The sequence below is a fragment of the Microchirus variegatus genome (genome assembly GCF_963457635.1).
Source record: "Microchirus variegatus genome assembly, chromosome: 1".
Lineage (NCBI taxonomy): Eukaryota > Metazoa > Chordata > Actinopteri > Pleuronectiformes > Soleidae > Microchirus > Microchirus variegatus.
Genome location: NC_139802.1, coordinates 29,082,423 through 29,209,056, shown reverse-complemented (window position 1 = coordinate 29,209,056; position 126,634 = coordinate 29,082,423). Strand labels below are relative to the sequence as shown.

General features: G+C 40.0%; 2 protein-coding genes across 2 annotated transcripts; one reads left to right on the top strand and one right to left on the bottom strand.

Annotated features, from left to right (window-relative positions):
• Positions 1-32,523: 32,523 nt before the first annotated feature.
• LOC310932289 (rho GTPase-activating protein 6-like) lies at positions 32,524-95,277 on the bottom strand (the record flags this gene model as incomplete). The annotated part of the gene is made up of 14 exons (XM_083895583.1): positions 32,524-33,220; positions 33,526-33,609; positions 34,124-34,368; positions 34,454-34,545; positions 35,530-35,709; positions 37,784-37,932; positions 38,020-38,170; positions 39,929-39,984; positions 40,078-40,273; positions 40,382-40,510; positions 40,597-40,745; positions 42,946-43,017; positions 47,355-47,514; positions 94,783-95,277. 14 exons carry the CDS (start codon positions 95,275-95,277, stop codon positions 32,640-32,642), a joined length of 2,739 nt encoding a protein of 912 aa, XP_083751709.1. The 3' UTR covers positions 32,524-32,639.
• A 3,168-nt stretch (positions 95,278-98,445) lies between these two features.
• On the top strand, positions 98,446-107,823 carry LOC310937117 (MSL complex subunit 3-like). The gene is made up of 14 exons (XM_083901313.1): positions 98,446-98,628; positions 99,662-99,744; positions 99,828-99,923; positions 101,353-101,447; positions 101,533-101,630; positions 101,807-101,935; positions 102,062-102,219; positions 102,313-102,471; positions 102,552-102,787; positions 102,878-102,967; positions 103,606-103,715; positions 103,818-103,917; positions 104,030-104,114; positions 106,821-107,823. Exons 1-14 carry the CDS (start codon positions 98,530-98,532, stop codon positions 106,918-106,920), a joined length of 1,638 nt encoding a protein of 545 aa, XP_083757439.1. The 5' UTR covers positions 98,446-98,529; the 3' UTR covers positions 106,921-107,823.
• Positions 107,824-126,634: the final 18,811 nt, after the last annotated feature.

The following is a 126,634-nucleotide window of genomic DNA, read 5'->3' as shown; positions in this document are numbered from 1 at the left end:
TTCGCAGGAAGTAATTCAAACTTAAATGACTTTGATGAACTGAAAGTTTCATCACATATTACACACACATCAGTTATGACCTTTTAGGATGAATCCGTTCAGTGCCAGTGATTCAATCAGGCATGCCTGAAGCAGCGTTCCACTGTTGACCCATTGATGGCACACTACTGTGCTGCAGTTTAGATAACTGAAAGACGAAATGGGAAACACTATGTGAGTTTGATTGAGGAGCAAGTTGTTATTTTAAAGTCATATGCTGCTGCTTTAGACGCGCCTCCCCGCTGTGAAAAGAAACGACTTGTTCCCAGGTGTGCCAAGTGATGGCGTGAAGCATGAATAAGTTATAAGTGAAAGTCGGGCTCGCCGATTTCCCCTGCTATCATCACCGCGGTGTAGTCCATGAATGTGTGTGCTGGCGGGAAATGTAATGCATTGTTTTTATGTACTATAGTGCGACTGATGGTAAGAATATATTCTGATTTATGGGTCTGCCATCCCCACTGACACACACATACACACAAATGTGGGAACATCTCACTTTGTTCATAGTGAATATAAAAGCTTATGTATCTTCTGTGTCCATAGAAAAGAATGAGGGATGCTTACTGCGGATGCAGATGGAGTTCATGTCAGTGAGACCGGGAACATCCATCAAAGCTTATGCATTTTGTATGAAGGTGAGGTGGGTTTTTCATACACTGTGGTGGCAGTGTGACTACAGTGTGAATTATGAATGGAATAAATGATGGTCTCGGTTGGATCATTAATGATTTGAATTATTAAAAAAAAAAAAAAATGTCTTTTGGGCTCAGGTTTTAGTAATCACAAATCTTCAAACTTCCTCAAAAATTATAGCAACCTCCACAAATCCATGGTGGAACCTTCCATCACTCTCAAGTCAATACAATATAATACAACAATATATGAGCTGCATACATAATAGTTTATTTATTATGCATATAATGTATTGATTTATTTTATTTTACTATTTATTTTGTTTGTCTTGTCAGTAAGATGTGTGTCAAAGAATGTTAGTATCTGAAAACTGCAAACGAAATCCCCCAAAGGGAACAAATATACCGACTTGACTTTGAATGATGTCTGCGAACATAATTCAGTTGAGTTTCTCATACATTTTGAATGACAGGAGTCAGGGAGTCATGTAAGGATGATTGATGATTGAAAACTGCGGCAGAATGTGTCTGTAACAGCTGTATATATATTGATGTACTTCTCATTTGCTCTTGGCATGTATACTTTAATGCTGATAACATTATTTTCTCGATTTTAACCCTACATTCAAACACAAAGTGTAGAATTTGTAAGTAACAAGTAGACAACCAAGGTCCAGCAGGTTGTTTGGATTGGTTCAATTTGTGGCAGGCAACATGTTTTTGTGATTATTGGTCAGCAAATCCGTAATAACTTCATGCAGAAATGCAAATCAATTGATCTAGATGAGAGCTACCTGAGAGCCAATCACAGGTCAGTACAGAGAGAAAGAGTGCGCCTCCTATTTGTTGTACAACTAAGTAGCTGCTCAAACATGTCCCTTCAGTGAAAATGCTGCTATCCTAGAATAAATGACAACTGCATAAACTGCAAAGCAACCTAAACATGTTAAAGTTTTCAGTTTTCAATAAACTACTAATGTAGCTTACCTGTTAACCCTAACCCTAACCCACAGTTTAGCTGATATGCTATTAAGATTTTTTTCATAACTTTCAGGGTTTAGGAAGTGCCAATCCCTGAGCCACACTGGATTCATCTGAATAATAATTCAGTTCGGCTCACAGTCCGTGGCAAATCCTTGACAAAACTCAGTTGCTCGAAGAGTGGAGAGGGTTCAAGAGGCATAAGAAATATCGAAGTCACCCTTAATGAAGTATTTAGACAGGCAGATGGATCGGGCATGCAGACAGGCTGGCACACAGACGTGCATACCAGGGGACAAAGCTTCTTTAAGAGAAGGACATTTTGCTTCCAACATGGCTCTTTGGCCTCTCTACGTGTTTTGTTTCTCTATCAAGTTCGCGCTACCCCCCTTAGGCCAAGCCAGCACCTTGTCTTTGGTCTTCTAACATCAGGAGCGATAAATAGTGCCAACCGCAGACACACAGGGTCACTCTCTGACACATACACACACACACACATATGCTGACCTCGAAGATCCAATCAATAAACCACCCACAGCACTTTTCCAAAGTGTATATAGAAGGGACATTGGCCATGCTGCAAACAAACAAGACAATCTATATGACCATTAGTGATATTGCATGAGAATGCATGGCTTTGCATATTTCAGCATGGGTTGTGTTTGCACTCACATTAAGTTGAAGCAGCTTATGAAGGTGCTGACAGTGAACGCATCAGTCAAACTCGGCACATGGTGGGAGGTGAGCACTGTTTGACCCACAGGTCTTATCAAACCATTCCCATCTCTTTGCGATCCTGTTGTTGTGACAAAATCTGTTCTGACATATATTAACACAGCAAACTCCAAATGACCTTTCTGTTAGTTTTACATGTCTTGAGGACATTTTGGCTTGATGACATTGCACACTCAAGACAGCAACACTTTCCACTTTCTGAGCTGCTAGTAAAGGGTCAGTATTCTTCTTTTATTTTTGGCTCTGGCCTCCCTGCAGCAAAGCAGCCAGAGTTGCAAATCATGCAGAAATATCCCATGTGTGCTGGTCAACAACTCTTATATCAAACGGTTAAGATATTTGTCACATTATGTAAATACAGCCTGATGAAATACTGATGCATCTGAGCACGCAGAGAGACTGAACCTGAGCTCACCAGACTGATATTAATATTGTGAGTAAACACAGTTGCATATGAAACCATAACTGTAAATATCACTATATCCTTATGATCTTAGAATAACACACAGTAGCTTGGACGTCAAAATATATTTCTACATCCTTGGAGAAACATATTGTTTTCGAGTTTCTGGGCTTAATAAGTAATTTATCCTCTACGTTATAGAAATGTGCCCTTTGTTTCTCCTGCTTTCGGTGCAGTTTGCCAAGTCAGTGATCGACGAGTTTTATGAGACACATTCTGTTTGTGGCTTTCCCTAAAGCCAGATGTAAACAAAACAGAGATTAAATTTCAATAAACATTGAATAGGCAGTTGTGCTTTGTTCAGGCACAAAGCACACAAATCCAGTCATAAAGGTTGAATTGCCCTATGTGCCATTTACTTGCCTCCACACATGTCCCCCTACCATCAAGTTCTATTAAAATGCCTTATATGTGCATACACACTGATCGCTGAACCAATCAGTGATGGTGAATTTTACTTCTGCATTTAACCGATCCTTCTAATTACACACCAGTAGTAAAAACACAAACATTGCAGGAACAGTGGGCAGTATGCATGATGCATACTGCCCACTGGGGGTAGGTACCTTGCACCTCAGCCTGCCCCAGAATTTCAACCGACAAACTTTTCCAGTTACAAGCCCAATACCCTTATACTTTTTTATTATATTTATGCTTGTCAGTCTTTATATTTGTTTTAATGAAGTTACTTGAATTGAGGCAGCATTTGCTCTAACATGTTGGGACAATGAACGAAAGAAGAGTGCAGTGCTTTGAGGTTTCACTTTCTAATCACACCGCTGCTTCTGAAGATGTTGCTTCCCTGTAATTAGTTTGCATCGTTTCCTGGAATAACATGCTGATGTCATATCATGACAAAGTGATAAAGCAGAACAAGACGCCACCAGCTGTGGGACTGGCTCTCCCAGCACTACTTTCCCACTTTATGAATTCTCCACGAGGACACAATGATTCGATCCACTTTTCCATGTAGGCCAGACATTGACTCCGTGCTTCAGTTAATCAAAGAGCAAATGAATGCAGGCAGCAGTTCAGGCAGAGCCACTGCGTTAATCGATTGGACACTAAGCTGTAGAAAGACTTTGTACAACAGATGAGACAAACAGTGTCAGCTATTGTATTATCCAGAAGGTATATGTGTGATGTTTGTTCTGTTGTGTCCTGTTTATTAATAGAAACGCAACATGTTTTGTTGATTTTGTTTGTCATGGTAACTTGGGGGCAGCAGCAACGAAAATTAGAATTCAATTTTTTTTGGTGGATTATTTTTTTGTAATTTGAAGGCTGAACATTAGAATAGTTGTCATTTTAGATGTAAACTGAGATTTAATTAATTTATGGATTCAAGCATTCTTATATTACCATATTGATCTTTGGGCCTTAATATTATTCTGAAACGCCCTTTGGCCTGTGTGATATTTTCTGTGTCCACATTGCGTTGCATCTACTTTTACACTAAAATAAGGGTCAGCATTAGTGTAGCATTCCACATGCATACTTAAACTCACATTATATTATATTTCAGTAATGCTGATTTCTTGCCAGGTGTTCATCCTCATTTGGATGCCCTTGTATTGTTTGAGTGCTGAGTTGTGTGCGCACTAATGGAGTTCCTTGCATGATTTCAAGCAAGCATCCATGGTAACTGTCTCATCTGTTGTTTCATCTGACTAAAACAAGTGTAGCTAGAAAGTGCTGTTCGACAGGGAGCATGTGCAGTTAGCACATACAGTCTGTGGACAAGATGAACATGACATACATTTATATCACACAGACCAAGGCCGACCTCTATGGACACATGGTCATTTAAGATATGACTTAGGTCTTAACATTGCCCCATGTTAGTGGCTTTGGCCCCTAGAGTTGCTTGAAGCACTCCTGTGAGCAGAAGAGTGAATGTTGAAATTAAGTCGACTGAGATGCGTCAAACAGCCTTTTCCACATTACAAATAAAAGTGCTAAGTAGAACCATATAAGGGTCTTCGGCTTGTCCTCATAGGAGAACCCTTTTTGGCGAACCCTTTTGGAGGGTTCCACCAAGAACCATTTTAAAACCCTTTATTCAGGAAAGGGGTTTTAATAGGTTCTCTGGATAAAAGTGGTTCTTACTGGAACCATTAGTGTTACCAAGAACCCTTGAAAAACCCTTTCTTCGGGAAGGGGTTTTCAGAAGCAAATGGTTCCAGGTAGAACCTCAGCTCTTGTAGAAGAACCCTTTTGGAACCCTTATTTCTAAGAGTGCAGTCACAAGTTCGTTCACCGTGTCTACTACAGTGAATATCTGGTGAATGTTGTCACTTTAAATGTGAGTTCTCACACATGCCAGTATAAGGCCCCCAGCCCAGTAGAGACCCCACTATTGTCCCATAGAGGCTGGCACAAATACACAGCATATTGAAAGACATTTGGATCGCCATCACTGGGCTCTGTGTGTGTTCAGCAGGCACTGAACAGAAACAGACCAGGGCACTTGACTAGTTCACAGTCCATCTCATCTCCAAGTGTCTTTGGCTCTCTCAAGTATTGTCATTATGCAGATAAACATTCAAGTGCCATGTTTGGTCACCCATGGAACAAACTGGCCAATTCACACAGCCCTATACCCCCAGGGTGGATGAAAGGGGGCCAGTGCAAATAGAAAGCCTCTACTTCCATTTACACCCCGCTTTTTAACGTCTCCTAACTCACCCCCTCTTTGTCCTTTCTTTCTATTCAAAGTCATTTTCTTGTTCATCGGTGTAAACAAGGCAGTGGAAAGGAGCAGAGCCAGATTTTGAGGCTGTCTGAGAGCTGAGATTTGAATGCCAAGCTCTCAGTCGTCAGCAGAGAGAGGATGGGATTTTATAGAAACTGTGAGGGTGGTTGGGAGATGGTGTGTGTGGGGGAAGTTTTGGCAATACATAAAAAAAAGATTGGACACACTGGCAGCCAGTGATGGCAAAGCTTCCAAGCTTGAGATATGGCAAAGAGGGTGTTGAGACTGAAAATAATTCAAGTGTATCATGCAAATGGTTCAAACAACAAAGGAGGTTAGATTTTAATATGAGTTAAACCGCATACAACTTTTTTCTGGAAAAAGCAAAAGGAGTTTGTGCAGAATAAAAACCACAAACGGGAGTGTTAGCCTCAAGAATACTGAAAATATATTCCTAACCATTAATTTGCTTCCCCAAACTCCCTGTGAACTAACATGTAACTCCACCAACGTGACATGCCTTTAAATCTTTCCCCACACACTGTTTCACTTTACTTTAACACCAGCTCCAGGTGCACAGCTGTCACATCCTGATGCATTCACCAACACCTGCCTTTCCACATGTCAGTACTGATAACGAAGTGGTGTGTGTGGAATCCATAATGGAGAATGAAGAGATGAAGTGATGTTATAAATTGCATGAACGCAGCAGTAGAAGTAACTTCAAAAGGTTTCTGTTGGCTCAGTTTGAATTGAGCAATGAAACGTTTCATCTACCTCTCAGAAAAAGGTCAGGATTCCTTAAAACCTAATCCAGAAAAGATGGGCATCATTTAAACATGCCTTGGGCCTTTAGAGTAAAGTCAACAAATCCCTTAAAATCGTCAGGGCTTCTGTTGCTGCTGCTATTGTCGGGGAAACATCATTGATGTGTGAAATGTAGATGATTCTTTATGATCATTATCACATTCACAACTCAAAAAATCTCAGTTTGTCAAGATTTTGCTCAAAATGATTTTAGTCAACAGCAAAGACATGTTTCATTTCTTAATATTTACACAGCTTTGCATTTTCGTATTGACAGTATTTTAAACATGCAATACAAATGCAAGGTTTGATGTGACATTTCAAGCAGGAAACCACTACTATAGCCACCGAGTAGAGCGTCACGTTTGTCATGGATGTGCTTGTTCACCATCTTACTCAGCAAGTTGTTTATAATTGATGACAGCGTATATACACTTGCTGTATTATTCACCAGTTTTGTCCATTCCAATTTCCATCAGACACTGCGTTGCAGTGAAACATGGAAATGTGTTTGATGCTGAACTTATGTTTTTTTGTTGTTTTTTATGTTTTTCAGATAAGACTGTGCACAGGGGAAGAGCTGCAATGGAGGCATCTGAGAGCAAAGGCTAAAGGTAAATAAATAAATCTTCATTCCAGCACAACGTAATGAAAGACATTACATCACGCTGCTGGTCAAGCTTGTTGATGTTCACATAAATCAGGAAATAGGTTGTGTATTCAAATCATAGCATGCATTCTCCACGGTGACAAACAATCCAAACAAACAAAGGAAAAGATTAAGTCCTGCAATATGTTCAGTAGAATGTGAAAACTTCAACAAAATCTGACTTGTGTACAGAGGTAACGATGAAGAAATTGTGTGACATTTTGGAATAAGTAAACAAAGGTGGCATACCACTAACAAGCTAGTGGCAAAATTAAACGCATCTATCATGTAAAAAAGCGGGAAAAAAGTTCTAGTACTCATTTATGTTTGGATTCTGATGAGTAGAAAAATACACCTTGAAGAAAACAGTTTGACTGAAAATGCTCACTTAAGTTGGAAGTTAATGTGCACTCGTAAACAGATTTAAATTTCAACATGTACTGTTCTCCTACTTTAAATTGTTGTTGTTAAATGTAATAGTACAATAAGGCTTTATTTGTCATATCTTATTAACTGTAGTCGTATTGTTTACACAAGAAAACAGATGTCATGTGTTGTGTTTTTTGTTTAAATGTGTAAATGATTACACTGCACTGAATCAGGATTGTCACAAAGTACAAACAAAAGACACTGAATACCACTTGGAGAAAGTCCAGTAGACAACTACAGCGAACCCCAGACAATGACAGAAGCAGACACGTGTACTTAACTCACCCATGCTTGGACCCACATGGAGCATTCAAGCCCCCAAAATAACCCGACTCCACTCCACCCACCCCACACCCACTCCACTCCTCCGATGTATGACGACCCCATTGTGCATGTGCTATAAGTGAAAAAAAAAAAAAAAACCTGAACGCATCGCCTTTAAAGGAATGAACTGAATGAAAGTGAATTAACCAACAAAGGAGGCACTTACATTCATGAGCCTCACATGGTCCTCCACCGGAGAAGAGAAGCGTGCGGTGATTCCTCCCTGGATAAACAGAAGTGTGTAACCTTGAAAAGAGAGGAAGAGAGAGACAGTGAGAGAAAGTGAGGGAGGGAGATGGGGGGAAAAGAAAAGGTGAGAAAGAGGACGGCAATTCATGCATCTACACACCCAGCGTACAAGCAAATCAAAACACTTAGGTTCTTTTCCTGCATCTCCCCTCCTCCTCCCTCCTCCTTTCTCACTCCTCCTCCTCCTCCCACCATCCAGCCACCCCCAACCCTTCGGGTTTTACTTGTCATGTGTTCAGGCTCAGGCGAGCGTGAAGCGAGCTGTGGAAGCCAGCACTCCAAGTGCTTTGTCCAGCGGTTGGGAAACTCATGCTTCCATTACTTGGAGAATCAAGCTGCTTGGCCTCTTCTGTGTGGCTGATCCAGAGCAGATGGATGAAGAGGCAGCAGGATGATGCCCAGCATCTTCACTTATCCATTGCACCTTCATTCTTCTGTGAAAGTGTATCAAATCTCTATCAAATCGGGCTGCAACTCCTCATCACAGTTAATTCCTTCAAAACAAGAGTGATGGATCAATTTATCACTCTTGTGCAGACACAAACTGACATTACCTCAACTAAATCAAATGGAAAGCTCTTTCTGTGCAGCCATTTGCTGATTACATGAGTTCTTTTGCTGAATTTGATTTCCTCTCTCCTGCTCTCTATCTCTCTCCCTTTCTCTCTGACTCACTCAAAGAGCTGATGCAAACTGTCTCAATATTTTTGTAATGTTTGCAATTTTCCCCTCGCACTTTCAGACGCTTTTAACTTTCAGTGGTTGTCCCTCCAAAGGGAAGAGAAGCGGAGAGCAGCAGATGTTTTTTTAAAGTCAAACCCGACAGTTTAACTTTGAACGCTCCCGGCTGATGCTTTTTAAATAGTGATAGACTCAATATTTGATTTGCAAAAAGAAGGTATTTAAACGACAGTCTTCTGCCAAGGAATACTGATATTTTCATTTCTATTTCAACAATTTTGGTCTAGTATTCTCAGCATGATGACTATCAGAGCAAAGCAGATGAGAGGTAGATTTTTGTGTGCAGACTGCATGACAAATGTATTATTTTAGGATGACAGGTGGAGGAAGGATGACTGACAATGGTCTCTATATCCATCCATCCATTTCCTACTGCTTTATCCACCAATCTCAACTGACACAGGGTGATAGGCGGGGTACACCACCACAGAGCCTCATATAGAGACAATTCACTCTCACAGCTATGGTCAATTTAGTGTCCACTTTACCTAATCCCCATCTTGCATGTTTTTGGACTGCAGGAGGAAGCTGGAGAACCCGGGGCAGAAAACCGCTCTTGAACCATTGTCAAATGAGTTCACATAATGTTGATTAAGCTTATCAGTCTTACGCGACTCTCTCTGTGTTTCTCAGTGTAGTCGTTTAGATTCCCATGCTGTACACACGAAATGACTTATTTGAGTAAAAGTCAACACAATGCTGTACGAGTAAAACCAAACTGCACAAAGGGTGGAGTTAGTCAACTCTGTGTCTTTATCATCAATTAACTTCCAAATATTTAATTTTTTAACGTGAGCGCATATATTTTGTTCTCCTTATCGGTCAAAAAGTGCACCAGTCTCAATTTCACCATTGTCTTCGTCTTCGTTTGTGGACCTGCTTCTATTATGTACGTGTGGGGGCAGGAAAGGTTGAACATGTGCGGCGCATGATCAGCAGCTAAGACGAGTTCCACTGAGTATGAGACCCAAACATGCCTGTTCGTCTGCTTGAGTGCACGAAGAAGAAGATTAAAGTAAACACTGAATGTGCCACGCATTTGAGTCACTATAACTCCTTAAAGATTGTAAAGCAGATATGTCGGTATCTCCTCTCGCTTATGCACATGGACACATTGAGAGATTATCTTGGGATGCATTGGCTCGTGCAGGAAGTGGTGGAGTAATCTTTCAAACCAGGCCTTTGTTATCTGAATCAGATTCTGCAAGTGCATCCACTTTGGTGTTTCTGCTGAAACGGTTCCCAAATGGTTTTCTTGCTGCACATTGCTTTGTTAAGCTGTTGTGTGCTCCAAACAATTCTACGTGTGTGTGTGTGTGTGCAAGTGTGATCACTGGGAGAGGAGGAATACACAGCAAAGCTCCCATGAGAGATTCAAAGACGTTTGAAAGCTGTGGTGATTTGAGTGTTTGTTCAGAGTGCAGCTGTCTCAATATCTTTCCCAATGAGCTCACAGATCAGACCAAATGTGCTCCACGTCAACCTCTGGCACTTTCTAAAAATGTTTTCATTGTTTTTCTTTCGCTGTAGCGGAGAATATCACAAACACCGTCATTCTTTGCGCAGAAAAAAAATGGCACAATGCATTGGGTTACCAGTGTACCAGCTGTGACAAGCTGTTGTAACTTAATTGACACATGTTGAGTTCTGGGTAAAAGACAGACAAAGGTCGAAGAAATTGTGCAATTAGGCCAACATCCAAGGTGTGGATATTGATTAAAGCATGGGTGTCAAACTCTGGCCCGCGGGCCAAATTTGGCCCGCCGTGTAATTTCATTTGGCCCTTGAGGCAATATCAAATTAACATTAGAGCTGGCCCGCCGGTATTATACAGCGGCACCGCCGCATTCACCGCTTATAGCTTAGCTTGTGGAAAAAGTTAATGTTGATATTTACCTCTAAGGCTGCAAATAGAAAAGAGGCATTCAATTTTTATCCATCCATTATCTACCACTTATCCTGTATTTAAGGTGCATTCAATTTTTATTTAAATTTTATTTGATATGCCATTGATATTTTTAATTATTATTACTATTATTTGAAACTCGATTTTGCATGTCACTATAAAGTTATATAAGCCTTGCTTGTTCAATATTCAATGCAAAACTTGTTTGGGTCCCTATTAAAAGGTTAATTTGTTCAACCTTGGCCCGCGGCTTTGTTCAGTTTAAAATTTTGGCCCACTCTGTATTTGAGTTTGACACCCCTGGATTAAAGGATGATGCTTTAGGTTGAACGTGTACACAGGATAGATGATTGTCTTTTGTACCAGGGGCTTAAGAATTCAAATTGGATCATAAAGTGAGTTGTTTTTATGGACTGATGCAGACAAGTTGCGTTCCTGGCAGTTTGGACAGAATTAATGCTGGTATAAATCATCTAAGAAGCATTCATCTCTTCAAGAGATTCCACAGCAAAGCAAATAAAACTTGTAAGGTTAAGAAGCGTAAAAATGCATGATTTCTTAGATTAAAAATGAATAACTCTACTCGGAGAAAAACTCTTTCTCACGTTAACCGCAAGCAGCTTCAAATTTGAAACTTGAAAGGAGAAAGTGCAGCTACACCACATGATAAGTGGCTATTGAAGTGTTATAGTTTATGACCAAGGTAAAAACCTGCCCTTGTAAAGTCGGAGTTTGGTTTATAACCTCTAAAGTACATCAAAGAGGATAATTAATAGCATCAGTATGCTCCAGACTGAGATGTTTGGTTATTTGCGGCGCACGGTTCGTACAAATGCCAGCTGTGTACAGTTTGAAAGTGAAACAAACAGGTCAAGGCTGCATTAAAGTGAGCGTCAGCAGCTTTTCCCTAGGTCAACTCTGCACCGGGAGGGAGTCACTGACACACAATCAACATATGTTGACCCATTTAGCCAATCTGTACAGAGCAAAAATGCATAAAACGAACATTACAGGTGTTTGAGGCCATGCAGGTCACCTAATATTCTAACATAACCTCATATTCTAGTTATTTCCCTTACTCTGAACATCCAAGAAGTTTTTCACGCATCAGCACACATAACCTCTGACTTAAAAAAAAAAAAAACCCAGAATGTCCTATATTAGCAAACATTCCAATTATAGCGCAGGGGTCAGTTAATTGCAGCTGAATTGGACTCTTTATGTCATTATATGATAAGCACATTATTTCCATATGAATGCACAATAAAATAAGACATTATTTTCTGTGTTTCTGTAAATCAAAGAAAAGCAGGATTTACAGTGTATGCTATGTGAGAGATGAGACAAAAGTGTCCTAAAAATGTCCTTTTGTATCATCAGAGACGAGTCAAATTTCATACATTGTTTAAAGGCTGTGTTTTAGCTCATATCCTCTGCTAACTCCCGATGGTGCAATAATGTTGAAAACTATGGATTCAGTGACAAAATATTTTGAACGTGTGGTGAAACGCATAAAAGGTATAACAAGTTTGTAAAGATCACATCCATATGATAGAAAACTTTGCAACAAGCACGTTTCGAACCAAAGTTGTCTCTGTATTTCATAACACAGAGTTTCCCTCCGTTCTTCATTTTACCAAATAAAACATTATGGACATGTTTTTACATCATTTTATACACAGCACGATGTTGTTTGTGGATGTTTGGGTTAAACCTTGAAATTCAACTGGACATATTTTGGTGTTGTTGTGAAACTGGAATTTCCTGTGCAGTGGAAGCTTAGTGGATTTAAGCAGCATGAGACTGTAATAACACCAACAGGTTTAAGTTAATACCGTAGAATTTTTTGAGGCTTCTGCTTGTGTGCAACTGCTCTCTCAGACAAACATTGTGTTGTGTTGTGTCCTGACCTCTCAGTGTCTCTTGTCTGCCTGACAGAGTTCGACTGGAATTTTCTTCCCTGCCGCTGTAATGCAACACCACAACAGGAACTGGCATTTGCACTCTGCCTGTCCATGCCCAGTGTCTTCTGTGGCTTTTCCACTTGTCATATTACTCGTTATATGTAGCCTTCACTACCATCAGCCACTGCCTGTGGGCTTTGGAACATCATGTAGGGGGTTGGACATGCATGTCATGACCATTTCCTCTCTGTGCCAACCTCTCCTGCTCACGTCCCTCGACCCTTGAACTGCCTTTAATCAATCTATATGTGCTGTGCTAACGGTATGCAGGACTCAGCTGTGAGACGCGAGCATGCGAGCTGACCTGGAAAACAAATTCCTTTGCTCCTGAGGGCCTGGAGGGTTTGAAGGGCACTCTATAGGAGCGGCTGGCTGGTAATATTGCTCCCATCAGCCTCGGCTGTTTGTTCGCCATGCTGTTTTGAAACCAGTGTGCAGGAAAGTGGATGCCAGCCATGCTTTTTTTTGCCAAAGACATTGCTTTTCTCTTGACTAAATCCAGATATTATAACATTAAGTGAGGGACTCTGAGGACACTTAAAGACCTTTTGAGCATCCCCTCGGCTCCACTTCTCATTAGAGAAGAGAGTGGATGTTCACAAGGCTCTTTTTTTTACATTCCTATTTCCTACCGCTTCCTCTATCGTGCGTGCTGGGTAATTTAATTAAGTCCACTGACTTTTCTAAAGGGCAACTCCTAGAACCAACACAATTAATAAAATGGGTGACTCTTCTGCTCTCTGTTGCTCTTTGTTCCTTTTTTCCTCCATCCAAGTATCTCGGCACAATCTCCCCCACCCCATGGTCCCAAACTTAATTTGCGTTCATAAAAGTCAAACCTGGCTTCTCTCCAGTAATTATTCATCAACTTTAAGTCCAAAGTAAATATCACATAAAGAATTCAGCAATTTCAAACTTTCTTTTTTTTTGTTGGGGGGGGGGGATTTTTCATAACCAGGAATACTTTGCATATCTTTTTGAAAATACCTTTTCATGTACCGATTCCTGCAACTGCTCAGCACACTTTTACATGTTTGGCAAGCAAAGGAGCAAACACTGGTGTGTGAAATCGTGGCTTCAACTCGAGCCACAATCCTCAGGGAGTCTGTCAAATGTCAGCGTTTAAATGACACGGCTTTTCGAAATGGATGCATCTCTCTGGGAGTCTTATTAGCAGGCTGTGGCTCACAGATGGCTCAGGAGTCCCTCAGGACAGTTCAAAGTCTAATGAGGTTAATTAGCAGGAATCACAAACTCGACTTAAAACCCTCATATTATGAGCTGTTGTGGATATCTTTTTAAATTACTTAAATTATTTGGACCTCAGTCTCACAATGAAGTGGATTATTCAAGCGCACCATGTGGAATTCTTTAAATTGAACCCATTGCAAGCCATTTGTCAGAGTGTCAAATGTGTTGTTGAGTATTCAATAGCAATAAATACACTATCAAATCTATAACCATTAGACATGAAATAACAGTGCAAGGTGCATTTAAGGTCACTTAATGACACACTAGACTTAAAAACATGGATTAAATTTAGAGCATAGATCTGCAAAAGAGGCTTAAAGATGAGAATCTGTAAATTCCCTGGAATTTGGTACTTTTTTTTGGTTTAATATGGAGAGAAAAAGATGTAGAATGACAGTTTTCAGAACCTGCAGATAAATCTATAAGCATGAAAAAACAAATCTGGATTGCACATTAATTCAGAATAATCCCAGAAGAAATCCCAACACATACACACATACTGGCTGAGTCTGCTGTGAGTCGTTTGAGGATACATTGGTCATGCAGCCAGGCTGAAGGTCAACATCTAGAGGACAGTTCCCTAAGGCAGTAAAGAGAAAGGTTTTAAGGTCAGACACAAAACAAGCCCCCGCACACAAACTAAGCGGTGTGTGTGTGTTTGTGTTTGTGTGTGTGTGTGTGTGTGTGTGTGTGTGTGTGTGTAGCTGGTTTCTTCATGTATGAGCATATGCGGTCAGTTATTGACACACAAAGATCTCATTTGCGATTTTGCAGCTTTGTTAGCTTTTGCAGAGCCGGGGTTCATGCACCACATGCTTGTGGCGCTGTTGACGCATGTTGAGGATGATTATTCTCTCAACCTCACAGTTGGTCTCGTTTGCCATTGCATGTTTTGAATTATGCATCTCTTCACCTGCTTAAAGCACACAGGCAAACACACTGCTTTATTGTTGTACAGTTCTGGTGTGTTTTTAACAATAACACAATTACACTATTCACTTTATTTTATCGCCATTTTTGGAACTGCAGTAGTATTTGTTTAGTACTATTAAAGCATATACTAGCCTTATAAATATGGATGATGAACAAAGACTGAGTTGGCTAATTTTATGGTTTGTTTGTTTTTAGAAGTGAACGAAGCAAGGCAGAACAAGGTCATTAGACGAGGAAAAAATAAAACAAACAGGCAGACAAAGGAAAATACTTCTTACATTATGATTCTGCTCTGTCTTTGGTGCAGTCTTGAATAGCTAATGTGAAACATTCAACATAAACACAACTTTTTTTTCTATTGATATATTAATTTCAATTTTCTGGATTTGATTCTTTAATTTTTGTGTTTTTTTTAATCCCACATAGTATGGTTCATCTAGCGAGTTCAAAATGCATTTTTATTTAATCTATTATTTTGATTGTGGCACACATCTTCTCCGTCTCCTGAATTCCACTGCACGGAATAATTTGCTCTTGTAAAAATAGCATTTCTATATTTGCTTTATCATCCTTCTCTTTATTCCCAATTGAGATCACGTTGAAAGCTTTTCAAATGAAAACCACAGCATCCACTTTCCTGCATGTATATTTCATGCTCTCTGATTCTTGTACTGTATTTCTACATTTGTATGAGTCCTTATTTCTCCTTTTCCTGCGCAGCTCCTCTGAACAATGCAGCCTTTGGCTCTTACGGAGCATTAAGGTCTGTCGGACGAATTGGAAAAATCTGGTTTCAAGAGGCTTTCAAAAACCACATGAAATCTTAAACACTATGGGTTTTTTTTTCCTCTTTTCATTTGGGGCCAGGACTGGACAAATATAAAGGTTTCACTCAGTAGGGCTTTGACTTGTTTTCTGATCAGTGAAAAATGTTGATGGATTGAAAACAGAGTTCAGAAAGTGAGTGTTTTTGTCGAACCTGAAAGGAGCGTAGTCGTTATGTAATCACATAGAAAGTGCGAAATCAGTGATTATGCCCGGTTTCGTGAATAAAGCAGAGATTGTAACATGCTCAGTCACATGGATGCCTTTAAGACATTTTAATTTGAAGTTTCTTATTTCTTCTCAAAATGGCAACGCCGCTATTATATTCAGAGTGAAGTGTACTCATGTGCAAACGCTGCACTGGCAGAGATAAAAACAACTCTTCACATCGCTGTCATATTATCCGCTGCCCACATTTTCTGCATTACTTCACTTGTGTGCCTGAAAATGTAAATTTGGGTTTGTTAGTGTGTGCGTCCTACATTATATTGACTCTTTGAACTTGCGTCACATTTCTGAGGTGGTTAGCAGTTGTAAAGGGTTGCAATTTGTACAAACAGAATTAGAGAAAGAGGCTAAAAAGCTGGACAATAATTGTCTGTTGATTTGACAACAACAACATGGTGACCACGGGGAGGAGGTCAAAGCGGACCTAGAACGGAAGTTCCTATTAACGCTGTTTTTCAGTGTGTGTCTGCGTCATTACCTTGTTTAAGAAGCCCTGAAGTTTCAAAACAAACAGTTCAGCCATTGCTGAGAACGCTGTGTTTTATTGTAATCTCGGGCTCAGTGAGATCTCTGAAAAAACCCGGTTCGGTTACGCAAACATCGGTTCTCCTGAACAGCAGATCCTCCTGGTCCGGGCACTAGGTCGGGTACATCCGGTTGTGTACATTGAACTGAAGAAGAAGAATAACGTCCGTTGTGGAGGTGTTTCAAGAGCGACTGTGTCTTCTGACTCTGGGTCTGACTCCAGGTCAAAGGTCGTCAAAGGGACTGCGGCGGGGAGTCGTGACGAAGCTATTTTTAAACACTGTTAAAACAATGTTTTGATAATGAGTAGAAGTGCATCCACCGTTCCAGCGGGGGGAGCTGCGCCTCTGAGAACGGGTGTGCTGAATATGTCACTTCCAGGTATTGGCCAATCACAAGACAGTTGGGAAGGCTCTACGCTGGCTGGCCAATCACAACACAGTCTGTCTTCTGAGGGTGAGATTTATCTCTGAAATATCGCGGCTGAGTACAGCTTCAGAAAAGACAGAATTCTATTGGCTCGTTTGCAGCAACTAGGAGGTTTTTACCATAAAAACAAGTTAATGTATGTAAGTAGACCTCCATAACTAACATATATGTGCAACAGGACCACTCTATGTGAGCTTTAACAGATATTTCTTCCTTGTATTTGGTTTGGTCATCAACTTTCAGAAAATGTGCACAAATACAGACAAAATCAAATATTTTTCCTTGTACAACCTTGTCATAGAAAGTCTTTAAATGAGCCTTTAAAACAAAATAGCTTTAATCTTTTCTCTACCACTTGAACATCTTTCTTTTATATATATATGTCCTTTGTTCTCAGCTATAATATAAACTGAACATAATGATAGATGCTCGAGCTCAAACTTCACACGTTACCTTCTAAAATATCTACAAATACCCTAAAATAAACATGCAGGTTGTTCAAAGGGCAGTCTATACAAACCCGTCTTAAAATTAGCTCCACTACAAAGTTTGCAGAAATCCTCTGAGAAGTGTTGATTTAATGAGGCTACGTCTTGTGCCGTTGCCCTCGATATGAAAATATCTGGCAGATTGTGTGTGCATCTTCATCATGTCACACTAACTCCTGGCATGAACGTTGTGTGAAATGTTTGCATGTGAACATGCCACAGGACATGGTGTCCAGATGTGTCCTTTTTTTTATTTTATTTATTTATGTTTTTTAATTCAAAGCACAACAGGAATAAATGTGGATTTGATTTTCAGATTTGAGGCTAATTATCTTTTTTGTTCCACTAAGCAGAACAGTATCATGGTCCTTCTCCACCACACTGGGGATGGAACAGAAACGTGTTTTGCTTTTGTGGAAATCAATACGGGACATGCGATGGAAAAATAAACATAGAACAACTAAAAGGTCATGTCTCCAGTGAAGCCTTCTCTCGGTGCATCTGATTTTTATACTTAATCCTTTTTTGGGAGTGATCCTAATGTGGAATTTATATGTGAAACGCAGACTAACACACAAAAACCACCTTAGTCACAGTTTCCACTGTATTTCCAGGAGCCTTTGGCTATCTTGAGCAGTTTGTTTGGCGAGTCCAAAGCCATACAATCTCCATGTGTTCCAAATTTCCAGTCGTCACCCTCTGTCTGACAAATAAGGAACGGAATATCACAGAGTTTCTGGCACCACTCTATTACTGAACCTCCTGAATCTAGAAGGAGACATTTCCTGGTACACAACGGCTTTGAAAGTAATAGTATCGTAGAATGTTGACAGAATCAGGAATGAAACAGAGTTTGATGTCTGATGTGATAATTTTTGTTTGGAGGTGTCATGATTCTCCAAATCCTCAATTCAGTTGGATTTTTGATATTAAGGTTATGATTCTACGGAGCCCCAGACATGACATGGATGAAAAGATAATCATTTGTGAAAAAATGTTGGTTAAATCCTCGATTTCACCTTTGCTTTTCGAGATTATGATGGCACTTCGATCAGTATTTGATTTACATAGTGTTGTTTGTTAGCCTACTACAATCATGGCATCACAGGAATGGATACCACTAAAATGATGCTCAGTCTTGCAGCCGCCTCTTTTTCCTTCCAGCGTCACCACTGAATTTGAAATGCAATGCTCAAATACCCAAAAAGCAAAGCAGTGGTAGCATGAATGGTATTGAAGATGACCTCAAACCCTAACCCTAATGATTGAGACCATAAACACAAGGATTTTTTTACTGACATTATAAATAAAGTAAGAAGTAGATTCATCTTCTCATAGACCAACAGTCAAATTGCCACAATGGCTTCACTTTTGCTCTTGTTTTGCTGTATTGGAAAGTGATTTGCTCCCACTGTGACGTGGACTTGTCCTATTTTATGAAAACTTAAATGAAGGATACAAAAAAAAGAAACTGTATGGACTTAACGGCAACTACTTCAATGTTTTTTATTCAGTTGTTGGTTGGTTTGCAAATGTTTGCATGGCTGCAAAAGACTCAACTTGTTTCTTTATAGCTGACAAAAGTTTGTTGCAGTACAAAGTAGTGATATCAGACAAAAACTTTTAAAAATAAAGATTAACATCACATTGCTCTCTTTGTGGGTTCACGAAGACATTGTCGGTGCTTTAAACAGAGACAGAATGACACAGCAAAGTGTCGTCTTTGGGTAAAAGCATGTCTGACTCGAATGGATGGCAGATGTGACTTGAATTCAGTAGCTCTGCTCTCAGAGCAATGATGATCACTTTAGGGTTTTCCATCAACAATCGGCAGAATGAGTGTCATGAAATATTTAAAGCAACGTCATCACATGTGATCGTGGTCATGGTGAAAACAATAACACAGTCACTCTCTCCATCAGAGAAATGGAAAGGACTGGATGCTGTTATTTCTGACTTGGTGAAAGACCACAGCCGTGGACCGACACACCCTGTTCAAACCGCATTGCACTGGATATTTCCATTCACGGAAGACATGAATAATTTTAAATGGATTCCTTTAGGCATAAGAGAAAAAGTAGAGGATTCTGATTTTAAAGACGCACCCACAGAATAAGTTTTCAGCAAACTGCTTTGCTGCAACACGACTGTTTTCTTGTCATTTATCATTCACAGATGATGTGTTGTCCGTGACAATGATTAAATAGTAAGGCAAAGGCTTTCAGTCAACTTCCTGCAGCCTTGATTGCACCTTTTAATGGCTTTTGTGCTGCAAAATTCAAGCATGATTGCAGTCGTTTATTGTCCAGGTTTGTTGGAGATAGACATAAAAAAAAGAATTTTAGCCACAGGTGGAATTTTGCTCCATACTGCATGATAGGCAGTGTATATTTAGAGTGGGATACAAACATTGATATGACAATATAATGCAACATAATGTACTCTAAACTGTTTTCACACTAATTTGACTTCCCTGCCACATGAGTATGAATGAGGATAAAGTGAATGGAAGTTTGAGTGGGATAATAGCAGTTGAAAGAAGTTGAAACCCTGCTCTTATCAGAGTGCACATACATGGAATCCGACTTCTTTATTTTGTCGTTATTGTCGGCCATGTATCGAGTATTGCGTTTTTCATGCATGGGTTTCATGCAGTGTGTTTAAGTTATTCATGATGGATCCTTTTCTTCTTTCCAGTCAAGAATGAGAAGAAAAAAACATTCAAAGGAATAGTGGTGTTGAAAAAGACAGAGAATGGATGATGAAAATACAAGAGAACTGGCAACACAGCTCAGCAATGAAACATTAATATGCAGACTGCTTATGGCATCACTGCACCTTTTCTGTTAGACTAATTTCCTCTTGTGGAATAAACCATGCTTATACGACACTGTATGTGTTACTCGTTAAAACACTTGTTTTTTTTTTTAACTGCATACGTGTACATTTTCATACAATTTCCTCATCGTTCATAAACACAAGGCTGGCTGGCTGTGGGACAATGAAAATGTCTGCAGGTTTCCCCTCCAAAGAAAAGCAAAACCAGACACTTCCCTCCTGGAAACCAGCAGCAAATTCAGCAGGAATGTTAACTGTTTTGTTGGCACACAGATTTGCCTGATATTGGTCACAGACAGTAGGAGGGATTGGCAGAAGTGGATGAGGATGGTACAGAGCAGAAATAGATGCCATACAGCAGAAATTAAGCAGCAGCTAACTTGGCTGTGTTATCAGTGCGTCTTTATACTTGTATTATTTCGCAACATCTTTTCGTCTGATATATGTGGAATATGTTTTTAATCATTGTAGATGTAACAAATAAGGGGGGAATGCAGAGTAGAGGGAATAATATGCAGTTACAGCTTATTATGTAAAAGCAAGTGGCAGAGTTTACTTGAAGTGTAAAGAGGTGAAAAGGAATAGGAGTCGACCCTCAGTAAAAGAGGAGCAGAAGTGACAGCCAGGTTCTCGTGGCCTATAATTATAGCTACGCATTCACCTCTCCTCTCCTCTCTTCACCTCCTGTTCTATCATTCCTCCTCTTTAAGCCCCTTAACCTTGCTCTTTCTCTCAGCAGTCGCCTCCCTCTCCCCTGGCTTCCTCTTTTGCTCTGTCATCTGTCATTTCCATACCATTTCTTCCTCTCGCCTCATGCAGCTTCTCTTTAGGATATCTGGGCCACTTGATGTTTGCGCTCATGCATGGGAAAGACTTTGGCTGTTAGCTCACCCAGCAGGCCGAGTTCATCTACAGACTGCGAGAGCACCACTGCTTTGTCACACACAACTGCTCGGGCAAGGCAAAGCTCATAAAGTTAGTATGAGAGCGTAGCTTCAGCATGGTTTCCTTAGCTTTTTATTTATGTTGCTGTATTGCAGTTTAGTGTACTATTACTATTAAAATGCAAGAAGGGCAACACTTTTAAAAATGGTGTGCATTCTTTATTTTTTACATTTTTTGGAATCATTTTAATTTTCGCTGATTTATCATGCTGCACTTTCGTTAATTTATCACACTACACCAGGCAGGCAGCGGCTCATCAGCTGCCGCAGAACATGGTGTTATACTGAAACGACGAGGTGTCCATTCACCAATACGCAAGCACGTATTTATTTTGCATTAGCATGCTAATACTTTGCGGCTAACTTGGACAACCTGTTTCCAAAGTTAAGCTAGCGAGGCTACGATTAGCATTAGCGTAGGGCTAACATAATACAAGCATGTTACTACTTTGCGGCTGACTTGGCGAACCTGTTTCCAAAGGTAAGCTAGCGAGGCTACGATTAGCATTAGCATTTTTCCATTATCGATACCTGGTACTGTTGCTTTTTTCTAAGTACCTGCATTCCACGTGAGCTGAGCCGATACTAAAATATGATTGGCACTGGCCACTGATTCGCAGTGGGTGTCGTTCACCATCAGCGCGATGTCCGACGCAGGAATCAAACCGAATGCCAAACTGTAGATCAGTTAAAAACTATTATAAATCCTGAAAACATGCGTTAACCTCCAAAGTTTAGCAAGAACATTTCTAAAATCTCAATATTTAACAGAGGAGTTTGGTGTATTTACCGACAGCACTGCCGAAAGACAGTGATTGTGAGCCGAATCATAACCTCTTCTGCCACATTTTAGTTCAGTGACTGTGTCAGACGGAGTCTGCTCTTCGGTCATGCAGGAAGTACTGAACTAATCTTTTTAATGAACAGATTAATGATGCACTACACCGAATAGAATTGCTTTGCTCGTCACTACTTTGTGCCTGTCGCATATAAAACTACGTCAATTCTGTACAGCCATGCTATGACGACCCCACCCATGTCGAGGAGGTACTATAGTAATGGAAAACAACTTACAGCCTGATACCAAACCGAGCTGAGAAAGCACCATAAAGCCCAACAATGAGTTCAATCCTGGATTTGCCTATTTATCTGCAGCTACATTCATTCAACTACATTTTCATTTGAAAATGGGATTTTTCAATAAAAAAAAATCACGGATGGATGGATAATGTGCATGTGTATCTAGAGCAAAATGTATGCTTTTAAAAAAAAAAAAGAAAAGAAAAGTGAAAATCAGTGGAGTAGTTTTTGTCTGTAATCCTGCTAAAAAAAAAATCTCCTTACCAGTGGTAAATATCATTGCATAAAATTATTTCATTTTTTAAATTCTCTAATGTAGTCAAGTCCTCATGCATAGTACTGCACCAGCCATTTTATTAGGTACACTGAGCTTGAACCAAGACAGATTTGAAAGCATTTTACTTTAGGATTTACTAATATAATCCGTTTCACACAGAACATTCTCAGCACTGTCCTCTATGCCCTCTATTTATATTGCCTCAAATACTTGCCCTGTGAAATGTAGAAGTATAGTCTTCATTTCTAATACACAACTCTTCTGCCAAGGTCTGAAAAGCAGTCTTGAAACAACAGACCTCCCTGTGACTTGGCTGTTTCTCTACCATAACATCTAATCTGATGCAGCAGTCTGGGCAAACCTCTGCAGTCCTCAAGAATGTGCAACATGAGACACAAGGCAAACTGATTAAGCTTGGATAACGTCACGAAGCGTTGGTGTTGGATACTTTACACTTTAGTTCAACAGAAAGTGAAAACCTATAATTTTAATTCCTGTCACATTTCTTTCCTCGCGTCGCTTATCCGTTATTATGAAAGCTCTTTGTTACATGATCTTCCCATTTGCTACCCTCAGAGTCGGTTCTTCAAGTACCAGATTTGTCTCAGTCAGTGTGGTTTAGATCTTGTTTTTAAGTCTTGAGCAACCTTTGGTTGAGTGTGGCTAAAACCAGACTGGCTCAAATAACATTTGAGCAGTTTCTTTTATGTTTGGGATCCTTGGTTGATTCAGTACAGGGAAATGAAACAACACCAGTCACATCCTCAAAGGTGGGCAAAATCCAGACAACATCTTTTAGGTGGCAAATCAATATTTCACAAGTCTTCTGAGCTATAGTGGGCCCTCACTAAACAATGGGATCCTGACCTGCATAATTCATCCCTCACTCATTCACTCCTCTCTGACTCAGATGCCTGCAGAACACACAGAGGATTCAACTTTCCCCAACTGAACTTGAGATGAGAAAACCTTTCAAATACATCCACCTCTCCATCCTCAAATCTCTGTGGTATTTGAAGTCCCCGTATACCATCCCTAATAATCGCAGCTACGTTGAATAATTCAACACTGATTTACATCTCACACAGAGGCCCCTTTACTTTGTCCAAACGTCAGTGACTAAAGCAAACAAAAATTTATTAGGAGTTTTTACAGTCCAGATTTTATTTCCAGATGGTGAAGAAGTAACCTCCTCCACATGAGCCTTGGGTGCATCACAATCGTCTCATCATCCGTGTCCTGAATGTCTAAAAATCATCAGGTCTTTATTTAGAATCACGATTGATTCTACCTTTGATTACCCAACAAGTGCAGTTATTACAAAAATGATAGTGGCAGGAGATTTTTAATGAACTTGACATTTGATGCTTCATGGATTTTTACCAGGTTCCGTGGTAATGTCTTTTCATAATGTGTAATTAGGCACGGACCTTAAACGTGGGTGTGCAGAGATTCTTAACAAAGGAAGATGAGTCTCAGTCGGTGTATTATCTGTGCACCAGACCGTAACTGAACCTGGACACTTAATAGTGCCTGAATTAGATGTGGAGCTGATGGCGCATTGATTATAAGAGAATGAGGGCAGTGGACATTGATCACGACATTCACAGTGACTTTACAAAGAGACACACCAAGAGTTTGGAACACAAATGTGCCTTTTCTGTGGCTTCCCCTATGTTATGGAAATAGCTTACCCATTCAAACTAAATGCACCCCCACTATCGAACATTTCAATGTACTCTGGCCATTTCATTTGAATGGATCTTAAGCCTGCTCCACACTCTAGGATTTCAAGACTTAATCCTGAGAAAACAAACACGAGTCAATTCAGTCAAGACACATAACCACACAATTGAAACAATTTCAGGGAGGAGATTCCATAGATTTGGGATCTCACAGAAACTTACATGATTTGACGTGATGTCGGAACGTAATGGAGGCCGACGGGTTAAGTCATGGCCTGAGAAGACGGAGTCATCTCAGCTTGTACAAGTTAGGGTTCTAAACAAAATCGGGACTGAAATGTGGCCACTTAAAGCTCCCATAGAGTGGTCCTATCGCACATATGTGAGTTATGGAGGTCTACTTACATACATTAACTTGTTTTTATGGTCAAAAGCCTCCTAGTTGCTGTAAATGAGCCGATAGAAATCTCTCCTCACTGAAGCTCTCGTCAGTCGCGTTGTTTCAGACTGAAATCTCACCCCCAGAAGACAGACTGTGTTGTGATTGGCCAATACCTGGAAGTGTCGTAATCAGCACACCAGCTCTCAGAAGCGCAGCTCCCCCCTCTGGAACGGTGGATGCACTGCTCCTCATTATCAAAACATTGTTTGAACATTGTTTAAAAATAGCTTTGTCGCGACTCCCCGCCACAGTCCCTTTTTACGCCTTTGAACCGGAGTCGGACCCAGAGTCAGAAGACACTGTCGCTCGTGAAACACCTCCACAATGGAGGTTCTTCTTCTTCTGCGGTTCAATGTACACAACCGGATGTGCCTGGACTAGTGCCCGGACTAGTGCCCGGAGCAGGAGGATCCGCTGTTCAGGAGAACCGCTGTTTACGTAACGAGAACAGGTTTTTTCAGAGATCTCGCTGAGCCCCGAGATTACAATACAACACAGTGTTCTCAGCAGTGGCTGAACTGTTTGTTTCGAACCTTCAGGGCTTCATAAACAACGTTATGGCGCAGATACACACCAAAAAAAACAGCGTTTATTGGTACATCCATTCTATGGGAGCTTTAACCTCTAGTGTAGGGCAGGCTTTACTAGATTTTTTACTACTTTACTATATTTCTCTTTTAATATTTTACTATTTTAACTTTTTATCATGAATTACTGTGTTTTTATGTTCTTGTTGTACCATGGTGTTATACTTTTTTTTACCCTGTGAAGTGACTTCACTTGACTTTCAATGCCACTTGTAAATGTCAGGTCCAGACAGAACAACAGTTACTCACTTTTTACGAAGGTCTCAAAGTCAAATTGGTTCAGTCAGAGATTTAAGTGCAGAAACATACAGCTACATGACAGCTGTTTCTGAAAATGGAGCTTGGGAAGATGTGTATGAGGGATGGATCTCACTTTGATATAGCTACACACAAATCGTACCCTGCTTTTTTTAATCAAAATTGAACATAATTTACAAAATGTCATACTGTAGGCTATTGACCTGAAACTAGTAATTCAGACCACAACCCGTTCAGTAAAGCCTTTGCTGACCGTATCAGCTAATTTTCTCATAGCGACAGACACAACATTTTTTTTTTTTGTACAGTTTATTATTCAAACACAAACCAACTTCAAACAGGAACAGTTGTCAGTTGTAGTTGCATCATTTATGAATTTCCAAATGGCTCTTCCAGTGCCAAACAACCACAGAGAAAGACCATGTTTGGAACCAGCAGGTAAAAGTGGCGTTTGGATGAGATTTTTCTCATAGTGTCCAAATGCCAGCTATGATGATGTGCCAGAGACAAAGTACAGATGTGACCTCCTCACTATCACAGCTCAGCACACACCATGGCACTATGCAGCGATTCAGCAGAAATCACCCATGGCAACTCCGCTTATCCTATTAAAGCACCTCAAAGATTTTCGAATACGTCTTTTGTTGGAGCCTGTGTTCTCAAAAGCTTGCACTTCACAGCATTTATTTAGTCACAGTATAAATAGCATCACTGCAAGGAATGTCAGTTTTGCTAATGTCAACACACAACTGCATATGTTTGTGTTCTGCCACCTTTGAGGGCTGTGGGAAACTTGTGACAGCATACGAGATGAATTCTAGCAAACTGGAATTCAAGTTCGATGCCTGAAGCGTGTTAAGTGGAAGTTTGAGCCGGTCAGCGCCCAGAGACGCATGTACGCAGCTGAACCTTTTAAAAGTAAACTGCAACGCTCATAAATTATGATGGTGTTGTTTATTTACACCAAGACTCGGCTAAGTAATGTAACAGCCTGAAAAGGGCTCTATTGCTTGATTTAAGTACATTTGCTGGACGAAAGTTTTGAGGTTTATAGTCACCCTTTCTGTCTCCCACACAAATACCTACAGTATGACTCACCAGTCACACATTTTTTTACAGGGTATGCAGTGAAAATACAGGACAGCAGAGTCCTTCACATCTGGCTTTACATATGCTGTGCATACATTCTTATGCTCTCTATAGAGGGACTACAGTGCGTCTATTCTGTGTATGTTGAAGCGCAAATTAACATCACAGTTTGGGGAACGTTCAGTTAACCTGAGATCATTTTGTCAACATTTTACTTTTACTTTCCCAGAAACATCAAATATGATTTACACAAAAGTTTTTTTTTTTATTATTTCTGCTGTGGTACTGTGACTCACTAGGTAGGCACGCAAAGTGACACAACATGTAGTCGTATTATTTTAGTGTACTGTCCGACTGTGACATGCAACAAGCCTGCGAGACTGCTGGGATGTGTGAAGGCCTCAATTCATTTTGAAACGTGTCTTTTGGATAACACAGGTTTTTTATTTAGTTGTTTATTTGTGTCACCCTTACACAATTTACTGACAGAATTCATAAAACTGTTCTTGACAAGCCGTATTTTCGAATGTAATGATTCGCTTGGCCACACAGTTGGTGTACTGGTTCGCACTGTCTTTGCAGCAAGAAGACTTGTAGACCCGTTTTCGAGACCCTCCAGTTTCCTACCAAAGTCCAAAAACATTATTAGGGATTAGGGAAATTGGGGACTCTAAATTGATTGTAGGTGAGAGAGTGAATGAGCTGTCCAGGGTGTACCCCACCTATCGCCCTATGTCAGCTGAGATTGGCACAGCACCTCCTGCGACCCTCATGTGGAGGACAAAGTGGTTGAATGGATGATTTGCTCTGCAAGCAGCTTGACAAACAATGTAGCATGATTTTTTTGTCAGCGATCCATTTAAATGTAAATAACTAAATGGCTGCAGGGATTTATTTGTCAGGTTTCTCCTATAGAGCTGAGCCACAATAGCCAATGGCTTGCCCCGTTACTTTCTCTGAGTATAAGCTGTGTGTTGATGTGTGCGTGTGTGAACATGTGTACAGCAAGCCTGTGTGTTTCCGCTCCTGAGGGCAGATCAGTATAATATATCATGGTTGGTTGGACACTGCCCTCCAGTCACATTGCTGCGGCGTTGCACTGCTGCTGTACTCCGTGAATAAAAATGTGTCATCATCCTTAGAGTTGCTTCTCTGCAGTGACATCCACACCAGAACAAACCGTCAAGTTTGGCTTTATAATAAGCTCTGTTAAGTATTGTATTTTTTTGTATTAAGTATTTTTAATGTTATATAACATTAAAAAAACTAAACATCAAAAATACTTTGATAATGAAACATATGAATATGCAAATAAATACAAAAATATGCACAGTGTCACTCGATTTAACCATGAGGTTGTTAAAGATGCCGCGCCATAGACTGAGCGTGTGCATAATAGATGGAAGACAGTGTCTGGATACATGCCACATCCATGTATTTCTTAAGGCTTATACCAAAAAGGTCTCAGAACAGTATAACAGCAACAAAGTGTGTCTTACATTTCTGTTTTTAATTTCTTAATAGTTTGTGGCAATTGTGTAACGTCGCTCGCCACAGTTGTGTTGCACAGATGTTGTAATCATTAAATCATAGTTTTGTGGCTTCTTCCTCTGCGGCAGCCCCTTTGTCTGACAATGAACATTTTGAGTTTAATCAGGAACATTTCAATTTCGGCGCAATTAGATGATGCAGTCGATGGGACTCGTTGCAAGACTGAAACTGAAAACTTAATGTGGACATGGTGTGGTGTGTTAAACACTCATTCATTCCCTAAGTGTGAAAACATAAGGGCTCATTGCTTTACATTTTAATGCAGTGTAAAGCAGGAATAATGTTTTCATTTTCAGTTATTTCTATTCTGTGAAGTAAGGGACTTTTGCAAGCTGTTTCCTCATGTTTAATTTTATTGATTATTTATATTTAAGTGCAGATAAAAATGGCATTGCTTATTTAACTTTAAGTTTCGTTTACACAAAACTTTTAAAATGTCTAACTAAAGTAGTTGTACATTTGTTAGGTATTGATCATTTGCCATGACAGATTTGGTCAATGATTGTTTCTGAAAACCAGGACTCTTGTCATTTTTCTGTGTAATAGCTCTTACCTGAATGAAAAGAAAAATAGAGAGCGAGAGAGAGAGTGCACTGTATTTGTGGGTGAATGTGAGGATGATGTTGTTTTATTTTCTCGGACAGTGATGTGGTTTATTCAACGATGAGTCACAGATGGGATAATTAGACTTTTTCTAGCATTTCTATCTTCTGGCCAGTGTCTGTAGCATATGAGGTAACACATGAGAATAAAGCGACTGTGGCTGCTAATGAGGACCTTGTGGGTAGGAATTCCTCTCAGGCTGTGTGTCCATGTGTTTCTGCATGTGCAATCAAAAGAGAAAGAAGAACCATGCATGTGCTGTTTAAGTTGTTGTGCTTATAGCACATACATTCCCTCACATGCCCCCCCCCCTTGAAACGTGATAAAACCAACTTTTCTTAACTCTCCAGGATGGGGAGTGGGGCTTTTGTGTTTCTGTGTGGATGAGTTCATGCTATTTGTGCCTGTGTACTTTTTCTGGCAAATTGTCTTCAAGCTTGGCCAACTGGATAACGTTACTCTGGGCCAAGTCATTAGCCACTGAAATAAAGCAGCTTTGTTTTGTTGTCACGCTCTACAAAATTCTATTTAAAACCAGGCGTGCATCCAGTGCTGACAAAAAAGACAAAAGAATAGAGAAGAACCCAGAGTACAGTATCTTACACAAACTACCTCTGCACCTTTATTTATTACAGTTAATCAGCAACATGTGACAGAACAAAACAAAAATGCATCCTGGAATTAGGAGATAACTGATCTAAGAACAAAAACATACAATTTAAATTTGTTTTTATTGAGTGGCATATGTGTATCTGACTGTGAGATGCGAGACAAGATTTGAATCTTTTAGAATAAAATTGACTTTAAGCAAGTGTTCAAACTGCACCTTGTCACTCACTATTTTGATTATTATCTCATTGCTACATTGGTCTCTCTCGCTCCTCAGAATAAGACGACTAAATGCTCGTCCATTGCCTTTTCCAATATGTCTAATGGTCTGCTGGCACATAATTTCATTTTTCTGGAGGTCTGTGAGGTGATTTAATATGCTATCAGGCAGGGCTGCAATGATTGAAACCAAAAGCATTTAATCTTTCTCCTTTCTTTTCCTACATTCCCCCCCTTTTTTCCAAGCCATTAAACAACTAGTCTTACAATTATTATTTTTCTATTTTTAGTCTGTATTTAGTTCAGTCGCCGTTTGTCACCTTCAAAAACTAATTTCGCTCATCGTCCATTGCAGTTTGGAAGATGTACTGTGAAGTGAAACTAAGACATTTCAAAAAAGCTATTCAAGGATCTTGGCTGACCTCTAGGGGTTTGATTTGGGTATTACATTCCATCTAACATCTTTTTACTGTATTATTACACATTTTTTCCAGTTCATCTACATTATTTGGTATTTTTTTGTGACAAACTTCAGGCTCATTGAGATGCCTTCAGTGGGAGGAGTTAAAAGAAAAATCAGACATTTTCTTCACTTCACATAACCCTCACCAACTGGCCTCACTTGGGTTACGTCTCTTTGAGCGATGATGACTCATCTGACAGTTTTTCTCTCGACACTTCACCCAGACAAGTACTTGTAAGCTGTAATAGAGGGGTTTATGCGCCACAGCCGGTAAGTGCACCTTGCAGCCATTTGAAACTGTTGTTTATGAGAACAATGATTCATTTGTGGACGAGAGCTCAGTGAATCACTGAGGACTAAGTGAGAAAAAAACACTTCAGCAACCACACAAACAAAAATCATAAGCCACCTACTAGTTGATAAACCCGTAGAGGTTTACTTAAAACACACCCAGAGCCTGTAATCATTTGTAATACTTTGACCTTGAGACTTAAAAGGCAACAATTCAATGTGGCCTTGCTGGAAACACACCTTAACCATGAGGGAACACATGCTTTTGTGTGTTTGTTGGAAAGTAAATGTCTACAAATATATCCAAATATGTTCAAATTGTGTTATAATAAATAATTATATTAACAAAATACATCACACACTCCTTTGTCTCTTTCAATCAAGGACAGACACCACCACCAACAGTGTAAACTTTAACATATTTAATTCCATAGTAGCATATTGAAGATGACACGCAGTACAAAAGCAATTACCAGATAATCCATAATGACTTGTACCCAGTAAACCCCACCAAATTTAAAAAAACAAAAACAACAAGAACACCGTAACACATTTTTAGTTTCTTTTAACATAGTCTTGGTTAAGCGAGACAAAGCTATGACCATAACAATTAATTTCTCCTTTTCTTGTTTTGTTTTCCTTCTTGATATAAAATTGATATATTGTATTTATTTATTACAACACTCAACAGAAACATAGTCCAAAAAAAAAAAAATCACAATATAATTTGTAAGCACTGCATGTAGAGACTTTAAAGCGTGAGACTTTTGGCACATTTATTTCCTCACACATTTAGTTTTTATTTTTGCTGCATTTTCACAAAAGGTGCTTATAACCACAGGCTTTGATTCTAAGTTGAGAACTGCAGATGGATGCCATGGAAACGCTGAAGTGTGGGGATCAGCAGCCGCATGCTGGTGCATATGGTCAGACAATAGATGGCACTAGAACTCTTACCACTTTTCTCCCATTGTGTTGAAATTAGGAAAAGCATAAGAGGGATTTCAATAAAGTAAAGCTGATTTCCAATTGTGGTGCCAACGTAGTTTTAGGTGATCAAATATTACACTGTAACTTGAGAAAATGTGAAATATTTGCCAGCAAATACCCACTAACTGTGACATTTGTGCAGATTAGTTGTGGGTGTGCCTATACTGCATTTGAAGATTTGATATAATCCTCAGTTAAACCATATATATATTTTTAATGAATTTTAATGGCATAATTTAAAACGTAAGAATCCTTTTTGTCGAAAAAATGCATCTACACCCAGTTAGAATGTTCAGTCTAGCAAGAGAGGTAAAACAGATACAGATCAGTCAGTGTCATTCACATACATTTATTTCTACTGTTTAGTCGTTTTTTTTATAAATAGCTGCAAATATGATACTCACAGTAACCCACTGATTAATTCCTTTGTGTCTTAAATTTACCTCCTTACATTTGTCACAAGCTCTTGATTTTACTTGACTGTCCGATAAATATCTTTAAAGTCGAGAAAAAGAAAGAAAAAAAAGACTTTGGCACATTGTTCCTGCAGAGCAGCAGGAGTAAGAAGCACAGGAGCAAACTCACAGCTAAGTGCTTTGTAATCATGTCGAAGCATTTTTGCCATAAGTGAAGCATTTTACATTCAATATTATAGAGAGAAAGGGCCAAGATTGAGGCGGTCTCATAAAGGGCTGACATACTTTTAGGTAGATAGGCAAAAATAAAGCTTAACATGTCATTTTACATATATATTGTTCATATTTGTCAGCAGTTTGGGTGTATATACATGTGTATATATACAGTCAAAGAATTTGATGCTGAGAAGGAAATCAACATTGAGACGGATGTGGTTGAACGCACATATAAGGTCCACACATAGCAGCAAATTCTAATGCGTACATCTTAGTTTAATGGTGAATTGTTTTTTAAAAGTGTAAAATAGACGACATGAAAATATAACAAAGTAGAGAAATGGTGCTGTCCCAATGTACAAAGATCGAACTTTCTCAGAAAAGCAGATGCGGACATGGCATTGTTCTGAAAATGTGTCAAAGAATAGTTTTTTTTGAGGTATTTCTGATGGGCATTTTTCTTTTCTTTTTTTTTCAATGCTCCCAAATCATTAGTCATTATGGACAAAACAGATGCGCTTGCAACAGAAGCAACCTTTGAACATCCATACAAAAGAAAAAAATACTAGTGGCTTCTGGATGTAAAAAAAATCTTTATAAGGCCGCAGCTGCACATGTAAACAACAACGCCATGGCACTATAGATGCCAGAGACACACAGGGGGTTCATGAAAAGGATGAAATCCATGGATCAAAGGCGAGGCGATGAGAAAAGCAGAGGGTGCTCGATGAGGATTGTCAATTGATGATGCGTATGTTGGCAGAGTGTGTGTCCATGCTGTGAGTTCACACCAGCGTTTCAGGCAGTGTGTCAGCATTGTCCGAGGACAGTAGTTGCCAAATCTGCCAGCGATCCCTCTGCCAGTCCTGCCACTCCGGGCTCTGCGGCACCATGTGGCTGTCTGTTGCTGAAGCTGAATTACTCTGTACTGTGCTTGACCTCCCGTGCTGCAGAGGGGGCCGCTGAGCCCCAGCCAGCTGAGGTGAACTTTGAGAAATAGCCAGTCGATGGTGGGCGTTATAAGGGGGTGGAAAGCGGCCTTCGCCAAGCGCACTCGGTTCTCCGTCGGCAGTGTTTGCCCCACCTTGGTGTCTGGAGGTGGAGTTAATTCTGTGTCCACCTGCTCGCTGGAGGTTCTGCGTGCTGTTCAGATGTGATGTCGCAGATGGGCTGATGTTTCGCAGAAAGTGTTCTGCACGAGGGCTGGCGCACACTCTAGTGACAGGTGGGTGGGGTCTGCACTCTGTGATGCTGGGTGCCGTCAGAGTCTGATGCACTGCTGCCTGGTGCCTGCCATCGCCATGGAGTCCATCGAGACCTTCCTGTGAGCTGCGGGAGCTTCCCTCTGACATGTTGCCATGGGAACCTTGAAACGGAACATCAGCTTCATCAATGGAGTAAATCACTGGTAGATGCTTGGCTTAAAAAAAAAAAGGAAAAAGCTCCACAGATTTTTTTCCCCTCCTTTTTAAAGTGAAAGTTTTTAGCAAAATGGTGCAGACAGTAAATCATTTTAGACCTTGGTGCTTTTTTTATTATTCACTAAACTTGTTTTTCACGGTCTACAAGTTGCTTTCATCAGGACTTTGCTTTCTGGTGACAGAAAACACCGTGGCAGCTTTATTTAGCTCTTGCTCTTTCACCACTACAGCTCCTAAAGTTATTGTTTACCTGTGTAAGACTGGTCCTTTAGTATTGGTTTCAGAGTGCTGTGCCACGTCCCCCAAATGTTAGCATGCTCCTCAGATATGGAGTCTGAAGAAATACAAAGTCACACAATAAACTAAAGCGCATAAAAGTACTTTTACATTCAACCAAAGTAGTAAAAGTAGTTTTATATAATTGCTAGTCCTACTCCCACCACCTCCATCGCTACATATTGTTCATCTCACCTCAGCTTCATCCACAGTAAAAAAACTATATATTCTTAACCAGGTGCTTTAGTGCAACCATTAGATTATTTATGTGTAACACTGCATACAAATTATACAAATGCACAGGTATGAGCTGTAGTATAATCATCAGAGGATTTGGTGAAAATATGCTGCATATAAATGAAGTTAATGAACATTTTTGTTTCTGTGTGGCACCACGTGCCGTCACTTTTCAAAAATGAAAATGTGTTGTTTTTTTTAACCTATTTTTAACACACAAGTTATTGATCGTGGAAGGTCAAATCTGTGAATTAGTTTCCAACTTTTCCTTTTCAATCGCAGCTGAAAAAAAAGTCATACCGAATATATTTCTAATTTCAAAACGTATCAGTCACCTTTGGTACCACATGGATCAGGTGTTCCGGACTCTCTGCTCCAGCTGCCCACCTGCCCCAGCACAGTGAACTGCTCTGGCACATGGAAATGCTGCTTGATGCCTGGTTCTCCTCTGCGCTCGCTCAGTATCGGCGAGTTGTTGTCATACGGGGACACCTCGCCGCTCGACACCTTGTTGGAGTCACTGGAGGAGTGGCGCTCGCTCAGGGCGAACGACTCTTCTGACTGTAGCAGGTCAGGACTCCTGTGTGGGGAAAAAAGAAAAGGTGGTTGAAAAACTGAAGAGTGGACGAGGAGAGACCAGAACACTTTATGTTCGTGTAACTTACTGCGATGCTTTTCTCCGCAATAGGTAGTCAACCACATCAGGATCGGTCTCCAACAGACTCATCAATACCTCATTTTGCAGATCGGGAGGCACCTAAAACAATAACAAAGGATTTTAAAACTTAAAATGATGGAATTACACACATATTTCAGATCATATTCCCAAAAAATGTGGTGTTGAAGTGCGTTTTATTGTGAACTTAACATGAAGATTTTCAGCTTCTCATTGTTTAAAGTCCAGTGCAAAAAAAAGTCTGCTTATCTGTTTCATATCTTTTCTTATGTGTTTCATAATGAACTGCCTATAAACATGAAAGACCCTCATCCTCATCCTTTGCTCTTTATTTCCAGATCTTTTTTTTAACAAAGTCAGACATAAGCAGGTTACGAAACGACTTTCAGATGTCATTCATAGAACCTGAGCTGCGTACAAAATGACGCTGAGCAACTCGGTCCGAGTTCACTATGTGCGATTAATAGCTCTTCATTGGCTTACTGCAGGAATGCGAGCCTCAGGGGAATGGTGGTTGCAAATTACAAAACATTACGGTTAAAGGTGTAGGACCTGAAATGACCTGATCTGCCTGTCTGCACTATTTAGAGAATCAGATGCAAAAAAGAGCAAAAAGCAAATGACTATGCTGTAATCCGTGTATAAAATTGTGACCTCATCTGAAACCATGTGAGGGATTTCATGCCTCAGTTGTCAGCTTTTTCTTTTTTTTTTGTCTTTTTGTTTTAAGTATTTCGATGAAAGGTCTTTGGCATTAATGACTTCACTGTTCTACTCAGAGGAATTCAGGCATCATTTTTAACCCATAACACTCACTTGCATTTACACTTGTTTATTTTCTCCCTTTGCTGTTTGTTTTTATCTCTTTTCTACTCTTTGTCCACTAAACCAGGCAAAGCTCTGCTTGTATTAACTGAGACACAGACCATTGTGTGCTAAACCAGGACGGATTGTCTTACTTTAAGTCCTCACAGGAATGTAAGAGGAAGACAATGTTGAGGTTGTCGGTGTAAAAGGAGTGAAAGGAGGAAGCCAGGTGAGATGACATGCTCTCAATTGACTGACCATGAAGAGAGTTTGGTAGCTGGCAATCATCCTCTGCAGTACCGCGATGACGGCCGTGCTTTCCTCCGCTCGGGCCGAGCTCTGCACGCTGAACTCTTTATCTGAGCTCTTCTGCTTGTGGAGAAGGTTGGGCCCGAAGATGGTGGCCAGGTTTAAGGACGTCATCTTGTTCCCTGTGATCTGAGGAAACAAAATGCCTGTTTCAGAGAAACGGTGCTGTTGGCGTAGAAACAGCGTTGGTTCCACCTCCTGACAATAAACAATAGCTCGGGAGAAGAGTTTTTAAACCCCACCTGTTGTTGTTTGCATTCACTTTACGAGCAGTTTTGCATGCAATATGTTCATTAGCCTCGTAATGAGAGTGTTTAGCAAAACAGATTCCTCCGAGCAACACAAGGGAGTATTTTTCTTCCCCGTGAGGAGACATTATTAAGAAAGTGTTGCAGAAATGACATCAGTGTTTTGCTGTGATTACACTCTCTCCTGACTCTTCTTCTTCTCGTCCACTTCCCACTTTACACATTTATCTTCCATTTCGATTTTGTCACCTCACCCTCGTACCCGTTTCTCTTGTCATATTCTCCATCTGTGGAGGGTTCTGTTTTTGTCCCAAATACAAGCAAGAAATGAATTTATTGAATACTCCATTACACTAGGTGGCGATATGCCTCTTTCTGCTTGTTAATATTGGGTGTTTTCAATCATTCCATCATGAACAATAAAATATGACATTATTTAAGTTGCTAGAACATAAATTCAGTCTCCTCGTCAGTTTTTCTTGCTGTTCTCTTGTCTTCTCATAGTATTTTCATGTGTCATAGTAATTCAACTCCCAACAGCATTTAACTTTTGTAGTCAGACGAACATATTTATGTATTTTAAAAGTCTGGTTTGAATTGGACTATCACAGTTATTTTTTTCTACCGTCGTATTAATGAACAGACTGTGAGAAATAGATGGATTACTCATACAGTTTGTTCACGACGATGTCAACAATTAATGATTAAAGATTATATACCGTTTTCAGATTTTTCAGCTTCTATCCCTCTTTTCTCCCGTCCCACTCCCAGTCCCAAAGGAAAGATGGGAGCCACAAGCAACCAAAAGAAGTGAAAGGCTCTGACTTCCTCTCATGATCTCAGATACAGATACTGGAGCCACAAAGTCCAGAAGCAAAAAAAAAAAAAAAGTGTTTTGAGTCCTTTTATTCTCAGACACAGAGGCAACAAATCACACTTCCATCTACGCACGCACATACCACAACACACTCAATGTTTCCCTCGACAACACCACATCTGCACACTTTCACGCACGCACATGCAGATGCAACAAAACCCACAAAAAAGCCTGAGTTTGGCCAAATAGCTTGTGGAACTGGGAAAAGTAATGGATTGTGATGTCACTTCCTTCATTATTGTGCAAAATAATATATAAAAGTTGATAAAGTCGCAAGCATAGAAGTCATGGAGGCAGAAACATATTCAGCCTAATGTTTTAGTCATTGGACATATTGGGGGATCTTGGCATGTTTAATACATTTTAAAGCCAGTGTCTGCCATACTATCATGCAGCCCTATTTTATTTATACAGTACTGTCTTTTAAAACAATACAAGATTGTAAGGTAGATATTAGAGTATATTATCATCTGAACCACTGTCTTGGGTACTCCTTGTAATTACCTGCTCGGGCTGACCTACACGTTCGACGATGCTATCCTTTCCAAAGAGGTTTCAGATTGCATTTGCTCTGGAGAATTGGAGAGTATGTTGAGGTTGGAATTATGTAATGTGCCCTCACACGGCCACTCCTGTTGCACAACGAAGGTAGAGAAACATTTACTTTGTGCTGATTTCCCTCAATTAAGGTAGGAATTTAGTTCTTTGACGCTTCAGATGTGATGTTTCCTTGTGCATTTTACAGCCAGATGGGAAAAAAAAAAAAAACTGAATGTCACCTCTGTCTTCCAGAGAGTGCAGATTAGGCGTAAATGGAGCCATTCACATCATGTCGGATGTGATAATCAAATCCACGCTGTTTAGTAATCTTACAGCAACACTCACGCTGTATCAACTGTGACAGCCACAGAGAAATATATGCACATACCAACCACACCTCTTTGGTCATTTCAGGCAGCTGCCCTAAAAGCTGTTAGCACATGTTGCCTGCAGCTACAAGCAGCTACATTTACTTTGTTTATATTTTTTCGTTAACTGGATTTGAAGAGGGACTATTTCAGGGTTTTGTTTCACTTACCTCCTGACCGTCTTTGGCCCGCTGGTCATGGGCATGAGCAGCAACGGTGGACAGGAAGTCCAGAAGACGATGGAGCGTGTCACTGTTGCATGCTGGTAGCAGATAGACCAATAACTGAGCAACACTCTGCTGCTCATCATGGTCCAACACTGCAGCACAGATTAGGCTATGAACATCAAAACAGAAAAAGGAGGAAGGACTAAAACAAGAAAGAAGAAAAGGATAGTGGAGCTTACGTGTGGAGTTGATGAAGGCGGTGTAGAGCTCCTTGGTAAGGAGAGGGTCAGGCATGTCCCTGAGGAACTCCTTCAGCAGGGCAGCCACATCGTGAACACTGTGATCCTCATCCAACTGGACATCAATGCCTCGATCAAACTCATCTCGTAGCTGAAGGAGGGATGAAAACAAAAGAGGAGATTAAGAAGTTGGATTCAGAAACATCCTCTACACACAACAATGGACATAATTCCCTGCTGGTTCAAGCTAGTTTTACTAGTAACTAATCTCTGCCATCTTGACCTTTGGATTGTTTCCACACAAAAAATGCTGACATTGCCTTCTCAGTGACCAGAGAATACTAAATGGATATTTATCCATACTCAATGCACAGATGTGTGAACACAAACTGTTTAATTTTGTGAGTTACAAAAAAAAAAAAAAAATTATAAACATACACAGAGACAGAGAGTGGTCACAGCACAAACTTTACTTTCACATTGAATGTAGTGTACATCAGAGAATGTGTCATTTGCTCCCCATTCTTTCAGTGTTATTCAGCATGTTCCCATATAGTAACAATAAAAACAAATTCATAATAAAAAAAAGCAAAAAAAAAGCAGATTTATTCAATAAGAAAAGCAAAGGCATGTTTTAGTCACTAAATAGAACCTCTACATTCATCTTCATAGATGTAAAACCCTGCCTCTAAGAAGCAGAATAATCCTTCATGATGCTGCCGCTGCTAAGAGACTGACACGTGAGATGGACTTAAGATGTCACCTGTTTAAAAATCATATCTATTAGCAATTTTTATAAGAGTCTTAACGGTTTAAGCTGATTAAACATTGTGAAGTGTCTTTCCTGAGAAACTGAAGAAACAGGAGATTAAGGTTGGATAATAGGTTGACTTTTTTTGAGGTAGCACACCTCTGTTATATAGGACACCATGAACCTAAGGTCAATCAGGCATCCGTGTGCTTCCTGATGTATGAAAAAGTCAGAAAGTAAGTGCAAGTTGGAGCTATAAAAATATGAAAAAGAAAAGACTATGTAAAACTGATGGCACCCACACTGATTGACCGCTGTATCTCTTAACCATGATTTATGTGTTTGCTCATAAATGTGTTCATACATTGGGTCAAAGGTAAGAGATAATAAGACGTGTAGGAGTTACAGGAGCAGCGATTACTGTGTTTATTCAAAAAACGGTGTCTTTGTGCATGTGAGTAAGGCTGCTGAATTAAAGACTGTTCATGAGATGACAAAAATCTAAGATGAAGCTTTTGTGCCATTAGGGTCACCTTTTGTTGGTATGACTTGATCAATCCTTTTGTTTTTGGTGGCTGTGTGTGTCTTTTGCACTTGCCAATATGGCCAACAGAGGCCTTTGGAGGCTTGTTGCATGAATGGGGTGAAGTCTGCCATCTCTGATTTTCTTGTTGTCTGTTGTGTGACAACTTGACGGTGACTTTCTTTATGCTTTATTTGTAAACCATTATGATGTACAGGTTAGAAGAGGTTCAACCAACCAACCCATCAGTTAATCAACCAAATGGCCAACTACACAACCAACCACACAATCGGTCAGTTAATAAACCAGCCAAACCAACCATCTACCAACTAATTAAGCTCACGACTAAACAACTAACAATCAATCAAGCAACTACAGAACCAATCGATCAATCAACCACAACTACACAACCAAACAGTCGATTAATCAAACTAAACTCTCAATCACAAAACCAATCAACCAACTAATCAGTCAACCAACCAACTGCAGAACCAGTCAACCAGCCAACCAACCACACATCTACACAACCAACTAGTAAACTAATATACAACAAAATCAACTAACCAACCAGTAACTTTTCATACAGACACAAAATGCGTAACAGAATAAAAACAACACGCACCATGACCACTCACCTGTCTGACTCTTTTCTTGGAGCTTCCCACTCTGAAGATCCCCACAGTCTGCAGACCTGTGGAGAGGGAACACACGTTGTCTGTAACAGCTGTTACTGCAGTACCAGATGACAGATAAAGGGACGGATGGCCATCGATGAGCTGCTCACCATATTTCTCAAGGTGCTGACAGCAGCTGTCAACCACTCGGGGCACCTGACGGTAGATGGGGTTGAGGCTTAGCCTTTTGTCCCGGTGCTTCTCTTTTTTACTCAGTGTTTCGGCCGGCAGGGAGAGCTGCAGTGCTTCCAGCAGGCGTGACTGGTTGTCGTCCAGGTCAGTGATGGAGTCCACTGACATGGCTCCCTGCAGGACAATTTGTACATTCACTTCAAACATGTTCAAATGAATAAAATATAAAAAGTCCTTCCTATGGTGGTTGAGAGTCCAACCGAGTTTAACATCTAGTCTCACCCTCCTGCGGGCTCGTGGTGCAGCTTCGGGAGTGTTGGGTGATGTTGATTCGTTGGCCGTCTCTGATGTAGAACTCAGCGAAGAGTTACTGCTGGATAACTCCTTATTGGACGAACGCTTGGTAGCAAACTGCAGGACATGATATCCAAGAGTTACATGTGGCTTTTTCATCCATGTTCAAGCACATGGATGAATTTGCAGATAACTCTACAGACCTGTAAAATGGATGAGACAAGGTCGGAGGAGTCTTTGTGCTCCTCGCGCTGTGGATGATCCTGACGATAGCCGTCCTGACGCTGCCGGTGTGTCCTGTCATTTGCGATGACCTGGGAGAGCAGGATACTGAAGGCTTGTGGTATAAACTCTGTCAGAAAAGGGAGATATTGGAAAATATGAGTCGGAAATAATGATGAAAACGGGAGGGGAAAAGGAAATAATTAATTGTGCCCAAAGATCGCTGAGAACTTGAAAGTAGAACATCAAACAACTTTATGTTTAGTCTTTATCGCCTCTGCTGAGTGTCACAGCCCAAACCTAATTTGTCGTTGACAGCACCAGTGCAGCTGTTTTCCGAAATAAGACATCACAGACAGAACTCTGTGGGAAACAATCTGGCTAACACAAACCACTAATTCTAGTGCCTTTGAAAATAACCCAACTTTGACGTGTTTCACCCGAAAGCAAAGTCATGTTCTTCGTGTAGGCCAGTTTTAGAGACTGCTCAGTATACATCACATGTTCAAAACGGCTATCATGTTAAAAAGCTCATAACATTTTTGCTTTTCAAATTTGAAACCATGATGGGAAGGATAGGACAGGAAGAATGGTTTGGGGTGGCACCAAATTGCAAGACGCAGACTTAATAGAGCAATTTAAGGAATGGTTAAAGCATAAACCACATGGGCATACATGCAAGCAGCAGGTCTCCAGGTCATCTCCCAGCTGGTGGAACATTTACTGCACATCATACCTCTCCTCTCTTTCAGGGTTACTGTTACTTTCTTATGTCACTATCAAAATAAATGCAAAGGGCCTCGTAAAAAAACAAATAAATATCCAGTCTATAACATTTACCAGGCATAAGTATGTATGCGGATCATTCTTATAGTGTACCCAGACCTTTAAATGAGGCAAAACTATAGAATTTAATTTGTTTCAAATGCAAATCTGCGCTGAACTGTTGAGGATATGAACAGGGCTGACTTCAGAGCAGAATGATGTCATTGGGGCCAACACAGGCTATATATCCCATTTTCCTGGATCCCAAGGTCTGAGCCAAAAGCTGAGGAAAAACAGTCCAGCTGTTTTGTGTGCATGTGTGTGTGTGTGTGTGAGAGAGAGAGAGAGAGAGAGCGAGAGAGTGTATTAAAGAGGCAAAATATGACGTGCGGGGAGCAAACGCAAAGTGCATTCCACAACCACAAGTGGAGGACTGTGGTTCATGAACAACATGACTACTAACACTGTGACACAACAAATTTTGCTCTAGAGCCTGCCAGCATTAGCAGAGCTTATGTAACACCCCCATCCCCAAACACACACACATATATGACAACAGTGTGTTGCCAAAAAAGCATTTAAAAGACCAATTAGTAGATCTTTGCTTTGACTGGCGTGTTGATTGATACTATCCGAGGCTCCTTAAGCCATCAGCGTACCTTGGTTGCAGCTCATGCAGCTCACATTACTGTAGAGGCATCAAAGAAAGAGGCATTTTCCTTTTTTTCTTTTAGTTTCTTGCTGAGAAAAGGCTCAGACTGCTACAGAGAGACGGGCAGGGCAGCTATTCAGAAACACCATGAGGAAATTTAACTCAGAATCTATTTTGGCAAGTCAGACCAGACATACATGCAAGCCATCCGGGCTCTGGAGGGGCAGAGCCTGGTATGTCGTGAAAAGTCGCCTGCAATCTAATGCTACATGTGAAAAGATTTCTTTTCAGCTGTCACCAACAATTCTTGTCATGATTGGCCAAAGCATGCGCATTATTTTAGACGACTCAGCTGTGATGCCAGGCAGATATTTAACTCAGAGCCTTACAGCTGTTTCTTCCACTTGTTGAAGCTGAAAATTAAAGGCTGGCATAGCAGCTATGTCAAATGGAGGAAGAAACAATACACAGGCCTACAGCAAAGTGCGTGTCTTATAAAATCTCAGGATGCTTTGGTTACTTAATATGCAGCAGACATGAATTTTGTCTGCAACAGTAAACAGACAATAAATAAATGACACGTGGGATCTTATTATCTCATTTGCCTCTTTTCATCTGGACTCCTGTGACCAAAATCATTTTCACTTTCTGCTAAAAATGCCTCGCTTAGTGCAGCAGAGCGGCTGCTTCTTGGAGCCTTGTCTCCTCACAAGGCGTCAGTTCACTTAGGCTAAATTAACTGTTAAATCCCAGTAAACAAAAACTGCTTTTATAACCTCGCAGTTCACCTGTCTGTGGGGCAGAGCCCTCAGACTGGCCCAGAGTCAAACACAGACCAGAAGACATGGCGAGAACTAGATAAACCCTGAGTCCTGGTAACGTCAACATGCACGCTCAAAGAAACTCGGCATACCTTTATCTTTACTCTTCTCCTTTGCGAGAGAGTCCAACTTCCTCCTCAGCGACTTTTTCCTCTTCTGTCCATCTGTGCCGGAAAAAAAACAAGAAATTAAATCATGTGAATACAAATGGTCACCATGACTTCTGTATTTTATCTTGCTTGCATCGCTCACTTGTGATACATTTATATCAGGAATCCAGACATAAATTAACCACACAGCAATGTTTCTCAGACAAGGTCACAAATCAAAATGTTGATTAAAACATATACCATTGCTTACATACTGTATTTTTTATATTGTTTATACGAGTACATATATTCATCGACATATCCAAATCATCATTGTATTTGATCTGAAAAGTGTGTTTTTTTCTGCATGCAAGACTGCTTTACATCCAGGCTTTTATCTGAGAGGTGCACAGCCACTTTGTCAGTTGTCAACATGATGAATGAGTCCTGAATTTGCTGATTAATGATCAGGAAACTGTGGAAACTGTGGCACATGCGACTTTAAAGCCTTGGATTCCTCAGCTCCCGCCAGGATGTCAGTTCACGAAGACCTCAGCAACTTTTACTGCGATAGTTCGGTGACTCTACTGTTTGCTTTTTGGTCTCCAAGACCAATTGTTTTTACACATCAGATCATTTCAGAGTCTTTGACTTGACCTGCTGCTTAAACAACCTCTCTCTGAACCCCAGATGTTCCCTTCTGCTGTATCAAATGACTTGTGGGGCTCAGGAAGTGTTATCCAGCTCCCACAATGCGCTCAATGGTCACGTTGGCCTCTGACGTGATGTAGAAGGTTCAGTTTCCCCATGTGTTCATTTCTGACAAATCTGAACTCCTCGTTCTTGGACAAATTAAACCATTTCCAATGTGGTTTTATATTATGCAAGAAACGTGCATGTTCTCCTTTTCAGCCTCTGAGGTGAGAAAGTACTGCAGCTTGAAGTGAAGTCTTAGGGTGCATGAGAGAAATCTAGGTGGAAATCCGTAAAGAAGGGCGTGTGGGATAGAAGAAGAAAGAAAGCAGATGTTGTGATGGAGAGTGAGTGAAGCAGAGATAGGAAATGGTCTGGATTTTTGACAGATGGCTCACAAAGCTGTATGGAAATTCCCCCCGAACCTCCAAAAACCTCCTCGTTCACCTTACAAATAGTTGTGAACCTTTCTCGCTTTCCCGTCTCATCATCTCGTCTCTCTTATTTTTGTCTTGATTTGAAGTGCTGATGAAACACGAGGAAACGTGATTTATGGCGTCGTTTCTGAAAAGCCAACATTAGCAGTGCTGAAATGCACACATGCACATCCACACTCTTCCACACAAGTTGAAATATTTCCCTTGTTAGCACATGGCGGCTGTTTGGGGCTCTGGAATTCATAAGCAACACAGACAAGAACGTATTAAATCATGGTCGGGAGAGGTTTAACCTTCAGCTGGAATGCAAGGCCCCGGATAAAACACCTTCTGGACTATACTGCTGCTATGGCAGCCGCTTCACTCTTATACAGTGCAGGGAAAGTCACAGTGACCAGTCGGATCACAAGACTGGTCAGTCTTTATTTCTAAATACTTCTACAGAGTGTGAGAGTTCTGCAGTCGTATTCTTAAGATGATTATGGATCAGTGGGTAACACAGATTTAATAAACTCCACTAAGACGTCATGTATGATGCATGCAGACTGCACACCTACTAAATTGCAGGCTACTATGATGCAAGTCATCAGCTTCGTTATTAGCTGTTGGAAAGGTAATTAGTTTGCACTATAGTGGTAAAAGGCAGGAGAAGAGCGTGTGTGTGGAGATAAAAAAGAGATGTATGTATGATGTGTCTGTGTTGTGCTGATTGATACGTGATTTCATATTAAAATTTAATTGGCTACTCAGTAGACCTAAATCATACATATGACACACCAAATGTCTGACTCAGTAGGAAAAGTTTCACACGCTATCTTTGGTCGAAAGATAGTAGTGACTGCAATCTTTCAAACGCCCACACGGAAATCTTGAATTAATTGCAGTTTTCTTCCGTTGGTCGTAATGGTCCAACATTGTGTAATGAATCACAGGCTTAAGATCTGGAAATGCAGCTCTATAACAATAAAGATAATTAACCGAATGACAGAAAGCACAAGGAGTCACAACATACGTCTAAAACTACTATCAAAACAGGGAGTCTGTGTAGATTGAGCACTAATTCACATTCATAGTTATCTTAAAGTCATTGAATTTCACTGACAGTCCACATTAAGTCCAAAAATAGGTCCAATAAAAACATTTCTTGATTTCTTGATGGATAATAAATATTTTAACCCTTTAAGGTACTACTTAACCATTTGGTCGACCACACTTTAAGTCACAATATCTCATTGAAAAATGCATCAAGCTGAACTCACATTTAACCAGGTTTATTATGAACAGACATCTCAACCGTTTGGTAGAGGCCTGTATCTGTAAGGCTAGCTTTACACGACAGCGATCTGAACACAAACCGCAAAAGTGGTGTTGCGTTCCCACTTTTTATTTCGTGTTTAGACGAGCGTCTTTGGGTGGAAATCTGCATGCACATGGTGACGCACAAGTGTGTGAAATTTGATGTAGTATGCATGCCAGGTGGCTAGGTGGCACTGTGAAGCACTGCCATACAACAACACCAGGAGCGCGTGCATGCGCCGAAACGTCCTTCTACTTCTCTCTAGTAGCGCTGAGTAGCCCACAGTCGAAAACCTAAACATTAACTCGGCCCAATTGTTGAAATGACTCCTGGATAGGTATCAGAGCAGCTAAGGCAACGTGAATGTCCGACTGATGGATTATAATCCCACACGTTTGTTGTTGTTTGGCTGTACTGCACATGGATCTGACAACGCGTACGGGAGGATAGCCAGCGTGAGCAGCTCAGAGCACACTTTTGTGTTTTCAACCCTTTGGTTGGGAACGCGACAGCGGAGCTTTTTTAAGATTTCCACTCTGGAGGGTGGGTTCATTTTTTTGCGTTTTTAAGACCCAAAAACAACGTCACCGTCTAAACGAAAGGCACATCTGGTAAAATATTTTGCCGTGTAAAGCCAGCCTAATACTGTTGGGTCTAATAAATAAATAAATATTGATTGTCGGTATTGTTATTATAAGTAAATTTAAAAAATGCGAAGAAATAATTTTTCCTTTGCTTTTTTCTTGGTGTGTAGCTTAAAGGGTAAGAAACAAACTAAAATCCAAATTTTTTGTTTAATATACTGTATACTGTGTGTGTGCTGTGCTTTGTTATTAATAACTAGCGTGCACTGAGACCTGTTGTTCCACTGCTGGTTGGGAAACGTCTCTGTTAGACATTTTATGTTTTAGCGACGCCCCCCAATGTATGACTTCACTACTTCCACGTGAGCTCGGCTCCGACGTAACTTGAGCCCAGCTGCGTTTAAAGTAGTCAGAAACTGATGAAGCCGGTGTAATTTTTTGTTTGACTTTATTGCAAGCTTGGCGCTCTCGTCTCCTATTGCTGTGTGAAGTCGGTCATCTCTGCATATTATGCCACATTAGTTTCACTGTGTACTGTCGGCAAACTCCGCCTATGTACTGATTCAGTGACTTTCGGGCAGCCAGATTAAAATACAAAAACATCTTCAACCATTTTCTTTTTTATCCCAGGGTTCCAGGGTAATGTGACTTTTTCTGGCTTCTAAAAGTTATTCAAATTGTCAAATCTCATGGGACAAGAAACCAGAAATAGACATAAAAAACACAAATAAATACATGTATAAACCCAGTGTATTTCAGCCCACTTCTGATACATCCGGCTTGATTTATCTTGTTTTGTCATTTTCCAAACTATTTTCCACTTTACGGTTCAGTTTGTGAGACCAAAACACATTCGTTAAACATTAAGAAAAGACCACAACGACAAATACAGCCTGCTTATGCAACAGCATGTATAACGTGTGACATTACATGCCGATTAGTGGGATGACTGCACTCGGCCTCAGCTGCAGCAGAAAGGGAGTTTCATGTCATCATGACAAGTAGGGGAAGGTCAAACAGGAAGCAGCTGATCCTGATGTGAAGTGTAGTTTACATATCAATTCATGTGGTGTTGTCACAACTTCCCCAAACATAAACCATGCATGACTTCAGGGATGGCGTCAAATGTGAGGATGGAGTCTTGGTTTTATTTTATGGCACACTTGAACATTTCAAAGTATCTGTGCAAGCATCCACAGTAAAAACCCGGATTAAGTGGGAGTGGTGTTTGCAACAGTTCCGGAGTCAGTATTTTGCCTAAAGAGTCACATAAAATGTCACCACTTTAACAACCCGATGCTATCTGAAGTATGCCAAAGCAGCAAATTCCACCCATCCGGTGCTTACAACTATTACAATGATGCAATACCGTTAAGCATGAACACACAAACTTATGCGCACCTTTTGGAATGGTGATCTGACATCCCAGGTCATAGTCCTGATGTAAACGCGTGTACGCCACCTCCTGCAGCCGGGCCCTCTCTAGCTCCGACAGGCTCTGGATGGCAACTGGCGTCAGACGCACGCTCCGCCCCGACAGGCTGCTCCAGGTGAAATCACCCTGTCATTAACACAAAGAGTAGGACTATAAGAGTCGTATAGGATATACAGCATAGTAAAATGGGATTGCATGTCATATACTGAGCCTTCTACCGTTATTTACAATTGACTTTTTCATGCGAATGGGACATTAAAACAGTGCACTGAAGAAAATGTTTTAAACTGGGTATAAATGAAGTTACACATGCGTTAATTACAGATCAACATGAACAACCATTAGATGTGAGTTTTCTGGACAGTAGTCAGATATTTATTTAGCTCATTCTGGTGTCCTCATGGAAACATTTTAATCTTTGTCACTTTTACCTGGGCATTTGAAAAATCTAATCTAGTCTAGCTTGTAGTCTATATGTCTAGATATTAATTGTTGATGTATCTTCTGTCATTGTAAGATCAGGTTTTAGTTGATATACTGTAGTTATGAAGTTGAATTTACATACAAAATATATGCCTTTTTTTTGTTTTCAGTTGTCTTTTATGTCTACTACTGGTCAGGTTTGGCTCAACAGGATCCTCACAAGACAGGAAATAATGTACACACTTATATAATGTTACTTTTAACCAATAGCAAATAAACCCGATTGAATGAATAAGAATGATATTGCCTGTTCTTTGCCTCAGGAGCGTGAGGACATCTTCCACTCACATCACCTGGCATTAAGAATGCACTTTGCATGTACTGTAGAGGAGATGTGATTATTCCAGAGCCAGAGCATATAGAAAATGGTCTGCATCACTGAGGACATTTTTCTTCAGCAGACAGGTTTATGTCACAGCTTTTGACTCGGTCTTTGATTGAACCGAGGTGAACGCTAACAGGCAGGAATTGCTGGGAACTCTGGGCTTTGTGCTTTGATGAACACTTTAGTCATCTGAATCTCTGGTCATGCATTCCTGTCTGTCTGCTGGGAGAAGAGGTCAGGAGGAGGTAGAGGTTAAGAAAGAACTGGAGATGAGACATAGCTTCAATTTATCTAATGCTTTATCCAGACAGTGGGCTTACAAGTGGACTCTAAAGTGTCTGTGTTTACGTGGTCTCATTTTGAGCTTCTGTAATGGGAGAGGGACCATTTACTCCGCCATGTCGTTCATAAAAAACATGCCATTTCATCGGTTTTGCCCTTGAATGATGTTGACTCTTCAAGTCGTGGTTTTGCTCAAGACTTGAAGTCAAGAGCTCCACGTTTCTTTTTGTAATAAGACCTCTATCAACAATATTTTGAGCTCTCTACTCCCGCTGTTGACTCTCTTGTTATTTGGACCCTCACTCAGTGCAGTGAAGCAACAGAGCCATCATTCAACCATGGAACTAAAACAAGATGGACACTGGCAGCCTGGAGGGCCACCTGAGTGTGTGTGTGTGTGTGTGTGTGTGTGTGTGTGTTTTTTTGAGTCTCCAGTGAAAAACAAATTGCATGCTGCCTCCGTTAATAGAGCGTTTTATTCAGCACAGCTGAGTGTGTGTTTCTTTGCGTGCACATCCATGTGTGTGCCATTCCTTATCGCTGGTGGAGGAAACCCGTTTCCCCCCTGCTTGACCTCACACACAGCTTGAGGGATGCAAACACTCACACACACAGCACAAGAAAAGACAAACAGTTGGAAAAGTAAAATAAGAGGCCTCTCCTTGGTCGAGCTGGTTCTGCCCAGCAGGATTTCTGAAAGGGATGAGTGAGCTTTAGGTCTTGAGTCAACCTAAAGAACCTGTGGAATGCTAACAGAAGAGTGATGGGGCACGGTTCCAGGAAGTAGTCTGACCCCATCACTCTTAACTATTAAAATGATTTGTTGTGCTAAAATACATGTGCTAAATTAGGAGGGTTTATTGGCAGAAATTGAACATACTACTTTCAGTATGTCAGCACTAATAAAGCCATGCATGTTATGAACATGCACAAAGCCTTTAATAAAGACCTTTAACTCATTAAAAAGAATATGTTTTTGATGAAATATATCTGTAATCTGTTCTGAAAAAATACTTTCCAATAATTTGGATTTTACGTTAATTTTGGAATACGTTCATACCTAACTTCAAAACGGTTATCTGCATAGTGGAGCGCAGTAAGATAAGATATTTTAACTTGTCAATTCTATTCTTCAAGAGCCACATTACTAGTAAGGATGTTGACTCCAGGCACACTGGTTAAATGGACGTTTCAGGCAACGTGCGAGAACGTGTGGAAAGTCGCAGAGGTTTCCACATTAGAGCTCAATGGAGTGAAACACTGGTTTATGATCCATTCAGGCCTTCAGAGTCAAGTTTAACTCATCAGAAATCCAACTCTGGGCCTTTTGCACGTGGCCTTAGAAGTGAGAACTGTTAGCTGGAAATAATGAATGTGACGCTCAAAACCACTGGGGTTAATTGGTTCGCATGTTACTGCACAAGAAATCAGATTCAATCTCTCTCCACTCATTGGCCACTCATCCCACAAAATGTCAGGCCACAGGTTGCAGCTCTGCTCCCAATGTGACACCAGTCCGATGTGACACTCTTTGATCAGCCAGTATGAAGACAAATCTTCCATGCAAGAACTGTCTCCATCCTTTCGCTACAAATATTTTGTCTCCATAACATAGCCAGTTGCTAACTGCCATCACCTGTTGCAGAGTAACTTACCTACCAGCTACTCACTTAATTCGCCTAATCAAATAATATGAATCACAAAATGTGTTTTTTCACAGACATGTGATAAAATAACACATGCAAGTGATTGATGTGTCGCAGCTCACTGAGACATGTATGCTATGGAGAGTGTATGTAAATCTTCAGATTCAGTGCTTGCTGTTGTCTTTGTTCTTGCTTTTTTGTTCCTGGCAAACAGATGTTGCTCTGAAAGAATAACGACTCTGCTGGCTGGACTGGAGCCACGAAGTTAGGATGACTAATGCACTGCAGCACAACCTTTCTGTTGTAATTCAGAAAAACAGGGACAAATGGCATAAAAGCTAAGTGCAAAAAAATAAAAAAAAGAACACGTCAATTGCGGGGGCAGTGCATACAGAGAAGACTGCAAGGGCCAAGAAGTGAGAGAAATATTACTATGGCAACGCACACAGAGAGACACTTGTTGCTGTGATGCACTGCATAAATGAGGACCAATTCTCGGTGAACAACATCAACAAAATACCTTGTGTGTTTTACGTCAAATAGCACATGTGCGATCATGAAACAGCATCTTCTAACAAGATGATGTGTATGCAAGTACTGCTTTTTTATCCTTATAATTCCTCCAGGAAGTGTATATTCATACAACTGTATACATACATTTTATAATAATAATCACAACACACTATTCATGTAAGCAATAACAATCACCAACAACAGCCAGCCACTCAATATTCCATATAAGATATTAGTGTGGTTATATTTGGCATGGGGCTCCATGGCAACGGGCCCTGACAAAACCTATTGGTTCCCATCTGGTCATACAAGAGAAAACAATCCCAGCTCCTCCAGGAAATATATGCATACACATGCTGCCTTCGAGTGTTGCTGGGGGAGAAAAAAATCCTAAGTACGACCATATATGGAGACAATGAACCAAATCCTCTTTTCAGGAAGGTAAAAAAAAAAAATATGTCCGAAAGCCTTTAATCCACTGGCTTGAGCAGTGAACTGGGTGAAAATCTTGCAAGACTCAAACAAATTTTGACCCAAAAGACAAGCCATATGATGGAAGCTAAAGCGAAAGACAGTGAAATAGGTTTGTCTGATGTGTTTCTTGTTATATAACCTTAAACACCACAATAGTCCTGCTGTATGACCTAATTTATTTTCATTTTAAAACATGTGGTTCCCTTCAGTCATAGTAAAACATGTATCTAATATATTTAAATTGCAATTCAACTTTCCTTTAAATGTTTTGTCCATTCCTTTACAATTAAGGATCCAATTTGGTTGATTCCTTCCAGTCCAAAATTAAAACCTAGATTGTTCATAGCTACCCTCTAAATGTTTTCTTTTTTTTTTAATATTACATTTAAATCTACAGTATGTTGATATTAAAAAAAAATAGAATTAAAAAAAATGGAAAAATGGACAATAAAGCAAAGAGTGGACACCAGTATGACTGACAGCTGGTATCATCATCTGTGACATGCTTTGGTCAAAATACCACAAGGATTTAGCACTGCAGCAGTTCAATCACCCTGCCAAAACAGCCCTGTTTAGTAGTATCTCTTTAAAAAATAAAAGAAGTAAAACACAACTTGAGGGAGAGGAAATAACATCAGCCACAGAGGCTACTGGGAGCTAACAGCAGTTAGCATTTGGAAAAGTGATCATTTGCAGGCTCTAGCAGGCACATTGCCGTCATATATAACATGTATCCACTGGACAGATAAATCCTCTGAGGCTGGAAGTTTGTGTAGGACTCTGTGCTGCACTGTGGAGCCAAGAATAGAACTTTTCGCGGACTTCCGATTTTCGGATATCGTGGCCCTCGCCAGCACTCTTGCGTTTTTTTACGGACAAAGCGGAGCTCCGCGAGACAACAATTCCAGGAATTTAGTGCATTGTGACGTCCCAGTGAGCATGGAAGTCAACATCGCGTGTTTTATCTCCTGTACTTAGACTGAGGAGGACCACAAAAAACATGTTAGTAATTTTTTTAAACTTTGCTGACTGATAGGTCCTCCAGAGTCCCAAATATAAGGATTTAAATGACTAAAAAGTTGATTTTTGCATAATATGTCCCCTTTAAAAAGTTTGTCCACTTTTTTTATATACACGGTCTATGGTTGCTAGGTGAGAGAGGTAAAAGAAGGACAAGCTCAAGACACAATGGGCAAATCCTGTGTAAAAACGGACAGTCTCCTCTCAGCTCAGTCTTTGTGAGGATTGTGACACAGGTCTGGCGCATCCAGACACTTAAGGGCCGTTCCAAAATTCTTCACATTTTGTAGCAGTCGGGCTTTGAGCAAAGTTTCTGTGCCACGACACTGAACCAGTGGAATGCACACACCACTTCTTTGGCTTTTACAGGTCAGTGTCATGCATGCATGTAATAGATCACTTTACCTGACCTGGAACCTCCTCGTGGTTCACTTCTGCTTGTAATTATGGAGAAGCCTCACTAGTTTGTAGCAGTGCAGGCTTGTGCACGTACCTGTCACACAACAACGTTTAATCGACTTCTCTGACCACTTCTGGCGTGACCCAGAGTGAAAGTAATGTAGTATTTTCAGGCTTATCTTGTTGTTGGCTCTTAAGTTCTGGAATGGCAGGTCATGTCATGCACATGAGGAAAATGAACTTGTTATGGCTGTAAATGTGATCGCCATGAAATCAATTAATTCACATAGTAGAAGAAAAGGTCACCTAGGAAGTGAAAATGTCAAATATTTATTGCTTACAGGTTTTTAAATGTGAACTTTTGCTAAAAATGACCAGTTACAGGTATCAAAGTCAAATAAAGGGACTTTTTTCCCCACTATATTCTGATGGAAAATGATTCCAGCCTGATTTACAGCATGAAGTAACACAGAAAAGTTATACTCTTTGCCGCTTCTGTTATATTACATAGGAATGCGACAAAGGAGTGACTTTAACGTATATATGTGCAGTATATTGTGATACAGAAACTAAGGTTTATTTTTTTTTTGTTGACATGCAGAGCAAAAAAAAAAAAACCTCCATTTTAATTGCAGGCTTTGAAGATTCATCATGCTGCTTTCACTCTGCCTTTGCATTTAATGAGAACTCTCTGACTCAGTCACAGGAATGAGCAACTCAGAGTCCGTGTGCTCCAAATATTCCCCCAAATCATTGGCAGGCACATCTAAAGCATCGGGTTGACTTGAAACATTTTAAAGACAGATTAATACAAAGCGGCCAGCAGCAATAATGAGGGCCGACCTTGAGGACTTGCATAATGGTTATGTAAGCAAAGAAAATATGGGTATCGTATCAACATGGCAGTTGATATTAGAAAAAGACGTTGAGGTGAAGTGTGTGTGTGTGTGTTGTGGCCCAAAGTGATTTGTGGATGGAAGATTCCATCCAAAAACATGTCATTGTATTTAACTATCGGCTGTGATTTCACTGGCAGACTGGATTTATGTCGGAGTCATTACACTTTTCGTTGCACCGTTGACTGACTTCTGTGTTGTGAAGCTAATACCTCTTGTGTTTTCTGAGTGATGGTAACACTACTAGACATGGAAAAAGACATTCAAATCAGGGTTTAGACTGCTCACTAACTTACGACTATCGTCACAGCTTCGGTGTTGTATGTCGCTTCAAGTCGCTGCAAAGATTCAATTCCATGATGTGTTCCTCACATCCTCAATGTTCTACTTTAATGCACATGGGTACAGATAAGACAAATATTAACTAAAATAAGTATTTTAACATTGTTTCATCTCTAAAAATAAGACTAATGTGTCTGCAGTCGTGCTGTCACAACTGGATAATCCACAAGCTTAAACTATGGGGCTATTATAGATTATGTGCTATCACCGAGGGCAACAGAACCTTTTTTTTTAACCAGGAAAAGCCCCCAAAGTCCCATTAAGATTAAGAAGCTTTTTTACAACGTAGACCTGGCTAAGAGAAACCACCATGTTAGCAGACATTAAAGAAAACAGAAGACAAACATTTGATTATTTGAGGACTTAAGTTGCATGACTAGCTCGTCTAAAAACGGTAACATTTTCGTGAATACGCCTCCATTTCGCTCATCCGAAGTTTAAAAGCATTTGGTGAGATTTACTCAGTAAGCTTCAGGTTTTTCTGTAGCTCATTCCATGACGCAGGTGCAGAATTATACAAAAGCCATTTTTCCAGGTAGTGTGGAGACATTTTCGTCAGAAAGCAAACCTATTTCTGACACAAGTTACAGACAGAAGTAAGCTTTTTTTTGGTGCAGATCATTGTAATCAAATGAATGGGGGGATCCAGGAGTTTATTCCTTCATATGTATGTTTGAGTGTCAGTGTTTGGTGGAGGGTGTCCCTGTCAACACTGAAATAATTGGAAATGAAGCATTACCGTGAAGTATAAAGATCCACATTGAAACGGGAGACTAAATTGACTCGTGCTTCATATTACGAACAACTCACACAAGTGTAACTTTAATGATGCTATACATCTGTGGGCATTATGGTAAACCTTCGCCCGACCACAGTGATGTAGACATCCTGGAAAATCCAAACGAGAGAAAGAACAGCTGTGTTGAACATGTACCATGGATTTGGTCCTCGCCCCTACTTTGCCATGCAAATTTACTCACAAGGCATGATGGGAAACAAATAGCTTGAGTGGGTCCAGGAGCGATACCATGGACAATAGATATACCTTACATGTGCACAAAGCAGTGCCCTTAGTGTGCAGGACATGCTGTACTCCAAAAATATGAAAATAAAAGTATTATTGGATGTCACGTGGAGCTCGTTATCGCGAAGTCTTGTGCAGAGTGAGAAACAGAGAATGAAAAAGTAGATTTTCTTTACATTACAACTATTATTATGAACCACATAAATATAAAGACACACAAACTAAACCTTATCTGGGGAATGTGTGTGTGACGCCGTATAATATGGTGAATTCTCCTCTGCTCGCTCCAAACCAAGTTGCTTTGCAGGAGAATGTATTTATTAATGTACCATTTTTAATAATAATTTTTTGGGTAATTATTGCAGTGTGTCACGCATTACAACAACAACCTTGCGCCATACTGAGATGCAGCGGGTCCACGTAGCTCTGTCTGTTTATTGTTTAATTTCCCCAAGGGGATAAATAAAGTTTATCTAATCTCATTGTATCTAATTTAATTACTGTCCGTCACAAATTTGCACAAACAAGCACAGAATTAGAGTTGTCAGTGTCATGAAAGAGGCTCTCTTTTAACCCATGGTAATGTAGTTAGAGTTTGGGATTCAAATGCCCCAAAATAGCGCTGTCATTTTACAGTTTCTCCTCTAAATGATATTTGATTCTCAGATGAAGAAAAAGGTTCTGCATTGCTATGTAGTAAAAAAAAAAAAAAGCTGTTTATTAAATTCCCCAAATAATTTCTTTCCATTACTTTCAGTTGATAGTACTGTAGTAAGATGTTGAATATGTCATATCATGCAACAGGTGAAAGTAAAGTAATTTAACATGTTACTTTGCAAAGAACGTTATATTTGAACATAATGTGTTACTTTTAATTAGAGGCCGACCAATAATGTTTTTGCTCGTCCCAGTGCTAATCAGGATTAGCCAATTTTTTTTGCCTTTTTTTGTTATAATTAATGAAATTCTCCTATGACAAAAGTGTATGTTTATGTATCAAGATAGGACACTAATGCAGATGCACAGTGCTCACAGCGCCCCGTACAGAGCAGTCTTGTTGAAATCAAATGCTGGCTCAGAACATAAAATAAAAACATTGTCTGTGTCGCGTAACACAGTTTTCATAGAGTCAAATTATACCCTATTTCTCCAAGTACAACTAGTTCCCTGGTGTCCTAATGAACATGTCTGTGACATGCTCTAGCAGGCACATTGCCGTCATATACAACATGTATCCACTGGACAGATAAATCCTCTGAGGCTGGAAGTTTTGTGTAGGACTCTGTGCTGCTCTGTGGAGCCAAGAATAGAACGTTTCACAGACTGCCGGTTTTCAGATACTGTTGCCCTCGCCAACACTCTTGCGTGTTTTATGGACAAAGCGGAGCTCCGCGAGACAAAAATTTCAGGAATTTAGCACATTGTGACGTCCCAATGAGTGCGGGAGTCAACATCGCTTGTTTCAGCTCCTGTGCTTAGACTGAGGAGGACCACAAAAGTCATCTTTTTTCACACTTTGCCGACTGATAGGGCCTCCAGAGTCCCAAATACATATAAGGATTGACTATAAATCACAGTACTTTTACGATATATCAATACAAAATATCGACCTCTACTAACTAATCCATAACACAGTTTTCATCAGCTCACAATGACTCAATAGTGGTACAAAATGGAACAGAATTGTTCAGTGAAGTAACTCACCATTTAACACAGATGGAAGTCCAATACATATAATGTACTGTGTGTGTGTGTGTGTGTTTTATTTATCTGTCAGTCAGTCCAAATGGTTGTGTAAGTGGCCCCATGAGCATTATGTTCCCATCGAACCCTTTGCAGTCTGAGCCCTCCGCTATGTCAGCACTGTGAGAACGGGATCGCACACACACACACACACACACACACACACACACACACACACACACACACACATCCTTCAACCACTCCCAGAAAAATAATGTGCCACTCCATCAATCCTGGAATGTTCTAAAAAATAGATTTACTGATTAGAGCTGGCATCTGTGCCAAACAGCCGTGACGCTCCGGGCCGCACATGTAACCCTGGAATTTGGTCCCAGATTCACTTGGTCACCGCAACTTTTCGAAAATGAAGATACACTGAGACTTGGACGACTGTGTCCCATTATTTCCTGCTCTCCAGACACATATGACAACAGTGACTCTGGAAAAAAAGATGGCAAAACCTGTTTTTTATTTAAACATGACATCAGCTAAACAACCATTACACATAATATAAAGACACAATACATGTTATTCTGAGCAACTTGTGTGCAATTTCTCGAACACCCACTTGCTTCTCAACACTTTATTTCCCTCTGACGTTTATGTCAGCTTGTCAAATTTCACGACAATCTCGAGTTCACACAGACCGGCTGTAGAAGTTTTAGGGGAAGGCTGTTTTTTTGAGACTGGGGGGCTGTCTGTGTGGATTTCCTCACTGAAAATCCTCCATGCTAACAGACTTCACATGTAGGATGTTGTTGGTGCTTGACAGGAAGTGTGGTTACAAGTGGGGTCTGAGATAAGTTCGAAGCATGAGTTTAATTTGCATCTGTGTACAGTAGATTTCATATAACTTACTCAAGTGTGAGGGCATTTACGCCTTTACACCAAGATTATATGTTGATCCTATTAGAGCATAGTAAGTTTATTTTTCACACCAGTGGCAGAACATGAGTGGAGCATATTTCCTTGGTTTGCTTCTTCCACTGTATTCATTTAACACAGCGGGATCAGAGCAAAGTCTCCATAAGACTCTTTATTTTCCACATGGGTGCCAAATCTGACCCCCCACCCCCCACCCCCTCCTGGATAATCCTGTGCAGTAGTTAAAGAGCAGGGATTATAACATGCTACTCGACTCCTCAGAATCTGACAGCGAAGATGACAGAGCAAAGGCCAGAGAGCCGTGGTCACTTTAGGAGACACATGGCAGTGTTTATGCACAGCTTAAGTGCAATGTGCATGCACATATTGAGGAGACTGCACACGGATGTGAAAAAGTGAGCGTGTAAAAGTGGTGCGGACTCGGAGCATGAGGACATGAATGCTCGACCAGGTCTGGCCAAAGCGCCCATTCGCTACACAGTCTCCTTGTTGTTTGTCAGCCCGCTTTTTTGATATGTCTTTTTTGAAAACATTGACACAAATCTAATTCCATAGACATCCATGACTGGACTGGAATGTATGACCGAGCAGGGGATTTCCCCCCCTTCGAGGCAAATAATACTTACAACTGAAGAGCATTTTTCCTTCATGCTTGAAACCTGTGACCCCACATCATGTGTTTGAATGTGGTCACAGATGTTCACCACATATCCTCCACCAGGTCATGCATTTGTCCATCTCTATTAAGCTGTCACAAACAGCTGTTGGAGTGGAACATATACAGCCTAAAAGTGCACCAGACATTCCAAAGTAATTACCAAAGGTCCAGCAGAGGGCGTTATGACCTTGAACCATCAGAAAAACAAGACATTGATGTTATGTTTTGTTGTGAAAAGACTCAAACAAACTAACCCGTCCTTCTGAGTGAGAAGTATTTCAGATTGTACACCATGGATGGGAATATAATGAGTTGCTCCACCCGAGAGCAGTGCAACAACAGTTCAACTTTGCGTGACTAATAGAAAAAAAAAAAATAATAATTAATGTTGCATGCGGGATTATCAAAAAATCTTCATATGAATAGTCTCACATGTGACTACCTTCAGTGAAATCTATGATCAGTGTCTTTTCCCAACATAAAACACGACTTTCACCCACACTGGGACAAAAACAATGGGGTGGAAATAACTTTTTTCCTATTAAAATAAAAATGAAAACAAAGATTGAGTCGTAACAATGAACCACTTCATATCAGAGAAGATACTTCAGAAGTAATCAACGTTTTAATTTCGGCCTCTTTTCAGTTCAGGAAGTTTTAGCTGAGTGTAACTTCCTGGAGACCCACGCCACACCCGTCACTGCCCAGCGGTGCTTTGTTCTCTCCGCACAGTGGATGTGACAGTGTGTGTGTGCGTGTGTGTGTGTGTGTGTGTATAAACTGTACTTGTGTATGTGCACATGGAGCACAGGTCATATCTGGGTCAGCTGGTCTATTATTGATTCCCCAGTGAAGAGGGAAGGAACACAGCGCTCCAGTGATGCCGCCCACCACCAACACCCCAACTAACCTTCAAGTGACCGCAACATATACACACTAATGAATAACATGATAGTGTTAACAATAATCACTAGGTGTAGAGCACTTTAAGCACATGCTGATAAGTGCTAATGGGGTGTTTAATGAACACGATAAACGACTTATCGCCCTCTCCACTGGTGCTGCTCTGTCAGAGCCATCAAAACTCAACTCAAAGTTTGTTTAGTGCAGCTGGGGTTGGTCGTGGTGGTGAGAGTTTGGAGATTAGATCAACAGAGCATGCAACCACAAGGTCTAAACAAGTCCCAGCACTAAAACTAGATGACTACAAAATCAAGTTTACTCCACCATGTCCTGCTAAATCTAAGCCTTTTCTTGCTAAAACAACTCTCTCTAGTAATATCTTTGCTTGTCTACAGGAATATTACTTTTTCAAAGCGCGGGATAACAAACTTTATACCAATATCCGATATGCCAATATATTGGGGTTGCTGGGGCCGATAACTGATACCGATATATATTTTTTTCCCTGCGCCCAACAGAGGTCATTCATGCCATGTTTCCACTGGCTTGACTCACCTCGCCACCGCATGGTTAAGTTGTGTTTCCACTAGGGCTGTAATCAACCAAAGAAACTCTTGGTCGACTAAAGCAATACCCTGAAATTTCGACCAAAAATCGACTAATCGACGGGGGGGGGGGGGGGGGGGGGTTTACTTTGCGGGTGCACCTCTGAGGCACGAACAGTTGGGACAGTGTATGTTTATCATTTATGAAATGCAATACTTCTGTTGTCTGCCTCCTAGTGGAATACACAAGTAACTCGTGTGGAACAAACTGCACAAAAATCTCATTTAGTTGTCTATGCCATCTTGTGGCTTGTTTTAATTTCTGTAATATTTCCAACTTTAGCGGAGCACGGTTTGTGATGGAAGTCACTTATTTAGTCATGGTTACTCTTGACTCATGGGGAAAAGAAAACTGTACTGTTGTAAATGAATTTTAATTATTTAATTAACAGAAATGAACAAATAGAATGTAGACACTGTCATAACCCCTCCTCATCTCTGCAGTTTTTAATCTAATTGCAGACGCTATGACACTGTAACAAACTTACGTAAACCAGTTAAGAACCAAATAAATAGACAGGAATGTTTGCTGCTGACTTAGTTTCCTGGTGAAGCATAACTTTGACCTTCAAACAAAGTCTTTCAAAGATCACGAGGAAATTCAGGTGAAACCAAAAACCTTTCTCCACCTTTAACAGCTTTGCCTGTGTTTTCCTTTTCCTGACGACAGACAAGAGGACTGTTTCTCGGGGAGACCCAATAGCTCTTAGCATCACGGGGAGTGGGGGGGGGGGATCAGGAATGAGTTGCCAATGCACATCAGGCCCAGAGTGGATGGTTGTTGGCTCTACATTTGGAATCTATGAACAGCCTGGCGAACTGTCCAGGGTGTACCCTGCCTATGTCAGCTGAGATTGGCACAGCACCCCCCACCGTGACCCTCATGTGGACGATAAAGTGGTAGAAAATGGATGGATTGATGGATTAAAAGAAAGGAATAAGAGCGCATAATCTATATATAGGTTTGCTGATTTCATTCAACCCAGTTTGGTACTTTCTCCATGAGAGAATGGAGGGGCAACAAATGGAGAATATGAGTAGAAGAATATTAATAGACTGTAAGGTAAACAGTGAGTATTCCATGATGGAGTCTGTTTGTTCGTGTTTGGGAGTGTCACTTTTTATTCGAAATTTGATACTATTAACCAGCATGAGATGAAAAGTTCACATTCAAACTGGTAATGCACAAGCATAAGCGCCGATTTAAGTACTACTAGAATCCAGCAGAGGTCGCACGTAAGATTCCCAAAGATTCTCACCATAACAAGAGCCTCGCCAGCCAACAACATCGTCAAGATGCAGGCCTACAGTACACGAGGGAGAGCCCTCTCTCATGTACATGCAATTTGCTTCCCCAGCTTTAGTAGAGAGACACAGTGTGCACCAAATACCCGTTAATAACATAACCTAATACTCTCTGTAAGCTGACTCATAAATATCTGTGTGCTCAGAGCGCATATCCCGTTCAGGCTGACAGACTTGTGTTTCTGGCGAATAATATCAGAAATTAAGTAGGGCCGTTTGCCTTGACTATCAGTTCCATATAACAGATACAGTTAATTAAAGGCTGTTGGAGCTTAAGTACTAAATCCAAGTATCTGTACTTTACTGTGTACCTTTACTCCAATACATTTCCCCAAACTAGCTCCATTATTCATTACTTCCAAATTGGTTGGTCCAAGTTGGTCATGCAATATCTGTTTTTATATAGCACTTTGTAGTCTAAACAATGCATTTTCTATCACATTTACATGCACAGTTGTCAGGAGCAACGTGGAGTTAAGTGTTGTGCCCAAGGATATATCTACATGTAGAGTAGCGGAGCCGGTCGTCAAACCGACAACCTTCAAGTTGAAAGACGACTCGCTCTACCCCTGAGCTACCGTCACTCAATTCAAACTGCTTTTTAAGGTTCTGACTTCTACATTACTTCTAAAACTGAAGTACATTTTGTATCCGAAAATTGCTTTTGATATTTAAGATACTTATGGTACTTTTACTTAAGAATCCCTTTTACATCCTTTTTTTACAAGACTGATTTGCACACAGCGACACAATCCACTCTTAATAAAAGGCCCCTTAAACTCCAGAGCCACACTCACCACACATCTGACCAGTTTACACACTGTTTTAATGCATTGGGATCACACATTACATACCAGCCACATAAGCATACACACACACACATACTGCACATCTAAACAGCAAATGGCATCTCCAGTGTGCTATTCATATGAATCTGTTATTCTTGGCGTTATCTGTGTTATTCCTTGTCTGACTCTAAAGGTTCCCTTTGTGCAGCCTCTCCAGAAGTGTCACCAGACTGGAAATTTGACTTCCGCCTTTCCTGTCTGTCACCTCATCTGTCTTCCCTTTATCTGTCTCCATCTATCTGTCTCTCAGATGCTCGTTTTTTTTTTTCCTGTGCTCTCCATTCTTTGCGAACATAAAAATCAATTATGATCAATGAATCGGGTGACATGTAAAACAGTGACTATCACACAATTTCTGACAAAAGCAGATGCTACAGGTCTTTATCATGCCTTGAGACTGTCGCTTTAGGCGTCTACAACAGAAAGGAAGTTGTGCACACAGCTGGAAATCATTAACATCTGTGATAATGTATTAACTTGTTCTGTGCTCATGGAGCAACAATGCAACACTGAATATTTTATCATCTTTATCATAGTGAGATAGGTTTTGCGAGGAAACTTTGCCTCTTTGATTTTGGTACTTGTAAAAGGAAACCGTTTTCTCTCCCAAATATTTTACGCTTGGATCATTTTCAATAGGGTTGGGGAAAATGGCTGACCTCCTTTTAGATAAATAATTGTTACAATTCCCTGATGAGCAAAGAGACAACATTCTGAATGTATGTCTTTTATTTAAAACAAATGTGCACGGCGAGCCCAACCACTGTGGAGCGCCGAGCAATACATAGTAACAAAAAAACAAAACATATGTACTTTGTTAAAGGAAAAACACTCAGACAAACATGTTGCCGCATGATGTTTGACCTTCCAGAGACACAGTAAAGCAGTAAAACAGATGACTTGATGCTCAACCCCACTGATGCTTTGTCTTAATGACCTTTTGTGAGGCTTTCAACCCCACATCTGGGGGTAATTTCTTTTTACTTTATTTATCACCAGCATTTCTGTAGCCTCTAGTCTGCATAATTGTTTGTCTTAAGACCGGCAAAAAACTGTGTCCTTGATTAAAACAAACACGCTTTGGAGAGGCCGCGTAGCAATGGCTGAGATTGTGCTGTAGATATAAGCAGGGATTTCTCCACTGGACGGCACAATCTGTTCTTATAATTATAAAGCGTCTGATTCTGCTCCATGTGGAGTGACTCATGTGTACGCGTGCATCTGAGTGTGGCCGTGCCAATGTGTACTTCCTAACTCCTAAAGCCCAGGACAGCAGCGTTTATAGGTTCTTTACAAAAGTATGCAAAAGTACTGACATTCTTAGACACTTTTGTAAAGACAACACTCAATTTCACGCGTCAAGTAAAAAGGTAAAAATGGGACTAAAGAAAAAACCTGAACAAAAAAAAGATTTGCACAGTTGGGAACGTCTTGCTTTCTGAAAATCTAGTTCATCCACGAGAATGCAGGTATTGCTTTCTCTGCGGGCTCCTCTCCTTTGTGTCGTTCCCTCATCCCCGTAGATTGAAATTAGGTGGTGTGAAGACAATAAAATTTAAATAATAGACAATCCCCCTCTTGCTTGCATTCCAACCAAAGTAATGAGCCTGTTTTGAGAATGTAAGGAATATAAAAGTGCAGATATTTATGTTTAAATGTAGGGAGGAAACACTCAAGTACATACTGTATACCTGAAAAATCTGTGAATTTTCATCAGGGTTGGGACACTACCAACACAATGCTATTATGACACCAATTCTGTATCTACCCAACCAAATCAAAACACAAATGTTGGTGCCTCATGTCGGTGCCTGAGCTATTTACATAAAATTTCAGTTATTCAGGACCCTTTCTACAGTGTATACATTTTTGGATATTGTGCATTCTTATCTTATCTTTATTCTTATCTCTACTGTATTACTTACTCTACATTAGAGTGTAATTATATTTAATTTTTTTATCATATTGTATTTTATTTTATTCTATGTTTACTCTTATCTTATGTTTTATGTCTTTTTTACTTATATTTAGAGTGTAATTTTTTACCATATTGTATTTTATTTTATTCTATTTTTACTCTTTTCTTACGTTTTATTTATTTTTTACTTATATTAAGAGTGTAATTTTTTACCATATTGTATTTTATTTTATTCTATTTTTACTCTTTTCTTACGTTTTATGTCTTTTTTACTTATATTTAGAGTGTAATTTTTTACCATATTTTATTTTATTCTATTTTTACTCTTTTCTAACGTTTTATTTTTTTTTACTTATATTTAGAGTGTAATTTTTTACCATATTGTATTTTATTTTATCCTATTTTTACTCTTAACCTTACGTTGTCTTTCTTTTTTACTTATTATGCCCTTGCACGTTTCTGCACCTCTTGTCTCCTTAACTGAGATGTTGTAAATGTGTGTTTGCCCCCCGGGGGAGGAATAAAGTCATTCAATTCAAATTCAAAAGAGAACATGATGCAAACACAAGAAGAGAACAACTTTATATTAAAACTCGTATTTACTGTAAATTCAATGTAAGTCGGTTAGATTTAATTGACTGATGTGAATGTGTTACATATTTAAGGTGTTCATTTAGATTATTTTCCATATTCATGCTCACATTTGTTTTAGAAATAAGACTTTTGTTGACATTGTATGATAAAAAAGTGACAGTTCACTTGAATGTAATTATAATAATAATAGACAACAACACCCAGTCGTAATTATCTTCGTCATTTTATCATTATTGTGGGTCATGGAGTTCATAGCATGCAGGCAAATGGAGGAGAACGTGTTGTTATGGCTGTTCAACAAAACTATGATGTAAGACTTCTGAACTCCAACACAATGACTGACATCATGCCCTCATGCCCGTGACACCAACAGCTAGGAAACATGTCTCACCTTTTCCTGAACCTGCTAACCAACTCCCTTAACTTTCCTCACAACAAGAGAAACTCCTCTGGATGAAGTCATGAAAATAAAACGGGGCAGGAGCTCGAACTGTAAATCAAAATCTGTAAAACATCAAGAGCACGCATTTAGTTCAGGGCCAGGGGAAGAAAGAAAAAAAAAAGCTCCTGCCTATGGAAGCACATCTTTCACGGAAAACCTCTGTGAGCAGATCTCGCCAGAACTTTCTCCTCTGTGTTTCCTCCACTTTGTTTTCCCCTCGGCCTTCGTACGTCTCCATAAAAAGACAAGTCTTGAGGAGGGCGGACTTCTCTTTCACTGTTGATAGTAAAAGTGCCTTTCCCTGCTGTCAGGGAAAGCATCTAGAAAGAAAAACGAGGGACAGGCAGCGTTGTCATGACAAGCAACACATGATGCCTTTCCTTTTTTTTTCCCCCTCCTGCCATCCTGGACCATGGATGTTCCACATGAAACATCAGAGCAGGAATCAAAATCGAGTGCCATGTACAGGAGCGGCAGCACGTGACCTATATTATAAAGAGGTCAACAAGTTCAACTCTGAAAAGCAGCCGGCTAACAGTTTCTTCTTCTACAAAGTTCTCACTCTGCTCAAAAAAACATGAGCTCAGTGTATAAACTTGGGATGATGACTCGGTATGGATGGTTGACAACATCCACCCCTCCACACATAGCGACTGGGATAAGCATAGCTGCTCATTAGCATTTTGAGCAACATGTATGCACTTTGAAGACATTTCACCATTAAAATCAATGAAGATGCATTGTGTAAAACCTCTGAACAAGGCTGAAGGCTTTGTAATTTGCTCCCTTCCAGGGCTATTTGTACTGGGAGTGGCCAGGGAGTAAAACAAACACACCTCCTGTGATAGAGCAAGGTCACACATCAGCAGGTATGGAGAGGGACAGTGTTATGAAATGATTGCAGGTCGAGACGCGAGGCGTAGAGTAAGATGGGGTTTTTTTTGTTTGGGGGGGGGGGGAATAATTGACCACAGGAAAGTCGAAAGCCAAGAGAAACAGACAGCGGGGACAAAAGGAGAGGCGTGATGCTTGTCTGAACAGGTAGCTGCTCTCAGGATCACATGGGTGCCTTCACGGACGTTGGAAAGCAGAGCATTTTCTGTTTGGTCAGTGATGACAGGCTCAAACAGACAAAGAGAAATAGAATGAAACAACCCCCCAGTGCAGGAGGGTAATCGATCTTTTCATCAATACTCCCTTTGTGTCTCTTTCCTCTGCACGGACAACTCTTTCAGTCTGAGCGGATTCAAAAATCAATCTTTTTACAATCCAGAAGACCCAAATTTAGGACACAAAAGGTCACATCTTCCATTTTATAAGCTGGTCCAACACAAGGCATGGCTACAGGACAATAACAATCATTTTTGGACTTTTGGCAAAAGACTCAGTTGCCTGAGTGAGCTGCATGCTCACCACCATTAGCTCACTCACAACACACTCTTATTTGACTCTTATAAGACTTCCTTGTGCTTTCAGCATGTTTCTTTGCAGTGCACATGATGTGTGACGCCGCTTCAGTCATCAACACTGCAGGTTTATGTCAGGGTTTTTGAATCCTGAGGCCATAGAGCACAAACCAGGATGCGCCATATGGACTTTGCGTTTTATATCCTGTCCCCTTGAAATACACACATTAAACCCTACCAATCAAGTTGGTACAGACAACTACTTAAGCTTAGGTGAGTAAAGGACAAGATCTGAGGCAAACGAAACAAAAAGAAGTTAAAGCCAGTAATGCGACATTACAGACGCCAACTGATGTAAACCACCAAGAACACCAAATGTGTTAGGAGGACATTCTTTCTTCTGTCAGCCAAAGAGCACAGTTTTAAGCCAACACAGCTTGATTTCATACACTGTTGCAGACAGACCATGAAATGGGGAATTATTATTTGTTATGAATCTTCCTCCCAATTAATGACTCATAATCCTCGTAAACCTGAAGTGTGCAAAATTCGGGAAAACAAATTCCTTTGAGGATCAAGAGCTGGAAGATCAATCCAGTCTGTTTTTTTTCTGTTATCACAAATGGAATGTCACGAGTACAACGTCCTGTCGCTATAAGCAGAACACATTACACATCATTACAAGTCAAACAAATGTGTGTTTACAGTGTTTACGCATTGGAAACAGGAGGTGCTGCTCCATATCTTTTTTTCACACTCAGTCTTCATCCGTTCATCCCCACATATCGATCAGCCCTGGCAGGATTGATGACAGCACAGTTTTTGTTTATAATCAGCTGCTGAAGGAGCATACTACTCCATTAACAAACATTCATTTTTATTTGGAAGTGCCTCTTTGTCATATTTTAACTAAATTCTTGTACCAAGTTCAGCGGCGTGATAGAGATTTATAAGACGGCAGCGAGCCATGTGGCTCAAAGCACAACAGTATTTAAGTATGACACACGGTCAGGACATGAATCTTACTCCTTTACCTGCTGCTTTTTTTTAATGAAGTGGTCGTTTAAGGTTTCCAGAGAAAAGATTTAATATGTTTACAATCAATAGATGCTGTCTGAAAGAATTTCTTACCTTATAAAGGCTGCAAAGAGTTGGCTCACGTTGTGTTTAGAGACACATTTTCCAATGCAAACTATACTCCACTTTTACAGCTTGGCAAAGTCACTGCGCCGCACTCTTTACTCAATTAATTGACTCGATTTTTTTTACTGCTTATTCATGAAATGTTGTGCATCAACATAAACTTTGCAGATGTTTTCATGCACCCATGTCCTCATCCTCAGATGGCGTAAATAATCTGACCGTCTCAAAGCAAAAGAGGATGCTATACAAAGACGGTATATGATACTTGAAATAAGATCAGTGACTGCATGCAGAGGCCAATTTTGCGAAACACAAATCAAAAGACCAACTTAATTAAACCGAAGCATGGCTAAAGAAAATATAAATAAACACTGATCATCAAAACAAATTATTAAAATGAAAGTAAAAAAAAGATCTAAGAACAGAAAAATCTAATACAATCAAGCAACACATAGCTCCTACATTTATCACGATGCAAGAGTTTTAATAATTTAACTTGTCATAACACTTGAACTGAAGGGTTTTAAATTTAAAAAGTGGATCAATTTCTCCAAAAACAAACACCCAACTTGTGCCATAACGACCAGAACGCTTATAAAGCCCTGCTATAACTGAGAATCAGTGGAATAACATCAATAAAATCACAAAGGTTTAGCTGCAAAAATGTTAATATTTGCCTTTTTTGGAAACTTTTACTACATTTTAACTACAATCTGACAATTTATTGACCAACTCATGAATAAAGAAATGAACCACAATAATGCCAATAAGGAGAATCATCTTAAGTCAAACATTTATCAGGTAATCTTTGTCATATCTCTACCATTCATGAAGAAATGTGGATGTTTCTGCTGCTTATTGTGGTCCAGACAACAGTTGTTGCTGGATCCTGTGTTATTCCAAATTCAGAAGGGATATACAATACTGTGCAAAAGATTCAGAGCATCACCAGTGTTGTTGTTTTTTATGTCAGTTTAACTCATGCAACATGCGTATGTAATGCTCAAGCATGTCTTGAATAAACCTGGTTTATAGATGTGTTTCACGTTTAGGTGCAGTATTGTGTTTTTATATCTATCAGTAAAATTTAATTGCACTAAAGTCTCATTGCTCTGTCCTGGATGTGTTTTAGACCTACTGCTTTCACACTGCATAGTCCCAAATCCATATCACAGCGTGCTCCCAGCTTAGCCAAAGAAAATTGTAATGTTTTCCAATCAATGCTTGTAGTTTTATGAGGGCTACCAGCCATGGAGAAGCTGCTCATAAAGCGGAGCCAGACCACTGGAGCAGTCAGGAGAGTATTCCTCACCAGAGGAGAGGAGAAGAAAAATGAGAAAGGAGAGAAAATACTAGCATCTGTGGGTATTTTAACCCTCATTCCCACTTGAATCCAACTGTTCTGTGAACAACCTGTTGCTTTTTTTTCTGAGAAAACTGCCTGATAATCTAACAAGAGCTCCAGAATTGCTGAGGGTTTCATTTTGACAGCACAGTTCTCACCATACCTCTGGCCTTGACCCATATCTGTGTGTTTTGCCTTCATGTGGCCACCAAGCGTTGAGGTGTACAGTGTCAAATGCAACACCTGTGACTGTGGATCTGCAGTCTTCTGCAAGTTATTACCCAAGTTTACTCAGCCTCTGTTTGTGGAAGAAATGAATGTCTCCTCTTCCAACCAGGAAACGTGTGTTCTTCTATGTCCTACACACCACATGTCGCTCATGAGGTTCCATCACAGGAAGCTTTTTTTTTTGCATGCTGTGGCCACCTGTCGCTTAATTTTTCTGTTTTGAGTCGCTGTATTTTACTTGGGGAAGTATTTATGACATTTCATTGCATGACATAAACGTCTACTAACTAAAATCCAGAAACAAACATAACATCTGTAAAGGCATGGTTTATGCAGAGGCAGAGGCGTGTGTTATAAATGCAAACTTTCATATTCTTGCAGGAAACACACACACGTTTCCTCTCAGCTCTGCAGTTGAACACACACACACACACACACACATGCATACAGAGAGAGGCAGTGTGCACGTAAGCACTCACAGGCGACAGAAGATGTGAGCTCTCAACTCTTATCAGAGCAAGTCTAATACAGAAGTACTTACAAGATAGATATTTTGCCTGTCGAGAAACACGGAGTCTCCCATGGTCCCGTAGAAGTATCCTCATATAGTAAACACAAAATGTAGATGCGGTGAATGATATCCTGTTAGAAGGTAGAAGACAAAAAAAAAAGTCCAAAATAGTCTGTGTGCGCTTCGGAGCGGAGCGTAAATAAAGTCTCCCCGAGTAACAGTTAATCCTCTCCTCCTTCTACATATGAGACAAACAGAGAGTTAAGATTTTGTTGAAGTCACAGCAGAGCCCGGAGTCTCTGCCTGCGCACCACCGAGTCAGAAGCGCGTGTCACGAAACCATCCGTGCCAAAGAGGACTCCACGGTGCGTAAACGCGTAACGGAGCCATACTGCGCGCTCTAACTGTGGACTGTGTGGTGAAGACAGATGCTGCTTGAGCGCTGACCCAAACGAGGGGAGGCTGTCGAGACTCGTGTCAAGGTAGAGGCAGCACTAAATGAGACTTCCGGTGTGCATTTTCAAAATAAGCCGACTTTTCTGGCGTTCTTCCAGACGACAATCTACAAAATAAAACAATGCAAAATTGTTTTACTGTATGTACTTACTTGTATGTTTTTAATTGTTTACATGTAGTATATCTGAGTCACGATCTTTCCGAAGTTGCTGATTTTGCAAACAGGAATTCTGGATAGGGTGTCTGTTTTTAGCACTGTGTCATTACAATAAATATATAAATAATAATAAAAAAAAACATCACAAACAATTGGAAAGCTCATAATGATTATTTTGACTACATATATGAACGTTTTGAACAACTACTTTATTTATAGCCCATCTCTTTTGCCTCATTGTTTCCATCCTTTAAAAAGGAATGCATGCTTTTATTTTGAAGTTTTTGTTGCCTTTGGGTATTTGACTCTGAAATAAAGGCACAGGAGCAGGCGGCTGCTGCAGGAGAAGGAGGAGGACTAGCAATAGGAGAAGCTTTTGATTATCAACAGCAGGACTCCTCAAATGTTTTTAAGTCAGTGACTAAAAAAATGGAACTCCAAAGTTGATAAGATGCGCGTTAGGAAAAGAAAAAACCATATAGGGAGGTTTTTGTTTGGGGACAGTATATTTAACCTCATTCTATTTCATTCTGGTCTGATTCACGAGGCCCTACACTGAATGAATTAATGATTTTTTTCACTCTAAACTTCTAGAAACATGTGTTATAAAGTAATAAAAACACATCTATTTATATTAGTCTCTGGAGATATTGTGAAGCTAAAGGGTTTCTTCCAGCTGTAAAAAAAATAATAAAATAAATTGCTTTATTTACTTACAAGCCTTTCTCTTTTAAAAGATACCTTAAAAAGGCTTAAGGCTCCTCCACGTGGGGGAGGGGTTAGGTTAGGTTTGTGTAATACTTGATGTGGGACCAACATTAGGCAATCTGTGTCAAAAGACTCCATTTGCATCTGACCAAAATAAAAACAAAAAAAAAACAAGAATAAATGGAGCAGAGTCCAGTTTTATTGAGGACACAGTGGTCGAAGAACATGAGCTGGCCTCAGCTTTCACACACACACACACACATGCGGCCACACACTTGGTTTGAGCTAATGAAAACCATGTGTGTAATTGGGTTTATTGAGAAAGATAAAAACAAACATGACTTAGTCTTGTTTTTAGATGCAGTATGGGTGAATGGGTGAGAGAATTCTTCCCTGCTTATCAGATCAGAGCAGTAACCATTTGAAGAATGTTGAGAGTTTATGGGGAAGACCCGCCTTACTCAAAAACCTGGTGATAACAGATAAACCGCTGCAGACTGAGTCAGCCGTAAAAGCCACATGCTGTGTATTGTACCGTCTATCTCACATCGCAAAAATCACCGCAGCGCTAAACAGTTACGGGCGACAGAAAACCTGTTCTTGCAGAGAATAGCTCTGTGATAAGACGCCGCTTATCAGATTGTGTTAAACTGAGGTCTGGATTCGGCTTCAACCATCTGAGGTGTTGGCCAGAGGCGCAGTTCAGTTCAGATTAATGAATGAAATCATGCTGTTGGAGCCTATCCCAGCATGCATTGCACAGTGGACAATCACACTTACATACATACTTGCATACACATAAGGGCCGAACATTTAATCATTTTCATATTGAAATTGCAGTTTGAAAAAAAAGCAATTAGTAAATTGCAATTTAGCAAAACTGAAGCCAATTTAAGATGCAATCTATAAATGTTTTTAATTATTCATATCATGCTCATCCTTGCACTTCAGTATTGTGGTTGAATTTATCTTTTGCACACTGACATCAGTCTCTTACAAAACTCAATAATATGCAAGCTCTGTACCTGTGAGTTCGCCCTACGACCCACCAACTGTCCAAATTCAAATTATTTCGAGAGTTTAAAGTACATGTGTCAAACTCAAGGCCCGGGGGCCAGATGTGGCCCGTCATGTCATTTTATGTGGCCCGTGAGTGATTAATTGGTCTTAAAAATCTGTGTTAAAATAGGTCTATGCTGCTTTAAGGCAGACCATACTACATTTCCCACAATGCATGATACAAGAACAGAAAATAATAGATGTTTGTGAAACCTGACGCCAGCTCAAGAGCTTAATGTGGAGTGTGGCATAAACAGTGATATAAGCTGGAGGAGACTGTAACCTATAACACTGCAAATATGGATGTCATTGCACATAAAAACATGAGTTATTTGTATGACCCGGTTCTACACAATCCTTTCAGCCAGCCGATCAATTCTCATCTAGGAATTGTTAAAGTGATGCTGAAGTGAGGACGCATAAGACCATATATCCGTTTCAGAGTGAGCTCAGGATTTTCCACTGTTGAATTTGGCTCTGCCTTTATGCGTTGATAAGTCAAAAACCTGCTATTAAGCGTCCATCTAGAGAAGAGCTCAAATTATTTATCGCACATTAAATCTCCATCATGATTTGTCTGGCATCTAATACACCTGCTCCTGATTTAAACCAAAATGTGAATATTCTTGGCCCGTTTTCCTTAAAGACTCCTCCAGAAATCCAAACTGATTTCACAGAGAACAAACGAGGCCATTGCTATATGGTTAATGTATAGTGCCAATGTTTATATCAAGGTGCAACAACATCCATCCCCGTCAGGCCAAATACCTGAGTTGTGAAATCACTCCATCGAGTGGAAAGAATTTTCTCTTAAAGTGCTGTAAGATGATCCAGGAGGAGGCTCGTGAAGCCTTTGTTTTAAAGTGGGAGAAGGCTGAGAATGTCAAGAATCATTATTTCATTATACCTCATAACACATAAATACCTCATCTATAATAGGTTATGGAAGGCTCTTGTCGATACTAAAGATATGGTGATGGGTTCAATTTTGTCTGATAAAAATACCTGCAATGAGAAGAATGGCCTTGTCCAAGAGTGTTGGACTTTGATCAGTGTATTGTTAAAGCATAATCATGAGTTGCGAGCACCTGCACTGTCGTTTGTGCTACACGTGATTTGATTGAATAACAGTGGATACTTTATTTCGCCATTAAAGATTTTTTTGGCCCACAGAGGATTTCCATTATTTAAACTGGACCACTGCGTTCATTAGTTTGTGAACGGCTGTGCAAAAGCATCAAATGTGTTTTACTAAAGTAGCCGATGCAAGATTTTCCCTCTGATCCAGTTTCACTGTGAACAAAATAATATTTCAAGCGTAAAGCCAACGAGAGAGAGTAAAAAGTGTGGATTTGTGCACATTCTCACGTTTCCTTGCGTCTTAGCCTTTGAGTATTTTTTTTTTTGTTGGCTTTCTTTTCACATGTTGAACTTTGACTCTGATTTCTCAAGACAGAATGAGTGTAAGAGAAAATTAGGGAAAAGAGAGCGGGTGGAGTGGAGGGGGCGCCACTTAAAACTGGGCCGGTGTAAACGAATTTACAGCAGGAGAAGCACAAAGCAGCACACTGGGGGATGACCTCAGAACTTGGGAATGTGTGTGTATCTCTTTGTGTGTGTGTGTGTGTGTGTGTGTGTGTGTGTGTGTGTGTGTGTGTGTGTGTGTGTGTGTGTGTGTGTGTGTGTGTGTGTGTGTGTGTGTGTGTGTGTGTGTGTGTGTGTGTGTGTGTGTGTGTGTGTGTGTGTGTGTGTGTGTGAGAGAGAGAGAGAGAGCTTCTCCACCAATGTGGGTTCACTCATTCATCACACACACCCAAACAAACATCAACAAATGCTGTGCTGTCACAGTCTCCTTCCAAAGAAGACCCTAGTTTTTAGCGGAACCAACACACACACACACGCTCTCTCTCACACACATACACACACAAAGTGACGACAGCATGGGTCTGGATTCAATCTGGATGCTTCTATCAACAGGCCAACCCACTTGTCCTAAATCTCCATACTCTCTCCTGAGGGCCAATAGACATGCAGACGGGGAGTGAGGGGGCAGGTGGGATTGTGAGCGAAGAATTCTTGGTACTATTCCAGCACGACTATATGGCTTTCATCCCTGCACCACCTCCTTTAGACCTCGATTCAAGTCACTGACAGGCCAGAACAGTGAAAACACTTCAGCCTAACTTTTTTTTTGTTTAATAACAAAGGTTTAGAGGGGGGGGGGGGTACTGGTGAACTTGTAGTTGCAGTTGAAGAAACACATGCAGAGCTGCAGATCGCAATATGTCACATGCATAGTCTTCCTCTCGTGAAACTGCATCCAATTATTGTCCAAGTGTCCTTTGAAATTGCACGTACAGTATATGCACATACTGATACCGTTTTGCATGTGCAATCCACAACGGGAAAAATATTTTGCAGAAATGTCAGAGCAAAATAAAAAGTGCCGTACCTTTACTAATCCCCCACAGGGAAACTTGTGGATGAGATTTACCTCGAAAGGAAAACACTCTCCTATCGCCTGGGTGTGTCTGGGACGCACCCAGGCTAAGGGTGTGTCTGGGACTAGTTCTGTAACTACACACACCTGAGTCTGTTTGATACCGTTGCACCAGTTTGGTTTCTCTTTGTGAAGGCAGCTAAAAATAATGTTATGGTTTGCAACGGACACAGATGTTTGTACACACGGCACCACGTCATTCGTTTAGCTATTCTAAATATGTTTGAAACCATAGGAACCACCAAATGTTTGATTTCTAACACAAATGCTTCTGTCTGTTATTTCAGTGGTCCTTTTCTGCTTAAATTTGTTTAGTGCAAAACTGAGAGAATTGCTTGCGAATGCACTTGGAGTAAACAAATTGTCACAAATTGAAAGAATACAATTAGCAAATCGCAAATGCTGCAATTGAATTATCCTGTTTTTGATTGTCTATGTCAATTAAAATAAGTCATACATGGTTCAAACCATTCATATATTTGTGTTAACTTCCTTCCAACAAAATGTAATTATGTAATGTCATTAGATATTTAACCCAAATCATTGAAATAGTCCATGCCAAAGCACTCAGTGACCTCAGAGTGCTGATATTTCCTGCTCACAAGACAAATGCTATCCAGTACCAGCATGTGTGTATATATGTGTGTGTTTGTCATGTCAGCACCTTGCTGAGCCAGCGTGTTTTCATCACCTGACTTGCAGTGACATCATCAGGTCCAGCTACAGTGAAGTCAGTCTTTCCACTCGGCCTGTGTGTATGTTTATTCATGTCTCATGCGTCCATCTCTGTGCACATGTAAATATCTTCCGATCTGACCTTCCACCCTTCCATCCATCCATCCATCTATCCATCCCTTTGCCGCCTGCTAGGTCAGCTTGTTTGCTTCGTCGGTTGACTGACAGGTTGCGGTGTGTGTATATGTTCACTTTTTTTTATGCTGGATTCGCTGTCACTGCGTGCGGCGTGGTGTGTGTCAGATTCAACACACAGTTCATGTCGTGGGTGTTTCTGTTTAGATGGCGATGCAGTGATGAGTCGTAATCATGCGGTATGATGACGTGATCGCATCTGCGTCCGATTTTAAACTCTCGACATGTGCTTGAGGTTTGTGGACATTAAGAGAAAACTCTGCTCGTGTCTGCTGAGCTGTCTGATGTCTGCCTTTAATTGTCATGTCTCTTTTTTCGGCTGTTGTGCTTCACTGACAGTTGCCGCGGATTAAATAAATGAATTCAAGATGCAGTCGCTCGACTGGTTTTGTGTTTTTTCAAATGAGACAGCTGAACTTGATGCAGCTAAACATTTGATTAGTTAAATTACTGTTGTTTAAAGGTTCGGTGTGTTTTCCACTTGCATCAGGGCAATACGGTCGCTTTCACATTCCGAAAAGGATCTTTTTTGTTTCATGTTTTGCAGAGCAAGTTCATGCCTCATGCATGAAATGCAAACTCTGGTTGTTTTTTCTGTTGATGGAGAAACGTGGTGGCACAATAAAATGGCTTTGCAATGCCCCTTCTTAAAATAAATAATAAAGCTTACACAATTTTTATTTTAAAGGTACCATATTATGCAAAATCCACTTTTTAATCATTTAAATCCTTATATTTGGGACTATGGAGGCCCTACCAGTCGCCAAAGTGTGAAAAGAAATGACTCACTCATGTTTTTGTGGTCCTCCTCAGACTAAGTACAGGAGATTAAACACTCGATGTTGACTTTCGAGCTCACTGGGACGTCACAATGCGATAAATTCCTGGAATTGTTGTCTCACTGAGCTCCGCTTTGTCCGTAAAACACGCAAGAATGCTAGCAAGAGCAACGGCATCCGAAAACCGGAAGTCCGCGAAAAGTTCTATTCTTGGCTCCACAGTGCAGCACAGAGTCCTACACAAACTTCCAGCCTCAGAGGATTTATCTGTCCAGTGGATACATGTTATATATGACGGCAATGTGCCTGCTAGAGCCTGCAAATGATCACTTTTCCAAATGCTAACTACTGTTAGCTCCCAGTAGACTCTGTGGCTTATGTCATTTCCTGTCCCTTAAGTTTCCTTTTCCTTTTTTTTTAAGAGATACTACTAAACAGCGTTCTGAACAGGGCTGTTTTGGCAGGGTGATTGAACTGCTGTGGTGCTTCATCCTTATGGTATTATGACCAAAGCATGTCACAGACATGTTCATTAGGACACCAGGGAACTAGTTTAACTTGAAGAAATAGGGTATAATATGGGACCTTTAATGTGATTATCCACATACAAACATACAGGTATATATATATATATAGGTTCTGAACAGTGGCCATTGATCATGAGACATGAGGGGAAGCTGTTTCAAAGTTTCAAACTTTCTCCTGCTGAGTCTGACCTGGACAATCTCCTGCTGCGTTCTTTATAACTGAAAGTCAAATTATATAGTTGCATCTAATGCTAAAAATCATACTTTCATAATAGATGCACTAACCTTTATAGAAATATGAATAAATAGTGAATACAGTTATAATTTGAATAATATCATTAATCTTTTGTGGATATAATGAATGATTTGTTTCTCATGCACCACTACCTGTTTGCTCCTCAAGTGTGACAATGGTTTCATCTGTTTCATCAATTTACACCTGGTTTTCTCACAGTGTTTTAGCTCTGGGGTCCTCCATCTTGACAAACACACACACACACACACACACACACACACACTGCCATCCAGCTCCCACGCCACCTTACTGTTTCCTGCCAGAGTTGCCATGGAGTCTCAGCTTGCCAGCTGTGCCGGATAACACAATGAAAAGGGCATGTGTATGTCTCTGATAGTGTGTGTGTGTGTGTGTCTCTGTTAACATGTCAGCTTATAATAAGATGTGATAATGTGGTCTAATACTGGATTTTATACCCAGTAATGTGACATGATTGACAGTGACAGTTGTGCAACGTTGAGAGTGATGCATCATCGGGGGGAAAAAGCTATTAGACATTTGCTCATAGAAGGAAAGAAGAAAATTGCTTTTCTTGTTGCCATAGCACCGCAGTCAATGCGTCAGGATAGTTCTGACAGACGAGTAGAGAGCGATCAACATGCTCACATGACTTAAGATATGAAGCCTCAAAACCAACAAACTAAATTTCAGTCATGACACAATGCTGTAAATGGTTTTTATAATGCACCACGCTGAAAATAAACACGTGTTCGAAGAAGCAAAAAGGTTTAGTGCAAAAAAAACACATACTGTTTAATTTCTCCCTCCTGCAACCTCATAAAAACATGGAAGCGTTTCCTTCCAAAATCAGCCATTTAATAAAAGTTGGCACCACGTAAGGCTCCAGCTGCATGCCTGCTTTAATGTGTCAAGTGATCCACACAACGGCAAAAACTTCCTTTTCACTGCGTCTTCTCATTGTCAGATGTGCTTGACGTGCAGGGTTTAGACCAAACTTCTAAAAAATGAAAGAAACAGGAGTTGAAGGGTCTCCTGAGACACTTCGAATAGTTTCAATAAACTAAGTGATGATGGCGCGAGTCTGTTGGCTCAAAGAATCTCTCGGCACTTTTGTCCAAATACTTTCTGTGACTGTGTTGAGCACACAAGCTTTGCTGTGTCTGAATCTGCCTTTATGGATGTTTATGATGTTAACGAACACGTTCAAGTCTCTCTTTTTATGCTTTGTGGTTGGCTTTTGACACTTGTCCTTTTCTTGTGGTGATTTAATTGATATAAATCTATATTCTAACATATTGACTCAGGCACTGATACTTCCTAAGCCCCTTCAGTTGTCCCAGTTGAACTGTGACAACAATTGGCTTCACTTCCTGTGCCAATTTGTTCATGACTCGCAGGAAACTGACAGCCAATCAGTCCATGTCATCTGAAGGAAATGACTGGTTATCTGCATCTTGGCAAGGATTACGTATACTTTTTTTTTGCATACTTCATTGTAAGGATGAGATATTGGTCTGATACCAACATCACTACTTAATATTTTTTATCAATCCAATACTGGATCTATTAGTTGAAGAAAAACATAGAAAGATAGAAAAGAAACGTACAGCTGTAAAAAAAAAATTGTGAGAATGTGAGTGAAAATGCAGTGATCATGTGATCCAGGTGGACTTATTAAAGGGAAAAAATACTCTCCAAAATAGATTAAGTAAATGCAACAGTATTTTTATTTCATTGATTCATTTTGGAACAGATTTAAGGGACTCCTGCCAGGCTGATGGCTGAGTGCGTGCCTGATCGCCCGCTTGCATATAAATTTGTAAATTTAGTGTCAGAGCTTTGCCTAATCTCGTATTTGTTTATGCAAATCCAATTCAAAAGAAAGCATCAAACACAAAGACGTGGTGTAACCGTGAAACATTATATGATACCTTATTAGTCTGTTTCCTGTGATTATTGGCTCAATCTGGCTGCTTTTTCACTTGTTTCCAATGCAAATCAAATTGCCACAATTTTCAGCGGAGCTGGTCGAGGACAAAAAGGGGTTTTCTGTATTACAATGCAGCAAAATGGAGATTTATTCAGGAAAAAAAAAAGACTGGAGTTCATATCACATTATCTCCTTTTCTTCTTTATTTGCATTAAACTTACTTCCATTCAGTCTATAGGATTTGTGTTTTCCCCTTCATTTACAGAAGGGAAGAACACATCAAAAAGAGAACAGGATGTTTAAAGGAATAATAACGTTATTTTGGAAAAGAATCAATTATATTTTGCTTTTTTTTCTGTCCAACACGGTTACTGTGTCAGGCCTTCTGTGGTGTATTAACTCAGTCGAACCATTATAGACATAACAAGTGAGGACGAGTGACATTGGTTGAACATTCTCCTAATTTTTATAGTCTCCAGATTATCGGTCAGGCCTGCATGTGTTGAACCACGTAGAAAGCTCACACCATGTGTTTGAATAGCTGTATTTGCAAGTGCGACACCGTCACCTGGCCTGACGCATGTCAAACTTTTATCGGAGTCGAACTGCGCAGCCTCAATTCTTCTTGGCTCATGCTCTAAATATTTAGTCTAAAGTATAAACACAGTGGCCTTCGAGGAATGCTCGGTTCACAACTGGCAGCCATGCTTTTATCCCTCTGCTCATACGATAGGTTCGAGACAAAGCTGTTGATTTGGCAGAACATGCAACTGCAGCTCGTTAAAATGATAACTGATTATTAAAGCAGGACCAATATAAAAAAAAAAAAGTACTTGATTGGGTCTCATTTTTACGCCTCGCTCAAACGAGGATTTCAGCAGTCTTATACGACCATGATGTGGAGCTATTAAACTACTGTATGTTGTATCAGTACGTTTTAAACCAATGAGGATGTGGTAGATCCCACATGCACACTATATCTCACATACCAGCATCCACTTCATCCCTCCATTGCATTAAACCATGTCACACTTATTTTTATTCATTCCAGTAATCATTTCACATTGCAGTTTGAGTTGACGCAGATCGTGGTTTGTCCAACAAACTATCTTTGGCCACAGAGCCGTCACAGCAGCCGTCACTGACCCTCCCCTACTGTGCGACACGGGGCAAAATCTCCGTGATTGTGTCACTTTGGGCATTTTTCATCTGCGATAGCAAAAAAAAAAATGTAGAATAAATATTTAGGTTGTTAAATATAAACATTGGATGGAAGCTCATGAAAGTCATGAGCCACTCGCACCAGATGAGCACAGACAGGCGCGCATGTCATACATGACAATTGACCAGTGACCTGATGGAATCTCTATCTCTGGAAGGCTCCGGCTATATTGGAACATGTATTGAGTTTATTATCAGATTATTGTTCTTATTCTGGTTGGTTCAGTCAGCACTTGGAATAGTGAACTTTCCATTGAAGGGACATGCATGTGGAGCTGCTTCTCTCTTTACACTGTGATTGGCCAAGGTTTCTCTTCATCGAGGCTGCATGAAAAGGGAATCAAAAGTAGTTGCAGAAGTCTAGATCCATAAAGAAGTCTTGATTTAGCAGGAAATAATCACCTGGTTTGACAACATTCTGGAAGAATGAGATAAGAAGCCTCAGTATATCTTCATTATCATGGTCTTTGTGTAGCCTATGATTCATATTTAACAGCTGAGGGGTACGCATTATCTGTTAAAGTAGTGAAAAGTGAATTTCTACCTTCTACTTTTGGTTATGCTGATATGAGAGTGAGTAATATGCAGTAGGTGCAGTGACTGTCTAGTTTTCTTCCTGCCGTGCTTTCTGTGGTATGCTCTCCTCGTAGATGCATCAGCTGGCTCAACAATTTGTCCCAACAGAGCTTGTTAGTTTAAACATTTACTTTGTCTGATTCGGACTGGACCACAGAAACATCTAAATTTGGAAAAAGCAGCATAAACTGAGGATTTCTTTCTTTTCTTTTTTTTTTTTTTTTATCAAGTGGACACGTCGCTTTCATTTATTTCCTGGAGACTTCTCATGCTGAAACCCTTAAACTAACTTCTTTACATGACGATTTATGTGATGGTGGCTTTTTACACATACCCTGCTCTCTCTCTGTCTCCAACCACACAAACACGCCGGTTATGTTCTGAGGAGGGCTTTAATTCTGTAGAAAATCATGTGGTTTACCATAAGCTTCACCAGGCAAACTTATAGTGTGTGTGTGTGTGTGTGTGTGTGTGTGTTTGGGTGGAAGTGTAGAAGGAGAAAAAGAAGAAAGACAGGAGGTGGGGGTTGACAGATCCATCCATCCATCTCTTTTTCTTCCTCTGGAATGCAGCTGGAATCTAAGCTCTACTCCCCTTGTTGGCTCCGCCTACACTCCCACCATCTCATATCATGCTTCACACACACACACGCACCCCCCCACACACACACACATGCACACACACACACCCAAACTGTGTTTGTGCTAGTTTTACCTTCTTTTGGGGTCATTTTAACCATGAAATAAGTGGTGGCTTGTTCTAACCTGTCAAACTGATATGTGGCCTCCTCCACGCCATGCTTTCCTTTTGTTGTAAGTAGTGTGTGTGTGTGTGTGTGCGTGTGTGTGCGTGTGCGTGTGCGTGTGCGTGTGCGTGTGCGTGTGCGTGTGCGTGTGTGTGTGTGTGTGTGTGTGTTTCCAGCTTATCAACCAACAGCATTAGATTGTAAATTGTTGAATATTTAGCTTTTATCTTAAATGTGTCATATATTATCATACTAATTACATTAAGAATGTGCATGTCTGATGCTTATTTGTTTTGCGGTAAATTCAATTAAAAATACACCTTATAAAAGTAAATGAGAAGGAAGTAAAGTCGACTTTTTCGGCTTTTGCCTGTACAACATTTTTTCTCGGTTTGTGACAGGGATATGGATTAATGAAAACAGAACACAATGGAGCCTCAGCATCAGGATGTTTAAGGTGGATGACGAATCATACCTTTCAGCATCTTTACATCTATTTTCCTGTATTTATAATTTCCATCAGAGCTCTGTCTGATTTTTTTTTTTTTGCATTGACGAGAACTTGCAGTAACTGCGTCAGAGTTTTTTGAGTATATAAACTATCTCTTAATGCTTACATTGGAGAGGGATGCTTTCTTTGTTCTCCCTCCTTACAGCCAGGGTCAGTGCTGTGTTTATATCATTGAGTTGTTGCCGTGGCAACAGACAGGCCCTAGCAGTCAGAAAGAGGAGAGCGCACAGAAGTTGGATTTAGAAATGCCAGACAAAAAAAAAAAAATGAAATGAAACAAAGCGAAACAGGAACTGAGTCATTCATGCAATCATTCTTGCTCAAAATTCTGCAATTTAAAGCAGCTTTTCAGACATAAAGGAAGTGATGCATAGAAAAAGGTGCCATAAAATGTTAAATAAAGGAAGTAACTGAGCAACTGGTTCATTCTAAGATCCATATAAAAATCTTTAAGCATCATGATTGACAGTATTGTGACCAATATATAGAATTAGGCTGACATAATGGTGCAATGAGGATGAGTCAGGCTGCTACAAAAACTGTAAATAAACCAATGGTTCAAAATTGTGGGCATTATTTCTGCTGTAAGAAATATCTATTTTTAACACATCAAGGGAGCCACAGCTCAGTCGTGCACACAAATGAAAACATTGTTTGTATGTCTCTTTGCAGAAAACTCCACTGACCAAAAGAAATCCAACATGGAAAGATTGTATAACTTCATAAAACCAAGAAGTGTGTCGACACACAGGTATATTGCACATCTGCATTGACACACACACACACATACACACTTTGAACGACTGCAGTTAGTCATTTCAGAACCTATTAAATCTCCATTAACACACAGCCTCCCTGCTAGCCACAACTAATCCAACCCAGGTGTGTGTGCACAGGCACCCCGTATATATGAGTATGTGTTTTTGCTCCATCCCTCCTCTGCTCCCTCTTTCTCTGCTTCTTGTTTCTTCTATAGCTTTCGTTTTCTTGATATTAGTGCCATATCCAGCTTTCAGTTGTGAGAAAAGTCTCCTTTCCCCACACTCTGCTTTTAAGCTGCACCTCTGCAACAGCAAAACTCCTCCAATTAGGGCAAATGAAGGCTAATTGCAGCTCTCAGTGGGAAGCCAGACTGACACACCTCACTGTTAATCTTGAAAAAGCAGCTCCAGTCTGGAAAAAGACAGTCAAACGTTTCTCCTCCATGAACTGATTCACCTCAGGTTCTATAGGACTATACCATTGATTGATTTATTTCACTTTTGCAGTGTTTAGATCTTGTGTTGCCCGGCAATAATGTTGCATCATTTCTGTTGTTTGTATGTGTAATTTATGTTGAGTTTTTTTTTTACGTGGTGTGAGCCAAACACAATTTCCTCTCTCTGTGCACAATGCGGGTTTAACTAAACATAACTAATTCGCGAAGACTAAACAGAGGCAGAGTAATAACATCAACAGCAGTAGCTGATATTGCTCAGTGGTATAGTCCACAGACCTGGGGTTCAAATCCCAGTCAGGGCAGGTCAGCTAATAGCCAGTGTGGGCCCTTAGGCAAGGCCCTTAATGCTACATTAGCCTTTCTCAGATGTGAGAATTGATCAATGTAAGTCGCTTTGGATAAAAGTGTCAGCAATGTACAATGTAATGTAACAAGAAAAAGAAATCACCCAAAGTTACTGTTGTGTTCCTTCAGTCAGCCACCAACTTCTATTGTTTATTGCAAACAAATCCCTGTTTTTTTTCTGCTGGAAATGTAAAATGCATCACTTATTGCATGGATGGAATTTTTTTCGACTTGATGCCAGGTGTTAAGAAGTAATATTCTCCTTTAGCTTACAGTAGACTATGTTTCGTATGCTCTACATACTGTACAGCATCCATCTATATTGGATACACCTTTTTATTCATACTTAATGGAGAGAGGACAATGGCTGGGCTCATCACGTTTGTTCATGCGTGTACTTACACACATATATAATCTACAAAATGAAAGGAACTTTTTTTTTTATGTATTATATGGTTTAAACCAGGCCTAAACTCAATGAAAAATAAAATGTTCCCACAACACGATAAGGTTTTGAATCTTGTAGGGATTTCAAAAACTAATATCTCATATTACATGCTTAATACAAACACACACACACGTACACTAATGTTCTGGGAAGGTACTCTGCAGGAGAGAATATCATCTCTGCTTGGAAGTGACGCTGTTCCCTATGAAAGCAGTACAAACACACATTGTTATGTTTGCGTGTGTGTGTGTGTGTGTGTGTGGGTGTTGGTGACAGTGCAAACAGCTCCACTCTACTGGAGATTTCTTATGAGAATACTTTGCAGGAGTGAGTGATAATAACACCGCTCGATTACCAGAAGTTGTTATTGGTTTATGTACCAGTAAGATGGACTGGGAACTATTTATGGGGCTGTCTATGTAATTTAATTGTCCTGTATAAACGAATACTTTCGGCAAAGAGGTTCCAATTGTTGTGTTTGTCTCCAGCGTGTCCAGTTTTATTTAAACAGTTTAATTTGGCCCCAAAGCCATGAAATATGCTCCGACTGCAGCTGGTATCAGCTGTTGTAATCTTTTCTCAAGATATTTATGACTGAGAGAAGCTGAGGAGACAGATGTGCACAGCTGTGACTGGCCACAATGCAGCCCACCCACATTTTTACTGCGATGCATCATGAGCGCTGCATCTGAAATGTCCATTCTCTTGCTGGAGGATTTATTGAAAGCTGACTGGCGCCCTCCTTTGGCTAAGAGAGATCTTTGCATTTACTTTTTAAAAAATGCCTGCATTACACTTAAATGTCCACAAGGTGATGAAAAAACACCATTATTACACAATTTGCAACAATCAGAGTGAAATATGATAAATATGTGTAGGAATATGTGATATTTCCTTTGTGTTTTCCAAATATTAAGCTGAAATACAAATATGTCACATTTTTTTGCTTCCACTTCTTGCCAAATGCACAAACCCCACATATGGGAACATTAAATAAGTAGTAATAGATAGGCCTGAAATAAAAATGTCCACTAGATGGCGATACTTCATTTTATTCTCAAACAATGCCTTTGATCTTTCAGAATTGAAAGATAAAATTGCATTGACATAAAGTTAATCTGACTTTAGTCAAACACACCAGCCTCAGTTGGATTGGACTCACATGTGTGAGCTGCACACTCCTCCACACGCTCACACCTGCAGCCCATACACATCTGCCCGCTTCTCCTTTGCAACTTGAGTGTGTCAACCCATTCCTCTACTGAGCTATTTTTCTATTTATAGCCATAGAGCTCCGGCTGTGTCTCAAATGCCTTCTGTCTCATTCTGGATTGAGAGGAGAGGAGGGGTGAGGTCCTTCAGTTTGCTTTTCAGAACCCGAGTCATATCCTTGGATGACAAGGGTTTGCTTTCATTGAGGATGACAAGACGCACGGTAACAAAAGAGTGGCAGGACAAGAAGAAAAAGTCCTTGTTTTTGTTGTGCTTCACAACACAGCTGAGTTCTAAATCAGACCGACTTCAGTCAGTGTCAGACAGTTGCTTGAGCCCAAGTTTACTCCCTAAAGATAATGGAAAGAGCTGAGGAGATAAGACAGTGGCAAAGAGATGATTCACTCCGAAATGACACCCAACGCAAAATCAGAATGTCTGAATGTCGGATTGAGTAGTTTCGGGTGTAAAGCTGAATGCATTAATTAGTCAGTCATTGCAAAAAAAAGTGTCTTACACATAAATTATATTTTTAAAATGACAACATTTTGGTTGTTGGAGTAGGAGGATTTGCAGTTTGTCTTTGTTTTGTGTCCCAGTGAGCTGATCAAATATTTTTTAATTTGTTAATTCATTTGTAGAACGCATTTTAAAAGAAGTTAGCTATACTGTAACCCTTAAGATTCTGACAAGCAGCCTGTGAGCGGAAATAAAATCTACATAAATTAAGAAACTCTCCTGAAGAAAGGAAAAAAAATGAATGGAAACTACAGCATATCACCAAGTTTTTGTTATGCAGCAGCTTGAAAGATGACACTCATTCAGCTGCCCTCAGCTCCACAGGCAGGTCAGTTCAAAAAGAGCTTTTATGACTGAGAGCACCGCTGCACACTTTCAAAGCTTGATCTGTCCAAATAAGGTTAAAGGCCTTGATTGTGTAAAATCATGTTGGAGTGATGTCATGCTTCTGCTACATTTGCTGCGTTTAGCACAACCTGGAGATTAGAAAGAAAGGAAAGATATTTGGCAGTGGAAAAGGAGAAGGATAATGTGGGGCCATGAGTTTCTATGAAAACAAGTGAAAGCAGTCTGAAAAGAGATGGGTGAGGACAGGAAGTTGGGGGTCACTGAAGCAGTAGCCACTATAGAAGCCCCAGGCCCTCAGCATGAAGTCCTGACCTGGAATTCCAAATAAATAATTCCCTAAGCCAGGCCTACCCACTTACAGACACTGGAGAAACGCATGTATAAGGAATGGGAGTGCACCAACCAAAATGCACAATTTCACCAAAAACAGCTGGTTTTCCAAGAACTTGATATATTTAATTAAAACACACTCATCTGTGACTGCACAAAATTGCGCGCACACACACACACACAGGTATTAATTCTCAAAGCTAAGCTCTCAGAGTAGCCTAAATCCTGTATGTGTGAACAAGAACATTCAGTTAATCCTCACTAAATACAGCATGGAACAGTTTCACTCAGTAATTAATAGGCATGCGTAAGAAAGTGTGACATTGAGGTTGGACACTCTAAAACACTAAAAACAGGCAAGAATACCCCAAAGAAAAATAACCAACCATGTCCTGAACTGGACTCAGATGTAACAGTCTCACAAACTAACAATCAGATGAAGACTGAACTTTGATAAAAAAAAAAAAATTGAAAACAAAATTAGATTTTATTCCTTTAGGCTCATATTTTAGCAAAGGGACAGGATATGAATATGTGGTGTCTACAAAGGCTGCTGCATGCAGGCGCACAGTTGGCCAAAACACAGACAGTTAACCAATATCAATAACGATAAGATAGATTCTCTGTGTGGATTTGTATTCTCATCGTGAGGCTCATGTTGATGAGACGTCAACTGATAATTCTGTTCTCACACAACGAAGTCAGGCAAAACATAAATAGATACAAAGAATAGATGCAGAGAACAAAAACATAATTATCTGCAAATAACTGGTTTGGTCAAAGGTTCATGACTAGTGAGGCACTGACTCCTCTGGAGTCGGATGTACACATATATGAACCCAAAATAGAAGCTTATATTTCAGTTTTGACCTTCAAGCTATTCTTACCTTTCTTGCATTTTTACACTTTTTCTTTTGTAATCTTAAATTGCTCCTAATAAGCATATGGCACTCTTAAATGTAAGCTAAACCACCAGGTCTTGAAACTCATCATTATTTAATTGTCATATTACGATGATAAAAGTATGACCAATTAAAAAATTCGGACCCAATAAAATAATTGGCCGAGCTACCTGTCTGTCTTCTGTCGCGCGCCTCGCCTATCGCTGTCACAGCTTGCGTGTCAGAGCAGTGGTACCAACATGGTGACTTTGTAGCTAAATCTAACGACTTTTTGTGGTGTCTCACGTGCAGTTACTGGGCTCGGGGTGCAACGGATCACAAAACTCACGGTTCAGATCGCGTCAGGGTTTCTGAAACACGGATCGGATCATTTTTTTAGATCAAAAACAACACAAAAAAGCAGAGATATCAAGACAAATATACTGCTCCTGTCAGCAACTGCGCTAGATTTGTGCCGGTGTGACTCTCGTAGAGGGGGCGTGTCTGCAACACTGGACTCCTCCGGTTCTTCCGCTCCGTACGCCTTGCTGTCACACTAATTGTTTTCATAGACTGTAGGCTATAGAAAGAGATTCAAAATGTGGCATTCACGTGAACATATAATAACCGGCGTTTTCAAACAATCACTGCGTTTCAGACTAAAACACAGCCAATCCGCAGTTCATGTGCGTGCCGAACCGTGGGGGGTGAGCCGTACGGATCACGGATCAGCTATGATGTTGCACTGTGATCCGTTGCACCACTACCACCAACCAATCAATCCACCAACAAATGAATTCACCAAACAATCAACCACTGAATAAAAAAAACGAATAACTTACCCATAAACCAAGAACCAAGAAACCAGATAACTGGCCTATTAACCTACCAACCAAGTCGTGAACTTAATACAGCATGGGATATACACTCTTAGAAATAAAGGTTCCAAAAGGGTCCTTCTACAAGGGCTGAGGTTCTACCTGGAACCATTTGCTTCTGAAAAACCCTTTCCCGAAAAAAGGGTTTTTAAAGGGTTCTTGGTGGAACCTTAAAAAAGGTTCTACCTGGAGCCGAAAAGGGTTCTCCTATGAGGACAAGCCGAAGAACCTTATATGGTTCTACTTAGCACTTTCATTTCTAGTAGAGTGTATGAGTGGCTCCTGTCCATTCTTGCCTTCTGGCCCATGACAAATCATATTTGAGAGGACATTAGTGGACACAGGTGCTAAAACACACAAACACATACACCAGGGTATGGACAGGTTTGCCTTAAAGACTCTAAAGTGCACAATTAGATCATCCACCGACTGCCTTCGGACTCTCCCCCACACACACACACACCATAAAGTAATTCAACACTGGTGCTTTCTCACTGGAGGAGAGGTTTAATCGGCAACAGACAGAGAGATTCTGGCTGCGGAAATTAATGTTTACTTTTCAGCCGTCTCTATTTCAAGCTGCTCTCTTTTGCCTTCGTTGTTGAGAAAACATCCCAAAGGAGTTGTGTGCGATTGCTCAACGAAAACATGGCCAAACAAAACCCACTGTTTCATATGGTTCCTTTCAACACGATCATACTAAGTTATCAGAAATCTGCCCTGTGAGCTATCACGTTTCTGTGCAACAGTCAAAGGCAGCTTAAAATATACAGTGTATATATCCCATAAAAAAGAAGGTTGATGTCATATCCTCTTGGCCTCTCAAGTGCTTTATATACAGTGTGTTCCGGCTTTATAGCACAAGACCAGAGCGCTGTTTTGTGTTAAAAATGATTAAAGAGCTTATAATAAATCTTCAATCTCTATTGTATATGGAGCTAAGAGAACCTGACATTTTGAGTTTGCAGGAAAGTTGAACCAAAATTGCACCAAAAATTTTACGTGCATATGTAAATAATACATTTTAACATTGCATTGACAGGTTTAAAGTAGTTCAATGTGAATGGTAAGTCAGGACCAGTGAGCATTATGAGGGTTTCCAGATAAATGTATAACTATGGCTTGATGGTTTGCAGTGTCTGCTCATTTATGCACATAACTGCAAGAGCTGCACCAGATCCAGTGAGCGTCCATAGAGAAATCATGTGAAGAACATGAGACGAATATGATTGTTTGGCTTTGGCTGCAGCCTGATTATGTTTTCCACAAGTTTCTACTAGACATTCGAGCTGCAGTCTGTGACTTTATATTCCAACTTGTAGCTGAAAGATGCTCCAGAACAAATCAATATGAGGAGGTATTTCCTTCAGAGGAGCTGGACCTGGAAGACATCACTATGACCGATTCCCAGGCTCACTGGCTCCTGTGTCCTACATAAGTTGAGGCAGTGAGTGTGACAAAGGTGTGGGTGAGGGGCTAACAGACCACCAAGCACTTAGAAAAACTTCCAAAGGAAACCTGAGGGTTTTTAATATTAATATATAGATAGATATATAGATATCTATAAAAGCAGCTCCCAAATCCTGTTCTAATGTTTTGTAAAAGACAATAAAATGATCCCTGAATATTGATTACGCCACATTAAAAAAAGCATGTTTTTCACGTTACTTGATGTATTTTTATCCTTGTAGAAAGCAGACAGCATCCTGGTGGGCCTGTAGGTTGTATATGTTAACAACCAGGCCCATTAAACTTAATAAGCACCATAATCAAACTATAGCCCTTTGCAGACCCAATCTACATAAATCCAGATCATATCCCAGGAGGGGGACCATCTTTGCCGTAAGCAGGAATGTTTAGCAACATCTGCTGAGGCTGACATGACTGCGAAATGAAGCGTGTGCAAAAAAAAAAAAATGGGATAAAAATATTAAAAGTTGATTTAAAGGCTGTTGAACTGAAGAGAACAGTGATTCACAATGCTGTTAGATTAGACTACAGCTTTAAAAAACAGCCTGGCTTACAGCTGTAAGCCAAAAACATCAACCTGTCTTCCATCACAGTTTCAGTGTTTGCAGGGGTGTGATAACATCTTTGACTCCTTGATCTACATTATGGCCCCACTTGCTCCGCAATCTTGCAACGTGATACCGCTTAGCTAAACAAAACAAAAAAAGTGTGTCTTGGTTTTGTGAGAATTTGTGAATGTTTCGCTGAGCTGCCCAAGGTATTGTATGTGTGAATTTGGATTCTCAGAGAGAGCATTCCACACGTCGAACCATCAAGGTCTTGTTCCTCCAACGCAGCCTCATCACTTTGAGGGAACTTAGGGAGGAAATTTAGGGAGGAAAGGCAAAATGGATGATGGTCGGGTTCACAAGTTCATTTCTATCTGCTTCCTCAGGCATGTCCAAGAGAAAATATAGTGATACAGCATATCTTGCATTACACATTTCACACATTATGCCACCTGTAGCTCATAAATTAACCTATATGCTGTGTAGAGCTTTGTTTTTTGAATGTAGCTGCGACCAAAGGATTTACAGCAAACAATGACGAATGCACTTCGCAAAGCTTTGTGATGTCAGCTTTAAGCTGAGATTTTAAAATAATTTGAAACACACAGAGCAACGTTCTTTTTATTTTCTCTGAACATTAATTAAGTGCAACTGCTTTAAAGCTGTGCAGATACACCGCCTATAAAAACAAGAATTCAGAGGTAACAAGTGCACTTGAATCTCACAGTGTAATCCAAACATTAACCCGTGTAAAGACTCTAAATCTGTCGTCTTGTTTGATTAGACGCTTTGCTGCAGTATTTCTTTTCAGTGCTCGGACCATGTGTAATTAATGTGGAACACTTTCTGGTGTAAGGAATGTTTATATCTAACTGGCTTATTATTTCAGAGTTCACTGACCTGAGTCATCAAATGTGTAGTTCACGGCCTTAACAACAGCAAATGTGTGGAATTTAAAAGACTGGAGGCTGAATCTAGTGTGATTCTACTTCAGCTGTGGGTTCATACACATACACTCTTAGAAGTGCTAAGTAGAACCATATAAGGTTCTTCGGCTTGTCCTCATAGGAGAACCCTTTTCGGCTCCAGGTAGTACCTTTTCATAAAGGTTCCACCAAGAACCCTTTTAAAACCCTTTATTCAGGAAAGGGGTTTTAAAGGGTTCTCTGGAACAAAATGGTTCTTACTGGAACCATTAGTGTTACCAAGAACCCTTGAAAAACCCTTTCTTCAGGAAAGGGTTTTTCAGAAGCAAATAGTTCCAGGCAGAACCTCAGCCCTTGCAGAAGGGATTTCTAAGAGTGTAGTGCAGTAATGACGGATAAAAACTGGGCATTCAGAGAACATAAAGAATGGTAAAGGAAGCAGCTGTGTGTGAGATGGTGCACACTCCTTTAACATTCAAGGAAGATAAAAGAATTCCAGATTTTTCCACATGTCTTCCAGATTCCCACTTGTCACAAACACAGTACATGAACACAAACTGGTATCATATAACGGAATCACCTCACAATTTCTTTATTTTTTAATTCATTTACTGCAGATTACTCATTAAGCAATATAAACTAGACTGGATAGTCTCTTTTCCATCATCTTCCCGCAAAGTCTAATTAGTGCTGGTTTGTGGCTTCGACATTGTGGTTGCGGCTGTGAGTGAAGCAGATTATAGTGTCAGATGTCTCTGACCTCAAATATCTGCTTCTGAACTGCTGTAAATCATCTGTCACTCAGTAGCTTCAGTCACAGTGGGTTTTTTTTTTTTTTTTTTTTTAATGGTGGTGGCTCTTATTTTGGAAGGATTTGTGTCTTTCCTAAAGTGAGTGGCTCTAAAAATAGACTGTGTGACGTCAACCTTCGTGGCGCCTCATAAACAGCCAGCATTAAATTAGCAAACCACTGTTTCCCTTCCTGCGTTTGTGCGTAAGTGTGTGTGATATGATGCGTGAAAGACAGTAACGGTGTGTATGTTCAATGTATGTTCCAGATGCCAGCAAATCTTACCAATTCCAGTGTGTCAGCATTCCTGTAAAATCCTATAGTTTCTTTAAGCCAGTGCTATATTTTGATATGACTCTTAAATTTAGAGTCAGCCGCTGACCCGAGCTACCGATGATTGCTCTGTGTCACTGTTGTTCCAACATCAACAACCTGGCCATGGAAAAAAGCTATCAAACGATCACAGCCAATATAACTGTCACACGTTGCTTTTTGTGTAAACCGTTACATCTCAACTGTCTCTGCTTCTCCCTCCCACTCCGTCTCTCTCTGTTCACGTCTCCCACCATAAAAAGGCATAGCACGGGACAAATGTGGTCACATATATACACTTATACACTAAGTGGTACATGCAAATCATTTGTAGTCAGACTACAAGCTACTGTACGGCTGCTGGTTTCTTTCTTTTAATGGAACTGAAGCCAAAACATGCAGTCGGAAATTCAAAAGCGCCATATTCTCCCCATTTTGGTCCAAATTGTCAAATATGATTAAGAACTATTTATGATTTATATGATTTACTAAAGGTACAGAGCATAACATTTCAGAGGGTTTATTGTTAGAAAAATTAAACATATCTAAAAGTGTCGTTTTTTTGGAGGTTTTCATGGTCTAAGAATATGCTTTTTATGTATACTTTAGGCTTGGCCACCATCTTGTGCCGGGCGGAAGCTCACTCTGCAAACAAACATCTCTTCTGGTATGTGTAGGCCACCTTAGTTCCCTCACATATGGTGCTTATCCACGACACCGTTCCAGCAGGACTTGGCTCAGCATGTCTCGACTCTACACGGCCTGGCATCAGTATAGTATCTCTTATCTGGTGTAGTATCTCCCCAACGTGGGCGGAGTCATCATAGCACAACAGCATGAAACTGACATCATCAGTCAATAAGTTCAGTACTTCCTGCACGAACCGAGTCACTGAACTGAAATACGGTGGCGATATGGCTTACGATCACTGGCTTTTGGCATTGTAGTTGCTAAATACACCAGACTCCTCTGTTAAATGTTGAGATTTTAGAAATGTCCATCCTAAATGGTGGTGATTAACGCATGTTTTCAGGATTTCTAAGTCTTTTTAACTGATGTATCAGATCTAATCCCATAGAATACCAATATGATAATAAACATTTGCATATGGAACTATTAGAAATGCACTTAAATTAGCATTAGATCCATGTTGCCTTTAGTCGATACTGTAAGTTGCTGTCACGAACCTTGAGTTTTATCGTAAGAAATCAGAAAACTGGGACCACAGACAATCCACAAGAACATTTTTGAATTTGAAAAGAACACAAAATAAACCTGAGGGTTTGTGTTGGCATGTATGTATAGATTATGTACTGATATCTTTGGATATATGTCTGTTTTAAAAAAGTCCAAAATAAAAAGCACAATTTCAGCCTGTAATAACAAAACCCTGAAATATAACATTATATGTTATATGGTATTGGTATTTTCAAACCAGTACCCGAATGTGGATTGCAATTGTACATGGCACAGTGAGATGATGTACTTTCTGCATTTCATCTGTGCAAAAATGGTCATGAATATTTTGTGGTCTTCTAAATTTAATTATGTGAAAAATGACACTTCATTGTGTGAGTTGAAAAAGGTGCAATTCATCTCAAAACCTGCAGCATTTAGAGTAATTTCAGGATTGAATTTCACGTCCAGCAGTGTGAAGCCTCAATGGTCTCCTAATTTCAAGATACATAATGGAAAATGATACCTCATTGTGTTAGGATTGGGGCTTTGGAGGGTTGCATTGCTTCGAAAAATCCTGCCACAATTTAAGTCATTTCAGGATTTTACTTGATGTCCAGCAGTGTGTGAAGTGTCCCAGCAGACCAGCAACACTTCTTGGCTCAGTGTTTTTACAAACACTCCAAGGTGCCATAACGTTGTGGTCCAGATTGTACTAATGACTCCACACTGATAGCCTCATGTTATCCTCACTGGGCCGTGGCAGGGGAGGGGGGAAGAGTACATGGAAAATAGAGTAAGGGTGGTGGGAAACTCTGCTGAGTGAGAATTTCTCAACATCTCAAAGAGGAAGAGAGGGAGGAAAAGACAGCAGAGACAGAGAGAGTGGAGCTGGAGACGTTCTTTTGTAATAGGAAATGATGGGAGCTGTTTGAGGGCTGCATGGGTTTGACCCTGTGACCGCTCCCAGTCGTGAGAACACAGTCCCGGGCCATGTGTTCTTAAGACCCTCACATCAGCACACACATGCTGCTGCACGTACACACACACACACAAACACACACACTTGGTGTGACTATACATATCAGCCAAGGCAGGGGTAGAAAGTCTACAAAAGAGGCTGAAAAGTATCATACCTTTCCACCACTGCATGTGGACATGTGCCAAGTATGCAGCCTATAAAGCCCACCCCTGCTAAAAATAAGCCATCCAAGTATGTTTTGGTTAGGATTTCATGAACTGCCCTTCCACTTATTCACACTCAATTTGGAGCCTTTACGAAGAAAAAGGAGTGACACCAACATTAGGACTCCCACAAGAAGTGAAAACACTGGAATAAAAGCGGAAAGATAAAGGGAAAACACAGGTAACCTTGTGTAACTGATTTGGTTGCTGACTGGAGGGACCTGGTTTAAGCCAGGTGCAGATGTCAGACTTGAGATGAAGTCACAGAAGTGCTCCAACATTTGAAGTCATAACTCGGGTAAATTTTGAGATGCTCACTGACAAATGTCAGGGTCCAATAGCAGCCTATCACAATTGTGCAATCTGCATTTTTCTGACCCTAAAGGATATTTTCAGCAGATGTGTCTTTCTTTGCTTCGAGCAGTAAAGTAAACAATGTCCTTAGTTTGCAGAGGTTTATTTCTAATATTCCAGGAGCTGTCATACTAATCAAGCTTGGGAAGTAACTGGAGGAGACCAATTATTCATCTGTATACATAAACTATATGATTCAGGACGACGCATGAAACTTTACCTCTGATTTCCACACGACGTAAGCGTGAGAGCTGGACGGCTGCACTTTCTTCTGCAGCCACCTCCGTGGCGAGAACAGAGTCCCGGTGCTCCCGGACGGTGTGGCACCGGGCCCCCTCACCAGAAACGGTAAATCCCCTGCGGTATTCCTTTTGGCACGCTTCACTATATCATAGTCAAAGTGGAAGTTGGAGGATGGAGAAACATCCAGAGGGATGGAAGGGGTGGAGAGGGACGGGGTTATTGGCTCCTTGAGTATCGGAATCTTGGTGCGTAAAGACGGTTTCACGGCCAGGCGCTCCGGTAACGCACCTGCATCCGCAGCCGGTGCTTCAGAAAGCGGTGCTCCCATGGCTCCATCGGCTCCGGTGCTACAATGTCTGATTATAGCGGGGTCCAGACTGCGGGTTTGGCGGAGCCTCCTTTTAGTTATGGCTTTGGAGGCAGGAGAGGAGCAGGAGAAGACACTGTTGAGAAGTCCTTGCGCGGCAGACATGTCCCTTTTGTGTTGGATCTCACATCAGCGCTGCTCAGTGCGTCTGTGTCCAGTGTACAGCTACAGGACAGCACTCCGATGTTGCCTCCATTTGAAGAGTATTCCTACTAGAAGCTGGTGAGGAGCTGGGATGTGCTGCATTTGGCTGCAGACGCTGCGCAATGTGGAGAAGGAGCCAGTCAAGTATTTTACCTACACTGTGTTCTGCGTTCATTGCTATGACTGGAGTTGAGAGGAGACGGTGAAAGTGTGTATGCGTGTGTGTGTGTGGGAGGGAGGGGGCTCAAAACATTGCAGATGAATTCTTATACTCGAAGGTTCCCCCACAATAAAGAAGTAATGGCAAATCACTACAACCTTTAGGAAACGTTTGATTTTGCATTGTTTTTTTGTTTGTTTGTTTGTTTTGTTTTAACTTTCCGCTTGAGTTTGCCTGAACATGTATTGATAAAATGTGATTTTCTCTGTGGCCAAATGTTGTGGTCCATTTTAAATGATCTGCAAACATCTGCAGTCTATTACAACAAAGCTTTTATTAGATTTGATGTGTTCCATAAACAGACTGAAAATAACATTTGAACATTGAAACAGGCTTCTCTGCACGTTCATACTGTGAAATGTGAGTTAATTTGACTAATAAATGTAGGACATTTACTTCCATGAGAAATTAAAGTAAATTAAACAGTTTGTCTTAAACTGTTGACTTTGGAGTTTTATTGACTTTATTAACACGCATGTAATATAAATGTAACTTAAGCAAATGTGACTAAAGTGAATTAGTTATACAAAATCAGTAACATACAACTTGTTATCAACTGAGGTTCATTTTGTCTTTTGCCAGCTGTTTTCCTTTTCCTTTTTTTTTGGCGGCTTTATTACAAATCACTGCTCCAAAGGTTAATTTGGGAAACCTGCTGCCACAATAATCAGACAAGCAGACGGTCACAGGCAGACATGATTTAGCCAGGGATGAAAATAGACATATTAATCCTAGTCTCCATTAATCCACCTCAGTGTCTGGGAATAATAGGCCTATGAGTGAAGCCTGCTGTGTGCTATTATTAGCCATACAATAAGTGAGCCTCTGGATTATTGGCCAGAACCCTTTCTTTATTCACCTGTGTGTGTGTGGCAGACGCTTGTTGACACAGATGAGCTCAGTCATTTCAACATGTTAACATGGTCTGTGTGATGTGTACATGTGTTTAAAGGACAGACAGAGACAGAGAGAGAAAAGACAGAGAGCAAGAGCATGTGTGTCCCAGTGTGTGAAACTATGGGAAAAATGAAAAGAGACAGCAGGAGTCTGCAGAGGAGGGTGCCAGCAGAGGCTGATAAAGGAGCTTATGAAGCTGCGCAGCATGACACAGTCACACACAACACAGCATGACATGACACTGATAACAGCTGAGATAGATTTGACTCCTCTGAAAACAGTCTGCTGTGGAAAAGAATGAGACTTAAGTCACAGGAGGAGGAATTACAGGGTAAAATGTGGTGTTTTGCATGATTTAAAAAATAAAAAATAAAAAAAAAGAATATGAGCCATTATTGAAGTTTGCCCTGGCCTTCTACTTCTGCTTTGGGAAAAAGCCAGAAACAACAATAAGAAAGTATCCTACCTTGCAAGAACCTTGACTGAATTTTGGTGCTTTCAAAGACAATTTTTGCTCTCAAGTTACTAATATGTAAAACATTGAATGTAGAGCAGTGATCACTTTGACTTGACTGTCAAAATACATCAAATAGGGCCCGGCTCAAAGAGAAGGAGAATAAATCAGTAAGGCATACACATGTTCAGTGTTACATACACACTGTCCGTATTTGGTATGCAACAGCAGAGACGCACTGCCTGAAACCATCTCAAACATAATGAGTCTCGATTCAGCCACAACTAGCAGAGACGTGTCTTCCTGTGCCAAGGATCGGTGAGACACGAATGGGTCAGGAACAAAAGAAATTAAAGCGCCAGTTGGGAAGATGTATATATATATATATATATATGTCGTATGTCGTATTTTTCCAATAGTGAATGATCATAGAGACATCAATTGCCTTCAGGAAAAGTGTTTTTTTTGTTGTTGTTTTTTTACTATAAAATATGGAATTGATGATACTCTATTTGTAGAAACAAGGATATGATGAGGAATTAGATCTGTTCATAAGAGGTCAGCAAAAAACATTTTCCCTGTGGGATGGGATTATATTCCAGAGAGGAGATTTTGAATATGCTGGGAATGTTTGTGTTTATGGTTGGGATAAATACAGATAATGTCTCACAGGAGTGGTATTACAAACAGCCTGTTTTAAAAACCTAACACAACATCACTCATACACCTAGTCTACAAAGAGAGAATGCACTGTTGATGTAATATAAGTGGTGTTATCGTGTGGTAAAGTAGTTTTTAATGCTAATGTGTAGTGTGCATCAGCGGTGGGAATTGCCAGGGGCTTGCTAATGCCACAACATAATATTCTTGTGATTTTAAAAAATAGCTTGATTTCGAGCAAAATATTGAATTTTATATTGCCAAATGTAACTGTTAATACAGTTTCATCCAATTGAATTAATCCATAATCCATTAATCCATATGTGGACTGTTGTATTGCCATCTTGAACAATGTATTTTGATCAAAACAATAAAATAATATTGTGCAAAATAAAATGCTTATGTGCAGCTTAATAAATAATTGATATTTTCTGCTATCAAAACAATATCATCTAAATTGTGTGGTGTGTTCCTTTAAAATTCTTATTATTGCCGCTTCGATACTCATGGAGAGTATTATGATGACGCCTGCTGGTAACAGATGTGAACGCCAACACTCGTACGGTGTCCGTGAAGAATCAATTCCACTTTCAACTCAATCGCGTTTCTGTGCTGCCTTCAATGTTACGGGGAGTTTGAGAATCGTTATTTTGTTGTGACTTTCTCTGGTCAGAAACATGTGAATATAAATGAAAGATGTAGTATAAATATATATTTATACAAACCTATATAAATAAAATGTATACATGTGTGAGCATTACCCGACTAAGATATGCTATACATGTATGAGAAGTGAATTCTCTCGTAAAAAGAAAACATTACGGAATGTCATGGAACGCACCTGAAAGCTATGCTTTCGAGTGTCGTATCTTTTGGTTGGCGACCCCTTCACGGCCCACACAAAAGTGTACGGAAAGGAAAGGGTTAAGGGTTTGATGGGGTCCTGATCGATGCCTTCTCTCCCACACGCCGCCATGAACAAATGAATTCTCGGGGAATTAAATATCATTTTCACAAAGGAGAAAGAGTCCTGTGCTTTGAACCAGACCCAACCAAGGCTAAAGTGTTGTACGACGCTAAGGTAACATTTTATGCAGCAGCTCAATTGGCGGTTAAGATTGTGGCTAAAATAACCATTTGTACCGGACAAACAGGGTTCTTTCAGAAATGTGTGCGAATCCACAGGCAACTATGGCCGCGGATAAAAACACAGCTTGCTGTTCTGGGTTTTAGCTTGTTTCCAGGTTTGTTCGATTGAAATAATAAGCTAACGTGGTATATGTGGTATCTTGGCTGTTATTTAATTTCACAGTACAATGATGCTGCTGATGCTATTGTTACATACACATGCACGGACAAGGATTGTGGCTTAAGACAATGTGTGGCTTTCATTCAAATCAGCTTGTGTCGTTATTTAAGAAACAACCACATCAACATTTCTGCTCCAGTAACTACCCTAAACACAAACCGCTATAATGTACCAGTTATTGTTAACCATATATTTAGTGTAATTAGGATTGTGTCCATAAAAGATAACCTAGCGTCTCTCCCTTGTACTCCGATCCATTCTTAGTATTATTGTAAGTGCGTATTGTCGTTTTAGCTGCTAGCTGGCTAGCTAGCTACCTATCGCCAATAGAGGGTAATTCAAATTATGTTATGTTATTGCTAGCATGCTACTCGTAACACTGCGGTAGCTAGCAAGTAGTTTTTACTACATGTTTATGAGTTGAATTGTCATAGTAAGATCTCGATATTTTGCTTAATTATCACCTATAAAGCAATGATAGTTATGCGCTAATAAAAGTCCGTATTTGTATCATTCTTTGCAGCTAAATGTGTGTCGAAATGCTTATAACAGTCAAGGCTAACTATGTACTGGAAAAACTTGCCAGCTTCATTGTTCTGGCTTACAATCATAGGTTCATCCCTCAAACAACTTATGTCATTTATTACTATAATATATCAACTAGTTCAATAAATCAGTTTGGCAATATTAACCTTGCAGTTACGTTTGCGTTATGTCTATTTATTCCATGCTAGTGGCTTATGTCCCTGTAAAGCACATAAGCCTTGATTATGATTGTATGTGCTATTATGTGTTCACCTTACAGGTCATTGATGTCTTGATAGGTACAGATGAACATGGAAGAAGAATCCCAAAGTACCTGATTCACTTCAATGGTTGGAACAGAAGGTGAGATTAAAGTGATTCTTACTTAATTTACTGCAAATAAACACGTCGTCTTTTTTTTAACAGTGCTCTCTCTTTTTTTGTAGTTGGGATCGTTGGGCAACGGAGGATCATGTCCTAAGAGACACAGACGAAAACCGTACATTGCAGCGTAAACTGGCTCGCAAAGCTCTCGATCGCATGTAAGTTCATATTATGTTCAGTAATTCAGCCTTTATAGTCACACCATGCAGAAATGTCAGTTAAATATATCATATAGGAGACAAACACAGTGATATTTGAGAAGTGAAATAAAGTTTATATGATTTACAGAAAGTGTGCAAGAATGATTTAAACAAAATTAGGCATGTGCATACATTTAGGCATCCTTGTCATTTTATTGATTTCAATACATTTAGCACTAATTATTGGAACTCAAAATTGGTTTGGTAACCTCAGTGACCCTTGACCTCCATACACAGGTGAATCCGATCATGAGAAAGGGTATTTAAGGAGGCCAATTGGAAGTGTTTCTCCTCTTTGCATCTTCTCTGAAGAGTGACATGGGAGCCTCAAAACAACTCTCAAATGACCTGAAAACAATGATTGTTCAACATCATGGGGAAGGATACAGAAAGCTATCTCAGAGATTTAAGCTCTCGGTTTCAACTGTGAGGAACATTGTGAGGAATTGGAAGACTACTGGCACAGTTCTAGTTAAGCCCCGAAGTGGCAGACCAAGAAAAATCTCAGATAAGCAGAGGCAAAGGATGGTGACAACAGCCACAGTCAACCCACAGACCAGCTCCAAAGACCTACAACATCATCTTGCTGCAGATGGTGTCACTGTGCATCGTTCAACTATTCAGCGCACTTTACACAAGGAGATGCTGTATGGAAGAGTAATGCAGAAAAAGCCTTTTCTCTGCACCGGCCACAAACAGAGTCGATTGAGGTATGCAACATTCTGGAATGGCTATCTCAGTACCCAGACCTGAATATAATTGAACATTTGTGGTGTGATTTAAAGCGGGCTGTCCATGCTCGCAAACCATCAAACCTGACTGAACTGGAGATGTTTTGTAAAGAAGAATGGTCCAAAATACCTTCTGCCAGAATCCAGACTCTAATTGAAAGCTATAGGAAGTGTTTAGAGGCTGTTATTTCTGCAAAAGGAGGATGCACATTTTTTTCTTTTGTAGTGTCTAAACTTATGCACATGCCTAATTTTGTTTGAATAATTCTTGCACACTTTCTGTAAATCACATAAACCTTATTTCACTTCTCAAATGTCACTGTGTTTGTTTATATGATATATTTAACTGAAATTTTGGGCTAAATACTCTCACCTAACATTAATTTTGGACCTTGAACTCAAATTATATTACTATTCACTAATGTTGAATTTGAACATACTCCCGTTTGTTCTATTAAATATAATAAACACATCTGATTAAAAACAGTGCATATTTAATCTATAGTGATATAATATCATCATGCATTTTACACATTAAACTCAACTTATATCTCTATTCACTAATGTTGAAATTGACCGTACTCCTGTTTCTTCTGTTAATTAACACATCTGATACATCTGAAAAAATGTGTATTTCATCTCTGTCTTCATGGTAGGAAGAGAAAAGGATGGTCGAAGAGGCGTCGTCGTCAGTCTGGCACTAAATCTTCTCTAAAGACTCTCCCCAAGGAGGACGACAGTGATGATGCGTGTGAGGACTCTATATCTGTCTTTTAGCTCATGCTGTCTACCAGATACAGTATCGCATGTATCATTCACTATTTGTGTGTCTCTAGGTTTGATTTCATCTTCAGGGAGCAGTGACAGAGACGATTCTGACCCTGACTCTTCAAATAGTGGAGAAAGCACCTTCTCTGAGGATATCAACAAAATGGTAATGTGCTCTGTTGGTTCAGTTTTTAGTTCCTTGATCGCAAGTCTATTATCTATTGCCATCAGTTAAAAAAAAAAAAAAAAAAAAGCCAAACCGATTGGCTCGTGAAAAAGACATGTATGACAACTTGCAAACCTTGAAAAGTGGGTCTAAAGGTTCATGTCTCCTGTTTTCAGAGGGTTGAACCAGACATGAACATTAAGAGGGAGACTGAGGAAAAGATTGTCCACATCGACATCGGCATCCCTGATATTCTGAAGAAGAAACTTGAGGACGACTGTTTTTACATCAACAAGAGAAAGAAGGTGCATACAGCAGACATTAAGCATTATGCATATTAGATTAATTGGAAAAAAACACATTTATTTTGAGACTGTTGTTTCTGGAATTTGTGGTAAAATAAGAAAGCAATTGAACATCTTTTTTCCTAGCTGGTAATGGTTCCCTGTCAGATGAACGTTGTGAACATCCTGGAGTCCTATGTCAAACACTTTGCCATCAACAAAGCTTTCATGGCCAATGAAAGGTACCGACGGCAGCAGAGCACCACACAGAGCAGCAGTCCACAGCCCATCCCGCCAGAGAAAAGGTGAGTTATTTGTCATCTTCTTTCCTCATATTCTTACAGTCGTGATTCTTGTATTTATATAAACTTTTGTGCTTCGTTTTCCTTTGTGTTAAGTGAGGAGCTGTGTAAGGAAATGGTTGACGGCTTGAGGATCACATTTGACTTCACCTTACCCATGATCCTCCTTTATCCCTGTGAACAAGCTCAGTTTAAAAAGGTCAGCTCCACCAGGCTCTTCCTGGCAGTGAATGAGGGCTCCCCCTGCTCAAGCAAGTAAGTGCAACCATTAATCAAGATAAATCACTGCTTCCTGATTGGGATATACTACATATATTTTCCTTATGTTTCTGAAGTGCCCAGCGAGAGCGCAGCCCAAGCCCATTGGGCCACAACCCTCCTACTCCTCAGTCAACAGACAGCCAGCCAGCGCTGAGTGACATCTCTGCCACCACTCCCACCGCCCCAGCCCCCACCCCAAAGCGCCGCCGCCACCCTGACATGGACTGCATCTCGTACCAGTCCCAGTCACTTAGACGCTCCACCAGGAACACATCTGGTGGTGACCGACCAGCTGAAGGCAGCAGTGGAGGTAATTTTCTGAAAAGGAACTGGTGCGGATCAGTTGATAACTTCTTGTTGTCTCTCTGACATTAACCAACACATGGATGTAATGTTTCAGGTGGAGGCAGCGCCACCGCGTCGCCGCAGCTGAAACGGCGTGTGGTCGACATCTCGTCCCAGCCAAAGTTCTTCCTCAACCTTGACAGAAGTAAGCAAAAATAAAGTATATAGCTTGTGTATTGTGACATTTTCTCAGCTTGTGTTTGTACTGCTATTTCCTCTGGGGGTTTTCTCTTTTTTTAACCAATGCTGATAATCGTTGAATATTTTCTGTCCAAAACAGTGTCTCGCTGATGTTCTGTGTTTCTGTTCTAATCACAATGTTAAAAAAAAAAAAGCTTTTCATGAAGTTGCAGTATCTCCTTCAGCACAGAACTGCCAAGTGTTTTACAGCATTTTGACTGATTTTCCAAGACACACACACCAGTGTGTTCTACAACTATTTAAACACTGAAACTACCAAAAGAAAGAGTAGACTCTTTTTTTCATCAGACGTCATTGGCAGTGAACGTCTGTATTTGAATTGACGTCATTGGCAGCCAATTAGTTTACTGAAGCAACAGTTTGTTTTGTAGTAACCAGGTTTGCCCAGTAGATGGTGGTATCCTACCTTTTTCCTCTCCACATTGATCCTCCCACTCAAGCACCTCAGAGAATTATCCAAGTTGCAATATTTTTGAGCTGAGATGAGCTCTGTTAGCAGTTTCTTTTTAACCATTTTCAAGCAGCAATGAACTTTATCTTAAATCAGTTGTATTGTTCCTTCTGATGTTTGTCTCTGTCCAGAAACCCCAGTGCACAGTGGCTCATCTTCCCCATTGCCTTTGACACCAAGCAAAGAGCGAAGTGGTCCATTCTATGGCCTGGAGAGCCGCAGAAACAATGAGCTCAATGAGGTGATGAATGTCTGATCACAGAAAATATGTCACTCTCAAGGACTTGTCAGAATGATATGGAAGTGTTTTACATAATGACAAAATGTTTCCTCTGTCAAACAGGTGCTGAGCTGGAAACTGACCCCTGATAATTACCCTATGAATGACCAGCCTCCTCCACCTTCTTACCTGTATGGCTCACAGCACCTCCTGCGGCTTTTTGGTAGATGACAGGATTGACTTATTCTTCCATTAATCCTCCCCTGTTGTGGTGTAGGTAGATGTCTAGCAGTTTTACTGACATGCATTGCCTCGTTTGCTGTTTTTTCTTCCAGTGAAGCTTCCTGAGATCCTGGGAAAGATGCAGATCCCTGAGAGGAATCTCAGAGCCTTGGTCAAGCATTTGGAACTTTTTCTCAGGTAAATGATCAGTATCATAAAATCTATCAGCAGTACTACTTTTATATTCAAACGGTGTATCGAATAGTGAGTGCAGTATTAGCAAGAAATGTTGTAGGTATTATTTTAATGCATTAATCCATAAAAGTCACAATACAGTCCCCTAAAAAGTGTGAGGCACATATAGAAAGTGTAGTAATTCCTACACCGTTCACTTGATTTGGATGTAAATACCCTCAAATTAAAGCTGAAAGTGTGCAGACGTTTCATTTCAAATCCATTGTAGTGGTGTATAGAGCCAAAAAGAAGAGAATTGTGTCGATGTCCAAATATTTATGGTTCAGACTGTATCTTTCTTGAAAGAACATCTTGAGGTGAAGGAAAATATAAAGTAGAATTCTGCACTTTTCTGCACTATTCGGCTTTAAAAACAACTTTATCCATTAAAAACTTAACTAGAAGCATGCTTTTCTCCCCTCTAAAGGTATCACATTTAAATCCCAGTCTGGGAAAACAGATAGTGCTGTCAGCTGTAAAGAAACTATGTAATCATGTATAATTTCCTTGGAGGATGAATCATTAAATAGATGTATTGCTGACACGAATTAACAGATCATTGAATTTGCACCGTGCTAATACCCAGCATGATTCATTACCTGAGGTTTGACCAAGCTAAGCATTAAGGCTCACTGTCTGCCAGGTTTGGGTTGCACAAATGTGTCAGAATCTCTTGTGTTGAAGTGCAAGTAATAGATTTGAAAACAAGGGTTGGTAAATGTATTAAAAAATGATCATGCATGCCTCAAAATCACCCGGAGACATAATAAGTGAGAATACGAGGGTGGGATGGAGTGAGAAAGAGAATGTGTTGGAGGGAGGGAGATGAGTGGGTGTTACACAACACCCACACACGGGAGCCTAATCTTTAAATCCTCCCGAGCGATCTTCAGTTCAGCTGGTCCCAAACCTTGGGGATTTAGGCCCTCTCATTCTTTAATCAAACACTCACAGTACTGCCTCTTGCCACAGAGGAGTGCTACAGAGCAACACCTGAACGCACCATGGAGTAGGCAAAAGAACAAAACAATTGTGTTCCTCCACTCAACCAAAAATAAAGATAAATCAGAGATTGGAACTTGGTGCCACCAACATCTTAAAATAGCTGACATGGCTGCAGTATGAAAACATGTGACTGGAACTCTGATGTATTCATTAGGGCTGAACAGTCGCAATACAGCCTACTGCAATTTTCAAATAACAGGAGGTGCAATATTTGCCAAAATGTTGATCAAAATGTAATTTTATAAAAGTATTGTCTTGATCCATACACATCTTTCGCAATTGCAATTCCTGTCAAAATAATCCCAATAGGATATTTATTTAAAATTGTTCAGTGTTGGTGCTTCCTCATGGCACAATAAATTGTAGTATTAAAGTCTACAAAAGGCAGCACCAGCAAAAAATTATTTATGCATAGATTTATAGATGTGTTATAAGATAAGATAAGATAAATGTAAAAAATAAATGCAGTGTCAGTCTTGGGGGTGGAAAGCGTTCTAATTCACTTCAGTGGCACGAGATTACATCTCTTTCCATACTTATGTCTAAGAGAAGATGATTTCTATTGTTTTTTCTTTACCCCACCCCCCGAAACCCATTAATATGGCCAGCATGTTGGACGCGGCAGGACACTGGACACACACTAAAAATGTTGGTGTCTTTCGGGAAAACCGTCCTGCTTTTTTTTGTCTCTTTCTCTCTGAATTCAGCCTCGTGTCAGATTGTGCTGAGCATGCAGAAACTGATTGATGTCGCTGAAACTGAAGTGCAAAGCATTCTGGGATTTGGCCACAGTTGATCTCTCACTCTCCCTTTCTCTGCAAGAATGATTACGATTAAGTGTGGGACGTACTTGTGTGTGTGCTGATTTACAATGTGTATGCCTAAAGCGGCTTGTCTTGCGTTATTACTGATCTAACAGCAATGAAGATTAGCGCAAGCCTGAATTTTCAGGCTCCAAAGAGCCAAATAAATAGTTTTCTGATTAATAAAGACATATTGAAATCTTGAAATTAATATTTTACAATCAGCCTTTTAGGCTGTAGTGATGGCTTTGCTCAATGAACCTACATTTACTTAATTCCAGCTCTCGCTTACTGCTACTGTGAGTTCCTCACATCATTTTTTTTTCTTTATTGTCCCTTCAGGTTTCTCGTTTCTCCTCTGATGAGGATAATTTGTTTGCATTGAGATTAGGAAGGCCAGTGGAGCTAAGATGAGATGGCAAGATTTAGAGGATTTGGCTGAGTAGCGGATACTAAGACGATTCCGGATTAGTTTTCCCTGCTGCTGATTAGATAGGAGGAGGAGGGTGGGAGTTTTCACTCTTTCCCTTTCAGATGCTTGGACCGTTGTTCTCATGTTCTCAGTCCTTCTGTCATAGTTATTGGTATATGGATGAGGGGCTTTGTCTCAAATGTATATCCACAGGCGGAGGCCAAAGGGTCTGGGATTTATGTGGAATGAGCCAAAGATATCTTGGGAACTGTGTTGTGACTGTGCTGCCATTGCTTGTTGCGTCATGTAATCCTAACGTGTTAGTGCACTTTGTCATTGCACACACAGCTTATTTTGAATATTTAATGTGAACAGAACAGTGTTGAAAACCAGATCTCCTTCTCTTCGCACTCCTCCCTTCCCCTCCCCTCCACCCCCCATCTCTCTTAGGTTTCTGGCAGAGTTCCATGAGGACTTTTTTCCTGAGTCGGCATATGTGTCAGCATCCGAGGCCCACTACAGCATGAAACAGCCGAGGCCCGTTTTCTGAATGAGACATTGGCCGCTGTGTTTCCCATACCTTCCATTACAGATAATCGACACTGACCTGACGATGGATATTAGCAGCTTTCTCTGGTGTCTGGAGCTTTTTTCTCTTGGACCTCCTTTCCCTCTTCTCTGGCGCTAACATAGTTTCTCCTCCTGTTGCCTTGCAGAAGAATTTGCTCCTACTGTGCCACTAACTTGTTTACGTCAGGTACTTTCCTGTGCATGTGAAGCCTCCCTGCGATCAAATGCACTGCTTATTTAACTCTTAGCAGATGGCTACATCTGAGCCCTTTTCCAAATATCTCCTCGTCATCTGCCTTTGTTACCTGGCATGTCACCTGATTTTTGGTAGAGGTCCACACAAATGTGGCAACAGAAACAATAAGCACAGCTTTCTCCTCTCTGCTGGGACTTTAATGCTTTGAGGCCACAGTTTTGGGAATATTTTGTTTTTTTCATACATGCCAGATGCTGGAGAAGATGGATTGAAAAGACCTCTTGTTCTGGTTCTTGGATATCATATCCTGTTGTGCTTCCAATGCTTCTTCAGTAGATGTTTCCTCCAAAGCGACAGTGGGACTCTCTCTTCCGACCTTGGATCTGCTTTGGAAACGTGATGTCTTTTCAGTTTCCATGACGGACTGTCTTATCTTTGGTTCTTTTTCCTCTCACTGTTGTTTCCTCTGACAGAAATGTCAAAAAATTAAAATCACTTGAAGTTGTTGGTGATTAAAAAATACCAAGCGACCACAAAAGTGGTTATTATACACATCTGTTCATGTCAACAGATCTTGTTAAAGGTTCTTGCTCTGGTATTTCATGTTGTGAAAATGTAAATACAAAGCAGATGTTCGTGCACATTAATCTGGTTAGAACTTGACAAGGATCAAAATAGACTTCACAACATAGCGTAATGTAACATTTGTTGATATATTGTCATGTACATATTGAACCTTAATGCACATAGTGTGTCTGTGTGTGCGTGTCCATTTGTTTAGTCAAAAACTTTCTTTTTCATCTTCATGGAGATGATATCTAAATAAAGATTTTTTTTTTCTATAACCTGTCAGTTTACCTTTGTGTTTGCGTGCACTTAAAATTCTCCTACAGTCTACACTGAATGTCTATCAAGTCACTTTGACCTTGTGTAACAACCGCTCCTCTGATTGTCTTTCAACTCCTTGAAAGCGATCCATATGTTTTTGAGCGAGCCTCGTTTGTCTAAAAAATTTAACACTTCTGTGACACCATTTAATCAGAGGTAATAAAAGCTGTCGGAGTAAAAGCCGGAGTGATGGGACAGATTTATCACCGCTGGTGTGACGGTGCCACTGTTGGACAAGTTGAAGTCTTGATCTTATCTCTGCTCTCCTTGTCCGGAAAGTGAGTCTTATATCATCAGTTATGGACGTCTTATTGGAAGAGAAAGTTGCGCAAAATCTTTACATGTTTTATTCCAAATGATTGATTATTAAAGCAAAAAGGTATCACTTTGACTCTAGCTATAGTGGTAGTTGGGGACTGCTTTATCCTCCACTGGAGCTAATCGCATCTGACGGGTTGAAAGGCATCAGAACATCCTGGACAGGTCACCAGTCCATCGCAGGTCAAACACATACTGTAAGTAACTCTCTTTTGAACAACTAAAATGCCTTTATGGTGAATAAGTCATGGCTTCCTGGTGAAAGCGTGATCCTGAAATGCATCTGTTCTCATGTCCACATGACAATGCCCCAAGTGCCTTGGAGTTTTCCCTCTGGTTTTCAAGTCTAAAATATGAATTATTTGTAAAGATTATTGTCGTTCAAAGATGTTGAGATCATAGATTTTGCCGTCATGTGTCCACTCAAGGTACCCCCACAAGCTGTTAGGAATTTTCTTGAAGCCGTTATGTCCTCTGAGATCGCTGCGATCGACACAAATGGGTGACTTATATTGGTGAGTTGAGTTCTGGGATCATATAATAAAATCATATCTCAGATTTACAAATAGTTTGACATTTTGGGAATTTTTTTTTCACCTCCCAGGTTCAAATCCCACTTCAGCTGAGGCCTTCCTCCCAGCAGACTGTGGTTAAGGTTGACTGGAGCGGGTAAATTACCTGTAGGTCTAAATTTGTAATGCGGTAGGCTGGCGTCTTTCCCAATATCAGCTGGAATTGGCTCCAGTCTTGCTGTGACCCTCAAAGGATAAGCAGCATAAAGATGATGGATGTTATTAATGTTCTTGTCTAAAGTTACATTAAAAAAGTGAAAACACTCGGTAATTGACATGCCAAAAAAAAAAAGGTCTAACTGGAATTGAATACCTTCCTTTATTTGTTATTTTGCTATGGTTTAATGTATTTATCCATTCATATAAACAAACGGCATTAGGCCACCAAGCCTTGTTGTATATTTTCCTGTGGGAGTGGCCTTGCTGATATCAAAATTGTGAATTTAACGCTCTGAAACTGTGTGATCTTTGGCATTTTCTAATTTCCTTGACTTGCACTCCATTGGACAAAAACAATATTTTATATGGTAATTGTTGCATTGCTAAAACAACAAATCTAAGACTTTAACTTAATGCTTCTTCCATCTGTAATGTATATTTACTGTCGATTAAGGAACACTCAGTTTATTCCCTCTTTTCCTATGGAGGTTTGCTAACCGGCCCCCCCCCCCTCACCTCACCTCACCCCCACATAAACGTGCTAATAGGTTTTAGTGGTGAACCATAATTTTATCAGACTTCTTGTAATGAACCGCTTATCAGTGCAACCCAAGACGGCACTCTCTTACCTGCTGCTATCATGTAGCCACAGAAGCCACCAGTTCAAGCCTTTCCATGCGTCTCACATCGATTTCCCACCCTGTGGCGTCTCTATCCGTTTACCACATGATTCAATTTTTGAGCAAGAGGGAAAAAAAAAAAACGGGAAGTAATGATGTGAGCTATCATCTCGCAACTTTCATTTGCTTCCTCCCTCTTTCTTTTGTTTGTGTTCACCCCTGCATTTTTTTTTTTTGCTGTGGGTGCACATTTACAGTATCTTTCCATCCCAGTCTCAAGGCTCCATGTCTCACTGTCTTTAATCCCCGACTGGTTTCCCATCACCAATCTCTTTTCTTTTCTTTCCAGATTGGTTTCTTGTCTTTCCCTTCCTCTCCTCACTTTTCAGCACTTCAGTTGGACGAAGGAGAACAGATTGAGAAGCTTTTCCTCAGTAGGAGTGTGCAGATGCATCACTTTCAGTATTTTTGCTCCTCTTGCTCTTGTAATCTAAGCTTTTGCCTTGTCCTTTGACACATTCGCCTCACTGTTCATCCTCATTCAAATCTCTCGATTCGCTTGTTTAACTCTCCATCTTCTCATTTGTTTGTTTTTCCAGCTTCCATCATCCCGTTCATTCATCTTCATCCTCGCACCATGGACCTTGAAGAGAGATTTCTAGTGGAGAAGGTGGACACCAGCCCGTCGGTCTCCTCCGATTCCTCTTGGACGTCGTTTGACCTCAGCACTGACCTCACATCCATCAGCTCGGACCAGATCCTAACTCCAGTGGCGGCTCTTAGCGGCTGTAAACTGCTTGAGGACCAGAATCTGAAGAAACCTCCTTCAACCAAGGTTTCCTCGACTGGAGTGAGGACCAAGAAGGTTGTGTGGACAGAGACATCTTTCCTGGGAAACGATGAGTGAGTACAACATTATCATTATCATTATGTGAAAAATAGAAATAATTATGTGTGGTGAAACATTTGGGATCTGGGATGTAATTTTATTTAGTCAAGTTCGTGTTCAATGTTGACTGTGTTGATACAAACATGATTGATTACCACACATTATGACGTGCCATAAAAAAGCAAAAAAAAAATAAACTACAACTTAAAAGAGATAAATTGCTTCTGACATGAATTAATTGCATTTTCAAAATGTGGAGTAAGACGTACAGTCATCAAGAACAGAGCGACAGGCACAAAAGTGTGTTTTGTGTGTTTAAATAAACAATTAATACAAATTCCAATAAGGAGATAATATTTAAAACATCTATGTAACATATCTCTTTGATTTAGATTGTAATTAAATCAACAAAGTCAGTTACATATTCAGTTGCGTCTGACCTGTAAAAATGAAAGTCCTTTAATTATTTCTGTCTGACTCTGCCATAATTTAAAAAAATAGATATATTTATATTTTTTGCCAGTGTACGCTTTGTACTTCACGCTCATGCTTCAGAGTTTATAAAGAAGTGTAACATTAATCTAAAAAAAAAAAAAGGATGGCAGAGAAGTCTACGGATAGCACATGAATAAAGGTTGTCTCACTGAGACTTTGCTTTCAGCCCAGAGTGGAGATAATTATCTGTTTCATGTGGTTTAATCATGAGTTTTTCCTCTAATGGTAGTGTGATTCCCACTTGTACGGCTGTGGGAGCGGATAAAACAACCCCTGCATTAGTTTAGATTGAGACCATAAATCACCTCTGCTCTTGGAATTCTGCAGAGACTCTCAGGCGAGCTCATCTTTTTCTTTTTCCTTTTCAAAAGTCTGAACTAAGTCACTGGGAGATGCTCTCACCAGCCATCATTCTGTCTTCAAATGACTCCAAAGTCCTGAATTTTACTGATTAAATAAGGAATATTTCAGAACCAGCTGAGGAACAGAAAAAAACATTTGTTTTATTTCACTTTGCCAGTATCGGTGTTTCTCGAGATAGATAAAGCAGAGGCAGCAAATGTTTGGGGCACTTTTTTATGGGTTAGGGTTAGGGTTAGATGACCATATAAATCTTTCTGACAACATTTTCTGTTTTTGAGAAATCCAGCTGCCTCACGGGGCTCCATCTGAAAAAATGTTTGTTTCATTAGTTCCCTAATTAGACGAGTAAAAACCTATATTTTACATTTTCAATTACATGTTCAAAATGTTTTTTTTTGGCTGGCACAGACAGCTGCATCAGTTGTTTCAGTGACATAATTATGTTTGCTCATTTCCCTGTTCTGCCTCTGACATACACCTGAAGCTGAACACCTCCTGGCTCCAGCTTCATGTTTCTCCACTCTTCCTTCTCCTCGTTCAGGTTTCTTCGTCTAACATTTCCTTTCCTTTATTTCTGTTTTTTTCTTACTAACGTGCAAGGAAACAGTTCAATAGCTTCTCGTGTTGTGACACAGCAGTCAGAGTTCTTCAAGCCTGTCGGCTATTGCATTTAGAAAACCTCAGTGATGATTGAGGAGATCATACCACAGAAGGAGAGAGAAAAAGCTGATGAATCACTTGACCCTTTAACCTGACATTTTAGGACCTTCTGTCCCACATTCCCAGCTTTCCTTCCGATATTGTTTTCTTCCTACATCTCCTCTCCCATTACTGACCCAAGCATGAAGACGTTTTCCTGCAGTTGTGGTTATTTTGTTACTGGTGGCAGCCTGAGGATTAGGATACAGTCGAGCAGAGAGATGCAGCAGGTATGAGGTACGATAAGATACAGCATTTCAATCCATAAGATACAATGATGAGCTTTGTTAATGACAGTACAGCACAGTAGGAGGATGATGACTTCTTTTATTTGTTTTCTTTTTCTGACTCATATTTGATGCACAGATTATCAGAGAATATTTCCACGTTTCACTGCATCTCGTGCTTCAGTTCATCTTTGAATAGCAAGTTTTGATTTAGCATCGCTGCAGGCGGGGAGTGTGTCGCCCAGACTTTTTCACAGCTTGGTGGAGCTGCTCTGATCAGATTCTTGACACTTATCTCACTGTAGCAACGGCTTCTTTCGAGCTCTGTGCATTTGACATCACAGTATTCAGTGAATTAATTTTTTCAAGTCCAACTTTTTAAAGTTGAGGCTGTGCACTGTATAGCATCACAGATTTATGTTTATTTTATGTGTATATATGTTTATGTATATATATGCATATATGTATGTATGTGTATATATGTGTATATGTATGTATGTATATATATGTATGCATATATAATATATGTTGATGTATACATACATCAACATGTATATATATGCATACATATATATACATGTATATATATGTATGCATATGTATATATGTATATATATGTGTGTATATGTATGTATATATATATATATGTATGTATATATGTATGTATATGTATGCATATACATATATATGTATATATACTGTATATATATATATACGTATGTAATATATGTATATATTCAGTATTTAACAATACATACATAATATATGAGAAGCATAAACAAACAAAAGCTCAATTAAATATTTACAGCATCCAGTATTTTTTATTTAACTTTTATTCACACACATTCTTTATTCTGATTTTGTCACATTTGCTCCAAAACAAAAATATTTACAGTCCCAAAACAATCATGACAGTACAATATTCAGAGCAGTGCAAACTGTAATAATATAAGATAATAAATTGTGTTTGAGTGTTCATAAGTCTGCTTCCTGTTAATCATTGGATGCTAATTGGGATATTTAACCCTTTTTTAAAACCCTTTATTCAGGAAAGGGATTTTAAAGGGTTCTCTGGATCAAAATGTTTCTTACTGGAACCATTAGTGTTACCAAGAACTTTGAAAAACTTTAAAAAATGATTTTCAGAAGCAAATCAGCCCTTGTAGAAGGACCATTTTGGAACCCTTATTTCTAAGAGTGTAGTGAATTATAATGATCGTCAGACAGTTCAAGGAACAAGAACAAGGTGGAGCCTTTAAAAACTCCTGTAACACGCATGGTCCTTTGGGAGATTTGGCTCCATTTTGAATCAGTGTACAGTTACACCATCACCACACTTATCAGTGTAACGCGGTTACAGTGAGAATTGTGGCTCTTACACTCCAGTCACACGAGATCATTATTTTATAACAACATTAAATGGCATCAAAATCACATTTTATTCACAGTGGAGGAGGTGGTAGTGGTCAGACCGGACACAGTCCATTGTAACGTTGTGGCAATGTCAACACTTCTCCATAGTACGACGAGTACAACGAACTCGAGAGACATTTTGAAGTTTAATTAGTTTCCTTGTCAGGACAGTATATACAAGATTCATCAGAAACTTGAGCGGGAGTCGCATGTTTTTGTCCAAAATGTTGACCTTAAATAAATGTGGAGGCAAGCTGCCAAGAATATGGCAAAACAAAGCAGGAGCCAGAAGCAACGGATTATGTGCACTGGTCAGCTGTAATCAACACATTTGTATTCGCTTAATCAAATAAACAAGTAAATATGTTTGGCTCTGTGGAGAGAAACAGAGAGAGGCAGCTGTTTCACCAGCTGTGAACCACATTTGATCAATACTGATGATGGGTTATTGCTTTTGTTCTGAATCAGTGACGTATATTGTAGTTAGCAGATACATTTTTGCCCGTAAACAAACAGGGTTAGTAGGTTTACGCATTGTTCGGATCAAGGTGGTAATAGTTTTGGATTGTTCTATTTTTTTAATTAGTTTTAAATGCACCATATGTAAGAATGTGGGGGTTACTACTCTCAAAACATGCCAAAAAAAGTTTTTTTTTAATGCAAATATTTTGGCTGTACTGTTGTTGTTGTTCAGTATGTTATATGAATATTATTCCTGAGTCTCTGTGACATATTAGGAGGATTTTATGGCCAGTTGCTTTAGATTTATTATATAATGCAACTTTAACTAGCAATTATTTTTTTCAAGATCTTGAGTTTCAAAAAAATTACGTAAAAAATGATCAATACCAAAAAGGTACAAGATTAATAAAGGTCATACTAAATATTGTGTCATAAAAACCCAACAAAACGTTGGTAAAATTGCCATGGTAATAATAAACAACTCCTTATGTATATTATAAAAATATATGTACTTCATATGAACCCAAAAGGCTTATGTATGACATTTACAGAGACTAAAACGGCACAAATTTGCCACAATTTTACATTAATTAAACTCTAGTTTTTATTTTTAAGGAAATTGTTTTTGGAAATTTGGGCATGATGGCCATGCCTGAGTTCCAATCGTTTGACCAGGAGTCACTTCCAGCTTCTGTTTCATATTTTTCTACAACATCATTTTATTTTCAAACTGTATCCTTTAACACACATGCAGAAAATGCACAAAATGTTAAAAATACTTGGTTTTATTTGTAAAGCACTAAAATGGTGAGTTGAACCAGAAATCATATAGGATGGCGTCTACAGACATTGTCAGGAAACCTGGCTAATATGCAGTAGCAGCGGATATTTCAGTCCAAGCTAAATTTAATTTTATTTCATCATCCTGTTCATATTAGACACATAGGCTATAGATAGTTTTGGCCTATAATCAGGACCAGGTGGCATCTCAGAGTGTAGTAAATCTAACTGGCCGGCCACTGAAGTGGAATGGCACATGTATCTGCTAAAAACACTCTAAGAGTTTAATATATATAATATATTTAAAATAAATCAATTTTTCTGCTAAAACAAGCTTATCCTGTCTGTAAAAGGCAGCTCGTGCTGCTCCATTTACCTCTGATGGTCATTTGTCAGTGTGAAACATCCATTTGCATTTTTTTGCAGCACAATGAACCTGATGTTGCAACATATAGAAACCAGACCCGGCTGTCAAAGAGTGATGTATTCACCCACAGAGGGTGACTACAGAGGGCGTCACACCATGCGGGGATAAATCTGCAGCACTATTAGACAGGCGGCGCGTCTCTGCAGCCAGCTACATGTCCTGAAGTGCATTGTTCCACAGAGTATGAGCTCTGTATTAAAGTATTTCCTTCTGTCACAGATGGTTTATTGAGTTAGTCCGCTGGAAATGCAACCACTACTTTGTTGTAAGTACAAATACACAGCCAACAAAAAATGATATGGGCTTACTTTTCTGTCACTGCTGTAGCCTGAAAGCAAAATGTCTCTACTGTATCGATACTGAGCAACTTTTTTGGTCTGTTTCTCTGCAGTTTATCTACTAAGATGTTGGAGAACAATCTAATCCAAATTACTGTAATATATATATTATATACATGATATATATATTTTTCTATCAAGAAAAAAGATAAACAGACATATCTAAATAGAAAATAGAAAATTCTGAAACACACTGACATTTTGGTATCAGAAACACATTTTTAACATCATAGATAGGACTTTTTAAGTGTACATTTTAAAGTAAAAGATGAAAGAAGGAGGAGGAACGAGCACACTTTTATGCTGTGTACTTTATCGTATTTGTTATACGTTATTGCTGTATTTGCATCTACCGCTGCATGCATGCCCTCAGGCTCGGTTGACCTCTGTCCTCTCATATTGCTTCACATTCACAAACATCGATTCTCCCGTTCATGAACTAGTTCAGTCATTCCCAGAGACTTGGTCTGGACCCACAGATAGGTGGCAGGACATTTTGTTTTGAGCCATTTAAGACATTTGCTGAAACCTTTTACTTAAGATTCATTTAATTGCATGGATAAAAATTACATTAGTGATGATATAAGTGATATTCTCACAATGAGACTCTTGCAAGTGTGAATATCAAATTGCTCCTATAATAACAACAATCCCACTTGTGTCCACCTTCCTCTGAATGGCAACATAATTTACAAAAATTGACACCATGTTCTATCGAAGAAGACCTGAAAGTAGTAATTGAGACCCTAACCTCCTTCACTTCCTACCTTTCCTAGTTCCTGGGATTCGCGTATCAGAGACTTTGCCATCTTTAGAAAGTGCCCCCCTCAAAAAGAAAGTTCTGGAAACACTGAACTAGTTTGTCGCACACATACACTCACATTCTCCCTCTGTGGCATCTGTGTACACACACACACACACACAATGCTGAAAGTACAGCTGCTGTCTGTGTGTGTATTGTGTTGGAAATAGCGTATCACACCATCTTGTCATCTCTCCGTGTGGGGGAGGTTTTCCCAACATTTTTGCCCAGCAATGTCACTACATGTCACTGTGCATGCGTGTGTCAGCCAGCGTCCATCCATCCATGTGTGTGTGTGTGTGTGTGTAAATGGACTTTATCCCTGCTGGCCCACATGCCTTGGCTAAATCCATCACCAGTGGTGCTGCACAGCGTTGCTAAGCTGGAACATTTGGCACCAAGTGAAGAAAAAAAAAAACACACACGCACACACTCAGGGACACTCACACACAGAGAGAAAATTTAATTTTGGGATTTATTTTAAGAGATTTTAGAGGAAGCAGGTTTTTTTCAGTAGAGGCATTGGGGTGCAGAACAGGAGCTCTTTCTGAGTCTTTTGGTTGTGAGTGGAGCCCGGACGACCATCCCACTCTCTCTCCACCCATCCATCCCTTCATCTGTCCTGTAGTGACAGGATGGAGCCCTGTGATGATGAAGATGAACCAAGGACATTAACCTCTCTGCAGTGAGTTCTGCTGCTTCCTGTTGTTTATCTACTGCGGCCCTAGAGTTTTGTGTTGTCGTGATTGTTTTGGAAAGTCGGATTTTCTGAGTTGCATGAAGATGCTTTTTTTTTTTTAGCACTTTTACTAATCGGCATTAAATCTCTTTTACAGAGGGGTTTTGTTGCTGAAGCTCCTTGGGAGGTTTACATTGAGATTGTTGTTGGTTGTGGGGCCTCTAGTGCATTGTCACAGATTTATTATAAACAAAGCTTGATCATTTATGATGCCCTCCCTGTTGTTACTCAAAACACGCCCATGGAGCCAGTGTAGTGTGGTTAAAGTGTATGTTTTTGTTGTTGTAGGTGAAGTCAGCTTTTACACTGTTGTCTAACAATGACACTTTGAATTTTATTTGCATAGCACCTTTCAAAACAGAGTTATAAGATGCTGTACAAAAAAAAAAGTTCAGAAATGGAAATAGAAACTGTAAATAAATAAATACCAGTAATTAAAAACATGCCATATAATAAAAAAAATACTTTGAAGCACGGATTTGAAAGATGATTCATCGTTTGCCCATTTAGATTAATAACATTTATGCTGTAGTGGAGGAAGAGGTATTTACATTCACTAAGCAATAGCGAACCAAAACCTCTCCATCACATCCATACTTTTGTATTGTTACCAAGATGGATTACATCATGTCAGTGTTATATTGCATCAATATTGCTCATGTATTATATATGAAATGTATCTCGTTGAAACACGTTTTTACAGCTTCTTTTTCTTAATGCATCTTATTTTGTTTATATGTTAACCAGTAACTATAAATGTAGTCCAGTAGCAAATACAGCATATCCCTTTATGTAGTGAAATCAAGTATAGTATGCAAGTAAATGTAATGCCGTCTTCATTCAACATGAAATATAATGGCGGGACACTGACTTGCTTCATTGTGATAATCTCTATTTATCTATTACACAATCATTTATCAATGTCTTAATGACTTCGCAATGCACCTAATTTAATCACTGACTCCCACTCGTGTTACTTATCCTTGAGGTTTTCCCCCCCGATCTCTCTCCACACACTGGTCTTTGTGAAGCTGCTTGATGTAATTCTCCTCAGTCTTGCTGTGGGCATTAGTGGAGCCATATTGTAATCTCGCTCAGTGAATTGATGGCATGTGAGTTGTCCGTTACATAAGGCTGAGGTGGCTCCAAGCAGCAGAGGAACCCAGGACCTTGTAATTACTGAACACACTTAGAGATTACATCATGGATTGAAGGGGTTTAGCTATGGCGGCTGGGAAGTGTGGACATGTGTGTTTGTGTGTGTGTCTCATAGATGTTATTATTTTTTATTATGCATGCATTCCCGCTCTGTGCATAAAACAAAGGCTGTATATGTGCAACTTATTGCAATGAGTAACTGCAGCTCTGGTCAGGATTTAGTATTTTTTATATCATGATTGCTGAGTGGATATTGAAAAGAGTTGTAAATATGTAGTACTCAGGTGCCAGTCAATCGCACGGACTGATGGTAATTTAAAAAATAAATGCATGAAATCGCTACTCTGTCTTCTTTAATTTTTTTCTACGTCAGCACAAATCCCCGCAGTCAGCAGTGGAGTGTGGGACTGAGGAAGTGCCACATAGCAGCATCATTGTTGAAGGATTAGAGCTATGAGGTGAGAGGTCAACGGCCAGGAAAACATGTGGCCAAGAAAGAGGACAAATGATATTTGATTCAAAGTCTGAGTGCTGCTGTATCAGTCAGTCAGACACGGGCTGATCTGCACTGATGATTCACCTGCTGTCCCTAGTTTTTTTTTTTTTTTTTTTTTTTCAAACCATCAATCACCCACATATGTTGACTTAGCAACTTTTGGAGGGTTCCACCAAGAACCCTTTTAAAACCCTTTATTCAGGAAAGGGGTTTTAAAGGGTTCTCTGGATCAAAATGGTTCTTACTGGAACCATGAGTGTTACCAAGAACCCATGAAAACCTCTTTCTTGGGGAAAGAGTTTTTTCAGAAGCAAATGGTTCCTGGTAGAACTTCAGCCCTTGTAGAAGGACTGTTTTGGAACCCTTATTTCTAAGAGTGCACTATAGGAATACGTACTTCCTACGGGCACTGCACTAGTTTCCTTTTATTTCTTTCTCAAACTTTTTATTTATTTTCTCTCTGTTGGTTTGTTCTCTATATTTTGGCTCCATAGTGTTGTAAAGAGCTAATGACATTTACAGTTAATGTGGCCGTCTACAGTGATGGTGCTGTTAGGTGCTACGTTCACTTCTTATATGAATTTTAGATTTGTGTTGATTGTGTCCAGTCCAGGGCCTGTAAGCAGACCTATTGTTGTTGTTGCCTTGTTGGTTATCTTTTCATTTGCCTGTGCATTGCTTGTATATTGAATTGAATAAGACATATTGACCTCAGATTCATGATGAAAAGCCAAGTGTTGTTGTGCACAAAGCGTATTTAATGTACTGCTGCAGCTATGCTGACATGTGTGTCTGTATCCCAGGCCTCTTACTAAGACAGAGCACCACAGGAAAAGCTGACGACAGCAAGGATCAGCTATGTAGAACTATCAATAACCCATTGCTACTCCAGCGTGTATGTCTGCGTGTCAGGTATCGACAAGACGTCAGCAGATTCTTTGTGTTTGTTATTTTCTGTTGGCTATTTATTTTTAATTTTTTGCTGGAGTTGTTCTTCAGGACGTTATGTAAGCGGAGTGTGATAATCTCTCTGGGAATACCTCGTATCAAAGACACACACATACACATGATAGCCATACTGTGAGTTATAGTGTGTGGATGAGAAGTGCAGGGATTTGCAGGGCAAAGCTGTCGTCTGTTTGCAAACTCTCCGAGGTCTTTTATAAACGTCACATAATGAGCTAATACGTCTAGCTGCAATCCCTTAATGACTAAACGCACATGTGGCTGCGCTGCTGTGGGCCCCTGCAGTAATGAAAGTTTACATTCTGTTGCGTTATCACATGATTTATCTCCTTATCACTGCATGTCTGGAACTACCATTGATTAAAAACCCTAATGCCACTTACTGCGCATTATATTTCTCGGTGAAGATCTGGATTATTATGTTCTCTTTCACCCTCGCCTTTGTTAAGACGACAGCGATAGCTTAACATAATTTATGACCTTTTAATACCTGAAAACTATACCGTCGCAGTAAAATGAAACATGAATGAATTCAAAAGTAAGATGTGGGTCAACTTTTCTTTTTGTGAAATATCTATTGAGACTTTCAAGTCCATTAATTCAGAGCAAATACTGAATAACGTTTTATTATCTCAGCTGAATAGAGGGTTTCACTCTCTGGAGACTATAAAATGGACAGTTAGGAAAACATGCACAGGAAGTACTTTGGCTGAACGATTTTTACAACTTCAATGTGATTTGAAATGCAATTTAATATAAGTCAATATTTACTGTGTAGTAGATTTCAAATTTATTTAATTATTTACAGTTTTAAATTTCCACAGAAGATGGAACAATCAAAAACAGAATTGAATTGCAGCCCTTGTGATTTTCAGCTTGACCACACAAGCATTATTTTTGTTTTGGGAGATGGAACATTTAAAGGTGAAATAAGTAGTTTATAGTGCCATCTAGAGGAGAGGCGGAAATTTACAACAAAGACCTGCTGCTCTGCTCACCCCCTCCCTTCCCTGAGCGCTACGGTATCCGCAGCTGGTCAAATGTCGTCCTCGTCGTCTTTCTCCGTGTCAGCAGATGAGGTTCGTGAGGCAAGGGAGAGGGCGAGCTACCGCGGCCGTAGCAGACGAAGCGGAGAGAGTGGAGGCGGGACTTCCGCTACAAGTAAAGAGACGCTTGTTTTGTTCTCTCGCGTTTGTCCTTACAGGCTCCGGTAGAAACATGGCGTCTCGCTGCTAACAGTGGCTATGCAACCGCGGTCCGCGGTCATGTTATTTAACATGACTTTTTGAAACACTACGAAAATGAAACAAAAACTATTGTACAGCGACTAGACAATGCAGGAGCACATAATATGTATAAAAAAAGTGGATTTTGGGTTATATGAACCCATAAATACTACATATTGTACCTTTAAACTTCGGCAAAAAAATGTAAATTAATATTTATGTGACTACTTTAACACAGAAAGTTGAGGTTGCGTGCGTTCCAAGAATGAGGGGAAATTGGAATTTGGATTCACATTCGGTTCCTTTTTTGTTATATTCTTGTAATCTGTGAAAAAAAAAAACTGACAGCTGAATTTCACCTAACTTTTCTGTACTACAGACATGATGTCACATTAACCTACTTATCAGTGACCTTCATGGAGACCCTGCTTCATAATCCAGTTCATCGGACATTGATTTTAAATCACAGTTAGTTAGCGGAAATAATCAATGTACATTTCAGAGGTTCTCAGAGGCTCGTACCCCGAGTTTTGCACAATTTTAGACCCCTAGATTCACCATTATGTGATGGGCTTTTGGTATCTCCTACACCTGTTCATCACTGCTAAGATATACTGTATGAAAGATTATCTCAGCGTTTGGTTTACATGTTCAGAATTTGCAAAAGCAAATATTTGGTAAAGCTATTTGTAGACTTTATAGCCACTAAAATGTGAAACTGAAATTGGCCACTCAAAATTATGATTTCAACTATGATACAGTAATGCTGTTCCTGTGCATGACTGACACTGGTGCATCTTTGTTTTTCCTCCAGTCCAAACCCACTTCAGTGAAATATCTTTAAAAGTGCCACACAAACAATCCCACAATGCCACTTCTCAGCATCTGTTTCAGGACAAACTGTTATTTATTGCTTCCTCTTTTGCCCAGAGCACTTCCAGCATTATTCTGACTCTCTTTTTGTTTGTTTTCCTGCTCGTCTCTGGGACCTCTGCCCACTGCTCGGTTATGTTCAGCAACACTGGGACCACTGCCCGAGCCAGAAGCCCTGAGGTTTTTGTGCTGTCGCAAATTATCAGTCTATTTGCCTGCTTAGTGTTTAAATTCACTGAGCAGGAGGTTTTTAAAACACAAAAACAATTTTACTTGGAAAGCACTCATTGAAACATTTCCTTTATTTTCCATTTGATTAAGCTTTTTTTTTGCTGTTGCCATGGACTGTAATGTTTTGCCAGTGTATTATTATGCAGCTCTGTTGGGAAATGTAATTTAAAGAAAAAAAAATAGATTTTTTTATTGAGACAAACTTAAAATTCCACAAGCTTATGAGGGCATTTCAAAAATTGTTCTTACTTTATTTTCCTAACAGTCTCCTGTAAAACGTAGCGCACTGACATTCAAGATTTGCTACCCTCTTGCAAAAAAAGGTCACCTCTAAAGCCTCCAGGTTTTTCCTCAACTGCATGGATGACTTCATCATGACTCTGACAATTTCAGTGTGGAGAAACAGAGAGAAGTTAGACAGTGCAGGTTGAGCGAGTTTGGTTCATGGAGCAACTGTTCAAAGCCACATTTTGCTGCTTCTACCACTTCCACCTTCTCGATTTTTAAAGAAGACATATTATATCCTATTTCTCCAAGTTAACCTAGTTCCCTGGTGTCCTAATGAACATGTCTGTGACTTGCTTTGGTCAAAATAACATAAGGATGAAGCACCACAGCAGTTCAATCAGCCTGCAAAAAAGTTTTTCACACTTTGCCGACTAATAGGACCTCCAGAGTACCAAATATATGGATTTCAATTATTAAAAAGTTGACTTTGCATAATATATCCCATTTAAATGGGCTCGACATTTGATGTTTCAGTGATATATATAGCTTTTTAGATGCAGTTATGCCCCAAAATAGTAGTTAAGCCCTTTGTTTCAACGTGACACCAACATAAGAACTTTACTACCTTATGTAATTACATATTTGTTTTATGTCTGAGTGCATGTGACTGTGTTTGGGCGGATTCTGCCAAATATCACTGGTTGCCTAAAGAGACGTGGCTCTTAATTCTCCTCAGCATTAATTAAATGCCATGCTGGGTTTGAAGAAAATAGCATTTAGTCGATCTACATATGAGTCTTTGGCCTTTTGATGCACGCCAGGCATGATGGGAAAATGGGTGTGAAAGTCATATTTGCCTGAAAGAAAAAAAAGATAGAGAGAGAGCAGCTACGACACTGCAAGGTGACAAATAGTTTGTCGTTCCCTATTCTTCCTCATCTCCGAATTGTCTGCGACAAGGTACATTATTGAATAGGCATGTTTAGTAAGCTGACAGTGGGAGGAATGAGGAAAAGAAGGAGAAGCAGGAACAAAACAGACCTGAGCCAAAACAATGCATTATTTGTTCAAGCCCACGTGGAAGAAGTCGAGAGTTTAATGCATCACAAATGGCTGGTGCAGCACAGCAGATACAATTCTGCCACTATTGGAGAACAACAGACAAATGTACGTTTTTAATAAAAAAAAACAAAAAAACCTTTACTGGAAATGATCTTGAGGAAGTTTTGAAAACTTGTATATGTTTAGGAAATGTTCCAAAATGCACCAACATGTCTGTGTTTTTAGTTGATGTATTTTGATGATGTATAAACTGGTTTTAGGTCAACCTAAAAACACCACCCACTACTTGATTATAAATCAAATTCCATTGTGCTTATAAATTATGTAAACTGCACACTTCTCTCTTCATTGTCTCACTTCCGCTTCTTGTCACATAATCCCTCTGTATCCTCTTTTCCCATCTCTTTCATTCCTCCTTCATTCCAATCTTCAACACCCACATCAGACCCTTCATCCTACGAGTACCCATCTCTCGCTTCCTCCATTCATCCTCCCTGACCTTTCTCTTCCTCGCTACCTCCCCCTCACACCTTCTTCCTCTCTCCCCCTTATACATACACATCCCTCGTTCCCACCGTGTTGAATCAACAATGTATCCTCTCTTTCACACCATCCCTTCATCTTATCCTCACCGCTCCCTCCCTCCAGTGTTGCCTGCCTGCCCTATCCGATTATTCGTGTGTCATAAGGAAGCGAGAGAGAGAATGCGAGAGATTGCAGGTTGGATTAAATGGGGGTGAGGGAATGAATTTCTATGATCTAATTGTTTAGACGAGTCACATAAAGTTGGCGTGTGCGTCTGCGTACATGTCTTTAGGAGGCTGTGTGGACCAATTGTTAAGCAAACCTATCTTTGTGGGGACATTTTGACCTTGTGAGGACATTGTGGCTGGTCCACACTATTTTAACAGGCTTTTCGAGGATTAAGAGCTGGTTTTAGAGTTAGTGTAAGGGTTAGAATTAGGTTTAGGTTTGGTTAGTGTGTGTGAGAGATGCCATCTGATTTCTCACAAATATGACAGTGATGGCCCAGAAACGCCTGGAGAAATGAAAGCATTGACATTTTCTTAAAAATAGAGAAGCAACGTGTGTGTCCTCAAACACAATTCCATGAGATCCAACTAATATTATTGAAATTAATTATTTTCTAAATATCAAAAGTGTTAAAGTACTCATTAGAATTATATATATACACATATACTGTGTCATCGTGTTTTTCAATAACTGATATTAAAGTTGTAGGTATAATTAAAACCTCTTTTTTGTAGTGTATTCTACAACTGCATATTTTACTGCTAAAATACAAATACAGTATTCAACTTCTAACTGTGTGTGCTGTAAATGCAGTTGAGTGGGAGAAGCAAAAATAATGGAAATATACAAGCGCAGATTTAATTTCTGCTGACTTCAAATGCTGCAAATATGTCTTAATTTCATTGACATAGGCTTAAAAAATACTGCTAGTATATCTGTCAATAGTTGTCATATACTGTATTTAATGTACTATAGAATGTAGTACAGTGCATTTGCTTTTGCTACTTATCGATAATACCTGGTGCTTTTTTTTGGTTCCTGCTCTGGTGAAGTTCCAAGCGAGTTGAGCCAATACTATAATGTGACGTCAACAGACTGCTGGCCAAAGATTGGTCAGAGAGTCGTCACTGGAAGAGTCAAGAGCGCAACGTCCGACACACGAATCAAACCGAACAATGCCAAACTGTAGATCAGTTAAAAAGACTTAAAATCCTGAAAAGGTGTTTCCAACACTTTTGCAAAGAAAATCTCAATATTTAACAGAGGAGTCTGGAGTATTTAGAGACAGCACTGATGAAAGCCGGTAATCGTGAGCCAAATCTCAACCTGTTCAGCCATATTTTAGTTCAGTGACTGTGTCAGATGGAGTCTGTGCAGGAAGCACTGAATGATTCGGTGAACAAATCTTTTTAATTAACTGATTCTAATGATTCAGTTACACTGAAAAGAACCGCTTTGCTTTTCACTAGCTTGTGAGTTTGTGTCGCCTACTTTGAGGAGGTTCTATGAAATAATGGAAAGTGGTGTGCCTCATACCAAACCGAGAAGAGTCGTGTCGAGTGGAGCCGAGTCGTGCTAGAACTGTGTCATGGAAAAGCACCAAAGCGGTCTATTTTGCTTTAGAAATGTCATGTCTGTGTTTCAGTGGCAGCCATTAAGGACCTGGTAAAATGCTCTAAATATCAAAACAAACGTAATGTAACCTTAATTCTTCCTATGTGGTCTCCAGGAGCATAGGACACACAAATTGGAAAGGAGAAAATTCATTCAAGCCACAAACGATGTAGTGTGTACTGAAAGCATAGTTTCTCTTAGGAGGGGTGACTGATTTTGTTGGTTTGATGGTTGGTATTTTATAGTAGCTGGCATCCGTAATGTTGGATTACTGCCTCCTTATTTCTAAAGTCTGACTGCACTCACAAAACATTTATGACAGGAGATACATTTCAAAACCTTCTCTTTTTTCACCCTGTGATTCAGTTTTAAACAAGACGATGCAAGTTTTGCTTTGGGATGCAAACCGCTGTGAGACCAGTGTTCCATCCACTCCTTCTTCTTCTTCCTCCCTGTGACAGTATGAACACACCACACTTGTGCTGAAACAAATGAATATGTTCTACTTCCAGTGTTGTAACCTTTCCAATCAAGCGTAATTGGCAAAGCCATTGAGAGTCAAATCACCACTGTGTGTGCAGCGCACAGGGAAACCGCTCTGCTTACGCTGGTGCGGTGGAGGGAGGGAGAGATTGTAAACGGCTGTTGCAGAGGTGACAGTGATTTACTGTGTGTGTACAAACACCATCACACTGAGGCTCAAATTCATCAAGGTCTTATCTCCTTAAAGAAACAATGCTTCATGATCAGAATTGCTGTCGGACAGTTAGCCACGCCTATGCAACGTCACACAAGATGTAAATACAGTATATCATCTTTTTGATACTTGAACCAGATAAGTAGATACAACTGATCTTGATCGTGAGGAAAATGCAGCCCTGATAAATCATTCTTTGTTTTGATTTTTTTTCACTTTTTT

Excerpts from the sequence above, each read along its gene's own strand:
- LOC310937117 (XM_083901313.1), top strand. The coding sequence starts at position 98,530 with ATGAATTCTCGGGGAATTAAATATCATTTTCACAAAGGAGAAAGAGTC. Across the intron at positions 101,936-102,061 it reads ACATCAACAAGAGAAAGAAG|CTGGTAATGGTTCCCTGTCA; the intron begins GTGCATACAGCA and ends CTTTTTTCCTAG. Across the intron at positions 102,968-103,605 it reads CTTCCTCAACCTTGACAGAA|AAACCCCAGTGCACAGTGGC; the intron begins GTAAGCAAAAAT and ends GTCTCTGTCCAG.